General features: G+C 39.9%; 5 protein-coding genes across 9 annotated transcripts; 2 read left to right on the top strand and 3 right to left on the bottom strand.

The window, feature by feature from the left end:
• The first annotated feature begins 11,730 nt into the window (after positions 1-11,730).
• LOC136051371 (arylsulfatase D-like) lies at positions 11,731-24,290 on the top strand. Its single transcript, XM_065740781.1, has 10 exons — positions 11,731-11,852; positions 15,869-16,018; positions 16,649-16,770; positions 17,710-17,832; positions 19,317-19,740; positions 20,621-20,757; positions 20,969-21,103; positions 22,441-22,603; positions 23,248-23,369; positions 23,820-24,290. Exons 1-10 carry the CDS (start codon positions 11,731-11,733, stop codon positions 24,185-24,187), a joined length of 1,866 nt encoding a protein of 621 aa, XP_065596853.1. The 3' UTR covers positions 24,188-24,290.
• A 3,033-nt stretch (positions 24,291-27,323) lies between these two features.
• Positions 27,324-49,261, top strand: LOC136051696 (arylsulfatase D-like). Of its 3 annotated transcripts, none has more exons than XM_065741255.1 (11): positions 27,324-27,431; positions 28,935-29,003; positions 29,982-30,122; positions 30,577-30,698; positions 31,558-31,680; positions 33,113-33,536; positions 34,661-34,797; positions 39,979-40,113; positions 41,774-41,936; positions 42,853-42,974; positions 48,373-49,261. In XM_065741255.1, exons 2-11 carry the CDS (start codon positions 28,948-28,950, stop codon positions 48,741-48,743), a joined length of 1,794 nt encoding a protein of 597 aa, XP_065597327.1. In that variant the 5' UTR covers positions 27,324-27,431; positions 28,935-28,947; the 3' UTR covers positions 48,744-49,261. The 3 variants fall into 3 exon arrangements, with proteins under 3 accessions (XP_065597327.1, XP_065597326.1, XP_065597328.1); XM_065741254.1 differs by having other exon boundaries at positions 28,931-29,003; XM_065741256.1 differs by lacking the exon at positions 29,982-30,122 and having other exon boundaries at positions 28,931-29,003.
• A 6,418-nt stretch (positions 49,262-55,679) lies between these two features.
• On the bottom strand, positions 55,680-64,220 carry GYG2 (glycogenin 2). The gene is made up of 7 exons (XM_065743894.1): positions 64,139-64,220; positions 62,750-62,912; positions 62,087-62,213; positions 60,944-61,166; positions 59,645-59,785; positions 57,905-58,015; positions 55,680-56,467 (listed from the first exon to the last, which is right to left on the bottom strand). Exons 1-7 carry the CDS (start codon positions 64,154-64,156, stop codon positions 56,306-56,308), a joined length of 945 nt encoding a protein of 314 aa, XP_065599966.1. The 5' UTR covers positions 64,157-64,220; the 3' UTR covers positions 55,680-56,305.
• Positions 64,221-74,405: 10,185 nt separating this feature from the next.
• On the bottom strand, positions 74,406-93,977 carry XG (Xg glycoprotein (Xg blood group)). Of its 2 annotated transcripts, XM_065741270.1 has the most exons (9): positions 93,660-93,977; positions 83,159-83,200; positions 82,703-82,759; positions 78,672-78,707; positions 77,737-77,802; positions 76,663-76,719; positions 75,986-76,021; positions 75,595-75,714; positions 74,406-74,954 (listed from the first exon to the last, which is right to left on the bottom strand). In XM_065741270.1, the coding sequence occupies exons 1-9, from the start codon at positions 93,718-93,720 to the stop codon at positions 74,938-74,940; spliced, it is 492 nt and encodes a 163-aa protein (XP_065597342.1). In that variant the 5' UTR covers positions 93,721-93,977; the 3' UTR covers positions 74,406-74,937. The 2 variants fall into 2 exon arrangements, with proteins under 2 accessions (XP_065597342.1, XP_065597341.1); XM_065741269.1 differs by lacking the exon at positions 74,406-74,954 and having other exon boundaries at positions 75,231-75,714.
• A 5,921-nt stretch (positions 93,978-99,898) lies between these two features.
• CD99 (CD99 molecule (Xg blood group)) lies at positions 99,899-124,726 on the bottom strand. Of its 2 annotated transcripts, none has more exons than XM_065741267.1 (10): positions 124,631-124,726; positions 107,798-107,848; positions 107,278-107,310; positions 106,989-107,027; positions 106,163-106,204; positions 104,709-104,789; positions 102,923-102,964; positions 102,296-102,406; positions 101,570-101,626; positions 99,899-100,311 (listed from the first exon to the last, which is right to left on the bottom strand). In XM_065741267.1, the coding sequence occupies exons 1-10, from the start codon at positions 124,686-124,688 to the stop codon at positions 100,286-100,288; spliced, it is 540 nt and encodes a 179-aa protein (XP_065597339.1). In that variant the 5' UTR covers positions 124,689-124,726; the 3' UTR covers positions 99,899-100,285. The 2 variants fall into 2 exon arrangements, with proteins under 2 accessions (XP_065597339.1, XP_065597340.1); XM_065741268.1 differs by having other exon boundaries at positions 101,570-101,623.
• Positions 124,727-143,957: the final 19,231 nt, after the last annotated feature.

Below are 143,957 nucleotides of genomic sequence, written 5' to 3'. Positions count from 1 at the left end.
TAAATGAATAAATAAACACGACAGGATGGATGCATTTAAAGAATAGGGGTGTAGGGGCTATATACATCCTGGGGACGAGACAAACTAGAGAGCCCATGATAAGGTTAAAAGTAGGTCCCCAGGTGGAAGAAACTATATTCTTAGTAGTTACAGGAGCTGAAAGGTCCACAATTCAGAAACTACCTAAAGGGTGTATAGTGAGCAAGGATAAAAGCCTGGTAGCCAGGGCAAAACGTGAACCCTTATGGGTCCCAATTGGAAAATAAATAAATAAATAAATAAATAAATAAATAAATAAATAAATAAATAAATAAAAAGGTGTAACGATTGAAGCTGAAACAAAAATTTGTTTAGGGAATTTATTAGTGGTTCCCGATTAATAGTGGCATTAGGAATAAACCTTGCCATAAATGATGGAGAGATAGTTTCAAGACTGTGTTCTCACACAAAAAAGATGAGGAAGAAATCAATCCCCGGCTGTGGCATTCGAAAGAAAGCACAGGAAAATTGGGAATTCCACCCTTAAGCGTTAAGCTTGGGGAAGTGAGGAACTGTGTAGCTCTCCAAGAAGTTTATTTACTGTAGCTTATGAAAGTGTTGTTTTTAGCTTTTGTCTTTTTGTGTGCTCCCCTCAGCAAGAGGAAGGAGTGATTGGAACAGTATTTACATTTGCTTAATAGGTGTGTTGTGCCTTCCTGGATGGGGGGTGGTGAGGTGTTAATTGAGCTTTTGAGTATGTCCTCTCCCTCAGTGTAGATCTTTTCTGAGTACAGAGAAATGAGCGACAGTGTAGTCACAATGAAAAGTGAAGATGTATTATTCGACCTCTTAGAAAGGCATGGTGCCAGACCCTCATTAACAGAGGTAGACTGGGCACGGCAGAACTGGCATAATTTGCAGTGTTTCAGACGGTATCCTGCAGAAAAACGGTCGTACCCGAGCTGCAAAAGGGAAGATAATTATTTATGCAGTATTAGATTCGGCTCCGGTTGCAGCCATAGAATTCCGTGACCAGCAGTTGAAATCAGAAAGCCAAACTACACAGTCATTCAGGAATTGGTTAAAACTCTGCAGAAATAGACAGATGAACTCAAAAGACAATTAGAAAATGAAAAACATAATGCAACTCTCTTACTAGAGGCTCTGAAAGGTAATTGTATGGATACCAGTGACACTTTTATACATAGAGTACCTAAAAAAAAAAAGTATCCTCTAGAAGGACTGGAAAGAATAAAAGAATAAAAGCAAGGCTAGAAAAATTAGAAGCCTCCCCAGCTCAATTGCATCCTTTAATAGAAACTGAGTTAATCGGGCAGATGAGGAGGCAAAAGGGGCAGGCTAACTAGAGAGGAAATAAGAACCCAAGATGACAAAAAGGTAACACCAAAAATCTATTCTCAAAAAGAAAGAGAGCTTTGAGAAATTAGGAGTAAAATGGACTGATAATAAGTGGATTTTGCCCGATGGCCAGGAATTATTACCCAAGAACTTTGCCCAAAGAATTGTGCAGCAAATGCACCAGAGAACCCACTGGGGAAGTAGGGCATTGGCAGATTGTTTCTTAAAATTCTATGGGTGCGTAGGGATTTTTGAAATAGCAAAGCAAGAAATAAGAGGTTGCTTAATTTGCCAAAAGGTTAACAAATGAAATCTTAGACAAACACCCTCAGGAGGAAGGCCATTGGCACACTGACCTTTTGAATGAGTACAGATAGATTTTACTGAATTACCAAAGGCAGGAAGGTATAAGTATTTGCTAGTAATAGTAGACCAATTAACACATTGGGTAGAGGCATTTCCCACAACTAGGGCCACTGCTCAAAGAGTGGCCAAACATCTCCTGGAAGACATTATCCCTAGATATGGTTTGATAAGGGTAATTGATTCTAATCAAGGAACTCATTTTACCTCCCGAATTTTGAAAGGTCTAGCAGAAGCCCTGGGGATAAGGGGGGAATATCACACCCCATGGCATCCACAAAGTTTGGGGTGGGTAGAAAGAATGAATGGTACCCTGAAGGCCCAGTTAAGGAAATTAATGTTAGAAGTGTCTTGGATAAAATGCTTACCCTTAGCCCTACTTAACATTAGGAGTATGCCCAGTTCAGAACATGGGATATCCCCCTATGAGATGCTATATGGAATGCCTTATACTCAGGGAATTCCTATTGATCATCCCAAACTGGGAGAGAGTACTGTACAACAATATATAACAACTTTAACTAAGAACTTGGAAGAACTAAGGGAAAAGGGGCTGTTAGCTCAAAGTACTCCCTTACAATTTACAATACATAAGATAAAGCCAGGAGATAAGAGTGTTAATAAAAACCTGGGAAGAAACTTCATTAACCCCATGTTGGGAGGGACCTTTTCTTGTTCTTTTAACTACAGAAACAGCTGTGCGCACCGTGGAGAGAGGCTGGACTCATGCCTCCCACGTAAAAGGTCCCATCGATACTAAGGACTGGAAGGTTACATCATCTCCAGGAGAACTGAAAATACGAATCCAACAATAACATTAGTACAAGGAACTAAATCGCCTCCTCAAAGGATAAGTGTGGATGTCACCCTTTTGCATGATTTGTTTATGTCATTATTGGAAGGAGAAGTGGTAATACCATTGCAGGAGGGCTGTCCACAAAGGGGGGGCTTTGCAGTGATTATTTGAGGGTAGGACATCTTATACCAAACTTAAAAAAAAAAAAAATAATAAAGTGGGAGGTAATAGCTCTGAAACTTAGGCTCCCGATACAGGGGGGGATAAAACCTCTTCATTCACGGGACCAAGAGACAGCTAGGTAAGGGAGCGGAAAATCTAAAGAATAGAGTACCACCAACAAATCTGGGTGCCCTGTAGTGTTTGACTTGTGAAAGTACAAATTGGGAAATCTTGGGCAGGGGTGTGCAGGACATAACTGCTCGTATGGAGCCCCTGAAGACTATCCTTGCTGCCGAGAAGACAGTTTACCCCGCTGCCGGATGCAACCTGGTAGGCGGAGGAGGCAGAAGGATGAGAGAACGGTGGGGCATAATAATTCTCTTGACCATACTGAGCTATCCTGGCAGTGGGACTGCAAACCCATGCTCAAAGTGCTACCAGTATGTTAAATATGGTCGAACCACAGAATGGGCACTATCATTCCATACCCACATAAATGCAGCCTGTTATGACAGAAATTTGCTAGAGACTTGTATAGTTGCTGGGCATAACCTCTGGGTGGCAGCTAACAAAGGAAAAGGTGGGTCCATAAATGGCCATGCTTGTCCAAAAGGAGAGGAGAACATCTGTTTTACTAAATCAGGGATGTGGGGATATTCTGATGGTGGCGGAGTCCAGGATCAATACAAGGAAGAGCTATTAAGGAATGTTACCAAGCAGTTGCAGATCAAGCAAAAAATACAGGAAAACAAAATACAGGAAAACCAACAGTCACCTCTCTATGATGAGGTGTGAAAAATCCTAGGGGAACATGGATCTACCAAAGGGGCCAATCTATTTTTAACCTTATGCAAGAAATTGCCACTGAATTAAATATATCCTCATGTTGGATATGCGGGGGATCTCAGATGACAGAACAATGGCCCTGGAGGGGAGAGGGACTAGAACCATGGCAATTGCTAAATTGGAATCATACTCGCAGGTCAACTGAAATGAGACCTGAAGGATGGATACTTAGTCGTGAAGTTATTGGACAAGTCTGTATATCAAGGGAAGGAAGACAATTCAAACGATATTTGGGAGTTACCCCCTGCAAAATGGTATTAACCACAAACTCCACGGAGGGACCGGGATATTGGTGGCCCGGCCCTCCCCAGGGATATTGGACAAATAATTGTACATCTACTAAGCACTTCCTGTGTTGGAGAAGTAAGAGCAATGAAAATCCCTTCAGGGAAATAGAAGCCTTAAAAGAATTTTGGGAAGAGCCGGGAAGGAATGTCTCAGATTGGAGGTCTCCTGACGGACTATTTTGGATCTGTGGAAAACAAGCATATAACCGATTGCCAAAGGACTGGAAAGGCACTTGTACTATTGGGGTAATACAACCAGCCTTTTTTTCTATTACCTAGACAGCGGGGGGAAATTTTGGGAGTGCCTCTATATGAGACACTGGTGAGGCGAAAACGAGAATTAAAAATAAGAGGGACTCAAACCTGGAAGGATGATGAATGGCCTCCACAAAGGATAACAGAATACTATGACCCAGCTACTTGGGCCCAAGATGGTAGTTGGGATATAAAACACCCATCTATATGCTGAATCGAATTATTAGGTTACAAGCTGTGGTAGAAGTAGTAACAGATCAAACAGCAGAGGCCTTAAAATTAGTAGCACCACAACTCTCACAAACCAGGGCAGCAGTAAAAAGAATTGCCCATGTTCCGGTTCAGAGGTGGAATTCAATTCTAAAAGATGATTGGTGGAATCAATTATTTGGGGGCGCATGGTGGAAACCACTGGGTTTCATGATATTATGTGGGATGATAGGAATAATATTTATACCTTGTATGATTCCATGCCTCATTCAGATAATACCTTCCGTGATAGAAGGAATGCAGATTTCTGCAATGCCAATAAATCCAGAAGAAGCTAAGTCTGGAAGGACTCACAAATTGATAGTAAAAACTGAAGCAGCTCCATTCTTGCAAGCTGCTAGGAAAGCAGTATTGACTTTAGAATACCGGACACGAATCACTGATGGGAATCAAAAAGGAAATGGGGGATTGTGAAACATGTAAAGGTGATTCGTGTCAAAGATATAAAGTCAAAGCTGCTGACACAATACTTTTAAACTGACATTAATTCCAATTGGCATATAAAGTTATTTAAAGGAGTAAAATTTCCTTGTAAGGCATGGAAGGATAGAACTCTATCTGCATTTTAAACATTAGCCTTGCAAAACAAAGAAAGCAAAATCCTCACACCAAGGAGTGAGAGATAAGCATCTTTAACCACAGACCTTGCAAAGACCGGCCTGGAATGCACCAAGGGATGAATAGGAAACAGCCTTCATCCATAAAGGCCACTTGAAGCCCCTCTTCTTCAGGGAATTTTTCGACTGCAAATCATCTTGATAATTGTCGCGGCGCCTTAATGTCTCTGTTATGGTTGTAAATAGGGGCCAGTAGTCCTTTTCGGGGTACTTAGCTTGGAGAAGCTGATCACTGGAAAAGGACCACAAAGGGCTCCAAAGGTGCTACCCCCTTCCTGATTTATCTGTTGGGCCAGCTGTGTTAAGCTTATCGATAAGAAAACAGGACAGACATCCTATTCCCCCAAAATGAATGTCCCTCCTAACAAAACACCAGTGAGGGGCTCTCCCCCTTCAAGGTTTGAAGATTTACAGCAAAATCAACCCTTAAGTGTAATCCTCTCTATAAACCAGAGTTTGGAATGTGATGAATATGTATGAACTATACCTTTAAATAGGTATTCTTTCTTTCTTTGGTATGTGTCATTGGTGGAGCGAGACTCCCTGACACACCCAGCGCTGCTTGCTTATTGCTTTTCACCTTTTGATTGTAATAAAATATTCCAAAAACTCCGATTGGACTCTGAGCGTTTATGACAATAGGCTATTGCATTGATGAAAGCATAATTTTTGTCTTCCAAAAAAATAAGGCTTGTTCTTTATGTCTAACGAAAGCAGACAGCTGTTGTCTGCCAGAAGGAATGGCGTGATACAAGCATCATTCTCAGGCTGAAGAAGGGTTTAAATCATCTGGAGTCACATTTGAACTAAGCCAGAGACAGCAGATACCCTGATAGTATATGTATGTTCAAAGTAGTAATGGTGAGCTCCCCAGAGCTTATTTCAGCACCTAGAAAGAGAACTGGGTGGAATCGTAGTATTTATTACTCCAGTAGCCATGAAGTCCCTCCTACAGGACTTCAGCTGCTTCTTTGAGCTGAACAAATCCTCTGGGCTAAATATAGGCATCTACATGCTTGCTGCAAATGAATGCATCCTCCCTCAAGGACAATCTCCTCTTGAGTCAGGAACAGTCATGAGGAAAAACAGGCAACAGTGCTGCAGGAAATGTATTTTGTTATTCAAATAGAAAAGTGACTATGAACATGGGTGACATTTGGATTAAGACACTGGCCTGAGCATATGAAGACGGTAAGTGGAAGTGATTTTTTTTTTCTTTTCTGTGCCTGTAGCTTAATCTCATAGAATGTCTAATTTTTATCTCTAGATTATTTTCAGTCTCCAGTTATCAACTTCTTTTCTTGGCCAAGTAGTGTTTAATCATAAGTTTGAACTCCTAGTATTAACCACCGTTGTGTCATTAAAGGTACATGGAAATTATTTATACATGGTTTAAAACAGGGAATAAGGCGAAGGCCTCTGTGAGTTTTTAGTACTCTCATCAGTACAGCCACCATGTAGTAGAAAATACCAGGTAATACATAAGTAGTCTTGGGAGCCAATTTGAGAGAGAACAGAAAAAAAAATGTTTGCTTCACTCCTTCATAAAGTAAGCTTTATAAACTCTTTATATATGTAAAATAAATCATATCATTTCTGCTAGGCTCAGGAACATTGAGTTTGAGTCCTCATGTACACAGCGTTCAGCCTTCCTTAGTCAAACCATCCATCTTGGTGCAACAAGGCAAGGGAGGGCATCATATATCTTTTAAAACCAGTACGTTATTAGATAGAAACTACTCCAGTAAATACTGCTGCTCCCAGATTCTACATTGCTCATGGTTTCATTTTACTGTCAGTAACGCTGGTTAGCAGCCCTGGGATGCTGTGCCTGGGAACAAAGATCCTTTGAAGCTGTGCAAAGTGGATCAACAAAACTGTTGCCAGAGTGAAATAGTGACTTGAAAAGTCACTACATTCTAAACAAAGCACATTTGGATCGGTAAAAGGTTGACTAAGTAGCCTCCAAGCATAGAGAATGCCTGCAAGCAAGATTTTGCCCTGTGTTGTGATGGTTACCTTAGCCCTATAGACTGCTTAACTCATAGCTTTAGTGTATTTATGATAGCTTGGATAAACAGCTAATGCTTTCTTCAACCAAATAACATCAGGTCAGTGAAAACTCTACAAACTGTTGCATGTTCAGGCTCTGACAGATGCATCAGGAGCCTCACAGCTATCGAGATGGGAATTTTTACCCCACTAGGTCAAATGTGCACCTAGAGGTATACTGTATACCTCAACTGGTCTGTGTTGCCTCTCCTTTCCTCATATATTTCACTCTGAAATTGTCTGTGAAATGGGCTAGGCTCTTCATATGACTGGTTTTTGAGAAATCACAAGTCACTGAATCTCTTGCTCATGTTCTACCTCTAGGAATCTTTCAGCTCCCTGTATGATGGATGGGCCCCTGCATCCATCTAGGAATCTCTCTGCAGGACACTCAGTGGTGAGTCACGAAGGGAGACAGGATAAACTGCTGTCTTGCTAACACAAGTGAAGCCTACATGCTGAAGTCAGTGGCAGCCTCTGCTGATATGCAGCCTTACAAAAACTAAAAATAAAAAAAGAGAAGAATGAAATGTGAATAGATGTGGAAATAATTTCCAGTAATAGATTATTCCCATTCAGAAATACACAGTGATTATCCCTTGAGGTAAGTGCGTAAATCCAAGTAGACTTGTACTTATTTCCCTTTGGCAGAATTCCAGGCAGAAAGGATGGCTTGAAGAGGATTTTTTGTTAGATGTGTATCGCATTTTTTTCATCCTATGAAATAGCCATCAGTTTGACAACTCTATCATTTTCTGAAATTCCTTCTTTCAAGAAAAACTTTTCTGTCAAACTGACATCTTTAGAAAGCTCTGAAAAACTACTAACTATATATGTCTCTATCAAAAGCTCTATAACGCCTGTCACTACAATGATTTTGATGTATAAATTCTTGGAGTAGTGAAATGGAGTCTTTCCTCCATTCTCATGCCAAGGGTGCCAGTGGGAGCCAGGCATCTGAACAGTGTTCCATGCTTTCCAAAATAACTTATTGCTAATATCTCACTGCCCTTGAATGCATGACTGATCTTTGATGGGCACATAGCAGTCCTATTTCCATATGGATTTCTACCCTATTTAACTCATACTTACAACTTTACTTTCTCACCTTTGTAAAGAGAAGCATTCAACCTGAGAGGAACAGAACTGATATCTCTCAAATCTTCAGCAGATCTTGAAACTCACAGTCTATTATTTTGTCAGAAGTAATTTGGATGTCTTATCTACTTAGCCTCTGAATTTCACTGAACATACAGAAATTCAGTATCTTTGCGACTCCTAACATCCTAATATTTGTCAGTTATTTAGCAATGAAACTAAGAATAGAAAGAGTTAGGAAGATGAGGGGCCTGGCAGACAGGAGGAAGACTGTTTATATAAAGAACAAGACAGCACGTGAACACGATGGGAATGCTAGTTGGTCAATCTGGCAGATTTTGACAAACAGAAAATGAGATCTAGGGATATTAACATAGGATAAATAATATTACCATATTGGCAATTCACCAACACTGTCTTTAAGTGAAAGCATTTCTGCCATAGTTTTAGAGGAACGACATTGTTTCATACTTATGAGATGTACAGAGGTATTCAGTAGTGATGAGATCTAATGCTCTGTCTGAGCAATAGCACTGAATCAAGAAGACTCCTATCAGAGAGAATGTTGTCTAGAAAAGGTCATCCATATCAGAAGTAGCCATAATTACTTACATAAGATTTAAATACATACATACACTCTCAAAATCATTGTATTAATAAATTAACATGTCTGTAATTCCACTATATTTTGTATAAACACAAATGCATTCATTGAGTTTTAGAAAACTATCTTCAGTTTAGACCGTCCAAATAAAATCTACAAAACTGTATCAAATTACACCATTTGTAGATTCACTTCTTCAGGAAGAGAAATACCTCATAGTTGTAGAGCATTGTATCATACAACAGTAGGATTGGAAACAGACAGATTGTCAAGTATCAGTCAGTTTGTCCACATTTCTTTCTCCCCCCAGTTGACACACAACTATTTCAATACAAACCATTTGCCAAGATCAATTTTTTATTATCTAACCACCACAGTTTTCACTTAGTTGGATTTGTGCTGGTGATAGCTTGAGATGATATAAATAGTATTCAAGACTGGATTTGAAGTGCATCCTGCAAACGCCCTAAAATCTGAATGTTGATGCTCAAAAGACTTTCAACACAGTAGTAACAAGCAACATTTGCACAGGCAATTTAAGCTGTTGGAGGTCTAATGATCTCTGTTCAATCAAACCTTGTTATAAAATGTTCATATGCTAAACTTAAAAAGCCATCTTTCAACCTTGAAGAAAAAGAAAAGACCTGAGGACACTTATCGAGCGGTACATCTTGACTTTAGCATGTAATTAATGGCAAGATCACATATAGTTTTCAGTATTTCAAGAAAGTGCTTTTATTTTGAGACAATGATGCAACTTTGTCAGAATCTGTCTGAAGCCATGGATTAATATTTTTGTCTCTGGATATATATCTGTGATATTTCCACTCAAGCACAATCTCAAGCTGGACTGATACCTTCTGTCAAATGGCATTTTGAGAGCAAAACAAATATCAGAAGTGAAGGACAGTACCTGGAAACATCAAAATTTGGATTATAAGAAAAAAAATTCACACAGCATCTGTTTGTACCACAGCACTGGAATGGTCACAGCATTGCCTCATAATTCCCATTGAATGGCATAACATAAGAGTTTGTAATTGATAATGATTTTTTTTAAGAACAAAAAACAAAACAAAACAAAGTTTAATCCCTATGAAAACTACTAATTCTATTATATTAAGAGCAAACAAGGCTGGATGTGGCTCTGGGCAGCCTGGTTTAGTGGCTGACAACTCTGCCCACGGCAGGGGGGATTGAAACTCTGTGATTTCTGAGGTCCTTTTAAATCCAGGCCATTCTGTGATTCATTCTATGAAATAATTCTGTCACACATTTCAGGATTTGTCTTAATTACTTATTTTCTCATTGATGCTTCAGAGTTTTTCTCATCTATATTCTTCAGTGTTCACAGGATTTCTTTTCTAAAAATATTCTACTACTCTCAACAGAAGACTGGAATACTTACAAACCTCAAACATGTGACCTAGCTGCAGAATTTACTTTCTTACAAGCTTGAGAAATACTTGAAAGATAGCCAGCATATCCATTAGGCAGTCCATTTATTTCTTATTAATCACTGCTAAGATTAATAAACTATTTATAAACTAGTTACTTAATGATACTTAATTCTATGAAATATTGTAATCTCTTTCTAGACAGGATAAGTCTCTTTCTAGTAAGGATAAGTCATGAATGGTATATCAGATTTGCTTATTACAGGTTGTCTTTTCTATTTCTCAAAGCTTTCAGAATTCAAAAAAGGCCCAAGTTATTCTGTATTGCATTTGCAAAATGAGCTCTTCAAGTACGAGACTGTGGTTTATACCTCTTTTTAGTGGGTGGCCTATGTTACAGAGGCATGCAGAGGGCCTCCAATTTCAGTAGAACTTTATGGAGGGAAAAGAAATAAATTGTAAGGTCTCACAGACTCTAGGTGAGAAAGCTCATGTTTATATTTTGTTTCTTAACATCTAAAAATATACATATTTTCAGAAAGCCACCATCAAGATGTTTACTGTGAAATCCACCATGACCACAGTCATCACCTTTCAGATGATGAGTTTGGTTATTTTATGGAGTGCTTTTTAGCTTAGGGAAAAGCTGTCAGATAACCTCTGAGATTGATGAGAGCTTTCAGAGTGAAGCTCTGGCTTTATAATCAGATGATTGGCTTCATTATATTCACTACTGCCTTAGGGCAACTTAGAGGTTGGATATCAATCACCTGGAAAACGATCACCTGTCTTGCTGGGTTTGTTCTCTTATTCTTTGCCACCTATTGCTCAGCACTGACTTGTAAAACACATGAACAGGGTTATGATGAGAGGCCATGAAATTTCAGAACAACCAGTGATAGTGGAAAGGACTTCATTTCTTGTCTTGAGGGGAGCTGCATCATCTGTTGAAAGTTAAAGTGTATTTCTCTGCAAATATACTGTTGCTTTTGGAGCACTTTGCTTCTCTGTTTGAATCTCTGGGAAATGAATGATCAGTAAGCCAACTGTTTTAAGCCTAGTTTTCAAAAATGAGACTGACTCCATTGATTATATGTCTTCATTCCAAAAGCTAAAGGAGCCCTAAGGTTTCTGTGACCACTAGCTCTTTTGGAGCACTCAACTCCCATCACAAAGTGCTCTTTCTTGGTACTTGCAGGCTTTGCTGTGACTCAGCCTGCCAAATTGGTTGGCTTGCAGGACTAGCAATAAAGCAGCCTTACTGTAATGCCTTTAGCTTGGGATTTAAAGTCACAAAAATGCCAAAACAACCTATAAAGACACAATGACTAACACTGCAGATAAAAGACAAGCAGAAAAATGTATCTAATTAAAACAATGCAGTCTCTAGTCCTGTGGTTGAAAAAAAATAACAGATGTGTAAAGTAAACTAGCTAACACTGGCTAATTCAACAAAAAATATGATAATATTCTCAAAAATCAACATGTCAAAATAGTATTTTTCAATATCCATATTCAGTCTGTATGAAATATTTTGAAAATTTGAGCAAAAAAATACACTAATGCACTGCAGTGAACATAAAGTGAGTAAAAGCTGAGCTGATATTAAAACAAACAAACAAAAACTCTCCGTTTTATCGTCGGGATGGACTTTGCCCTCATCTCCTGGCAGGCTCTGACGCTCTCTTCCCAGCAGGCCAGTGCTTCCCTGGCCCTGCTGTCCTGCCCGGCCTCTCTGCACCTCTCAGGAGGAGGGGACCACACTCGGTATCGGCTGCTGCTCGAACAGGCGAAAGGAGCATAGGTGGGGCTGGGCTGCAGGAGCATGCAGTGATCCAGCAGCAGTTGTTTTAATTCCCTCCTTCATGCCTCAAGCCCAGCTCAGGGTTTTTGAGGTTTTGGGGGTGAGGGGCAGGCTGTCCGCTTTCCTTATTGCTCTTACAATATTGCTCCTTATTTGTATCTGTTGTAGTTTCCATGGAAATAAATAGTAAGCATTACTTTTGGAGCATCCCATGTATATCCACGTGTGTCTATATGTAAGTTGAAAGAGTGCTGGTGCAGTTGTTTCCCTGCTCTGCTTGCTCCTAAGCCATTGCATGCTGCTCTCCCCCTGTGCAAGGAAGCAAAGCAAAGCACAACAGCACATTGCATGTGGCATATGTCTCGTCTAGAGCCACAGTGCATGCTGCAGGTCATATTCTACATTCCAGTATACTGCTGAGTGTGATTAACCTGTGTCGTTTTCTTGCAGTTCTGGGCTTTCAACTTGCAGCAGTCAGAGTTGAAGAGAAGTGGGGTGCAGCAGGGTGCCTAGAAAAAGTTATATGTCTGTTTGGAATTGTTACAAATACATTTGAGTTAGGTCCACCTAATTCAACCACTCAGTAGACCAGGCTTTCAAGTTGAATTAATTGTATTCGAAGTCAGTTAAGCTTTTGTTAATGGTTGATGAATTTGGAGAAAGAAGTGGTATGGCAGTTGTGTAGTATGCACATGAAATATGCTCTTTCAGAAGAGAGCAGGTTATGGATAATGCTTACAGACAATTAAAAATGTTCAATGGAGTGAAATACATCCACAGAGAATTGGGCTGGCCTATTCTAGCTGCTTATGGCTCTGCAGGATTTGGCTTCATTTAGCAGGAGTGTTTAGACTGAATTTCTCTAGAGTCCTATTATCTTCTATGTGGGAGATACTAGGCTGAAAAACTGATGGGCATATACTTCTGATTCTAAATGAAGTATTAAGATTTTAGTTAATAATGACATTTGAGAACTTTTCAGCTGAAATTAAGTGGTAAGGTCAATTACTATTTTCAAGCCAATAGCAAGTAATCTCATAATTTATTGGTTCAGTTAAACTTTGGGGACTCCACTGTGACTTCTAGTCTGGGAGACTTCTACTGAGAATAATTTCATATCAACAGATTTCAACTTGTCCATGCAAAGATTAGACAATCTATACAATTAGTATTTTAAGATAATTTTGGTATTATTTTGGTATTAGTTTTTGTACTGGAGGAGTTGTATTGGGATGAAAATTAAGAGCAGATTTGAAATAAAGACAGGAAAGATTTAATGAAAAGAAGCTTCCTCAAGTACGGAGCCATACTTTAGATGAGAGTGTTCAAATGGGCTTTACTTGAGCTCCTTAACGTTCCTTGTAAAAATGTGTAGGCTGCTTGGGAAGATGCTATGAACTTCATCTGTAATGCCAACAACTAGATGCGGATCACAGACATACAGATGTATTTGTTGCTCTGATCAAATTTTACTGTTAAATTTCATCTGACTGTCTTTCTGTGGAGCCCTGTAACTGGTTTCTTTATAATACTTTGTTGTCTTTCATTTTAGGCATTCATATCAATCATACTGCTCTTTGCTTGGAAGCATTATAGTATATATCACTGCAGAAAACATATGCATGTATTTGCATGTTCCTCCTTCCAAATTCTGGCACAGTCTCAGCAAAACTTATGAGCTAGAACCTTTGTTTTCTCTCCATGGGTTTATGCAATAATTAATCTCCTGCTGTCTTTGTCTTGACTAAGCTCTTGTCCTCTTTCGATATAAAACATATTTTCTCACTCTTGAATTATGGTGGTGTATTTTTTTTTCTGCCCCCTTCTCCAGTTTTTTTAAACTTCACATTGAAAATAGTCACCTTTTGATTGTAAAAAATAGTGCAATTCCTGTCCTAACCACCTCACTGGTCTCCCTCTTGTAGAGAGATATAAGAATTGGCTGAGTTAAATATTTCCTCTAACATCTTGCTAGTGACTATGCTTATTTTCTTAACTTATTTTCAGGATTGCTGTCTACCAGGAGATGATATCAACCCCACCTTGCATAACCACTGATGGCATTCTATTCAGGTGAACAAATTTTTGTCTCTTCCCTTCACGCATGCATGTACTTGGCAGAATTAAAGATGTTTTGTTTGACTTGGCCGACCATTTTTTCCAAGCAGTTCAGGGTTCAAGCGAATAATTTTTCCAGTAATTTGTTTGCTGTCTTTGTTCCCTTCCTTACCCCACGTAGGAAATGTAACTCCATGTTAAATCATATTGTTGTTCTTTCTCAATTTTTGTTATTTCTTCTTGAATGTGAATTCCATGCTGTTATAAAATGGTCTCTCCCTTTGTGCAGCCCCTTATACCAGTAATATAAGGTGCCAGGCTCCCATATTGATATAATTTCCTTGTAAAACTTTGTTGGAGGACCTGAATCCTCTGGCTATGCCTTTGTCATATAATTATTTCTAGAATCTAATGGGCAGTTTTATAGGTAGAAAAAGTTTATATATATGTATATACGTTTTGTATTCTTTCACCCTTATTGCTTTAATGTTCTATCAGTGTTTTGTAATGAAACATTCTTTCATTCTTCCTCCAAATATTGTTGAAAGATGATGCTTTTAGCTCTAAGCACGATTTTGGGTTGTTTTGGTTCTGTTTGTTTTTTATGATGTACTGTAATGCTACATAACACCTTAGGATACAGACATGTAACTATAAGCAGTAGGTTACCTGAGATGGAATTTATTCATGACCCTATCTAAATCCACAAACAGGATTGCCACTGGGGTCAGCAAATACCCATGAAAACTAATACCCAGAAAAACAAAATGCTGGGATGGGGCTGCAGACATAAGTAGAACAAATTTCATCATTTACTTTATTTTATTCCATTATATGTATATATATATATATATACATATACATATTATATATATATATATATACATCAGACAGACGGGAAGAAGTACTCTTGTCCTTAGCATGGAAAGAATGCCCAAGTGACTGCATTTGGGGGCTACTTGTTTCCAGCATTCTTTAGAGACCTTTCCCTGACTCTAACTGAATGCATTAGCACTCTGAAGGGTTCATTATGCCAGTTCTGTATCTTTTACAAGATGCTACACTGGCTAATAGGAAATTCTCCATTACTTAAAATGAGTAATCCAAATATGGAAATTAGAAATACCTGTGCTGTTTCTACAGCAAGATCTTATCTCTCTAAATTGCTGTTTTAATGAGCAGTACAATGTACAAAAAAAAAAAAAAAAAAAAGAAGAAGAAGAAGAAGAAAGAAAATAAAAAAGCAAGAACTTTGTTCTTAGGTGATTAAATTCCCATAGTAACCATAGTTACTAATTTACCACTGGGAATTCATTGTCTCTGCAGAAAATCCTGTATGTTGTGCTTGCCTGTTAGAGGTGATGGTTGTGTTTGATCATTGAAAAACATGCTTTTCTGTATAAGATCTTAAAACACAACCTCAAATCCTGGAGTGGCTTTGCAGGAGAATTCTTAGCGTGTGCAAGAGGCTAAGCTGCCTTCTGTCCATCAAAATTAGCACATATTGCAATAATTACATTGTGCAAGTTAAAAATCATTGTAGGATCAGGTCTTACTTGGAGGAATGTGTAGCTTCAAATGCTTAAGTGTATTTATTTAAGAAGTCTGGCATGTATGTGTAAAAATGTAAAATTTCCTTTTGCCAGGTATAAAATGCAGTTGAGTGGTATGGGGATGTTAGCATCTTGGAATGCCAGTAGAAAGGCTGCTGCTGCCTCTCTGACTACTACAGTGACATAGCTGGTAGAGCTGCAAGTGGAATCAGTAAAACTCTGCCCTTCTGCTTCCCTCTGAAAGTGTGACTGGGAAACGGAGTCCCACTGTTTTGTTTGTCATCACTGCCCGTCTGCTGCCAGTGGGCTCCCATCCCTGTACCACTCTCAGAGTCTCAGATATAAAAAGTTACTTTGCTGTGTTTCAGGAGATACCTCCTAATGGCACTGACTTCATGTTTACTCTGGAACACGTTTGCCCTTGGTACAGCTGTGGACTTTAAACCCAATATACTTTTGTTCCTGGCTGATGATCTTGGTATCGGAGATATAGGATGTTATGGGAACAATACCATAAGGTAAAAAAAAAAACCCTCAGAAAAATATATTTTACAGTACAGAATAACTGAATAATTAAACCTAGCAAGAAAATAAGAAATGTTCTTAATTCAAGGCACTAGTAATTTGGTAATTGGTGCATTAAAGTACCTGTTGTTCCTGTGCTCACAGGGATGGGGCCTAAATAAACAATGAACAGTGAAAGGAAAAAAACTTTAAACCAGTTTTGGTTCCAGTATCTCTGGATGCTCTGAGAGAGTGACTGAATGAACTCTGAGATTAAGGATCCAATTGAGCTGAAAACAAACAAACAAACAAAAAAAGACCTGCAGGAGTTTTAGCATAGAAAAATATCACCCTCCTTATATAAGTCTTTCCATTTTAGTTTTATTTTTAAATTAAAAATTACCAGCAATGCCTAGGTTTCTTTTCAGTGTTGTCTAACACACTCTGTGGCTCTGTCTCAAGAATGACTTCTCCAGTGATTACAACTCACTTTACCCACTGTATTAAGATTTGTTACCGTGTGAGTCCTGAAGTATATGGAAAATAACTTTTTGAGGAACTACTCTAAACCTCTCATTTTTTCTTGGCAATTTGTTAAAATAAGGTTCAAGTTACTTCATTTAAAAATTGAAATTTTATTTTAGGACCCCAAACATTGACCGCCTGGCAAGAGAAGGAGTGAAGCTTACTCAGCACATTGCTGCAGCTCCGCTCTGCACTCCTAGCAGAGCAGCTTTTCTCACGGGCAGATACCCCATCAGATCAGGTTGGGCCCATCTTGAATGACAGATTTCTATGTACAGTGCTGAGGGACTATAATACCCAATAAGAAGGAATGGAGGAGAATTCAGCTAATTCCTCACCCTGAGTTAGAAAGTGCATAGCCATTGTCTGTAACTTTCTGTAAGTAACTTACGATCAGAAACCGTTGCTGACATCAGCTTACTTTATAGGATTCAGGAAATCTTTATGATGAAAATAGATAGGTGTAGAGAAATGCCAAGAGTACTATTTGTCATTTCTTTAGTACATTGCAGCCTGAACTGTTGAAATTCATTTTGATGGTGACAGTTAGAGGTAAAGTTGAAACAGGGCTCCCAGGAGAGAAGTGTGGAAATTCATAGTCAAGGTAGTGAAGAAAGTCACAAAACTGAAGTGACAGTGGAATGTTGGATCCATTCACCGCCTACTTTAGACACCTTTTGGAAGACATAATAGGTATCTCCCACTAGGAGTTAAATAGGAAAAATAAGTTACTTACTTTAGGAGAACTAAGTGGAAAATCAGTACGGTTGGAGAGATATATCTCACCTAACATTACATGACATACCCCTGAGATAGGGAAATGCAATTGTTCTCTCTCACTTTAGATGTGGAGCAGAGAGGCCAAATTATCACAGTTATTCAGAGAGGCAGAAAAGAGAACCTACTATATACTGTCCCCATCAAGGAATTTTCAGCTCGATGGTAAATCTAGTGCTAAGCAGCATTTGTTTTGAAAAACAACCCTTGAATACCTGAAACATTTAGATGTTCTGTTTTTAATGTAATGTGCCTACCTTTGAGATAAGCCTGAATTTACATCTAGTGAGGAACATTACTGGATGCAGGTTAAGCACCTGGCCTATAGGCTGTCAGGAGCATCCCAGCCTCTACAAACAGAGCACAAGAGGCCATCAGGGATGACTTGAACTATTTCTGTCAGGGATGGCTTCCAGCAACCGATACCGAGCACTGCAGTGGAATGCTGGGTCAGGAGGGCTCCCTGCAAATGAAACAACTTTTGCCAGACTTCTACAGCAACAAGGCTATACCACTGGGCTGATAGGTAAGTGAAAATGTTTTAGTGTAAGTTTGAAGAATAATTTGATTACGTGAATTTAGGCATTGTACTTATCCCAAATGGTTCATGAACATGAATCCTATCAAAAAGATTGAAGGAAGAAAACAACCCCTTGTAATTGTAAGGCTAAAAAACCTATGATCTAATGAGTTTTAAGACAATACAAATATTTGTACAGGGCATGTGAAGCAGGAAGGATTAAAAACTGACCCATTATTATTATGGGTGAGCATTTATTTTACTTGGCTTAAGGCTTCTGAATGTTTGGCTCACTGAGAGAGTTTTGTTAACTTTGTTATTTGTTCCAAATAAAACAGTCTTTGAGTATTTCACCTGCCTTTAGGAGGCAAAAGGCAGAGAAACAAAAGAAGGATAGGGAAAGAAAGAAATAACATCTGTACCCATAGAAAAGGTGATGAAGCACAAGTGCCTCACAGGTGATGCTGTGAGGTCCCAAAGGTGCACAGTACAGTGGCAGTTCCCTCAGAAGAAGCTGACATAGAAAGATGTTAGAGAAACACTGTCTTGGAGCACTCGCTTTCCTGTCTGTGACATTGATCAGACCTCTACAGTTTCAATTTTTATCATTCTTTTGCTAAATACTCTAAAACGAACTGGCAACGTATTTCTTTTCCCTTCTGTTCTGCTTTTATTACTGCTCAAGTGATGGATGCTTCTGCAATGGATCCTTTAGTGTAAATTTATAGGTATATCCCTTAAATCCAAGGAGTTCAGCTGTGCCAAAAGCATTGTCATCTCCAAGTTCTGGAAATAAATGTGGCTATATTGAATTGAAAGATAATGAAGTAAAGTCTTTCTGGCTGAATCTATAATTACTTGGCAATCCTATAGACCAGCAAACCTCAGGGTCCTTTGATCCAGTATATTTTCTAAGCAGACAACAGCTTTTGTCTGCACACTCCATTTGGGAGACTGGGCAGGGATAGAGTGAAATGTTGTTTAGCACCTTTTTCTCCTTTACCCATTGAATAGGGACAGTGTGTAGGAAATCATCTTTCTGAGTCTGGTGATCGGAACATTTGTTAACACTGGCCAAAAAGTTTCCTGAATATTCTAGTAAATTTGTAACATATTACAAGAATTTGCAAATAAAGCAATTGAAAGGAAGGTGTATTAAGGCAGCTGGTGATTTAGAGACCATAATCCCTGATCCTCAATGAAAGACAATTGAAATACTATCCTTACATAACCTTCATCACTTCAGTGGCTGACCTGTCCGTTCTGCAGATTTCTTTGTTTATTGCATGACCATCTGGGATTCGCACATTAGGATACAACATTTATCCATCAAGCGCTGGTTTCATTCTGTCTCCTTGTGCACTTTGATGCTCCATTGAAAGGGGAGCCGTTCACCAAATTCCCAGTCAGGTTCTTGTAATGCCACATGGGGCTCTGTTCAAGTTGTCCACTTTAATGTTCTAATTTTTTTCATGCTTTAAAACCTTCAGGAAAGTGGCATCAAGGCGTAAACTGTGAATCCTTCAATGATCATTGTCACCATCCTCTAAATCATGGGTTTGACTACTTTTATGGCATGCCTTTTACACTTCTAAGCAACTGTCAAGAAAACAAACTTCCAGAGCTGGATGTAGCCCTTCAAGCCAAGCTTTGGCTTTACAGTCAGATAATTACCCTCGCTGTGCTCACTCTTGCTGCTGGAAGACTGACTGGTTTGGTTTCAATCCGCTGGAAGATAATTGCCTGTTTTACTTTGGCGTGCTGCCTTTTCTTCATTTCATGGTACTCCAGTTATGGCTTTGTGCAGCGTTGGAACTGCATCCTGATGAGGAACCACGATATCACTGAGCAGCCGATGAGGTTAGAGAGGACTGCTCCCCTCATGCTGAAGGAGGCAGTATCATTTATCAAAAGGTAAATGATTGTCTGTAGTTTTCTTTTAAGATCAGAGGAGACTCTGGGCTCTTTGAATAGGGTATTCTGTTTCCACTATAGCTGTAGCTGTATCTTTATAACTTTTCAAAATTCATATCCCAAGTTTTTTATTTAGAAATTTAAATTTTAGTTGCAACTACTCACATAGAAAGTGACATCAAATAACTTTTCACCAAATGATACATAAACATCCCACTATACACTGTAATCTGTAAATAATAAATTTGTTCCGTTATCAACCAGCTAATTTTTACATGTCACTCTGCAAGCCTCATTTGTGCTTTTTCTCATAAGCCTTATAAAACATGACATAAAAGGGAATGATGCACAAAATTATTTCAAAACACTTAACTCCATTTTCATGTTGTTCAAACACTTGAGAAGGAAGCTGAGTAACAGCTTTTATATACTACTAGCTTCAAGTTCCTCTTTGTCCTATACAGCCCTTGGTAACTATTTCTGTGTGCTATATGTCTTTTTGTAACATAGAGAGAGTAACAATCATTTTCTTAAAAGATGTAAACAAATATACTGAAAAGCTTCAATGTCCATCTTAGAAAAGCTACATAAATCTTAAGGAAAATATGACTATTTCCAATTGCATTTATTTAAAAAAGCATCAGAGACGTGCAACTGATTCTTGAAAATGTTATGCCAATGTTATGCTTATTTACACATCAGAATTTGAAAATAATCTGTCTGAAAATTATGTTGCAAGAAAGCAATAACTAAGATCAGTGGGGATGCATTGTATGTGTGTACAGTATAGACCCATTGTTTGTGTCTGTGCATTGTTGAATGTGAAAACTTTCAAAATATTTCAAGTGCACAACAAAAATTATGCTGCTTTGTTTTTCAGAAACAGACATGGACCATTCCTTCTCTTTGTTTCCTTTCTTCATGTTCACACACCTCTCTTCACCACAGTGAAATTTCTTGGGAAGAGCCGTCATGGTTTATATGGAGACAATATAGAAGAAATGGACTGGATGGTGGGTAAGTATTCTTGATTAGGGATTTGTTTCAGATATGTGTATTTGTGTTTTAAAGCAGGAGAAGTAATAATGCCAAGATATCCACAGCAACCTATGCTGTTAAAACCTTCTCAGAGAGCACTGCAAAAGATCATTATCAAAATATTATACATGTGGATTGATCTTTCTAATTGCTTAATTGTAAGCTTGCTGTCTCTCTTCTTAAATTTAAGGCAAAATTTTAGATTCGCTTGACAGGGAAGGTTTGAAAAATCATACCTTCACATACTTTGCATCTGATCATGGAGAACACTTGGAAGCTCAGGATGGTTCTGCCCAGATGGGTGGCTGGAATGGCATTTATAAAGGTAGGAAATGAAGTATGGCTTTACATGTTGATTAGAAACAGAAACGCAGTGATGCACACTGGGTGAAGTTATCCAGGCCAGACTGAGTTATGTTGTTTTCTAGCTTGAAATGCAGGTGGTGACAAACAGAGGTGCTTTAATCATAAAATTACTTTTTCTTTCAGTAAAATGTAAGCATTATTACACACCTCTTTGATAAAGGTATTATATAGTTTGATACCTGTAAACTATTTGATGATCTCAAGTGAAAGGCACCGAATAAAATGTGATGGATGCCTTTAAAACTCTCCTTTCCCCCCTGCTAGCCCCCTCATTTGACTGTTCCTGATTTACTTGTTTCTTTTTGTCATTATTTCCAGAAATCATTACTGTCCACCTATTCGATATGAAATAGGGTAAGGACACATTGTGCTGTGACTTGCAGCAACAGTTTAGCCTCTCTATGTTTCTATATTCTATGGAAACCAGTGACTGGCATAAGACCCAAATGGTTTTTGTGATGGATGATGGCCTCACTCACTGCCACCTGCTTTTTGTGCTGTGAACTATGCTTCAACCTTCTGAGCAGTGCAGTAGATTTTTAAAGCCACAAGATATACATTCATAACACTTTCTTCCAACAGCCCCAGCGGCTCTGAATCATTAGGCCACCTCCTCCTGTGTCTTGATGTGAGCATCCGCTTGAACTGGGGACTCAGGGTTTTGGCTGTTATCACTAGTGAACCATCCACTATTTGCCCAAACTTATTCTGTTATTATTTTCCTAAAACAGGCTTCTTCCAATTACAAACCTTATTGAGCTTTTCTGCAGGGCACTGTGGAGGTCGAAGACACGGAATTTTGCCTCCCCTATGGTGAATGTTTTGATGCTGAGCAATGGTTGCTGGCTGTTAGAGAAGGTCTTATTTATAGTGTACTTGTCCTTCATCTTATTCCTTATTTCTTATCTAGTATCAAGATGCTGTATTACGTTAGTTTATTTTAGTAGCAAGCTGGGAAAAGGTGTTTTGCTGTCATTTTAAGTAATATGAATATGACTTGATTTTGTAGTTCAGATTTTTTGCTTCTGAGTTCAGAGGTGTTGCATTAGGAAAGTCAGATCCAAGTCTCAATTTGAAAAACGCAAAAGATGTTTAAGGCATATGGAAGTATTTCTGTTTTAAGAACATATATTTTTGATGGGAATCCATGGCTATAAAGAGTAGAAATATTTTTTACAGATGTTTGTTAAAGTAAGATACTAATTCTTAACTTTGTGTCTTGTTACTGCTGCCTCTGTGAATATTTCCTTGTGAGTTTGCCTCTGAACTGCTGTATGTTGTTTAATTTTACTGCAGGTGGAAAAGGCATGGGAGGTTGGGAAGGAGGGATTCGTGTGCCAGGAGTATTCAGGTGGCCAAGTGTATTACCTGCAGGCACAGTTATCAATGAACCTACAAGTCTGATGGATATTTTTCCCACAGTTGTTCATCTGGCTGGAGGAATATTGCCACAGGACAGGTACGGAGATATTTTCAACATGAGAAATTGATATGCTATGAACCAAATGATTTCATTGTTTTTTGGTTTTTGTTTTAATTATCCAAGAAGATCCCTCAATTATACCCTAGTCTTAAGCTGATTATAAGATTTGAAACCCAAAAGCAACCCTCCCTCCCCTCTTCTTCTCCATATACACCTGGATATGCCTACAGGTATGCATGTTGTCAGAGGATTCATTCATTTCAAAACAAAGTTCAACATCACTCAAGAAAAAATGGTGACTGAGGTTGTTTTGGTGCAGAATTATCAGAGCTATGAACACATACAGAATCCTCCTAAAAATGTTAAACCCATATTTGCCCAAATAATTTCTATAAGCTCATTTGAAATTTGTTACATGTAAACAATTAAGAGATCAGAATCATTTTTTATGAATAAAGGATATTATTCCAGTAGACTAAGCCCTAAATATTGTGTATGCATTACTAACTGGAATGAGTTTACCCAGCTATTTTGAAAATAATGAATTATAACAATAATAAATAATAATAAAGAAAGAAAAAATCTACAGATATAAAATGTTGGCCTGACAATCTGTTGGCTGTGATAGTATACAGTTAACTCTGTCAGGTTTGTCCCCTTCTGAACATGCATTACATTAGGGTGATTGATGGACGAAACTTGATGCCTTTACTCCAAGGAAGAACTCAAAGTTCAGAGCATAAGTTCCTCTTTCACTATTGTGGATCCTACTTGCATGCAGTGCGATGGCACCAAAAGGACAGTAAGTGTAAATGTTCCACATTAACTACACTATATGAGATTTCTTCTCTTTATGTCTTTCTTGCTACATGACAGATTTCTTGCATGATGACTTGCATGATTATCTCTGAGATTCTTGAAATTGTTATGTATGATATATCAGTAATTCTTGCTAGCTGGAGTTGTCTTACAGCTAAGAAATAGCTGTAAGTAATAAAGGAAATGCATTATAGGAAGAGGGATGGGGAAATAGAGGCTAGCTGCCTACTACTACACTTGAAGCTTGATATTGTTTTCTTCATATCTGTACTATTTTCTATCTTCAAACTCAGTACTCAGTGCAGATAATCTTAAAGCCAGGGTGTGTGACAAGAGGTCTCCTTAGTAAGCAGCTATATAACCATTGCTTGAAGACAGTTCACCTTTTCCTCTGCTGTCTTGTAGTTGTGCCATAAGATTTATTTCCTGACAGGTGGAGCAGTCTGGAAGGCTCATTATGTGACCCCCGTCTTTCATCCAGCTGGGGCTGGGGCTTGTTATGGAAAAGGAATTTGCCCATGTTTTGGGGAAGGTGTGACCCATCATGACCCTCCGCTGCTGTTTGACCTCTCACGAGACCCTTCTGAAACCCAGCCTCTGTCAGCTGACACAGAGCCCCTCTTTGACACTGTAGTAGAGCGGATTGGGAGTGCCATTGAAGAGCACCGCAGGACACTGACTCCAGTCCCACAGCAGCTCTCCTTGAACAACGTCATCTGGAAGCCATGGCTGCAGCCCTGCTGTGGGACGTTCCCTTTCTGTTGGTGTGATAAGGAAGGTGACAGTACACAGATTTTGTGAGATGGATGACTGCTAACATGTCCTGTGGCACTGAGTCCTTTGCTGGCCAAGTTTTCAGAATATAATCATGTCCTTTGTCTTACAAGCCAAGTGAATGAAAATAAAGTAATGTTAAATAAAGACTTACCCTTGTATTCTTCACCACTAAACAAAGGTCTCAGGAAATCCTGCCCGGTGTGGTAAAGGACTTGTGTGGAGACAATTTTTCACAGATTTAGATACAAGAGACAGGTGTGGAGGGATATGCCTAAAATCTGTCTAGTTCGTGCCTGCTCAAGCAGGACAATTTGGAGAACTCTGAAGAGACCCTAGTGTATCATGCTGACTTAGATAGATGTCTGTATATTTGCAGTTGTACACCTGTGGTCTTCTGATTCATGGGCACTCTCTATCCATCCAACATAGTAGTTTGTCATTAATGGTTTCTGAATTTTTCTGTCTTTGCAAACAATTATTGAGATTGTTGAATGATTGGTGAATGTGATTTTGTGAGGGATAGTTCTCAGGAAGCTTTACTTGAGTCACAATAACACATATCACAGAAAAGTATGAAGTTGGAAATGTTGAAATCCAGGATAACTCTGCAATAGTGAAAAAGAGGGAAGCATTTTGCTCTTCAGTAAAAGGTCCCGGTGTGTATTATTTTGGCACACTGTAGTTTTGTTGTATAAAAGTTGCCAGTAAAAATGTTTTGGATTAATAGCATTCACTGTTTCAAAGTCAGTTAGCAAAATGTGGTCCTGTTTAGGCTCATAGGAATTAATGTTTAAAATACTTGCCAGTATACTTACATTTACAAACCGTAGCTGCTAAAGAGGGATCATGCCAGTACTAGTTTAAAAGAAAACAGCAAGAACCAGACAAACAAAAACCTAATAGTGTGACCCTAGCTGGGCTTTCTAAGGAGGCACATGTCTATACTTGCAGTGAAATTGCAGAGACTTTAATGCTTTAAATGTTATTACTGACTGTTCTTTGCAGGATGTAGATGAAGTCAGAGTTTATTTTAAGCATACTGCAAAAACTCCATAGAGAAATTTGGTTTTGAAGTGAGTTAATGGAAAGTGATTGTAGGTTTTAAGGATGTATTTTTCCCCCTACAGCTGCCCCTGCAAACACATTACTTGCTCAGTCAGTCTATTTCGTTAAGTTTTCTTATCTCAGTGTTTTCTCATAAGCATTACATAGAGATAATACAAATTTCTGTTTATGTCATTTCAGTCATAGTCATAGTCATAGTCTGTTTTTTATGCACTACTATAGAAAATCTGTCACAGTTATAAGGGTATGTATGAATGTCACCACTTCCTTTTAGTACTCAGACATGAGAATAGTGGGAGTATAAAGTACCCAGTGGCTCAAAATTAAGTTTTTGCTGGCAGAGAATTTACAGTAGTGAAAAAGTGAGGAAAAAATATTTCCCTGAGCTTTGGTGCAGTGAAAAAGCAGTTAACAGAAAAGGAGGAGATAGTTCAGGGCTCAAAATTTAAGGAAACTTAATGTTCTTTCTGCTTCATTGTTACAAAGCTTTGTTTGTTTGTTTGTTTGTTTATATTTTTGTCTTATAAAAGGTCTTGGTTCAAAGCTCAGTAGTATTGAGGAATATAAGTAACGGCAGCTGTTACCTTTGCAAGGGGTCACTAACATAGTGGTGAGTAACAGGATGTAAGGGCTGTACAAGCAGAATGCCCTTCCATTTCCAGCCATAGATTTGTAGTAAGAAGAAAATTGCTTGTTTTTTCTTTTTTTTTTTTTTTTCTTATTTAAAACAAGCCAGCAGCAGCATGGGTGCTTCTTCAGTAGTCATCTCATGGTAAAAGCAATTCAAACAGCCTAGAAAGGCTGAGAGAAAAGTTTAGTCATCATTTGGACCAAAGACAGATGTAAATTAATACATTATTGGGAACTTTTAAAGAACAACCTTTCTCCAAGTATGAAATAATTTTCAAGAGAGGCGATTGTTCAAGAAAAAACTTTGCACCAGAAACATCACAAGCTGTTTAGTAGCTGTACAAAATATTATCTTCAAATAAGTTTTTGTAAAAGCAGCCAAATTTGACAACTTATGTCTTACAAGGATAACCAAATATAGCCATGTGTTCAAGGAGGTCAACAAAAATCAGTCCCCAGTTATCCCTTCCAATGTATTATATGAACCTGCTAATTTAAGCTGCTTTGTCTTTCCACCTCACTGACCCCTGCTGATTTCTCTCGAGTACAATGTTAAATTCAGCACTCATAGTGCTCTAGGGACCAGGGGAGCTGAAATGTCAACAAGCGAATAGAAATGAGTTTCTCTCATTGCTCAAGACCTTTGGAAGGGTAAAATGCATCACAACAGAGCTAACTTCCCATACAAGTGGATGTGGGGAAGGGGAATACTCTACCTTCAGACCCTGGGGAAGACATCACATTTAATATCTTCAGTGCAGGTAGGTTCAGCTTGCCTGAAAATGCAATGAGGAAGAAAAGACAACATGAACAAGGAAGGGAAGGACAAGCCAGTTCTGTTAACTTGCTTGAGAGGTCAGAAAGCAGGGTGGAGGAAATAAAACCACGAGACTCCAAGTTTGATTTTGTATTCACTTGAAGCATCACTTTGGAGGTGCTCCAATAGAGAGCAGTGCTAGACTTTACATGGATCTGTGCAGAATTAAGTGGGTAGGCAGTCCAGAGAAGGCGGTGGCCATGTTGTGTCGCTGTTTCAAGAATAAAGACTTTGTACTCTGTCTGGAATTTGTGTGAGACCTCAGTGGCGGTCCGGCTCACTGCTCCTGGCAGACATCCCAGTGGCTGCTGCATCCAGAACTGGGGGAAGGGAGATGGAGAGCAAACACAGTAAATCCACTCCCACTTCCTCCCACGCACGTCTCTGGGGATCAGACTGCTTAGCAAACCAAAGAGCAAGAAGGAATTTCAGAGCGAGAATAATAATTTGTTAACTGTGCTGTTAAAAGGAGCTGGCCTTTTTTATTAACTTGATGTTTATTGTGGAACTGGAAATTGCTATCTACTGTTTCCTTGGATTTCTGTAAGTTCAGCAGTACTAGTTTCAACAGTAAGTTGCTGTGCTGATTTCTAGAGAATGGTGTTCTTTCAGAGTTGTGGATTATGTTATTTTTTGTTGTTGTTTAACAGATAGGAAACTTGACAAGCCTTAGGCCCCATTACAGTGTTCGCTGCACTCACAGCAATGCCAGTGGTAGCAGTGCTTTCAGAAGGAACCAGTCCTTAACAGAAAAAGGTGAATATACGTATTTAAATTGATTAAAAAAAAAAAGAAGTATTTATTCTAGCCTTTCAATAGGGACACTGCTTGTAAAATGTCTTGCAATTAAACGAGGAGCATCATTTCTTATTGTGCCACAGCTGATGATATTAAGTCTGAAACGTCTTCAGTGCTACTCAGTTCCTCAGTTGAAATTACAGTGTTGCTAACGGATTGTACCAATTCTCTGTCTAAACATCACTGTGACTGCTGTCAGCAGCCAGATGAAACACATGAAAATGTGGGGATGCAGTGGAAGGCGGCAAGGGTGCCGCACCAGCTTTGAAAACTTTTCAACACCCATAGGAGAGAAAGAGAAAGCAGGGTGGCAAAGCAAAGATTTCTCATGGTCTGGATATTTCACATTTTGATCACTTTTCAAGTGAAAAAACTAATACTTTCAATTTACTTCAGTATTCAGCATGAAGATGAGATTTGCCAGTCCCAGAGCAGCCAATTTATCTTGTGCATCTGGATGGCTGTTTACATGGTTCCAGTGAAACATTTTCTGCAGATCTCAAGGTCTGCATCTATTCACAAGCAAAAAAAGTGCATTCCCCTCACCATTTTTTTATTTTATTTTTTTTTTGTCCAAAGCAAATAGTTGCATTTTATTTCAGCAAGCATAGGAAATTACTTCCGCACATAAAGTGTGCCTTGACAAGAAAAAATATGTATGTTTTGAAACAAAAAAGTTATTTTTAGGTTTTAAAGTCCAAGGTGAATTCATAGAGTTGGCAGGTAGAAAAATGGTGCTGTTAAACTTGTAAATGGCATTAAACTTGGAAGTTCTTTTTCATAATGATATTTATGTTTTTGGACGGTTTTTATTAATATTCAAATAAAGGCACCTCCCTGAAGTCAGTAGATGGCATCCAAATACAAGAGCATCACTGTCATTTCCTAAGAATTGCACTGTAATTACTAGTTCCCAGACTGGCTTTTATTTTGTAGTTTCTAAACTCCCAGTAAGGATTAGTTTATTTTCCTGAAGTTAAAAGATAGTTTGATGTTATGTAAAGAGTGAGGTACTATATTTACATATTACTGTCTCTTGTTTCACTTAATAGAAATCTTCATTTCAGTGAAGACCAACAGTTTTGTGCTTCTACTTAGTAACCAACATCTTTAACACTGGTTTGAAGTCTTCCTGTGAAACATGAGTCTCCCTGAAGTAAATGGTAAATGAAAGCAGGTCGAATCCTGTAAAGCTACATTCTATGCAATGTCCTCAGAAGTGGTCTCTCTTAACTTGCAATGTCTGCTCAAGAGGGCTCTGCAGACATTCGGAAAGTTGGAGACTGCATTGTCAAGCCCTGTCATAGCCACAGGAAGTGGCAATATGATTGTGATGATACAGGATAGTTAATGAGCAGCTTCACAGACAGGATCACCAAAACTGCTGGCTCTCATATTTTTTTTTTCATTTTATATGTATTTTATATGTATTTCTTCTTTTTTTTTTCTTTCCCCAGCCAGAATTATATGACAAATGATGTGCCTTTTCTATACAAGGGGAAGCCATGAAGTTTACCACGAAAGACAGTGGTAGGAAAATGTATACGGATGTCTTGTATTTTTAAATGTTGTGCATAAGAAAATGTAAACAGATCTCTAAAAATAAAAAATGCTGAGAATCTTAGAGCAGTTAATATGGATTTCAAACTAGATCTTTTCCAAAGAATCATAGAAGGTTGGGAGGGACCTCAAGGATCATTAAGTTCCAATGCCCCCACCACAGACAGAGCTGCCAGCTGCTAAATCTAGTACTTACTAGACCAGTACTTACTCGACCAGGCTCAGGGTTCCATCCAGCCTGGCCTTGAACACCTCCAGGGACAGGGCATCTACAATCTCTACAGGCAACTTGTTCCAGCACCTCACCCACTCCCTGTAAAAAAAACTTCCCAGACATGTAATCTAAATCTCCCTCTCTTTAGTTTAAAACCATTCCCTATTGGAGGCCTTTCAACCTGTTTTTCTAGAAGGCAGAGATTTAGGAGCATAAGTAGCATATTACATTTAATATAGATTTATTGCATTGTGGTATCTCTTAATGAACTAGCAGTTAGTAGATGTATTCTAGTATATATACTTGACTTCAAGTGAATTACATTAAGCAACTAATATATGAGCTGAGACAGACTTCTAGGAAGATTTGCAAAGTTAAGCCCATTACTGCAACTTTGATTCTGCAGAAGGAGCATGGATGAAGGTGCTGTTTGTAGCACTGTGTCCAGTGGATATAATACTCAAGCTGTTGCCATTTTAACCAGTTGCATGACACGGAAATGCCTGCTTAGATTGGTGCAAAACTTAAGAAAGAAATACACAAACAAAATTCCCGTGCAAATGAATATAAAAAAATACCCGTTTCAGAAAATTCAAGAACTTTTGTAAATATTCAGGAGCTCCATCTGCTGGCAGTATTTGGTAGCATCTGCACAATCCTTATAGTATTTTAATAATTGCAAGTACATTATAAGGCTTGAAAACATTTTTGTTCTATTTCCCTTTTAACTTCAGGAACTGCCTATGCATTTGGCTCATTTTATGCTTGTTTCTAAGAACCTGTGTATCAAGTTCTCCAAAACCCAATTTTTTACTAATACTGGCTGATGATCTTGGTATTGGAGATGTGGGTTGTTATGGCAATGATACTATAAGGTAAGAATTCTACAAAATAAATTACCCCATCCTGTTACATTTTAGTTGGGGGGGGGGGGGGGGAAAGCAACAACACCGATGGCAGTATTAGAAGATTCCTCATTAGCAGATCGGTTTATAGAGATACGCTACTCTTCAAAGTATGTTTAAAGTAAAATGTTCTACAGTAATTCTTGTGGGAATAAAAATTATACAAGCATGCTTGAGTGACTTTCTTGGGCTTCTAATCCCTAGTGTAGTTTTCAGTCTGGATGTAGATTGATTGATAGAATGATTGCGTATATATATCTCACATCTATTCTCATCTGTTACAGTCTTGCAAATTGCGTGCCCCATATCTATTAGTGTAATTTTTTTCACTATGCTTCATAAGCTTGCGATATGAAGTAGACCTGACGTATCTTTTCTTTATGCATCAATAAAAATGCTTTTTGAATATGATTTTTCTCTGTAGGACCTCTCACATTGATGGCCTGGCAAAGGAAGGAGTGAGACTTACTCAGCACATTGCTGCAGCTTCTGTCTGTACTCCCAGCAGAGCAGCCTTCCTGACTGGCAGATACCCCATCAGATCAGGTTGGGCTTCTCTCTAATAGTTAACTGCAGTTTGTCTAGCCATTGTTGCTATTAAAAATCCCTTTAAACAATGCATTACAAAGTCTAGTTGATCTAAGGCTTTGGGACAGAAATGAAGATGACTAGATTTACTGATTGATTTCCGTGGGAAAATCCCCACAGAAAGCACATGTGATGTGGTTAAATGACAGCACAGAAATGGATGAAAATAAAAACAAGCACCAAAGGTAGAAACAAAGAAAACAGTAGTATAAACACTGAATGTAGTGTTGAAATTATATTAAACAACATATTTTGACTAACCTAATTGACATTTTTATAATGAAATCTGTTAGTGTGTAGAATAGTTCTCAACAATAAAACAGGTTTAATTCAGCCATTTAGAATCAAGACAGAAAACCGTCCACGTTATCTCCCAGTATTCAAGAGGGTAGCTTGTCTGATCTGACTGACTTGCTAAAGGAGCTATACCTTTGTGGATAAATGCTCTGGGTCAGTTTTTTTTGTTGTTGTTTGGTTTTTGTTTGTTCGTTTGTTTGTTGTTTTTGTTTTGTACTTCTTTCCCTTTAGTTCCTTTTTAGCATCTTACTGTGATGGGACTTTAATTGCCTAATGTCCAAACATAGGCATCTCAACACCGCTTTCAACACTCCACCTGAACCATCTGCATTGGTCTAGCAGATAAAACAGAACACTTGGAAGGGATGTTCTTCTTGAGGATCAATCAGAATACCTTAGAGCATGCTGAATGTATAATGAAAAGGCAGCTGAATCTCATTCAATAGGAAGAATAATCGGAAAGGAATGAAAAATCTGAATTCTGGCTTGCTTTATTTTAAAAATTGTTATTCCTCTCTAGGCATGGCATCCAACACCCAACGGCGTGTTCTGTTTTGGAATGGGTGTTCTGGTGGGCTCCCACCGAATGAAACTACTTTTGCCAGAGTACTGCACCAGCAAGGTTATTCTACAGCACTTGTAGGTATGAGGCACAGAAACTTTCTATCTGATTTTATTCAAGTGAGGATTTTTCTGTAAATATTTTTCTTTGTCAGAATGTTCAGGATCAGATAAACCAAAGTTTTAAAAATCAACAGGGGTTTTCAAATTCCGCTCACAACCCAACTCCCAGTAGTGTCAACACAATAAATGTGATAATTCAGAAATGGGGATTGTATGGAATACAATCATGGCAAAGAAAAATAATTGCAAAGGAGGATCTCTTGTTTTCCCAATACAATTTGATTTAGGAGAACTGATAGAGATATTCAGACAGAGCAAAAAATACGTTGTCTGACAGTTGGTACCCAGGCACTACAGTGGTCTTAATTCACTCTGATGGCTAGATTTTCTGTTACTTATCCTTCTTATCATACAGACTAAAAATGCCCTAATTTTCTGCAAAAAAAAGTGACTGAAGTGAGACAAAATAGCTGGAAGAGTTCTATGGCCTCTAGTGGGTTTTGGATCAGAATCCATGTTCAGGAAAGAAAATCCTATTAAATGTTTGCTATTTTTTCCTGAACAGTGATTAAATGATGTGTCCTTCAAGCACCTCTCAACTTTATACTCTTCTAGGTAGCCAAAGTTATTGTGTGCTTAATTGTAATAACTGTGATTTTCATGCCTCTACTTGGCTCTAGCACACTAAAGTGTCATTCAATTCCTAAATTGAAACGAGTCTCAGTGATATACAGGTTCATACAAGCTTGTGCAAATGGGAGATTGTTGCAGTCTGGAATAGTTTATTCTATAAAATGCACTCATATATAGGACCATGGAGCTTATTAGCAGTTCTCTGAAGTTATTTGTCTGGTTAATAGGCCCAAAGCCCATGGTTATAGGCTATGTCCTTCAGTGTCATGATAATTACAGTGCTCTGTAAAATGACTTCATTGTGCTTCATTATCAGGGTATGACATATTCTGATATGTCCAATTGTACCTGATAATTAGAGTGGCCTATTTTGCTATTCATTTTAGGAGAGATAGTGTGTACAACTTATTCCTGAACTTCATTTTTGAATTTGAAGGTCGACTCTAAATTACATGTAAACTAGTTCATATTTTTGTTCTTGGCTGTTTCTTTTGGCACAAGGGATTCTCCCCACCAGGCCACATGTTAATTAATGACCACTTTATCATATGAGAATAATAAAAGCCTGAAATATTGCAACCACACTGGTTCTTAGAGAGATCTCTGAGCTGGACCATTGCCCATGTGGAATTGTGTTAGTTAAGTAAAGAAAAAGAGCTATTCTCTCAGATACAGTGCCAGGAGAGCCTGTCCTATTCCAACTACCTCCTCCCTTGGCTGCACTATAACTGAGGAGTGCAGCCAACCTTTTAGAAATAAAGGCAGACTCACGTGATATAAATGATTTTGGATTTAATACTTCTGTTTTGTATTTCCAGGGAAGTGGCATTTGGGTGTGAACTGCGAATCCCACCACGATCACTGCCACCACCCTTTAAATCATGGCTTTGAATATTTTTATGGCATGCCTTTTACCATTCTGAATGAGTGTCAAGGCACTGATGACCCTGAACTGGCCAAGTCTTTGCAATATACATATTGGTTTTACACACAAATAATCTTCCTTGCAGTGCTTACACTTTTGTTTGGAAAACTTACCGGCTTATTCTCAGTAAAATGGAAAATAATAGTATGTGTGACCATCCTTGGTCTCGTGTATTTCCTTTCCTGGTTCTCCAGCTATGGATTCACTAAGTACTGGAACTGCATTCTGATGAGAAACCATGATATCACAGAACAACCAATGAATCTAGAAAAAATGACTTCTAATATGCTGAAGGAGGCAGTTTCCTTCATTGAAAGGTAACCAACAAAAAGTGTATAACCTTTTAAGAATTTTGCAAATATGTATGGGAACTGTTGAATCACAGCCTGAACCACTGATTGATCACCTGAGGCAAGCACTGAGTCAGCTGCAGGAGCACAGGTGAAGGCAATGTACCTGTGTGATTGGAAGGGGTGGAGCCTGGCTCCACCTCTCCCAGTCCCCATTTAAGGGCTGACCACCACCAGGGAAGGATTTCTTCTTGGAGATCCCTCCCATGTGGAGTCATTGATGAGCCTCAAGCATTGTAAAAGGTGAGCCACCCTTTACTTACCAGTAGTCTGTGTACCATCTATATAGATCCATATAGGAAATATACCATCCTCCTCAACATCTCCTCTGAATTACATCCTTTTGAATTATCTGCCCTACAAAATAGCACAATTGCTCTGTCATACACTATTGGGTTACACTGCTGGCATGCTGAACTACCTGCTCCTAGTGCTTGCCAGCAGCAGTTCACTGTTTTCTGGCATCCATTTACCTGTCAGAACCATATTGCTGTCCTTCATCTTTTACATAGCTTGTTAGCCTCCCAGGAAAAGGAAGATGATTTTGTTGTGTTTTTGATTTGTTCACAAAGGAGTTTTAGCCAAGGACTGGGCATGTAAGCAGTAGGAACAGGAAAAATGATCCTAGTCTGATGGATGAACTCTCATATGAAGTTCCATAAGTTCATATTTTACAAGCAGGAGACTGAGACTTGTTTTGTTTTACCAAAGTATCTTTCACTTACAATGCAACCAGATAGAGTTAAACTAATTATTAAGTTCTTAGCAGTATTCATGTGGCAAGTTGTGTGTCAGTCTGTAGGCTATGAGTTTTCATGTTCATTTATTTTGTGTTCTATGCATATCTAATTTGGAACCAGAGAAAAGGCCCACTACTATTTTGGTCTTCATAAAGAACCAAAATCTTTGAAGGGTGTTTTAATCCTCTCTGTCTTCCCTGGCCTCAAAAATGCAAGATATCAAAACTCAAAGTTTTTACTCTGGTCTCCCCATTAATTTCTAGTGAGGTAATCATTACCACGTCACTGTTATATTTTGTTTGGAGTGGTATTTTTCAGAAAGTTGACTACAGTTGTTTTCTCTTATTTCAGAAACAAGCATAGACCGTTTCTTCTCTTTTTTTCCCTTGTACATGTTCACACCCCACTCATTACCACAAAGGAGTTTCTTGGAAGAAGCAGGCATGGCCTATATGGAGATAATGTAGAGGAGATGGACTGGATGGTGGGTAAGTAAGTGGTGATTTTGAAGGAAATAATATATTTAAATGTGGGAGATGACAGAACTCGCTATTAGAAATCTTGCCTTGGACACACAGTTAGTTTCGAAGGTTGACATTTCACTACAAGTACCCTTTTCTGTTTCTTGGTGTGAAAGTGGAAACTACTACTATTTTTTAATTGACACACTTCAGTGTTGCAGTGCTAAATTTCTGTCACAACAGACTCTCATAATGAGTTTGTCCCCTTCTTTCTCATAGCCCCTATTTAGATATGGAAAGGCCACTATCAGATCTCTCCAGATCCATCTCTTCTCCAGGCTGAACAGCCCCAGCTCTCTCAGCCTGTCCTCACAGGAGAGGCGTTCCATCCCTTGGATCGTTTTCATGGCCCTCATCTGGACACACTCCAACAGGTCTATGTCTCTCTTCTACTGAGGACTCCACATCTGAATGCAATACTCCAGGTGAAGACTTGCTGCTCTGTGGTAGAAGGGCAGGATCATGTTCCTCAACCTACTGGCTATGCTTCTTTTGATGCAATCCAGGATATGGTTGGCTTTCTGGGTTATGAGGATACATTGCTGGCTCATGTCCAGCTTGCTGTCCACCAGTACCTACCTCCAAGTCCTTCTTGGCAAGGCTGTATCTATCCTTACAATCCCCAGCTTGCACTCACGTGGAAGGTTACTGTGACCCAGATGCAACACCCTGCACTTGAATTTGTTGAACCTCATGAAGTTCTCCTAGGTCTACTGCTCAAGCCTGTCTAGGTTTCTCTGGATTAAGTCAGACAATCAAATATTATAGAATCACAGAATCACCAAGGTTGGAAAAGACCTCCAAGATCATTCAGTTCAACCATCCATCTACCATCAAAATATTGCCACTAAATTAAGTCCCTTAGCACAATATCCAAACTTTTCTTGAACATCTCCAGGCATAGTGACGCCACCAGTCCCTGGGCAGTCCATTCTGGAGCCTGACTACTCTTTCAGAGAATAAATTTTTCCTAGTATTCAACCTGAACCTCCTCTGGAGCAACTTGAGGCCGTTCCCTCTCATCCTATTGCTAGTTACGTGGGAGAAGAGGCCAACCCCTACCTTACCACAACCTCATTTCAAGTCATTGTAGAGAGCTATGAAGTCTCCTCTGAGCCTCCTCTTCACTAGACCAAGCAGTCTCAGTTCCCTCTGTCTCTTCCTATAAGACTTGTGCTCCAGACCCCTCACCAACTTTGCTGGCCTTCTCTGGACATGCTCTAGGGCCTCAATGTCTTTCCTGTAGTGAGAGGCCCAAAACAAAGTCTGGCCCGACCAGAGTCAAGTACAAGGGGACAATCACTACTCTGGTCCTGCTTTCAACACTATTTCTGATACAAGCCGGGATGCCATTAGACTTCTTGGTCACCTGGGCACATTGCTGGCTCATGTTCAGCCAAGTGTCAACCAACACCCCCAGGTTTGTTTCTTCCACACAGACTTCCAGCCATATTGCCCCAAGCATCATCTGGAGTTGTTGTGGCCAAAGTGCAGGACCCAGCACTTGGTCTTCTTGAACCTCATCTCGTTGGCCTTAGCCCAACTATCCAGCCTGTCCAGATCCCTCTGAAGGGCTATCCTGTACTCAATCAGATCAACACTTAGCCCCAATATGGTTTCATCTGTAAACATACTGAAGGTGCACTCACTCCCCACATCCCGGTCATCAAAAAAGGTATTGAACAGGACAGGCCCAATATTCATCCCTGGGGAACACCACTCATGACTGGTTGCCAGGTGGATTTAACTTCATTCACCACCAGTCTCTGAGTCCAGCCATTCAGCCAGTTCTTTACACAGCAAGGAGTGTACCTGTCCAAGCCACGGGCTGAAAACTTCTGCAGGAGAATACTGTGGGAGACAGTGTCACAGACTTTGCTGAAGTCTAGGTAGACTATGTCAAGCAGGTCACTTGATCAGAGAAGGAGATCAGGTTGATCAAGCAGGACCTGCCTTTCATGAGCCCATTCTAGTTAAGCCTTATCCCCTGGTTGTCTCACACATGATCTCACTCAAGGTGATCTGCTTCATTACCTTACCTGGCACTGAGGTCAGGCTGGCAGGTCTGTAGTTCCCTGGATCCTCCTTATGACCATTCTTCTCGATGGGATCTACACTGGCAAGCTTCCAATCCTCTGGGAACTCTTCAGTTGACCTGGAATGCTGATAGATGATGGAAAGTGGCTTGGCAATCACCTCTGCCAGCTCAATCAGCACCCTCAGGTGGATCCCATCTATCCCCCATGCAAGTGGAGTAATAGGTCTCCATTTATTCCCAAATCATGGGGAGTTTATTCTGCTCGCCTTCCGAGACTTCCATATCAGGGGTAGAGCACCCCAAGTATAACTGTTCTTACTTTTAAAGACAGATGTAAAGAAGGCACTGAGAACCTTGGCCTTTTCTTTATCCTCAGTGGTCACATTACCTCGCACATCCAGTAAATGATGGAGATTCTCCCTGGCCCTTCTCTTACTGTTAATATATTCATTAAAAAAAATGTTTTGGGTTCCATTACCCTAGTGACCAGGTTGAATTCAAGCTTTTCTTATGCCTGTCTAATTTTCTCTCTGCACATTCTAAAATATTCTTTGTACTCTCCTTGAGTTGCCCATCTCTTCTTCCAGAGGAGCTCTTTTTCTCTTGTAGTCTCAGAAAAAGTTCCCTGTTCATCTATGCTGGTCTTCTTCCCCGCCAGCTCATCTTATGGCACAGGGGGACAGCCTGCTCCTGCACCTCTAAGATTTCCTTCTTCAGGGGCGTCCAGCCTCCCTGGACACTATTACCCGTCAGGACTGAATCCCAAGGGACTGTCCCTACCAGTGTCCTGCATACTTCAAAGTGCACCATCTGGAAGTCAAAGGTAGTAGTTTTGCTGACCTTCTTTCTAAGATCACCAAGATGAGAGAACTCTACCATTTTGTGGTTGCTCTGCCCAAGACAGCTCCCATCCTCCACATCTCTCACCAGTCATTCTGTTTGTGAACAGCAGATCTAGTGGGGCACCTCCTATGGTAGGTCTCTTACCATCTGCGTCAGGAAGTTATCTTCCACACACTCTAGAAACTTCCTTGACTGCTTCCTCTGAGCTGTATTATATTTCCAGTATATATCAGGGAAGTTGAGTTCCTTCTTGAGAGCAAGGACTGGCAATCACGCTTCTTCCAGATACTTGTAGAATGCCTCATCCAACTCTTCTCCTGGTTTAGCAGTCTATCACAGACCCTCACCAGTATGTTAGCCTTGTTGGTCCACCCCCTGACCTTTATCCTTAGAGACTCAACCTTATCATTATCAGCCTCAAGCTCAACATCAAAATACTAACAGAGAGAGCCACATCACCATCCCTCCTTCATAGCCTATCCATTCTGAAGAGTTTATAGCCCGTCCATTGCAGCACTCCACTTGTGGAAGAGATCCCACCATATTTCAGTAATAGCAACTAAGTCAAACTTTGCCTGCTGCACAACGTCTTCCAGCTCCTCCTGTTTGTTGCTTATGCTGTGTGCATTGGTGTTGATACACTTCATCTATGCCATTGGCCTCCCACCCAACCCCATCATTATTCACCCAGGCTCTAGCAAGTCTTGATTTAACACCTTCCCCCTTCATATCTAGTTTAAAGCCCTCTCAATGAGCTCTGTCTGTTCCTGGGCTAGAATCTGTTTCCTCTTTTGAGACAGATGAGACCTTTGAGCAGCCACCAGGCCAGGCTTTGAGCAAACTCTCCCATGATAAAAAAAAAATCCAAATCCCTATGATTGCACTAGCCTCTTAGCCATGCATTTATGAGATGGATTTTCCTGGTCCTCTTAGTATCCCTCACTGCCACTGAAGAGTTGAAGGAAAACATAATCTGGACTCCTGACTGATCAACAAACTGCCTCATTCAAATTCAGGCACAAGCTACTCAAGCAGAGCAGAAGTACAAGGAGATAAAGAACATGTGTTGCACTGACTGCACAGGATGCAGTTTTGAGGACAAGCATCTCAAACTAAGATACTTGGGATCTAATTCTTAACAGAAAGGCCTAGATTCTTCTTTTTGTTAGATGTCTATTTTTAGACAAGGTCAATAAGAAAATGACCTGACCACTGGCTCTTCTTTTTATTTTGCATAAAACTGATGTTGTTGCTGCTTCTGTAGCTAAGGAAGCTGTTTGTAGTGATTATATTTTGATTCAGAGAGGGATGAGGAAGACTGATCAGAGGTAAATGATATACTCTGTATGAACATTTCATGTTACCAGTACTGAAAACATCCCTTATAAAGTTAGAATTGAATTGCACTCTGCAGAGTTTTTACCACTGACATCCTCAGAATGTTTTGGATGATTGTGTGAAGCCTGATTTCAGAATCCCGATGTAGTCCTTGGTGAGACAAGAGCATTTTCTATGGTGAAGCAGCACTATTGTTCAAATTTTTTTAACAGGCTTTAGGTTACACAATGGATACAATCCTTGACTCAGAGAATTTACAGCACAAACATGAGAATATTCTGAGAAGCCTGTATAAAAAGATCATTCATTTATGTTATTTTCCATTTAGCTTTTGTGGGGTTTTTGTTGTTGTTGTTTAATTTTCCTGTCTTTCATTGACACTACAAACAAATTTTGGATGCATTAAGCAGCTTTCCGTTGGGCTCTTACTTCCACAATTTAGTATTACTCTTCATTGCTTGAGGTAGTTCATAATAGAATTCACTGAGGTTGGTAGGTGTAAGGTAAATAATTCCCAAGGATGGTACTAAAAAATAGCATAGAAGATGGTGTACTTAAGTAGGTCTATACAGATGGTACACAAATAGTAAGGAAAAGAAGATAGCATATCTTTGGGATGATAAAGGCTTGCTGTGGACTCCACATGGGAGGGATCTCCAAAAAGAGATCCTTCCCTGGTGGTGGTCAGCCCTTAAATGGGGTTTGGGAGAGGTGGAGCCAGGCTCCACCCCTTCCAATCAAACAGGTATATCACCTTCACCTGTGCATCTGTGGCTGACTTGGTGCTCATCTCAGGTGACCAATCAGTGGTTCAGGCTGTGATTCAGCAGTTCCCACACAGTAGAATGACTGGCTTCACTTAATTTTAAGTCAGTGAAAAATCTGACTGTATTTCAGGACTTAATTACGTTGGTTTCCTTCATTTATAGGTAGACTTCTGGATGTTATTGACAAAGAAGGCTTGAAGAACACCACATTTATTTATTTTGCATCTGATCATGGAGGATCTGTAGAGGCTCATAGAGGAAACGTCAGATTGGGTGGATGGAATGGTATCTATAAAGGTAAGATCTTAGTGACACGTGCATGCATAAGATTGCCTATTAAAAAGAAAGCAATCGAATAAAGTATGTCCAGGTATTTTTACAAACATATTTCCTTCTCAGACTTGAAGTCAAAAATAAGTAAATAAATAAAAACCTCTTGGATTGTCCAAATGTGTATACTTCCTAATTGTTATAGGTGTGAAAAGAATGATACATGCTGTTACCAATAGTAAGGAATTCATTGAGCAAGCAATAAATGAGCAAAACAGCTCTGGGCGGCCAGGAGTCTCTGCTCCACCAGAGATATGCAGCAGGGGCCTCCCAATCCTCTTTTTATTGTCTCTTGTCTCTGCATTTGTGTTTATCTTTCTCTTCTTGGGCTGCACCGGCTGTTATTTGGGGTTTGTTCTCTGCCACCTGGTGATCGAGATGATGAAGGCCGTAGTCCTCTTCAGCTCTGATCATGTGCACTTAAGAGGAGATTTTCACTTATTTTTCTTTTGCAGTTTCTTAGAAGGTCACTGCTATCTGTTGTTCATTGTCCAGGTGTTAGAACTAAGTGCTGTGGCTCCAAGTTGCACAGGCTACAAAGTTTTTAGACAAAAGATTTATATATCTATTTTGAGACTTCTGCAAACTACATAACAGAAAAAAAAAAACACTGAAAAACACTGACACATCTGTCTTGAGTCAGTTTGATTAACAAGTACAGAACTTATTTTTATCACACTAATTATCCTCTAAAGTGTGAAAACATAAATTTGTGTCTTTTAATGTTGCTTCTTTAAAGAATTACCAGTTCTTGATATTTTGCTCCACGAATTTTCTCCTAGAAGTTCATTTTTTATCAGTCATAGCTTTATTAAAATCTGCCTTTCTGGAATTTTTTAGTTTTTTCTTGCTTCCATCTCCATCCTTGAGGTTTTAAATTTTTCATGGTCGTTCTCCCCCAGTCCACCTCCCACATGGTCATTTTGCACTGATTCTTGCTTTAGAATTAAATGCATAAATATTCTCTTCTGCTTGCTTTTTCCACTTCTTTTGCCACATAGTAGGAAATAAGGCTTTTTTTTTTTCTCTGAGAACACAATGGGGAAAAAAATAAACCAAAATAAATGAATCAGTTTCTAAAGACTACTGATTAGTATTTATCACTTTCATCCAGTTCTCTTAGATGAACTCTATTCTTCTTTCTTTGTTCTTCATTGTGTACTGTGAAGTCGTGGAGTGTTACTTCATATGAGAGTGTATCATCAGTGCAGCAAAGGATAGAGATGAAACTGATATATTTGAGATACTTCAGTCTGGACTGATATCCTCTGGAATTCTTCAAGACTCCTATACCCTGAAAAGCCACTGTGATGTTTCAGGCAGCTTGGCAGTTACTGTATAACAAAGCCTGAAAACTGTTCCCAACATTTATATCCCAGCATAAGATGCCACATAATAAATTATAAAATAGGGAGTAATAAGTAATGAATTTCATTTTGAAGAATGGATCTTGTATTGTGGCCATTCTGCTGTTCTTCAGGATTTAGTGTGTTTGCATTAGAAGTATTTGAATATGAAAGTTTTAAAACTTCTTGTTATGCATGCATAAGAAACATCTGATCTATATATCTGTCTGTCTGTCTATCTATCTATATGTTTTGGGTTTTTTTTTTTTCTCCTTTAATAGGTGGAAAAGGAATGGGAGGCTGGGAAGGAGGGATCCGTGTTCCAGGAATAGTTAGATGGCCTGGAGTGTTGCCTGCAGGCATAGTTATCAGCGAACCAACAAGTATTATGGACATTTTCCCAACAGTGGTTCAACTGGCTGGAGGGATAGTGCCTCAGGACAGGTAAAAAAGAGACTTCATAAGCTCCCCTTTTCTATTTTGCTCCCCTTTCTTATTTTATCATTTGCTCCCCCTTTCTTATTTTAGGTAGAAGTTGACTACGTGTCACACATCTTAACACTCATAAGTTAAATTCTATTAGTTGCTGAAAAAGATAGTACTCTATCAACCTTTCTACTTAGCTTTCCCCATCTTATCTGATTATATGGGGAAAAGAAAAAAAAAAAGATAAAAATAATACATGCTATCAAGGATAGGTTAGCTTACTCAGTATTCTAATCGTTGAAAGGAAACTCGGTTAACTGGGGGCAGTGAGAAAAAAAAATTACTTTGGATTAAATTTTACTTAAGACAGGTGTTTCCAAGCCTGGTTCTTTCTGATTAGGGAAGATGGAACAAATGCTCTGAATTTGGATGCCAGTAATGGAGAAGTAGGTTTCTGGACAGTAAACAATAGGTAGAGCCATGTTAGTCCTTAAGAACAAGTGAAAGTGTAGGTGAATAAGTCATTCTGAGAAAGAGCATAAATGTTCTTGTGTTGCACAACTAAACCAACTGTTAGTTAATTGTCACTATTTTGACAAAGCCTATCAGTGAGCTCCTTTTCAGGGAACCAGAACCAGTGAACTTCCCTTCTCTATGGTTACCACTTTTCCCCAGGAAAATTACAGTGCTGATCGCTTATCTCCCCAGGATGTGTGAAGTTGCAATTGCACTAATTGCTAGTAACTACTAATCACTGTCCGCCACCCATCCAGACAATTAAAACCGTCAGGGCTAATTAGCTAAACAGTGGTTTATTTTAGAAATGTCATTTGAAATCCCAGTGCTTGATCTTAAGAAGAGTGAGCCCTGCTCCCACTGCAGTGGCAGGGTGCAATTCCTGAGCAGTCTGATGACCTCGAGCCGTCTTCACCAGGGTAATCGATGGGCGCACCTTGCTGCCATTACTGCAGGGAGCAGTGCAGCACTCCGAGCACGAGTTCATGTTTCACTACTGCGGTGTGGATTTGCATGCAGTGCGGTGGCACCACAAAGAGAGTGAGTATAAACGTTCCCCCTGCAGACTGTGGGAGATGATTCAATGACCTCTCACTTCCAATGGGATAACAGGTTACAACATTTATACACATTTTGAGTAAGCTTATTGCTTCAAACACGGTTCTTTTGCAAGGTGCAGAATGGGCATTGTTAGCTATCCTGTCTTGCCTGGAGGTGAAGGGTTTTGCTCCCTGAGTAGCATAGCTTTAAGAATCTTCATGTTGCTGCAGTGTTTCTATTGCTTTCAATGTAAAAGCACTCAAGATCAGCTTTCCTCTAAGACTGGAGAAAAAGGAACTGCACACACAAGGTTTTTATCTTAAGTGGTTTGTTTTCAGTAGCCCCCACTTTATTTGTGGTGCTCTTTTTCAGCTGCGGCATTAGATAAGCTGACTGCAGCTGTAATGTTTTTCTTGGCTTTCAGGAAGCACCCAATTCTTGCTGAAGTGACCATCCATTAAAATGTAAAAGAGAAAGGGCAAGTGACTGGTAGCTGCATCCTTACTTCTGCTCAGAAACGAGGACAGCACCTGTGTGACCAAACACAAGCACCTAGCTCTGAGCTTGTGGGTTTTTGTCACTGTAGAGGAATAGATGCTTGGGTATATAATTCACATCCTGATTAGCATATCTTGGCTAAATCAATCACACCTATCTGACTGCTTCTCTCCACTGACTGTAAAGGGAGTTGGCGACTGCACTCATCTTACTGTCCTTTAGAAATTAGAATGAACCCTGCTGATTTTTGTTTTCCCCATCTATGAAGTGAGAGAAAAATTAGTGAGTTCTTGTGAGACTGCAATTAGGTGATAGTTGCTAAAAGCTAGGGTATTCCAAATCCAGCTGTAGGTATCTTGACAAGAAGCTGTTTGAAGAATACTTTGAGTAGTGACCTCACAGTGAGAGAAACTCAGGCAGCCCAGTTGGAAAGCTTGTGTTTCAACAAAGGTCAGTTAGCACTTTGACACGTTTACATTTTCTTCACGATACTTTCTGATACTATTACAGTATCAAATAGTATTGAGACAAAACTGCCTGCAGAGTGAATACCCTAAGACTGCAAAACTTATTTGTATTTGTAAATATTTCAAAATTGATTTCCCTGCTCCTGTAAAAGACGATACTGTTCTAGAACACGAGGTCATCAGGGTAATCACTGAGAACTTTGCAGTCTTTCTTGTTGGCATTAAAAAATACATGCCAGGTTTACAACACCTATATTTTTAGCCACATTGCAAGTTTAAACTTGTGCTCAGTGCTTTTGTAACTGTACCACATTCCACAGAAGCATGACCCCTTGGCAGGAACTCATGGAGCTTTCCTGATAGGAAACCAGGAGGAAAGGGACTAAAGACTTAATGTGACGCTACATGCTGTGGTGTGATTTTATTTTTGGTTCATGATCTCCAAAGATACTTCATTCAAGGAAAATGATGTAAATTACACAAGTCACACATTAATTCAGGAGTTAATCCCAGGCATGGGCACAGTGGGGACCCACAAGGGAAGAACACAGGGGGACAATCACCCCCTTTCCCTGCTGGCCATCCCTGTTTTTGATGCAGCATGGCATGCAGTTGGTCTTCCAGGCTCCAAGCGCACACTACTGGCTCACGTTCAGCTTTTCATCTACCAGGACTTTCAAGTCCTTTTCCACAGGTCTGCTTTCAACAGGTTCTTCTCCAGGACTGTACACCCATCTGGGATTGCCCCAGGCCAAGTGCATCACATTGCACTTGTTGAATCTCGTTATGTTCCCCTGGGCTCACTCCTTAAGTCTGTCCAGGTTTCTTGAGATTACATCTCTGCCTTCCATTGTATCAACTGTACCACTCAGCTCAGTTTCATCTGCAAACTTGCTGACAGTACATTTGATCCCACTGTCTATGCCATTGATAGAGATATTGAAGAGCACTGACACAAGATGGACCCCTGTAGGGCCCACCAGTCACTGGTCTTTATACAGCTGTTAACCACAGCCCTCTGGCTGTGACTATCCAACTAATTCCTTTTCCACTGAATAGTTCACTCTTCAAATCCATCTCTCTCCAATTTAGAGACAAGAATGTGGTGTGGGAACATGTTAGAGACAAAGACCTTGCAGAATTCGAGTAGATTATGTCAGTTGCTCTTCCTTTTTCCACCGATGCTATCACACCATCATAGAAGGCCATCAGATTGGTCAGGCATGATCTGCCACGCTGGCTGTCTTGGATCACCTCTTTCTCTCACATGTGCCTTCCAGTAGAACGTGTTCCATGATCTCTCCAGGAACAGAGGTGAGGCTTACAAGCCTGTGGTTCCCCAGGTCTTCCTTTCTTAAAAGTAGGAGTGATTTTTTCTTTCCCAGTCCTTTCCCGTCACCATGGACCACCTGACAACCACCGGACCCCGCAGAGAGGAGCAGGGGCAGCAAAGCACCGCCAGGGGGCAGCACCGCACCGCCATCACCGCCACGCACCGCTGGCGCGGCTCAGTCCTCCCGAGTCAGACTTCGAATGAGCAGCTTCCGCAGGGAGATCATCGAAATATAACTGCGTTTCAGTGGCTCTGCGGCAGTAGAAACTGTAGCCTGCAGCGGGAGCGTGGCCCAACCCCACTACAGGCTTGGGCGTGGAGCTGCCCCAGGAGCACGTATAGGGCCCTGGGTGGGAGCAGGGGACCTCGAGAACAGCCCCAGCACAGAGGCTTTGGCTGCCTGCGATAGCTTCATTGCCAAAACATCGGTTCTTGCATTCACTGAAACCACATTCTGAGCTGCAAGCTCAGACTACAGCTCCAGGCTTGAACCCATCTAACCTCTAGCCTGCAAACTTGTTAGCAGTACCTAAAACAGCACGGGAGCTAGAAACTCCAGTCTCCTGTGCCTCTAAATCCATCACAGTTCGCAGAGATATCTTTTAATATGTGTATTTTCCATACAGAGGAAGCCATTTCCTGACATCATACTCCTCAAAAACCTCTGCTAGAGCAGTCACGTTGCACTTTCCTAGTGGAAAGCTGAATGTATACACCACAAGGGACAGGTTTGAAGAACTGCGTTTTGAGTTCAAGTACTGTTCTCCTCCTTCTCACATTTTGTTCTCCTTGTGTATAATAAGGTTGATCTACATCACGATTTTAGTTCAGACCAGAAATGTGCTTTTGAAGCAACCCATCCTGAGTATACCCGCTCGCCATGCTTTGTTTTGCACCATGGAATGTCTTGAGGACCATAACTTCAGTTTAGAGCTTTTTATTTCCAAACTGGAAAATAGGCTCCAGGATCATACTCAATACACTCTACCAGTAGCAGACATTGAGCAGATGGGACCAGAGAGCTGACTCCCAAGTGAAGCACCCCCAAACAAGTGCCATTAAAACAACTTTTGCTAGACAGATCAGTTTTTCATAGGTCATACTACTTTGTAACACAGGTATGGAAACCGCATATAGATGTAAGGCATGTTTTATGATCCTGCAAAACACTAAAGCACTGATACAGCTCTCATTCATGCCTCTATATTATTTATGCCACTGAAACACAGCTGCTGATGGCTAGGCCATTGAAAACAGTGCGTATGAAATTAATACCACTCTCTGCCTCAACTTTCATCTATGACAGCAGTTCTGTTTCTTTGCACAATGCTGATGGACTATTAATTTAAAAGAGCCTGATTAAATATGTAATATGAAGGTGATCTAACTTCAAATGAGCTCAACCATAAGAAAATTTAATGTCTATTCCCTTTTATTTACTGGACAGGCTGAATACAAAGCCACTGTGTCTTGACACCACAATCATAAATTAAGCACTCCACCGAAGCTAGAAGTTTTCCTCTACCTCAGCACAATAGCACTTATTAGTGATAGTCCATTCCTTTCTGCTCATTAAATTGATTGATTGTTACCAGATGGGCTTGAGAGATGTTTGGATTGAAGCAGCAGGTTTTCTTTCCCTTGTATATATTACATTAACACATTGCCCTAAAATTCACATGCATTCTTCAAATTCTGTCAGAGCTACTTCAGTAGCAAACTGCACATCTCCCTTAGCTTCCTGGGGAGGGTCATACCCCCCTGCTAGTTCCAGCAGTGCTGATTTCTACCACCTTTTATTTTTTTCTTTATGACTCTCCATAACCCAGCTGTCTACTCAGCTCACCAGCACAGGTTAATTACAGTCAGCCTGACTGCATCCTTTCTAGTGACCTAACAAGGACCTGGCTTTCTCCCACTCTGCAACTTCAGTAATTCTTTGCAGCTGGGGAAAAAAAATAGATGTTAAGAATTTGCAGAATGTGAACAGTTCTCCTCAGGCACTCTACACTCATGCTCCGAATTACTGCACAACTGAGTATTGAGGAATACCCAACCTCAGTAAGCCATCAGCAACAGTGAGCCAGTTTCCTTTATTAAATCCACCTTTGCATCCTGTCTTTCAATTTCAGAAACAGATAACTGAAATCCATCTTTTCTAAATGTACTATAAAAAACCATTTCAGAGCCACTGAGACATTGTCCCTCGCAAAAATGCAGTAGCATAGCTTAGAAGGACCTGGAAAGCGTGGAGTAGAAATATGTCACCAACCAGCAACAGAAGATGTTGTTAACAGATATTAAATCTCAGATTATCTGTATGTCCTTGCTGTTGTGACACAGCACAGTCAGAAGAATAAAACTACAGAATCCTGTTCACAAAGCTCAGTGCAGGGGACAATAGACTAAAGGACAATTCAGCAGATCCCGTTGAACCAAAACAAAAATGCCATGTAGGCACGATGCAGATGTCAGCTAATTGTGCTCAGTGGCTCCAAGCATTGAAGTCCCCTTTTTTCTTCTGTCCTTTTTCAGTATCTAATTGCTGTCTTCTTGCTGGGCACAATTCTGCCTCATCTTGGAATGAGTTCAGTACAGTGCTTTCTTAAGATGCTGAGAGAAAAGTAGGGGATGAGATGAAGGAAAATGCCATCTTGAACTGTATTTCCTTTGTCATTTTTTTTTTCATTAGAAGTTACAGATCTGCATTTAAAATACAAGCTCTAAAGTTGCTAACTGATTGAATTAATTCTGTTCATTTAAAAACTATTCTCCAGATTTTGTTTTCATGGCCAGTTTTCCATCTCCCCCTACAAGAGGCATACAGAGCTTTAAAGGAACACAAGAAAGGTGCAGAGTCTCTCTACACCCAAAATATTAGACCTAACCATCCATGGAGTATATATAGCCTTGCAAGTACCCACAGCCCAGGTGTGCCCATGAGTCATTCTGAATCCCTGCCAGCTCCCAACATGTCTTTTCTCTGTCCGTGGCAACCACAATGTGTGCTTGCAAATAACTTAGAACCTGAACCAGCTTCTGAGGGATCTCCCCTGTGCCTACTGCCATTGAGCTGTTCAATGTGCTTCTGTTGTAACAGGTGGCACCATATGGAAAGCTCATTTTGCTACTCCAGTATTCCAACCAGAAGACTCTGGAGCTTGCTTTGAAAGAGGAATTTGCCCGTGTTTCGGGGATGGTGTAACCCATCATGACCCTCCACTGCTGTTTGATCTCTCACAAGATCCTTCAGAAGCAAGTCCTCTATCCGTGGACACCGAGCCTTTGTTTGATTCTGTAATTAAGAGAATAGGAAAAGCTGTAGAAGAGCACCGAAAGACACTGACTCCAGTCCCACAGCAGCTGTCTCCTTACAATAATGTATGGAAGCCATGGCTGCAGCCATGCTGTGGCACATTTCCCTTCTGCTGGTGTGATAAAGAAACCAAGAAAGCTGATGACACACTTTAATACCAAAATAGAGTTAGTTAAAAAATAATAATAATTCACGTTCACATGACTGCACTGATATACAGACAGGGAACAAATTATGCTGGAATTACTGAAAGTGATATTCTTGATGTTTTTGTTCAGTCTTTTCTTCACTAAGCCTGTAGTTTTAAACTGTTATTTTTCTTTTTCCTTTTTTTTTTTTTTTTTAAGAAATGCTCCAAACAGACCCTGCTCACGTCATCTGTATAATCTGTACCTCAGATGGATACTTCTAGATCACAGATAGCTGAAGCAAAGCTTCCTTACTGATTTTCAACTTAAGGAAATTATGATTGACAAGAGATTAAACTTGAATTGGTGCTGTTTATGCAGGTAATATGCTTGTTAAGGCAACAGGCCTGAGCCCAAGAGGTTCTCTCTTCAAGATCTTATCCTTTTAATGAAAAAGCTGTTGTATGCTTAACAGCACAGTTGCACATTAAACACACCAAAACATACTGGCCTCTAAGAAATAAAAACATTCTAGCTCATAGCAATGTTATGCCTCATCTTTATATTTATTTATCTGCCATGTAAGAGGTCCTAGGGAAGAAAAACAAAACAAAACAAAAACAAAAGCACAACACTGACAAATGTGTCTTAAAGATTAGGCAGCTTAAGTTACAATGCCAAATTCAGCATTTAAGCATCCAGCTATTTGGGAATGCTAAACCACTGCAATTCCAACTGACATACATCTTCCATGCTGTTAAATCACCTCCCTTGTAGGAGCATTGAAAATCATCCTCCAGCTGTCTGGACAAGATAGGTCCCAAATTTCACAATCCCCGAGACCAACCTATGTGTAAGCTGCATGTCCCACTTCAGTGTGAACGCTCCTGATTTTATGCGAGTGCTGAAATGCCCCAGTAAAAATGTTCTTTGTTTTGAGAGACAGTACTTTGGTTTCAGTAGGTGTTAAAAAATCTCTTGCACACACTAATCACTTCAGTGTACAGGTCACATCCTACAAGCCAAACAAGTGTCAGCACTCTGTACAGTCATTAGGGAAAGGTAGGGAATTAAAATATCTAATCCTCTCTCACTGCCCTCTGGTTAGCTGCATTCATCTCTCAATATATAATCCTAACCGGGTTCTTGCAGGGGCTTTGTGTCAAATCCAATTTTTAGGCAGAGGTTGCTGCATTTTGTGGATCAAAAAAGAAATAAATTGTGTGGCAGAGACTCAGATTCAAACCTCTAAGCCTTCCTGAACACTGAATGTTCGTTCCTACTGCATAGCTAAATGTCAGCAAGATTTTAAAGGCGGCACAGTAAGGTAAGAACAGCCCAGCAGAAGCTTCAGATAACGTTTCCTTAAATCTAGCAGCACTGCAGAACCACGCCAGCACTGCTCTGTTCAGTACTAAGGTCACTCGTGTCATTTTTTATTTTTTTTTTAACTTGTACAAAAAGGAGATAAGGCAGCCAAAGCAGCACAGCACTGACGGGCTGGTAATCCTGTACTGTGTAGTGCAGCTCTCACAGGTCTCGAGCTGTCACAGCAGGTCCCAGCCCTTTCACCAGCCTCAGGACAGAAGAGTGTGTGCGTGCCTGGCGTGACATGCTCCCTGCAGTGCTTTCAAGCAGGCTCCTGACTTATATCCCCTACATGCATGTCACCTGCCTGATCAGTCCCGATGTTATTTTGTTCTAACAGCACAGGTTGTGGCCGTGACACGGTACCAAACACAGTCTCCAGATGAGCATTTCTTTGTGTTGTTTCCTGTTGGTATCTTTCCTCTAAAAGGACACCAAGGAAATTATGTGGATGTATTCCTGCAAAAATCAAAAGGCTGATCTGACAATGACCTGCTAGGACAGATCAGTGGCAGCTTTGAGAGAAGTATCTAAAAATACATTTGTTCTTACAGCTTGATAACATTTAGATCTACATCAGCTTTGCTGAGTACTTGTCAAAAGATTTGACACTTTTCTGTGGCTGGCAGGGGTTGAAACCAGAGTGGCTGCACTTCACTGGATTCACAAGGAAAGGAAATAGCACAAAAGACCAGGTATTTTAAAGCCATTTTGGCCAATTCAGAGATGGAGGGGAAATCTTGCTGCTCAGTGAGGAGCAAAACCAGAAGCTGTTTTCCAGACTCCAGCCAGCCTGTCAATAACATCTACATTGCCAGTTCAACATAAGCTTGTGCTCAGCTCATCCCAGCACCTTTCTAACCCTGCCTATCTGATTATACACAGGAATGTGCCCGGTTTCAGGCTGGTCCAGTGCTAATGAGGCTACCAGAGGAAGGAAGGTGTTCAATTAGTAATACAGCATGTAAGTGTGGGGAAAAAGTGCTGCGGACACACTGTGAAGCCCCATGTATCCACAAAAAACCTGGGCACATCTCTGAGCACAGGGTGAACATTTCTGTCCCCGGGATAAAGGCAGGCTACAACACAAACAAGAGGGCATTTGGATTGGATTATAGGATGTCTATCACTCAAGCCTGCTCTCTGCTTCACAATGGAGGCGTGCTAAATTATTATCAGAATTAGAAACAGGTAAATCATTCTGTTTCCTGCAGATCCTAGCCACAGAGTGTTACAAATCACATTTGCATCTCTGAGTAACACTGAAAAACACCAGGTTACCTAGGTTTTCTTTAAAAACCATCTATAATGACCTTCTGAACATTAATACTCATTATGGTGTCTCCCTTGATTTGTCATGGTTTCTCCCTCTGTAGAAGGGAAGAAAGGCTACATAAACTCACCTAATAGGCAGTGATGAGACAAGTGGCAAATCACTAAGACTATGTTAACCTCAGGAGAACACTTATGGTTAACTATAGACTCCAAGCAGAGGGGAGCAACATTATAACAAAGTAAGTGTTCTCATTGAAAGAGCTGTGGCTGAACTGAACAAACGTTTGACATTCCTACTGAATGAAGCTGACATCCATCTAAACAGTTTGATCATTATTAAATGCCATTTGGAATCTCTGCACTAGTCTGACTCAACAAAGTAATTGTTGAGTCTCACAACAGTGAGACAGTATGCTTCTACAATAACTCACTTCACCGAGTTCAAATACCTCAAACATGCTGATCTGCTCTCCGGTGCAACCAAGGGGTGGGGGGGGTGGGGGGGAGGGTGGCGGGGGGTGGGGACTCATTTACAAAAGTGAGGGAAAGGAAGAAGTAAAATCAGAAAACCTGTGCTCGTCATCCTGAATGACCTCGGCTGAATGAACAGGCTGAACAATCTGTTCTGCCATGCGCCTAAAAGCTGAAAGCTATTGAAACACAAACAGTTCAAGGAAGTTTCAGAATGAAATATAGACACCCACCCATCACAAGCAATCACTTTTGTTCCAAACATTTAATAGTATGAGTAAGCTTCGAAAAAAACATAGGTCTTTAAGCCTAAAATAAATAATCACCTGTTTCTGATATTATGCATTTAAGAACCATCTACATGTATCATGGCTCAGAAGCCTGTATAGCCCCATAAAAGGGAACAAACACTTCACCAAGGCAGTTAACATTCTGCCATTCCTGGGTGTGAAAATAATTAAAAACTAAACACAAACAACCACAAAAATTGAAATCTGGCTCTCTTGGAATTACTTTTATTCCCTCTGTTTTCTGAGGGTTTAAAGGGTCCTAATAACATACAGAGCAAAGGTAATGATAAGGCCTGCAACTCTGCTTTTTTCCCTGTGTTCATAGTATTATATATTACTGCAATTATAATTATTTTGATTACCTTTGGTGTAGCTATTACAAGTGGAAAGTTTATACCAGGAGGTAAGATACTGCTTAGGTGCTGCCTCTTCTAACTGTCGGTACCTAATAAACTTATTTCTGCAGGCTGATTAAAATGCCAAGCAGTCAATTCTTATCTCATTTACAGGGCTGATTTAAAAATCATCAAGTCACCAAGATAGAACTCACAATGATTAAAGCTGTGGGGAAAATAAGCTAACAAATACATAAAACATTTTCTTGTACACTGAGCTAAATTCTCTCACATAATAATATTATTTAGTTGTATAAATTAAGAGAACAGGCCCCATCTCATGTTATTTTCAAAACCATATGAATCAGAACAGTTTAGCTTAGCAAAACAACAGAATTTATCAAGGAATAAATAAGCAGACTTGTTTCTGTTGAACAAGCAGAGATTTTTCAGAAGCATACAGATATATAAAGCCATCTGCTACTAGGCCAGTCTCATATGCATAGACAGGAAAATCACTGCAGAGAAGAGTCTTTTTTATTCTCTTTTTGTCCCAAATATCAGCCTTGCAAGACATAATTCCTATGAGCTGACTGAGCCAAAGAGACAAAGAAAACTCTTCTTTCCCAAAAGAACAACCAAGTGGAAATGTCCTCAAGACACCGTGCACTAAGTAGGGACACTACAAGAACAACCACCTCCTTTTCCAGTAGGCTTGGAAAGTGCATTACCCACTTGTCTAACATTTTCAAGAATTTTCCTTGTGACACACCCACACTATCTCCTGTTTATTGTATGAAGAGCATCCAATAATTTTGCAAATGAAACTATCTTTTAAGTCTCGCCGTAAATTATTAAGCCCAGGACAGAGAAGAGAGAATAAGCATGTTTTTATTTTAACTCAGCCTGTCCACTTTAAGTCTCCCACACTACAATGGGTCAGAGTTTGGCCTTTAAAAACCCTTACAGCTGCTTACTCAAATTCTTCTTCAGGGACCAGTGGTGCCAACTAAAAGTTTGTTTTTCTTCAATTTCTTTACTCTAGAAGTACCTGAGGCTTCCACGCTGATGTGGAAGAAATGCTGGGTGAGGCTTAGTTTAAACTTGATTTCCAAGTCATGTTTTGATCCACAGAGTGGATCCCATGTACCATGATCGACAGAGTTTGCAATGTGCTGCCGATAATGCTCTCCAAATCTACTTGTGGCCTCACAATTGTAGAATGATGTCCACAAAGATCAAATGGAAGCTGTCCAAAGTACAGTACATGTAAACTCTTGATAAAAAAGTTTCACCCTTCTCACTTTCTGGTGGCATTACTGTGCAAGAAACCACTAAGATACAACATTATTTGTATATATTTCAACATTTCTTGGATGAAGATGACACACAAAAACTTAGGCAAGGTTTTTAAGCACAGTTGTATTGTTCTGGGAAACACAGTAACTCAACTAGTTTAAGATAATAGAAGAATCAATATTCTTGATTCTTCTACTACATATGTCTGTAGAACTGTGATGCGCACCTCCTAAGTCTGCTCAGCTGGTGGTGCAAATGTCTGACAAACAATTAAATAAAATAAAGTAACCAATCAGCCACAAACGGTACTCCCTGGCACAACATAATCTGTAGCCATGCATCACTCGATGAGCACGACTTCATATATCCTTTCCATTTCTACTTTATTTCCATGACGTTAGTGTGACACATTTCTTTGCAAAACATTGCATAATCCACACACAATACTGTTCTACATCTCAACACTTTCAAATGTGTTCCATAACAGCTCCTTTTACTACAGTCACGTGTCTATTTTAAAACTTCTCTATTACAGATTTCACACCAGTAAATTTTCCCATAATCTATACTAATGTACCCAGTAAGATCTAGAAGTTACTGCAGAATTACTGCCACATGAAACTTGAGTTCACGTGGTTGCCTACTGTTGTATACAGTTTTCAGAAACTGAACTGTATTAACAATAATTCTGATAAAATGGAAGACTCTCAGAAGTGCACAAAGTACTTCAGTAAGAAATAGAGATAATTAGCATATCAAATGCCACTACGCTGCAGCCATTATAGTCTCCACGTAGTGCTGCACTGGGACATAGAAAACAAGATGTGGAAAGTGCCTACCTCTATATTCCTGTATAAAGGTTACCTGCCAAGGGAGAGCAGTTTTTCATGGCTCCTTTTATGATTAATGGAGAAACTGAGATGAATCGTCTTCTGGACATCTCTCTGTTCAACTTCAGAGACCTTAAACACCTACCTTCAACTAGAAGCTCAGCTTCAAGAGACCAACCAAAGAGAGAGCCACAATTCCCACCTTAGGAGTATTCAGAATACATGAGAAATAAAGAATTTGACCAAGCTGAAATAAAAGCAACGCCACTATCGTAAACAGTAGGAAGTAACTCTAAAAACTTCAAGGATCACTCTTCCACCTTCAAGGAACCTTATGAATCTTTTGTTGCTTTCCTAATTTGTGCAAGTTATTCCTCTTCTTGTCAACCTTTTTTGATGGAGAAAGAAAAGAATTCCTTCTCTCCTACCCCACCTTTTTCTTCATCAGCATCTACAGCAATCCTTCTGATTCTTAACATTACACCACTGGTTGTTAAACAGAATTCCCAAGTTATTTCATTAGATTTATCTGTTCCAAAATTAGTGACAAATCAAGCCTGGATTACGTTTCCAATCCTGCATCGGCACTGCAGAATTCTCATTCTAAGACTCACCAGCATCACGCATAACTGCATCAAATCTGTTACTATCTTAGCATGCCTACCAAGCTTCTTTCTTTCAAAGTTTCTTTTTTCTTGTTTAAACGAACTTGCCAAGATCACTCATATTTAAATATACTCAAAATGCATAAAGCAATCCCCCGAAGTACACTTAATATAATGGAATCTCATCAATAGATTTATCTCAAACTACATTCCAGTTTATTAGTTCCCACACGCAGCTATTGCTTAAAAGATCTTTATCAGGCCTGTTTACTAAAACAAGTACTAATTGTGCTTTCGGTTGCACTCAAATTGGAGCAACCATGCTAAATGAGAAGAACAACTGTCAACTGCAGCTGAGTACTGTAAACAAATTAATATAAAGCACCAGGAAGTTTATACCATCGTGTCAGTCAGCATTTCTTCCTCTAACTCTGTAACTCTGAATACAGAAATAAAAGCTAATATAAATTTAAAAAAACACATGCACAAACAGTATGCTATAGCAACAATATAAAAAGTTGACATACATTTTCAGCCTGTCTTGACTATCATGACATCTTTTCATCACACTGCTACTTGAGCAGTGTCCATATAAAACAAGAAGAATGTCCAGTAGTGAACTCAAAGTCCTGATTAACTCTACATCTAATTGTACTTAAATGAAAAGGTTTTGTCACAGACTTATATGAGGCCAGGATTTCATCTTCTTGCTTTTTCTCTCACACTGAAGTCTACACCATGGCTGCCTTTGGGATCATTAACTTGGTTTCAAGAAATAGGTTTTAATTAAAACAGTTTTTGCAGCCTCTCGTAAGAGTACCTCAGCTTTCAACTTACTTCACTTACAATTGTTCCTATGCAGTATTTACACAGAACAGTGGGGAAAAGTGATAAATATGGAGTTACATACTCAGAAAGTATCATTCAATATACCTCAGAAGGCACTGTGAGAGAACAAAGTTGAGGCACACATAGACATTAAAAAACCAAACCAAAACAAGAGTCTATCTCTGTTAGTCTTCCATCAGCTTTGGTATCAAACTATGTAGTTATTCATATATTCAGGGTTGTATTTATGAGAGAAACATCATGATAGTCATTAGAGTTCACTACATCTTAGAGTAAAAATGTGTCCAACTTCTTTTTGATATGTTCAAAAGCATCTTTTCCCATATAGTCCATACGCCCTTCCTCCCATTTTCTTCGTTCATCTTCTGGATTTGGTTCTTCTGGTTTGAGGTGAATAGAGAGCTCTGAAATAGAAGATGCAACCTCATTCTGTGGGAAGATGAAGAACAGTAGGAAAACAGTCACTCGATTGTTCTCATTTCAGTGCTGTGAAGTTAAACCTTAGAAGTCAGAATTTCTGCTTTAAGAAGTGCCAGTTAAAAGAAGCAAGCAAACAAACAAAACAAACCCATACCAAAACGATCAGTATTCAAACATTTGCACTTGTTTGATCTCATTTTCCTCATTTCCTTTGCCTCTAATTAAACATTTTAGCACCTTTGAGCATACCAAGTATTTATTTTACCTGTCTTAAGTCAAAGCTTGGCACACTCAGCAACAGTACAATGAGAACTGTCTTCAGCAGACTTACAATGGAGCATAAGTTCCTGTATTTTTTTATCAGGTATGTTACTTGAACTCCAGTGAGGGCAGTGCTATTTATCACAAGTCACATTATCTCAAGTAAATTAACTAATTCAAATGACTGGCATTATTTGGTAACTAATATATTTTGAATGACACTCCAAAATTCTGTACCATGGTTCAGGATCAAGTGCACAAAGATAGATGCACAAATGGACAGTATATCATTAGTCATTATTTCAACCAAATAAAAAGGAAAACTATATCCAGAACTGACCAATGCTAATAAAACTAGGCCATCCCCTAAATTATAACCCATAATGAGAGAGAAGCAGAATAAAGGCTAATCAAGACAACTACTTAAAATCTGCTTTTCATTACTACTCCAAGAGACTCAAAGGCAAACAACTCATGTTACAAACAAATTTAAGACCATCTGGAACAGCCTTCTAGCAAAAGCCCTTGTGAATTCAATATAGCCATGCTATACAGAACTTAAGCTGGAACTGGTGAGATATTAGGCTTAAACTGCCTAAACACCGTGCAATATCAATTATAAGCACAGTCTGCACTGGTTTGGGGTCGAGGCCTTGCATAAGGTTTGTACACACAGACCAAGTAAGATATTTTGCTCACATAACATGATGCTACAAGCTTAAGCAATCACTTCCTTCTTACATATCCTTCCTTGGGATCCAGCCTGTACATGACTTTAAAGATGAATAAACGCTCTGAAGGGCATGCTTACACTGTATAGATGCAGGTGTGTGTGTGTATATGTATTTATAAATGCTGTTAGTTCTTAAGGCATGTATATACATAACTGCAAAAATAAACACACCATAAAACAAACAAAGCAATTTGCTTGTTAAACTGTGCTGTTATATTATTGCAGAGCTAAAATTAATAGCATGCATTTATATACATTTAAAACCTAGAAGTAAAATGAGCAGAACAGAATGGTATCTGATAACCAGTATCAGAAATGGTTAATAAATTAATGATGTAGCATGAAGATTGAAGAATTTCTTTGCACATCCCATCAGCTACTCAGAACAATGCTGGCAGCAGCAACATGCATGCAATTACCAATAGAAATACAATGCAGAAAGCAACATGTACCAGTTTGGAGGTTTCCTGAAGTGCAGGATGAAAAGCAAGTTGTTTGGAAGGACCGTCAGGCTCAGAGAGATCAACGGCAGAACCATGTTGTTCAGCTTCACACACAGGTTGCTAGAATACAACCACTGAGTTATTACAACTTCCACCCCACAGTTTCCTTATAATGACAAAATTAACTCAGTCTTGGGATTTGGGAAAACAGCAGGCAGGAGTAAAAGGAATAAAATGACCAAGGACAAAATTCATCTCACCTTGCTTTAGCTATCAAAATGGCACTGAATCTAAGCTCCTACTATAATCAGTCTAGGATAAGTATCTCCAGAGGGCAGCTCATCTCATCCTTAAAATAGTTTCAAGAGTGCCTGGCATTCTTCAAGGATTACAGGAACTGCTTGGAAAACTTGCTCACAGTAGATACCTACCATTCACAAGGCCAAATTTAAATAGGAAAAAAATCTAATTTTAAGATTCTAGAATGCTCTATAACTTGAGCTTTTCTAAATATAGAGTAAGAACAGTACATTGTACTCTATAACAAAATTAAAATGGGCTGCCCAAAAGACATTGCCCCACATATTTGCCTTTGCTAGATGTCAAAACAAATGAGTAGACAGCTCCCATACTGAAGTCTCTTTAGTCAGAAGGAAAACAGCCCCACAGGACTACTGAAGCTAAGCAACAGTCAAGTGATGATGTTCCTAAGAATATAATCTGTCCATTCACTTCAAATTAACACAACCTTCTGATAAACCAATCCTACTTTATTTTTTCAATTACAGTGCAGTAGGTGTAAATGTGCATGATGGCTCTTTAAATGAACAATATTATTTTTTACCCCAAGCAGCACCTTAAAAACGTTTTCTTATTTGGCCTGAGTATTTCCAATAGTCAGATACATCAGGTACACAAGATATCATTATATCATTTGCTAATAATTTTAAACTGTAAGGCTGGAATGTTTGCAGTTTTCCTTCAGCCTCTTTTCACTCAGGCTAGAAGAGAAAGGAGCAGAGCGTACAGTTTTATGGAGTAACTACAGTCTGAAGTGCAGAAATGCTGAATATAATAAGATAGTCATCTTTCTAGAGTATAGCCCACAAATTAAAATAGCAGATGACATTATGCCATTAATTTTATTTTCTCTCAACTGTACCTTGCTATATCATGGCTCATCATAAAAACACAACAAATTACACCTCAGAAACATTGTTCTTTCATCTCCAATTAAATTCCTTTACAAAATAATGAGTATCATTACAGTGGAAATACCCAAATACATGAAGTCTGACAAAGGAACAAGAGCCACCGCAGTGCTCATTAGAGATGTCCCTTGCTGCCCAAAGCAGAAGAATTTGGGGAACAGTTTTCAGAGCCAATACTTTTGGGGAACAAAAATAAAAATAAAAATAAAAATAAAAATGGGGGGAGCTGGAATTCTAGCTTTAGATATATTCATTTACGGGACTATGAATATTCAAAACACTAACTAGTTAATGGAATTTCTTTTTATTACATTTTATTAAGTACCAAACTATTTTCAATATGCAACTTCCTGTTAAAATTTGATGCAAACTCTTTCAGCCTCTGGATATGACAAGCACACATGACTAAAGCCTAAAGAAAATAAATATTCTTCTGACTATTTCTGATGATAGTAAGAAAATTCTAATACAAAAAAAAATCTTATTTCAGTATATATTTTACTTTGTTTCTGCATAAAGGAATATACAGCATACTTACAGCTTCGAAACTGAGATCCTCAGGTGAACATGCCATGGGATGTGCTTCATGTGCCTGCTCTGGAAGTACAGGCATTTGCAGAGAATTGGCCACAGAAGGATCAACCTTCTTCAGTGTAATTTCAACTCCATTGAAAGTATGCTAGCAAAAACAAGAACATCCCATTGATGAAATAAATTTTACAGGAAATCAATGTCTTATTTAGAACAGATTCATTTCCTTGTGTGGTTTTCTGCATACAAGTTAATGCATTTTAAAAAATTACGGTCACAGATTCAGAGTATATTTCAATTTAGATTTATGAACTGAAGATTACACTGCCATCATCAGGAAGTAAATCTAACAGATATTTCCATCTTCTTGATACCGTAGCTGAAATATTTCTTCACTGCCCAATTAAAAAACAAATAATAATAATAATGGAGGTCATTCAATATAAGGTCAAAACCCACCCACCCCTTCCTCTGCCTTCCAATTTGTCATCAGATTCATAAACCAAATTCCTTTCCAGAGCTCTGATGGTAATTGTCCATTTAATTTTATGGGACTGTGCAATTTGTTTAGTCATACTAGTAATTTAATATTTAACAGACTTTAATAAAATATTCATGTATGCATAAAAGTGATGTAAACTGTCCCATCTGATACAAGATGAAGAACTGCAACCTGCTTCTACTCACCAGTTAATAATGCAGGTTTCCAATAAAGCGTTTGTTTATTTGAGAAAAGCATCAACAGCTTTTTATTCTATCCATGAAAACCATCCATTATTGTGCTTCCTTTGATGAAAAAAGGTGTGAAGAGTACACTAAATGCTTGATGACATACAACTAACTCATATAATATTCTAAATGCAATTAAACACTGACTTTTCAAATCCAATTTGCTATGATGCTCATTCAGTAAATGATAATGTAGGTCTGAAAAGGTAAACTCTAGTTCAAATCCAGTTTGAGGTCTAAACCAGGTTAGTTTCAAAAAGTCAGGTCTGTTTCATGGTCAGATGATCACCTTTCCTGCCTAACTTGCGCTGTATTTTGTGCTTAATTTGCAGAATGTATATACATATATTTCTATGTAAATTCCTCATGAGTTAAGAAGGGGAGTGAAGGAAATCTCTGTGAGCCACAAGTACTGCACGTCTTTCTTAAACTGGCAGTTCAGCAGAGATGGCTTTTAGAGACATCAATTAGCAACTGACAGGTATGTTCTCCCATATAATTAGTTCCTCTGGCAAGCATGATTTTCAGAATGTTTGCTGTGATTTCATTATATTTCTACTAACTCCTCCATAGTTACCTTCCATTCCTCAGATTCTGATTCTTCCATCTTTTGAAATTTTTCTAACAAAGGCAGTATACTGGCACTGTATATGTTCCACCAGAGGGCAAGAAATGACAGCTGGTGGAAAGATCCAGAAGTGGTGCCATCTTGCATAACTCTCTTTGTTTGAAGGTTGTATTTGTAGTTCCAGGGCTTTGTTGCTCCCAAGAAGTGAACAACTTTGGTATCTCTACCAAAACTGTAGGATTAAACATATGAATCCATATATTAAACATTATTTTTTAGCTAAAGGAACATGCTTATTCTCACTGGTGAGGTGAAAGTACTTTGCAACAAAAATACATTTAATGTGAGTACATTACCTTAATCTAAAACAAAGTATATCACGTAGTATGCAGTAAAAGAAAAGGCTGACACTGCTATTACTTCCAGCTACTTGTTCTGGTAGAGAAGTTCATAAAGAAAACTGAAAGGCTCATTCTGTCCTGTTTCCACTCTTGCAAGCTGTGCTCACAATTGAATGAAAACCACTTCAAACACCAAAGCAACAGAATTGGTTGGTACTGATCCCATTTTGAAAATGACTAACAAGTATATCATCCTAAGTTTACCTCCCACTAAGTGCTTTGTGCAATTGTGAGAGTAATTCATGGCACATTAAATCTCAAAAACGACTTGCTTGTTGCCAGAAAAGTTTCTCTAACCAAACAAACTGATGTAATAGAATTACTAGCACAAATCATGTTTCAAGGAAGAACATAATAAAGGGTTTTCTAAATAAATGAATAGAATGAAAAACCCCAACTATTTCCCATAGAACTGAGTGAAGAACAAAGTAAAGGGAAAAACTTTCCAAGTAAAGATGTTAGAATCTGATGTTAAAGCAATCTAGATACTTTCAAATTTGAGAGAAGTTTCTCTGAAGCAGCATATGAGACATAGTAGACAACTTCGGGACTTTCTATCTGTCCAGATGCAATAAATTTTCATGTTGCTTTTAATGCATAATTTTTAAACAATATAACATTTCTTACTACTGAAATGTAAATCAAGAGGATATGCCATTATTATTCACTCTCTTTCTTTTACAGCAGAAGATTCCTTATTAGCAAGCTACAAAGATTTACAATCAGACAAAAAAAAAGTGTCACTACTTACTGGTTGAAAGCAGGAACATAGGTGTATACAGCACTACTGCTTAAGTTATAGATGAATGGTAAGTGTTTGCCAATATCTGCTGTTGCCCAGTTGCTGAAGAAGCTATTCAGCAAGCCTTGATCACCCCCTAAAGAAAACATAAATTTTAATATAATTATATTACGGTAATATTGGTTTATGTCAAAATGTCACATACAAGGATGCACATTATACTGGGGTGTTCATAGGACTGCAACTTGGACTTGACTGTATGGCCACATGAGCAGGTGCAAGTAATACCTGATCCACTTTGATGCAATTTCAATTTAAGTGGAGTACTACTGCAATTTATGAAGAAAGAAGTAAGAAGGGGTTTTTGTCTCCCTGTCTCCCTCAGAGCAGATCAGCTGTATTTCTTTATCCTAAAACAGACAGCAAAGTTAAAACTTACTGAGCAAGCCTCAGACTCTCTTCACTGTACTTTTCTGGGAAGCAAAGTCTGCAATAATTCAATGAGTCTTAAATACTGTGTAAGAGGCAAAGATCTGCACTATAAATTTTTGTGGGAGCTCAATTACTCAAAGCTCAGAGAACTCCTGGCTTCCTCTGTTCTGCCAGATAGCTCGGAAGCTACAGAAAAATGGCTCAGTGAAACTGAATCTCGTTTCTTGCACTTCATCTTACCATCAAAGCTGCCATGTTCAGCAGCAAACTGGAGCAGCAGGTTGTAAGTTTTTAAAGAAGGTCGGAACACAAATACACCACTATTAAAGCAGTCAGGCCAGCCAGAATCAGGAGCTGCTGAAAACTCTTCTCGATCAAACAGTTCATCAACATTGCAAAGCACCTTAGAGAATGTAGGAGAAAAGGCAAATTGTTACAGCAGATGTCTTTCTGGAACATGAGTAGCTACATCATTACTACCAAATTCAATTCTTCGGACCAAGTGTGTAGTTGGCAGAACATAAAAGCAGAAGCAGTGCCAAACATGCTAAGGTTTGTGACTTTCTTGAATGTAATTAAGTAACGTTAACTGTGGTTCTCCTAGACTTCTCTGGCAGAAGTACAAATCCCATGAAATTACTTCATGAGTCTCAGAGATCCTTCAAAAGGTCCCTTTAAATATCATGACATATCACAAAAAGTCTCCACAACAAAGCTGAGAATCCAAATAATTTGATTCAGCAGCAGACTGGTTAAACAGATAACAGAACAACTGACTCTTGTATCTGGTTTTCTAATATAAGTTAAGCTCAGTCTTGCTTTGGTTTGGTTTTAAAACTTCACAATGAAATGGGAAAAATCAATCAGATTAAGACTCAGATCACTTATAAAATTGGTGAAAAGATGGCTGTACATCCACTAGAAGTCTGTATCCCACTCATAATGAATGTAAAGGGAGACACTGTGAAAAATAGGAGAGTACATCTTTTTAGAAAAATGATTATCTCATTGACTTAAATCAAAACAAAAAATGAACAGAACAAACAAACAAAAAATACTACAGCCAAATACTTGCCTTCTTTCTTTAACTTTAAATCATAAGGTCTTCCCCTTGTTCTCTTAGAGGAATAATTTGGTTTCTAAAATTAGTATAATACCATTAAATCAAAATGCATCCCACCCTCTCAAAATGAAACCCTTAACTGCTGCAGAGAAAGGTTGACATGACTGTCCTTGTGAAAATTGCAGCTTTTTTTTAAATCTTCATACATCAGAACATGTTTTGTTTTCCTCTCCTTTTTATAACTTGCCAGGCTTCCTGACCTGAGTAATTCCTAGCAGAAGTATATGACAGAGACCTATTTTAAACATCTGTCAGAAGTCAATTTGCATGGAATGTGTTTATGATATCTTTTTGAGGACAGTCTGGAGGCTATTCTCAAAACAGGATCCACTTCTCTGCAGGCAGGAAAGCTGTCAGACAAAATATCCAGCTGGATCTTCTGTGGCCTTGTGATTTCCAGCAAATGTGGTTTCTTGCTCGGCCACTGGGTTGCCAGATGAGGAAGCACACACTCAGAGTGTGTCTAAGACAGGCAGAAACTTCACCACAGCTCCTGCTCTACTCACCAAGGTGTCTGCATCCATGAAGACACACTTGCTATAATGAGTAAGGGTCCAGCAGTGAAGCTTAGTGAAGGTTACACCCAGTTCTGGCCTCTGCAACAGAGCCAAACGGACCGAGTCAGCACTGTCAAGTGCATCCACCTCAGTGACTTCATCAAACACACTGCGCAGGACAGACCTACCAGAGCAAACAGTGGAGAGAAAGAAGGGAACTTAGAGAGGTTCATCACTTCTGCCATGAAAACACTGACGCAGCACATTTATTGTGACAGTAGCAAAGGTTAGGCTGATTGCTTAGAATGAGACTTCAGAAGCTCGAAGTCCTTATAAACAGACTGCTGAAGTGACATATGTCAGGCAACAAGCCACTGCTTCTTTCAGTAAGGGGTCAGCCCATCCCAAAACCTACAGGTGCTGTATGGAGGAGAAATCAACCCTAACCTTAATTACTTAGTCTCCTATAGAAACACTGATAGAAGAAATTAAAGGAGCTTTCATGTCTTCACAATTGTCTCTAAGGAACAACACCATACCATACATAGTGTACTCTCTGCACACTGTACAGGACGTGGCAGGTACTGTCAGTGCAGTTGTTTGCACCTGCTGTGCTTGAGCAAAAACAGCCTTTAAAACAGACAGTAAATACGTGCACAGAGAAAAGTCTTCGCAGAAGTCTAACTTGAGATTATTTGTAATAGTGAGCATCTCTTTCACACAAATTTAATAGGAGATATCAAAAGAGATAACATTCATTTGAGGTACAAGAAGAAAAATCTTTTAAGCACAGCTTATTTACATTACACTATTAACTCCTAGATGTCACACAAACACAGAAGAAAAGCCTGCGCTGATTATCTAGATTTCAAAGTCACTACGTTTTGCTGGACTGATACACAAGGGGCAGAAGTTAACTGTGAAAGTATTAAGTGTAGATACGGACTTTTAGAAGCTTAGTTTAGAGACAAACTTTTTTAAGTGCTAACCTTGCCTAAAAAACCATTTTTTCCCCCATGAGTGAAGATAGAGGGAGGAAATGGAGGAAAAAAAAAGAAAAAGAAAAAGAAAAAGGGAGAGAGACATTCCTCTGGAAGGTTACACCATTCTGACAAAACTCATCCTTAAATAAATAAATAAATAAATAAGGAAAATATGCATCTTGAGGTAGATGCATTATTAATAATTTTGCACAGCACGTAGAAACTGGGAGCTTGCACACTTCCTAAGCCACAGCAGAACTAAGAGTTCAAGCAATTGTGGCATGTCATCGTCTTCTTAATAAAAACCTCAGTTCTCCAAATATCAGGGCTAAAGTTCAACTGATCTGATGAGATTTCTATACACACAATTCTGCCATACTTATAGAATTACAATGATATTTTAAAGAGAGGCAGAAAGATATTTCTCATCACCACACTGATATTTTAATATCAGCCATCTCAAATTGAGCCACTAACGTCTTGGAGCAAGACACTAAAACCTTAGTTTCTAAACTTTCAGCTAATGTTCCCAACTATGGGCTCAAGTATTAATTTCCATCCACAAGCTCTACTTCTGCAAGTAAACACTCATCAGGCACATGGTCTTAGCCCTGGATGTGATCTGAGACTCCCCTCAGAAATCATTAGCTGTTAGGAAACTTCTACTCATAATGCTGTGAAATCCTAAGGAAAGACATTAAAATCCTTTACGTTATTGTTTATTTCTCCATATTATGAGCCTCCAAAAGCACACAGATTCTTACCTCATTCCACTAGAAACCTGTGGTGTAATCAGTACTGCCAGTTTTCTAGATGTTGTATGGTTCCTCAATGATTGTCCAAGAACCAGAGCTCCTTGGCAATACACATCGTCAGTAGCAAGGGTCACAAAGGCCTGATCCGTTACTGTGAGTAAAAATTCAGAAGAGTCACTTTACAGATTTAATATGAGCTCTTTTGGCAGGTTCCTACAATCTCCTCCAGCTAGCCATTAGGCTACAGCTTATAACAACCTGCAGTTCCTGCGATAAGCTCTTCTCTTTTCCAAATTTCCCCAAAGGACAAAACTGAATAGGAAAATCCAGTAAATATGATTGCAGAATCTATGCCTATGAATGTTGTTATTTTTGTCTCGTTTGCATAATATCATGAAGTTTTCAGACTAGCTTTAAACAAGTAACTCCCAAACAAGTCACATTTGCCTAAACTTAATGGCAAAGCAAAAGAGCTGATCTATAAGTATTTAGATTGTACATTTATTTAACATATTTAACACAACTGATAAGATTTTTTTTTCACTTTATACAGTGCTAAAACCTGAGGAAAGAAAACAAACAGGATGTTTTAAGTAATAACCAGAAATATCCTTCTTTCCATGACCTCACTGAATATTAGGAACATGCTTTGCTTTGTCCTCTTTGTATTGGAGTAACTGGTTGAACAACTGGTACCTACCAACATGCCTGGAGAAAGTGATGCAAGGATTGGCATCCCCTACCAGAAGCTAAGGATCCTTAACTTAAGTAACTCCAAAAAAATAAAATAAAATTAGGAATGTTCTTCAGACTCAATAAACATCTGGAGAAAAAGAATAAAGAAGGGAAAGGACACACTTGTACAACATGAGATGCAGTGTGTTCAGTAAGGATACCAGGTGTCTGGCAGTGCCACCACCCGTTCTTCAGTTCTGCCCTCCAACACAGCCACCCTTGCTGCATTCCTGGGGTGAGCTAGAACCTAAAACTTTGTGAGGTGAATGGAATCTCTCAGAGATGAAGGAATAGCTCAGCTGCAAAATTAAGCAGAGCAAAGCAATGGGGTCACGTAGGATGAGGGGAATTCCACTGAGCTCTAAAGAGCTTCCTTAAGTGTTTGTGTTGAGCTACTCACAGAAAACCACCACCACCTGAAGGGACACACAGTTATATTAAATTCATTATTATACAGCAACACCAAAACACCATGTCACTCAGTTTCCAGGCTCTATGAGAGACTCTGGGAAAGAATCTCACAAAACCAGTGGCAGGGAACCCAATGAATGACCTCATGACTGCCTCAGAAACAGGCTGCCAAAATGGAGCAAGTTGAAACCTCTAACATAACATAACATTAAGGTATGCAGTGAAGAATGATTGGTGCCTGTGATAAGCTCCCAGATACTCAGCTTTTCTGTTTTCCATGTCATCCAAATCCAGAGGGAAACACAGACCTGCTGGCATGCTGACTTCTCCCTGCACTTCTTTCCTGCCTCCCGCTCATCTCCAGCCAGAGCCTGAACTCTCTGCACTATAGGTGACACCACTGCTCATCCCTGTGACTCAGGACTATCTCAGTAGCACAGAATAATAGGGTTTTGAAGGGACTTAGCTAAAACAAGTTCTGAATAGCAGGATGCACAGGAAAGAGTCCAGGTGGGTCTTGAATATCTCCAGAGTCTCCACAGCCTCTCCAGGCAGCCTGATCTAGTGCACTGTTACCCTCACAGTAAAGAAGGTCTTCCTCATATTCATATGGAACTTCCTGTGTTCCAGTTTGTGATAATTGCCTGTTTTTCTGTTGCTGGGCACTGCTGAAAAGACCCTAGTCCCATTCATTTGCCTCCTGTACTTCAGATATTTATAAGCATTCATAAGATCACCTTCTCCAGGCTGAACAGTTCCAAGTCTCTCAGCCTTTCCTCATAAGGGAGACGTTCCAGGCCCCTAATTATCTTTATAGCCCTCTGCTGGACTCTCCCTAGAAGTTCCCTGTCATTCTTGAACCGAGGAATGCAGAACTGGGCACAGAACTCTGGCTGCAGCCTCACCAGGGCACTGCAGAGGGGGAGTATCAGCTCTCTCACCCTGCTGGCCCTGCTCTTTTTAATAGCGGGAAACTTAGTCGGAACACTCAATCATTCACCACAACATGAAAGAGTTTGCAGTTCCTTCAGCTAAACAAACTCCAATAACTTTTTAAAATCACAATTCTCAGAAGATGCAAATAAAGTGAAAAGGAGCTTTCACTGTGGAAACATCTGTGTCTCCTATGAGCACAACAGCTCGAGCGAGCTGTGGGAGTTCCAGAAAATGAATAGGAGGTGCTCACAGGGGGTGGTTTGTAAGGACAGTTGTTCACATTAACTGTTCCTACTGCAGTTTTCCAAGAGATTAAACAAATACAAGCATGTATTAAAAATAAATACTGCCTCCCCCCAACTCACACCCACCCACCCCCAAAAAGGGGAAATAGCCACACACATACACAAATACATAAAACTCAAAGGTCACCTGAGCAATAAACTTATTCTCAAAGACTTAGCAGTGAAAGATGCTTTTGTGTTGGGCAACAAGCATCTCCAGTCAAAAAAAAGGTAATAAAACAAGTAGTGAGAGGAAGGCGGGGGGTAGGCTAGTACAAAATGCAAACTGTGAGACCAGTAGGTGTTTAAATCTTCAGACACTATTTTAAATAGCGACCATAAAACTGAGCACAAACTCCTTACTGCCTCTGCAAATTCTTTTTGCTACAGAAACCAAATATTTGCATAAATTACCCATCCTGAACTGCACAAACTACTCAAGAAACAGTTTAGCAGGTTGGTATGGCAAGTTACACATGCTCTCCTGTTCAGTCCCTCTTGGAGCAAAGCCGAAGTCAGAACTACAAGGAAGCAAACAGCTTCTAAGAGCTCTGGCTAATACTTATCAAGGAAAAGAAACCAATCACCTCTTCTGAGAATCTGCTGAAGGATACATATTATGGTCATCTTAATATAGCAAACCATAAGAGAAGTGATTAAACAGATAATCAAACTACTGTCTGAAACCAAGCGACATTAAAACATTACTGATGCAACAAGAAGCATATGCCCACTATTTTAAAATCATGCAGAAGTGTCAGTTAAAGATCCACAGGAGGGTTAAAATCTAAAGATTCTATCATTACTTGTTCTTTAATCTCATTCCATGTTTTCAAGGGGAAGAAGTGTTACTTGAATGTCCTTGTTTAGGATATTCCTTGAAACTCTTTCCCTATAACTATTTCATTTCTAAAAGTCAAAACTATGGGTCAGGTATTCATATAAAGCCATGAAAGCAAACTCTTTACCTCAGATCTCCATTTAAATGAAATCAAGGGCAACACTGCATTAAATTTAACATACTGATGGATTCACCACTGACTTCAAGCCCCAAAACCAGCAGTATTTGATCTTTCAAAGTTTGAAGGCCAAAGGTTCAGGTATTTAGAATTAATCATTATATATATATATATATATATATATATATATAAATAATAAAATTGTTGTATATGATATACATATATTTTTTTCACTGCCAACTGCAGCTTTGCTTTCAGTGGTTTGTGCCGGATGACACTGGGATTTTTCACAGGAAACACCTAGTGTGAACAGTATTATGTTTTTCAAGCAAATTGTTTTCAAGCTGTGGAGCCCTGCGGTGACTCTGTGAATTACAAGAAAAGTCTGTGTATGATTAGAATCACATTATAACTATGCTTTATGAACGTATAAGTCTGCTCATTTTTCTTGCCTAGGTTATCACACAGCAACGTGGAGATGCAAATTTAGAAATCGCTGTTGATGCTGGCAGTGGTTTCCCAGAAGTAGTCAGACTTTCAAGCAAATTACTTTTGCATCTTCTCTGTGCTGCTATCTGAAGCTGCAGAGCGGCTGTAAAATCAATCACCAATGTTATGTGAACTGCAATAGGCTGGGTGATTTGGTGTGAAACTTGTTACAGCTTTTTAGTCAACATGACCAACTTCTTACACTACTTACTCACAGCAGTACCTCAAACAGAGCTGCCAGAGGCAATATTCTTAAACACACCTGAAAACCAGTTCCAGGGCTGCATAAAAACTTTGGAATCCACACCAGCATGCAGATTGAGCATTGCTCCCTTTGATGGTTCGAGTTAAAGGGAGACAGAGAATGATCAAACACCAGTGGGAGGCAGGAGTGACTCGATAATAAACACAGAATGAAACACGTACGCCTGCCAGCTTCAAATCAAGTTTCATAATCCAATTGACACAGCTTTGTAAACATATTTCTGTTTCCTGATTGACAGAGAAGTAATAGATGTGCTCTAGCAGTGGCTCCTAGAAAAACAACTTCAATTTGCCAAGTTGTCCACTCCAAAACTGCAATAGGAGTCAGAAACTGGTATACTACAGCTTTTCTTCAAGATTACCCTACTAACACAATGCCATCTTAAAAATAAGAGTACATAAAATAGCTAAAAATCCCCAAATAGGCTGATTATGTTCCCAGAGCATCCTGCCTTCTTGCAAACTAACACTGGCTCACTGTTTTCCCACATTCCTCACTGATACTATCTGCTGTTCTCACCCTCTCCTTCTGCTACAGCTGCCATTTCTGCAGGGAAGGTACACAGTACAGCCTGGGCCAGGCCTGCTGTGTCCAGTGCACCTCTCTGCTACACCTCTTCCCACATTGGGTCACTAAACATCTCCCCCCAGGGCATTTTGCTGTGAAGGTGCATTAGACTGCTGCAATGATAAAGAAAGTCACAGAATCACAGAACCAGAGTCTTCTAGAGATCAAGTCTAAGCACCTGCTACAGCAGGGTCCCTACAGTAGGCTGCATGGGAAAGTGTCCAGGTGGGTCTCAAATATCTCCAGAAAAGGAGACTCCACAACCCACCTGGGCAGCCTGTTCCAGGGCTCTGTCACCCTCACAGTAAATAAGTTCTTCATGTTTGTGTGGAACTTCCTATGTTCCAGTCTGTGCCCACTGCCCTTGTTTTATTGCTGAACGACACTGAAAAGAGCCTGGTTCATCCATTTGACTCTTGCGTAAGTATTTATATTTATCAGTGTTGATAGAAACCCCTACAGCTCCATGTCATTCAGCCTTTGCTCATACAGAAGATGCTTCAAGCCCCTAATAATCTTTGCAGCCCTCCGCCAGATTCTCTCTAGAAGTTCCCTGTCTTTCTTGAACTGAGGAGCCCAGAACTGGGCACAGTATTGCAGATACAGTCACACCAGGGCAGAGTAGAGGAGGAGAATCACCTCCCTTCACCTGCTGGCCACGCTCCTGTTGGTCACAGGTCCCCTGACCTCTGACTTAGCATTAATCACCAGAGGGACGTGGAACAGGAAGCTCTGCTCCAGCTGCACCTGGGACCGCAGAAGCAGTCAGGATAGATTTTGCTACAAGAATGAGAGCGATGAAAACAGCTATGCTAAGCCATCAGAAATTGTTATGCAGATTTTCAGCAGACAGACAGTTCTCCCTACAGTAATCAAACGAGCTGGCACTATTAATTCCTATGCTTCCCTCGTCTGGGTCCAAGAGAGGAAACATTTACATTGCTGATGAGTTTTATTCTGGCACTACCTCCACAGAGAACGCAAAGCACGTTTGACAACGTGCAAGTGTTTCTCATCGTCTAACGCAGTTCTGCCTGATCCAAAACTAGGTTCTCTTTACCGAAGAGCACTGAACGTGTTACTACGCAGGATTAGGTCTCATGGTGACAGGCTGCAGAGATTGTGCGGCCCTTACTAAGTATCTTCAAATTAGGAGCAGTTATATCGCATAACAAGACCCTGCAACTCTGTTACTCAGCAGACATTAAGCAACCTCTGCGAAAAACCAAGTGCAACCACGCTATAACGTGAAAATAAAAAGAGTAACAACGCTCTGAGAAAAGGAAACACTGGGGCTAGAAACCCAGCAGCGGGACAGGGGACTTTACACAGGTAGACGTCTCCCACTCTCCTCGCAAAACAGCTTCTAAAGCAGCCTCGCAACAGAGTCCCCCTTTTTCTTCCCCTCGGGCAGCCCCAGCCCGTGGGGCCCTTTCCTCCCACCGGCCAGATGGCTCCAACCCTAATCCGGGGCCGCTAATCGCAGCGCGGCCAGCCGCTGGGAGCCCGCTCCGCCGCCGCGGAGGAACGTACGAGGAGCCCGCCGGGCCCGGACCGCCGTGCGGGGCCGCGAGGAGCCGGGGCCGAGCGGGCACCGCGGCGGACTCACCGCTACTCACCGGACATCGCGCGGGAGGCAGCGGAGCGCCTGCAGAGCGGGGCGGGGACCGAGCTGTGCCGCCCGCCTCGCCTGCTCCCCGCGGGATGCTAGGTCACCAAATGGGATTAGCCTCGTTCCCGCTGGAGGCGGTGGGAGGTGAATTACGCTCACGGGGACTCCTGCGCGCAGAGGCGGAAAGCAGGCATTAGCGGCAGGATTGGAGCGACGCGGCAGGCAGAGCACCGCACCTGACGCCCACCTGGGCCGCCCGCTTTCCCCGTGCGGGGCGGTAGCCTTGCCCTGGTGGACAACAGGACCGTGAGCCAGAAAGCTGTAGGGAGGATGGGGGCAGATGGATGAGGCCAGGCTCTTCTCAGGCGTGCAGCAATAGGATGAGGAGCAGTGTCTCAAAACATGAAAATAGGAAGTCCCGTAGTGACGTTCAAAAGAGCTTCTTCACAAGTGAGGGTGACGGAGCACTGGCGCTGCCTAGAGAGGTTGTGGAGTCCCCATCTATGGAGATATTCAAGACCCATCTGGATGCCTGCCTGTGTAGCCTGCTGTAGGGAGCTGCTTTGGCAGGGGGGTTGGACTCGATGATCTCCAGAGGTCCTTTCCAACCCCTATAATTCTGTGATGCTCTACTAACTAGTTTGTTTTCCTTCCTTTCCCTCAAAACTTAAATATATTCCCTGCATAAATACCCAGTTGCGCTAGTTAGAAGGAAAATTAGCACAGAAAATGGTGCCTGCGCACTAACATGTTGATGTCATTAGACAAAGAGCTTGAGAACATTCAGCACTTGGTGAGAGTTATGACTAATTCAAGTTCAAATTGTCCACTAAAAAAAACACAACCAAAACAAAAAACAAAATAACACTTTTTTTCCCATTTATAATAATAACAGTAAGAAATTGTTTAGGAAATATTGAGAACAAATTTAAATCATTTGTAATAGTGTAATAATGTTCTCTTCCTTCCTTTCTCTTCCCTCCCTCCCTTCCTTCTCTTCATTCCTTTCTTTTCTTTCTTTCTTTTTCTTTCCCCTAATAGTAGCTCACATCAACTTAGACATTAAAGGTATCAGCCAATATATGTTCCATAAAACAACACACCAACCAAACTTCATTCCATTTTAGGTAAAACACAGCATGTGTTTATTGAAAAACAAAATAATTGAGAGAAAGCAGGAACATGCATATTTTTATTGTTAATCAAGCAATGGAGGTGGTAACCACAAAAGGCTTTAAACATCAGCTTTACATCTACCTGATAAAATGTTTAGTAATTGCTATAGATAGTAACATGAAAAGTTTGTATTTTAAATGAAAAAACGTTTTCTTGAAAACTCCATTAAAACATATTATTGATGATAAGTTGAAAGTGGTAGCCACGAGGCGGCTAGTTTCTTCCTGTGTTGCCAAGATGTTTCTGTATTTAAACTAATGTATATTATAATATCTTACTTTCAGGATCAAAATAAAATCTCTTCAGCAAATGAAATATCTATGTCAAATATCATGGAGATAGAATAGAATTTTATGAAAAGTGTACTTTTCCAGACAATGTCTTTCTCTCAACATTTCAACAAACACAGAATTGTTTTTATGTCCATCTGCTGCGTATACGTTCTTAATGTATTTCCTCTATGCTTGTAAGTTAGCTAAAGTAACCACATTATAGAATTATGTCAATTAACTGCTAGTTTTGCCAGCTTCTCACCTGTGTTTCACTCCCTGAAGACAGAGAAACTGAAAAAGTGTTAGTTTCTGATGTCAATTTTTCTCTGCATACGAATGTTTGTTAACACAGAAAGATCGATGAGGAGCAAGAGAAGAAGATGAAGCAGCCCTGCTTGCAAAACTATAAGTATCAACTATACCTCTGCTGAAAGATATGTACAACAATTTAAAATTGGTGACATAGATTTATAGGACAAAGTGTCACAAATTGTTTCTAACTGATTCCCAAACCTCTGAACCTGGTTTTCCTTTAAAGAAATTATGAATAACACCTTTCTTAAAATAAAAAGGAAGAAAAAGAAATAGATTGCCTTTGGAGGCTTCTAATTTTTCAAGAAGGAAAATGTAATTTACAATAGATTCCAGTTCCTGAGAAGAGCCAAATACAATTTCGGTAATAAATAAATAAATAAAATTAGCTTGTGCTCTCCTCATTTTGTTTATTTCAATCAGTGGTTTGTCGGTGCACGTGTTCTTCTCATGTTGTATTTTAAAATTAAGAATGAATTTTCCATCTGTAGCTTTTTATGCTTTGAAGAGTTCATACATAAGATACGAAATAAAGGCATTAAAATGCTTAATAATTTATACAACTTCAACTTCTTTCTTAAATGCCATAGACAATACAGAAATATGCAAAATGTATGAATGGAAATGGCGTTTTTTTCTTATTTCTGTCCTATCAGGATGATTGATTATTTTGGCTAGTTTAGGAAACAGGCAAAAAATCCTTCAGTGACTGAAGCACTCATAAACCAAAATATTTAAATTTTTAGCTCATATTAAGCTTGAATTCTGCATTTAAAATAGCACCTGAATCAAAACACTTATCCAGCTTTTACAAATACACATCAGATAGTGCAATACTGATCCTGGACATTTTAAACACATCTTTGATGATGTAAATCTCAAGGTTTAAGAGTAACATTGCGTAAAAGAAAATGGAATTGCAGTGTCTCCACAAAACTTTCATCAGAGAAAAATTGATTTGTCAGAATTATGAAGTTGAAAATATGACAGATCTGCAGGCAGAACATCGCCGACCAAAGGAATGTGTCATCGACAGTTTTCACGTCAGCAGTTTACACTGTGGCCCGACCTAAAAAAGGAAGATAGAATAATTAGGTTTCTGCTATGGATATCCTTTGCCAGTGTTTCTATGTCAGCTGCTTTCTGTGCTTGTTCTTCTCCAGTTCCTTTGAGGCATGAGGTGAGAACCTCATACCACTACAGAACTATGGGTGGCCTTTCCCTTTCCTCTGTCTCCCTCCCATTTTCAGAGGGCAGGTGGGTCACAGACTGCTTCATCTGACATGATGCTTTAGTTACACCTTGGCTGTAGACATGAGAAAAATAAAGTGACTGTCAGATCCCTTGGGGTGCAAATAAACTCCCACAGGTCAGAGGGCATATGGAGAAGTCCCACGTGAGGCTGATCCAGGTGATTCAATCTGATCTGTGGACAAAGGTCCATAACAGTCAGTCACCTCTGTGGTTGCAAAGACTTCACATTATGCAGTTCCTTTCAGGAAGTGATGTATATCTGTCCTTTGGGTGCATCAAGGCTTCCTATACTTGACCAAGAATGTTAATTCCCAAGATCACCTACAGACTGGAGATTGTTTTGAGGAGACCTGCAAATTCTCTTACGATTGGCTTATTTTTGCCCCCACAGAATTTTTTTTTGCAAAATTACCATCTACCTCAACTCAGAAATTGAAAGACTAATTTGGTCTTACCACGTGGTTTGAAACAAAGCTTGTTGTTCTTGTAAGCTGTGTAGGCCGCTATCGATCCAACAACTAATATCACAAAAGCAGAAATTATAGGAGATGTAACTCCAGCTATTAATCCTGAATCTGTAGGAAGAGAGATTTTTCAGATGCAGTAAAATAGTATGACTAAGGCATATACCTACAAATATGTGCTTTTTGCAAAACTTTTAAAATTGTATATTGGAAATTCATTATGTAGAATTAAACAGAGGACTGGAAGTTATGTCACATGCAGCTGATATGAAAACAGTGTCAAACAGCATTATTTAATATATGTACTACTTTTATAAGGCTAACATTTTCTCACTATTTATGGTCATCTGAAACAAATTGTAGAATAAAACATGTACTATACCCGTGTTTCCACCGTGATTGAAATTATGCCCTTCTTCTCCTGGAACAGAGAGAAAAAAATCGTAAATATTGTCTTTCATCATGCTTTGAGAGCAAAGTATTCATCATTTCCTACAATGTGAAATAGGGCAGCTGGAGTGAGATCTGTGACAGAGAGGCTCTGATTCTAATCCTGACTGTCATCAGTGTCAGTAGGAGGAATAGACATCCTTCCTCCTGCCACTTCATTTCTGCAGAAGAATACCTTCTGAAGAATATAAACAAGAAGATAATCCTTGCCTGTTTACATCAGACTGATTTAAAGGAAATTGGAGGCCAACACTGTACTCTTGTTATCCTCTACTTCCAGCCAATAAGGTGATTTATGTCAAGATCATAGTCTTGGAGTATCTACTTTCAGTTCTCAGCAGAAACCCTTTGATTTGGGACTGTCCAAACTGAATTTGAAGGAATTAACCCTGCAAGGTCCTGGCTTAACCTTGCAAGGCATTTAGAGATATGTTTCAAAGGAGCTAAAGCTTTATACTTAAAGCCATGGAGAAAGATAACTAGTCTAAATAAAAATAGCAGAGTCTTGTCTAACACCTTAAGTGATAAACATTTGTGCTAAAGCAAAACTAGTCAGTTCTGATTTATAAATATTAGAGAGAAAATGCAATGAGAATTGTCAAATACTACCTGCTATGTGTGGTGGTAAAGGCTTCCCATCGACAAGATCTAAGTCATTAAATCCTCCTGCAAGATAAAAATTGGGATTTCTGTTGGAAAATTATCTGAACAGTGGTAACCACATCAGTTCCTTTCTCTGGCATTTTTCTAATAGTTCCAGGGAAAGGTGAGGGACCTTTGATATCCCAGTTTCTATATGGCAGCTGTCTTACAGAAGTAGTCACCAATTTAATGTCTCTGGATGCTAAAATACTAGTTGGTGTCTACCCATTGTGAGCATGAAGACACGTATGTTTGTAAATAAGTTAAATTTGTTCTGTATTTATGAGTCCAAATCTTCAAGCCACTTTAGGCTCCTAAATACAATATGCAATAGCCCTACTCCTTAATTGGCCCATCTCTATGCATAGAAGTAGACACTCGTGGGATGTGTGAACCTGGAGCTCCAGTAAAATCCCAGTAGCTCTTGTAGTGGAAAGTCAATGGGACCCTTCTAGGAAGGACTCCAGAAGGGCACATCCACAGAGCACTACTGCAGTCGTATCAGAAGTAAATATACAATACACAGTAGTAGCTAGGTTAGATGTATCACCTCCACTGTATTTAAGTGGATGTCTGGGCCAACAGTCAAAAGCAATCTTCAATCCATCTCCCCTGTCCCACCTGTTGTGTACCCCAAAGCCTTCTCAGATCCACATCTCAGTACGGATTTGTACATAACCTTATCCACTTCATGTAGATAGATGTCAAATTTGAACCTTAGCATGGTTCTGTGTATAAATACCCAAAATTAAAGGAGAAACAAGATAAATATTAGTCTCATGCCACTTAGAAATCAATGTCCTTTGCTTTGGGGAGGCAGAAAAGCTTTATGGTGCCAGAACAAAAGCTCAGAAAATCTTTCCAAACACTAGGTCAGGAATAGTGATCAAAAAAGGACAGAAAAATAGGGGGAGTAGGGGGAGGATATGACAGAGAAGGGTGATAAAAATTATGAACAAAGAAATAAGAGAGTTAAGTGTTTAACATATCTTCTCCAAAGAGTTCCTAGCACTAGATTTTCTAAAGAGAAAATTTTCTTACCAGAATTACTATGGCTTCCTGGTCGTGGTGGAAGAGGTGGGTATAAAGGTTGTCTTGGGATGTCACCTATTGGTAATAAATAGTTAGATGGTAGGCCACTGAAATAAATGGCATCTTCCCTTCCTCTCCTTAAATCTTTCTTTCACCTACAATTCGAGTCAGATGCACTTTAATTATGGTCTTTTCTTGCCTCCAGGCTAAATATCATGCTTTTGTTTGCAAGTAAGTTGTTTGCAAGTTCTGATTCAATATATTATTTAGAGATATGCTCAGCTTTCAGCATGAGTTTATCCTACTGCTTTCAGTGGATTTTAGATATACTCTTCAAGCTTTTCTGAATCAGACTTTGCCCAATTAATTCTATTTAATAGAAGAGACTTGCTCTGTTCCAAAACCATGTGTTCCAAATTAAGACTCCACATAAAACTGGGAAACTATCAATGTCACTGTTCATTCCCAGTACCATGCTGCAGGTTTTCAGTCTTCCTTACACACAAGTTCACTGTTACCTCTGGTTTCCCAATCTTTGACAGATTCACATTTGACAGCTGAACAAACTATTGGCATTATCTGTTATCTTCAACCTTCTGCTAGAGGCTGTTACCCTGAAACATGATGGCTGATTCTGCAATGTGTGCAGCCCCCAGCCATGGCCACGGAACCCCAATGGGGTGATGTTAACTACAGCAGGCTTCAGTTTGTACAAATAGACCAGCGTGCAAATACCTATAGCTGGCAGCCAGACACAACCCACCCTGGTATCCATATTCTGCATGGTGGCCTTTAGCACATGGGCATGGCTTTTTTTACTACAGATTATCCTGCAATCTTGAAATCTTTTTGCCCAAGTAAATCAGACTTCAAAAAAAGAGTACTAGAAAACCCACCAAACTCACAAAACTACAACATATCTGAGAAAAGAAGAAAGTACTCACCCCCACCAAGAGCATCTCCTAAATGCAGGTCATTGTCTTACAAACGAAAAGGAAAAAGATTTAAATAAGTAAGCAGTGCAGACTTCTTGAGGGAAATGAAATGTTAGTTATTAACAGAAAACGTAAAACTATGTTTGACAAGCAACATTTTTTCAGATAATACCCACAAATTAAGTAAGATAAATATTTCACTTTTCTCAAAAAAGAATGTACAAAATTTAATATTTACCCACAAAAAAACTAACAATTAATATTATACTTTCCACTCAAATTACAAAGGATGCATTCCTTCAGTATAAACCTTACATTAGAAGCAAAGGCTATATGTCTTTCATGTACGTACAGGTTACATAAGTAAAATTAGTTATGTTAAAATATTAAAATGCATCTACTTATTTGTTTGTTTGATTTTTTAAATATGTATTAACTTCTGTGTCTGTTGTTAAATCTGGTGTGTGCATACTTGGCTCAGGTGTACTTTGTTGTACTTATTTCTAGAAAAAAATCTTGGAAAGTAATAAACAGAGAGACAGAATTGAATTAACTAGTTTATATAGGGGTCATGGTGATAGAAAAAAAATTGTGCTTCATGTAACTGTACGTGCCTGTCAAAGGTTGAATGATCTGCTTATCTTTGGCAGAGCTATAACAGCCCTCATATGTGTTTCAAACTCTGCGCAGGCACATTATGCAGCAAACCAGGAGTCTGTTACCGTTCTCTAGGATTGTACATGTGTCTTGAAGTAGCTGAAATTGAATTTTCCATTAAGTAAACAATTTGTCAGTGAGCTGCATAAGATACACAATGGATAAGAGTGTGTGGGTGATATTTTAGAGTGTGTGGAACAATGATGAGCTCTCAAAACTCACTAATGTAGAAGTATATTAGATGCTATTAAGTCCAGAGATCACTTCCTTGTTCCTAGTAAATATGGAGCTACAGCATGAATCAGAATCACAGAATCACAGAACTGTAGGGGTTGGAAGGGACCTCTAGAGATCATCGAGTCCAACCCCTGCCAAAGCAGCTCCCTAGCCCAGGTTGCACAGGTAGTCGTCCAGGTGGGTCTGGAACATCTCCAGAGAAGGAGACTCCACCACCTCTCTGTGCAGCTGTGCCAGTGCTCCATCACTGCACTGTGAAGAAGTTCCCACGCACATTTGTGCAGAACTTCCTATGCTTCAGTTTGTGGGCATTTCCTCTCTCCCTGTCGCCACACACTGCTGAGAAGAGTCCAGCCTGGTCCCTTTGCCTCTTGCTCCTTAGATATTTATAGACGTGGATCAGATCCCCTCTGAGTCTTCTTTTTCCAAGACCGAACAGACCCAGGTCTTTCATCCCCTCTTCATAAGGGAGGTGTTCCCCATCCTCTATCATCTCTGTAATCCTCTGCTGGACTCTTTCCAGGAGATCTCAGTCTTTTTTGTACCAAGGAGCCCCATAGTAGACACAATACTCCAAGTGAGGCCTCACCAAAGCAGAGTAGAGGGGGAGGATCCCCTCTCTTGACCTGCTGGGCACGCTCTTTTTAATGCACCCCAGGATGCCATTGATCTTCTTAGCCACCAGGGCACACTGCTGGCTCATGGCCAACCTGTCATCCACCAGGACACCCAGGTCCCTCTCCTCAGAGCTCCTCTCCAGCAGGTCATCACCCAACCTGTACTGGTGCATGTGGTTATTCCTTCCTAGGTGCAAGACTCTATACTTGCTCTTGTTAAACCTCATCTGGTTCCTTTCTGCCCAACTGTCCAGCCTGTCCAGGTCTCGCTGAATGGCAGCACAGCCTTCCAGCTGTCAGCCATTCCTCCCAGCTTTGTATTGTCAGCAAACTTCGTGAGGGTGGGCTCTATCCCCTCATCAAAGTCATTAATGAAGATGTTGAACAGGACTGGAACCAGAAGAAAGAGCAAAATCTACCTAGATTTTAATAACAATCCTAATTGCCAAAGAAAGTTAATTAGACACTAAATATGTGTGTTTTTTAATTTATAAGGCATCACTATGCATGTCTGCTTTCATGTGTTCTTTCCATCCAAAGATAACAGGAAGCTGTGTTTTGCACGTTATCTATTCTCATCATATGTAAATACAAATACTCAGAAATGCTTTGATGTCTCCATGAAATCTGGTAGGAACATTATCATATTCATACTGCATAAGTAGGTTTGTTTTGTCAAACCAGGTGTTAATCTGGTCTAGCTAGAACAGAGCTGCATTTCAAAAATACCTGTACATGTCAAAGGGTAGTACTTTAAGAAATGATAATCTGTTATCAAAACTAAGAATTCAGGTAAAATGCAGGGTTCCACCCTGGAGGCTTTACGCAGAGGTTTGCTACAGAAACACTGAGGTCAGTATGAATTAAGTATGAATGGAAACGTGTCTGTAAGCACAAGAAGAAACAGCAGAACAAAGGGTTAAAAGAACAGATGGTAAAGGTCACCATCCCCAGCTGTAAAATTGAGGAATGTGTTGTTTCTTTCAAAAACAGCAAGCCCGCACTCTGATAAAGCACCAGCAGCAGAAGAAAAGCAGAAGGGCACGCTAAATACAAAGGTTGCAGCATAGCACCTATACCATTATTTTCCTGCTAGTTCATCCAGAAAACAGACTGCAGACTTAGTATATGTATCCCAAACATGTAAAAACAGTGGGCAGCATGCTGGCCTAAGGTCCAGAGAGGCTTCAGTAAGCAAGTTTATGCAGACCTTACCATAATAGCTGATAACTTGTGAAAGGTATGAAGCATCTGTTCAGAAACTAACTTGTCATTTCTTATCATGAAGAACCACAGAGGCATGACAAGGACTAGGAGCTGGTATACCTTACCCTGGGTCACACATGCTCACCAGACAACTTGAACACAAAAATCTCAGTGCTCCTGAGTATGTGGGTTTAAGCGTCTGACAATTTAATCATGGAATCACAGAATCATTGAATGGCTTTGGCTAGAAGGGACCTTAAAAATCATGTAGCTCCAATCCTCTGCCATGGGCAGGGCTGCCCCCCACCAACTCAGACTGCCTAGGGCCCCATCCAACTTGGCCTTTAGTGTCTCCAGGAGTGAGGCACTACAGCTTCTCTGGGCAGCAGAGAACGGATCCACATTTAGAATGACATGAACTGTTGTTAGACTCGCTGATTTGTAGATTTGTAGGAAGCGGAGAGCACTGACTTCACTGTATTTTGCAATAGATGTTTCTAAACTAGGTCAAACACAGATTCTCTTTGCAAAAGCAATATGGAAGAAAAAATGCACAGGATCCAGTAGCTACCACATTCACAAAACACTGCCCTGCTTTTTCAGAGTGAGCCAGTATCATGTGGAACTTGTAACCTTAAAAACTTACTGTCATATTTATCTAGGAAAGGACTTAATGTTTTCTGTGGGCTAATGTTATCCAGCCTTATTCTGATTCAGTCAGTTTCCTCCAGTGTAATTTGGGTGAAAAATGTCTGTGTTGTTCTGTACTAAATATGTATGTGGTTTTTTTGTAACAACAAACAACAGTAACAGCCATTCACTGAAAGTTATCATTGGTAATACTCAGAAGTACAGCTGAAACCTTTCAGTCTCCTCTGCTATTCCTGATTTTTTTTCCTTTCTGACTTATAGCAATCAATACTAGACAATATTCAAGTCTGTTATCAAGCATCATGAGAATTTATACTAAAAGAAGAGTTAATGCAAAAAAAATTAAAATTAAAAAGTTGAAGCACAGCCACAAATTTTTAGCTACAATTAGCCATTTTATACACCCAAGGGATGTTAATACAGGTTAGAAAAGTATTAAGAGGACCATCTGGAAATAAAATACCATCTGTGGCTAGTCATTCTCTAAAGATTTACTGGAAATAGTAAAGACATCCAATTGGTAGTTGTCCAAAAAAATACTTTACATACAGAGGACACAAATTCACACAAATTGTCATAGGAATGACACATTAACAAATACTAGCAAGGACCTCATGCAAGACAGTTCATGTAAACTGGAAAACAGTCATGATTGTTGTCTGTGTTACTCACTCATCAGTGGTCTTGTTGGTCTTCTGATCACAGTGGGCTTCCTGGTAATTATATCCTCTGTGTGACACAATGATATATAAAAAAACCAAACAACAATAAAATCTTAACATTGTTCAACTTATCGAAAGAATATATCTGCAAATCTAGAGAGCTGCAATCAGTAAATCTTTATGCAGAAACTAAAAAGGATGGGGTATGTTTCCAAAACCTTTTTTTTTTTTGCTTGTTTGTTTTTAAGAGAAAAATGATTTTATGACAAAAACATGTGTTTGTTTTAAAATGAAACAGAAAAGCAGCATTTTCTGGTTGTACATGAATTAAAAATCCAACATTTCCCTGCCCTCCATACTTTTTTAAGTACTACCCTCTTCATGTTCCAGTTCTCAAAAAAAAAAATAGAAAGTGCTTTAAATTTATTAGTAGATCTAAATACCATAGGAAAATAAGGACACCCACCTGGGTGATCGAGAGCATCAGCTAAATCAAAGTCACGTTGACCTAGAAGGAAGCAGAGACTGTCAGCAGGCAGATAGCTGTGACCTCTGAGAGCTCTGGATAAAGCCAGAACCCTGCTTAGAAGAGGCAGAAGGAAAATTCACACAAACAGGAGCTTGCCCAGAGCGAGCTGTCAGCCCTTGTCCCTATCCCACACAGCCCTGAATGACCACACTCATCAGCTCTCCTGTCATGCCCGCCCTGAGACCACTTGTGACCCCAATCAGCTTTTTTTCCAGTCTTTCTGTAACATATGCAAGCACTAACAGATAAAAAGATGCATTGATGGAGACCAAACAGTGGATACGAGCACAGTGTGGAGGTGGGTGGTGCTTTTCAGCAGTGGTGACAGCAACAGTGGGTCTCCTCTGGTAGTGCGATGTAGCATGCAGGCTTTTCTTATTCATCGCTGGTAAAAATGCATAGGTAATAGTGGTGACTATGTTGAAAAATAGGGTTTTGTAGCTGAGAATTTGCTCTGTCAAATAACGTTATTGCGCTCTTTGTATCTGTTGTAGTTTCCAAGGAAAGAAATAAGGGGCATTACTATTGCAGCTGTCAGTGTACATTCCTCTCTCTATGATCTTCTATGTCTTTTTAATACAGTCTGTGAGAATCACCTCCTTACAGAGCAGATATCCAGTAGTCCTCACCCAGACCAAAACCCCATTGTTCCTGGGTCTGCACGCCAAATGAAAGGTCAGCACATACAGACCTACTGAAAGACACCCCACATCTTGGCTTTTCCAGGCAGGAATGCTTCACTGTGTCTACCACACGAGTTTCCTACTCTACACCTGTTTATCAGTCTGCCTAAAAGGCTTTCTGCCTAGCTCTAGGCTAAAGTGTTTTTCTTGGTAGGGATCAAATTCTTCACAGCAAGAAGTGTTATTATTGGAGTGGGGATGCTGGGAAGTAGACGGGCTGTTGGAGACGTCCCTCAACTCAACGCTGGTGTTGGTCTCAGCTCCATGGGTGCTGGCAGGCTTCATGTCACTCCCCCTGTTAATTACTGCCTCGATAACAGCCTTTGCCTATGTCAAAGAACTCCGTGGGAAGATTAGTTAATCAGTGGTAAAACACTGTGTGATCCTCAAATAGAAAGCAGTGAGGAAGTATAAAGTGAGATCTTTTTGACTCCTGTGAGGATTTTCTTGTGAGTCTGTGAACTTAATTATAGCTGTTGTCTGACAGGAAAGATAACACAAGGCTGGAATGCTGAATAGTGAGTGGTCTCGGAAGCAAAACTGTCCCTATACAATAGCATGGCAAACTCAAGTTCGGAAGGGAAAAGCAGGTAACAGCATAACGCTGTCCCTCTGATGCTATTAGACAAACACTTCATCTCATCATTTGAGTTGCTCATGGAATGTCCCCTAGTCTTACCCTGTCTGCTTTAGCTGGGTCCACTAACCTTCCAGCTAGGCCCTTACATCAATAATATCCTAATGCCTGTTCTTGATTTTGTATGAATCCATTAAATGCAACAACACATGAAATTGACAATGGGCTTCCTCAGCCAATACTCACTTGCTGGTCCCAAGCCCTCCCCAGGGTCTATGGCACAGCAGTGCCATGCCTGGCCATGAACCTGCAGGCCAAATGTAGATCCTACCCACAGGCCAGGCTTCAGCCCAGCCTTGTCACCCAGCCTATGTGCATCCTGCTCCTAACACTTAAATCACAGAGCAACAGAACCATAGAATCATAGAACAGCGTGGATTGGAAGGGATCTTAAAGACCATCTAGTTCCTAACTCCACTGTTGTGGGCAAGGTTGCCACATTATAGATCAGGCACATAGAAACATAGAATGGCTTGGGTTGGAAGGTACCTCAAAGATCATATATGGTCAAATTATGTGTTTCTGAAGTGTATTTTAGTGACAGAAATACCAGTGAGTTTAGTTTGGGTGTCCTTTGATTTTACCCTTGGTATAAGTCATCATTCTCAAACAGCATCCCGAGAGTTAAAGGCTATCTGATATGAGCCCTGCTTCAGGATAATCCCAGAAGAGCTCAAACCATTTTGCACTGGGGTAAGTCATCAGAATAATTTTGAAAGACCTAAGAGCTGTTGACCAAACCAGCTCCTGGGTTACAAGTCCTGGCATGCAGGAACTAATGATACAGAAAGCAGCTACAGAGATCTTAATGCTAAAAGAGAACTTGATAAAATTGCTTTCTAAGTGAAGGCTATTGAAAACTTCCAGATACAGTATTTCTTTCAAGTCAGAAGAAAGACAAAACATAACAAACAGATTTCTCTAATCCAGATGTATGGTGTTATTCAGACAAGATCACGCAGATGCTCCCAACCACATGAGAAATGGAAGCAGTAACTGACATTTGCCCTTCTCTTGGAATACATCGTCTGGTTTCCCTCTTCTGTTTTATGTCTGCTCTGTGGCCAAAATGGTAGATAAAGAGGTGCTGTTTTGAGGCAGCAAGAGAGAAATGCAAGATACCACTATGTTAAGAAAAGGAAAAAAAAGCCTGAGAATTCCCTGCATAAGCTATTCAGACAGAATTTTTGTTATTTCTGGTGATCAGCCAGACACCTATGGCACCAACACAGAATAACTGATAGGGAGTAAGAAAAGAACCCACCCTGAAGTTTCTCTATGTAAATATGAGCCGTGACAGATGGGCAGTATGTGGACATCTGTGTAGCGCGGTAAATGATATTTCAATAAACTGAAAAGATTGCTTGGACATCTATCCCAACTTCCTCTGATAATAACATCAGATGATTGCCAAGAAGTAAGACTTTGTGGAGCAGAATTTTAAATGCTCATTACCATTTCTGAGACTGTACCTAGACATTTTAAGAATCTAATTTGAGAGGATAACAGATGGCTAAATAGCTGAAAAGCCCAGATTTCATCCACAAAATGGTGGGTCTAGAAAGAAAAACAAATCAAAGACTCAGAGAATATTTAGCTCAATAGGAACTGCAGTCACTACTGGGAGCTCTGAAGATATGTCATCAGGAATAAATTAGCCAAGCTTCTTCATAGAACAAACAGACTTAAATGTGTTATTCACCTTAATAAATGGCCTTTTTGGAATGGCTTCCATAACAGAAACAGCTGGAAATATAGTCATGAAAATGAGAATGTGAATGAGAATGAAAGAGAGAGAGGAAGAAAGGAGAAAAGAAATAAAGAGAGGAAGAAAGGAGGGAAGGAGGGAAGAAGGAGGGAAGGAAAGGAAGGATGGAAGGAGGGAAGGAGGGAGGGAAGGAAGGAAGGAAGGAGGGAGGGAAGAAAGGAAGGAAGGAAGAAAAAGGAAGGGAGGAAGGAAGGGAGGGAGGGAAGAGAGGAAGGGAAGGGAGGGAGGGAAGGAAGGGAAGGAGGAAAGGAGGAAGGAATTTCAGTAGGGAAAAAATAGAATTCCTTTGGAATATATACTTATATTTAACATACATGAAGTTATGAAGACATTTAGTTATGCAGGTTATGTTAGCTCAGAATTCTCTCTGTTAATACTGCTTTGGGTTGGTATGCTATATCTTGGTATCACTTCTAGCCTTTCTTCTGGGTGTATCCCTGTTTGCACATAGAAATGAAATGACTGCAGCAGTGTTTTTTTTTGTTGTGTGGCCCACAATAGTTGTGTGGTTCTTAAATTGTTCTTAGAAGATGCTTGCATGCTCCTGTCTGACACCACAGTACAGTCCTTACTGGCAAACAAGAAAATGCTAAGCTAAGAAAGCAAGCCTTCCAGATGGATATAATGTTTGAACTGGGAAAGAAGCTGTTTCAGTGATGTTTATATGATCTTCTCAAATACAATGGACAATACTAACAGCGGGACTTCTGCTGGCACTTCCAGGATTATTGGGAATGTAATTCCTTCCTTTCCACCAAACACACGGAGTTGCGCCAACAGAAGTTTTAAGAATAGGCCTGGCCTCAGTTGCCACCACTAGACTTGCCTGTGATGGACACATGGGAGAATGGACTCAGTGAAGCCACGCATCAAATCACAGTAGTTCAAATTGTAGAGTTATTGTATTTATTTTTACAGACATCATTCTTTCAGACAGGATATTTTCTTTCACTAGTGTCTGTACTTGCTATTAGCCAGGTCAACTTACTCCACCAAGGTGGTCACTCCTTTGCAAAGTCACATGCACATTTAATATCACTAATTTTGTCCATATTAGTTATTTGAAAATGTGACCTAATTAACTGAAATACAGATGGCAGCATCTTGTTCCTGTGGTTGAACATGAAGCCTAGATGTTAAACAGATCCATCACCCTTTAGCACTCTTTCAGAGATCCAACAGTTTTTGAGGAGAGTTTACAAGGAGCAAGAACAGAATCTGCAGGTGGATGTTACCTGCTATTCACTACAGAATCATAGAGTCACAGAACCTTTAGAGTTGGAAGAGACCTTTAAAAGTCATCTAGCCCAACTCCCCTGCAGTTAATAGGGACACCTACAACTATATCAGGTTTCTCAGAGCCCCATCAAGCCCGATCTTGAATGTTTCCAGGAACAGCACATCCACTGCATCGCTGGGCAGCCTGTTCCAGTGCCTCACCACCCTCACTGTTCAGACTTTTTCCTTATATCCAACCTAAATCTCTCCTCTTTAAGTCTGAAACAATTTCCCCTTTACCTATCACCACACTCTGCTAAAAACTCTTATAGCCCCCCCTCTGTAGATACTGAAAAGTCACTACCAGGTCTTCCCAAAGACTTCTCCAGGATGAGCAGCCCCAGCTCTCTCAACCTGCCTCAGCCATGACCAAGGACAGACTTTTTCTCAGAAAAGGCTCCCATAGCATCACCATGTAAATTCAAACCTCAGTAAGTAGGTTCAGTTCTTCATTGCATCCATTTGAACAAAGCTTGTGGCCATTAAAATGAACGACATTTAAATAAGACAGCATAAATATTTTTCAATGAGAGTCAGGTTATAGAGCAAAAGAAATGAAGATCTCAGATGTTCAATACAAGTAGTCTGCCATTAAAAGTAAACCTTATATACATGAGAAAATGTGTTTGTATGTATATGTATATCTAGGTGGCCATACAACTTGAAAATATGTGTGTGTTCGATGAATTCTGCCCTTTTGTAACTGAGATGGTTAAATTAATGGGCTTTGAGTGCATTAATAGAAGTAATATGATTGAGATAGGATTAACTAGGGTATGAGTAAACTAGAAGGCAGAAAAGAAAAAAAAAACAAACAAAAAACCCCCCAAACTATTAGCTACTTCAAAAGGGAAAATACATTGATTTCACATAGTTTAAAAACAAAAAAGTTTTCTTCAGCATGATCAAATAAGATTGTTTTTTAATACAATGAGCTTAAAATATTATGAAGCTGGCAGACACTGAGGAAGAAATGAATGACTCCCAGATGAGAACAAATTTTCTGAAAATGTTAGGTATCTGAAAGAACATGATACCCAAATCACTCATGAGACTCCTGTACTTGCTAGCAGAAATGGTAAGTTATTCTTTGAACAGGTCATTTCTGATCATTATATACTCATCACATGTATTTCCTCTGTGATGAGAAAACAGTATGTATTCTCACAAGTCTTTGGTCCAGAACATACCCATTTACTGGTCCTACTTTATTTAGGAAAGATTTCTGTTTAAAGGTCATTACTCACATAAGAAAGGGTTTACGCCCCTGAGTGGACACTATGGACAAAACCTCAGTGAGTGAGTACAGTTTATTTGATGTAAAACTCTTAACGATCCAGATTTCCTGATGGAGTTACTTTAGATCATTATTTTTTCCACCATGGTCCTTTCATAAACGATGATTGCCATTTCAGCCCCTCAGTGGCATGGCGGAAACTGAGTGTGCCTTAAAATCTGTAATTAAGGTCTAAATTCCAGTCTACAGATCACAACGTATGGACCTGATTATTGGGTTCATGTGCTTTGCCAGGCCACTTCTGTTGTTTATGTTTTGAACTCAAAGGAAATGAAAAAGCATTCCCCTCTTATTCATACAAAAGCACATTTAAATAATTACCAGCCAATAAGATGTACTAACAAAACAGGACTGGTAGTACTGATTTATGTCTGGGCAGCATGGTCTCATCAAACATTAAAGGTCTTCTATTTTTACAGCGTTTGCTGTGGACAAACAGCAGCTATTCAAAGGCAGCTACTGCTGCTTTTGATCTGATACACCCTACATACAGTGAATCAGATATATATATATATATAATTTTCTGCATTTTACTCCAGAGTGAGTGCAGAAGGAACTGACGTGTCCCATAAAATTACATGCAGAACAAAGGAGCTGGAACCTCTAACGAAGCAGCAGAGGGATGCCAGACTTTGCCACTACTGTTTCTTACAGAGTATCTTCTCACATCCCTTGTCTCATCTCCATCACCAGAGCAGTGATGGAGAACTATCTTTGGCTCTTCAACAGGCAGGATGGGCTGCACAGGCAGTACTGTTGTTCCGTAGCCAACAATAGGAAAATTTGTTCCAGAAATTCCATTGTGTAGCAAATCCTATGCTCCTGAAGTCACAGTATTCTGTGGGCATAACTACAAAGGTCCCAAGGGGATTAATAACACTGCCAAGACAGAGTGTGGGTTTTGCCAGTGTGTTTCATATGCATTCTCTACTTGTGCTCTCTAGAAAGGCACCAAAGAAGCTAGGCCTACAATTGCTCTGCTTCACGCCATTAGCAATGTGTTTTGTTTCAGTGAGAGTGGAAGCAGGTCTGTATAGCAGCAAAATCTCTGCTGAGTCTCAAGTGCCAATTCAACTAAATTAAAAATACAAGTGAAATTGTGATCCAGTGGGTTGTGGCTGTTTAGGACTCCTCTCTGTTCAGTATATGCCTGGTCCCTCCACACCTTCCTCTGTGAGGCTTTTGGCAGAAGGAAGGACTTTGCTTTATTTTGTCTGCTAACTTAGTGCCTACCCTGGCCTTTTTTATTTATTTAATTTGTAGAGTTGTTGACTTATGAAAACATATTGCTGTGATGTAGCTTTGTCAATAAATTACTCAGAAATTAAAAATGCATGGCTGTCAGACAAAGCATACACATCAGAAGTTGGATCATATTTTCATAGCCCATTCAAGTTGTTTATTTAATTGAGATGTCCTACTTGACTTCATGAGATGTTGCATTAGAGTTTAGTTTTTAGACATATTTTTCGTTAACAGAGATGGATTTTAGAGTACGTGTGGAAATGAAGAAAGAGAAGAATAAAACAATACAGAATTCTCTCCTCACAGCGACGAGACAAAATGCCACAGAAATGCATACTTTAGTTGATTTCTGCTCTTGAAAGACTTTCGACATTCATCTGTTTATTAATTGTCCTTAACAGGATGGAAAGAGATTGGGAATTGCTGATGCAAATGAATGGAAAATACAGACTGAAAACCAACAGTTTGGGCCCTGCTCTGATGCTTGCAAAGTGGCAGCAGTGTTTGAGAAGCAACCAGAGGAGCTGAGCAAACACAGTTGTTGACTCTTCCTGAGCTCTGGTGTTGCAACAGCTCAGCTGATAGCAGTATTTCAAACAGTTCAGGTATGCTACCTATCACACTGCAGTCACACCCTTGGATGGCAGTACTGACTTGCCTACAGAGGGTAGCAACTCCGCTGTTGGGAGTGGAATAGCTTTGGTACTCAGCAACAAGGGAATTCATTGTTTGATATATCCCCTATGATACCATGAGCACTTCAGCAGGCATGCAGAGACCACACACACTGACAGGCAGGACAGGAGTTTGATGGAACTGTGTGAGATAAATGTGACTGGGTTTGCACATCTCCCATTCTGTCTTTTAACTCCAGTGAAAACTACATTATTCATAATAACTAAGGCACGTAGCGTCTGAAATCCGAACAGGTCTGTAATTTTCTCCCTGCCAAGTGCCTAGACAATTACTTGAGAACACAGCTAGTTTTCAGTCAAAATTTTAGTAAGCTTTGGTTGGACAGTGATATATAGTTTACTGGCTAGAAATGCTGTTCCCTCTACCTGCATAGCATGCAGTATGAGATGGAGTAAAATTAACCTGTCTGAATCATCGACCTTTCCATCGTCCTTGTTACTGACTATGTAACCTACCAGTTGGTCTTAAAGAACACGGGTAGGTAGATTATATCTATACTGGGTACTCAAGGAACATCTGTGAGCATTCTAGACCTGAGTGAAAGCCTCAGCTGTTTTCCAGCTTCATACAGGAGAGAGACCTCAGATTGCACCACCTTCCTCTGACATGTACACACAGTATGGAAACTAAGGTGTATTGCCCAAATGGGGATTTTAATATGTTTTAAAGAGGTGAAGATCTTAATTACTGGGGTATTAGGTCCTAACTGTGTCTTTGCATGCCCTAAGCAAGATGTATAAACACAGCTGCAGTTGGATTACCACAGGTCAGCCGAGCCACAGTAACTGACCTGTGACATTAACACGAACTTCAACAAAAAAAGTTTCTATGAAGTTTCTTTCAGTTGGATTTGGCCTAAAAGCCAACCAGGCAATTAGCTGCTGCATCTCAACTCATATGGGAGAACTTGTGTAACCTGCTGAAGCCTGAAAATTACAAAAGCCAAAAGAGCATGAGAAAAAACACTGAAGAGGATCACAGCGAGCATGCAAGTTTCTAAGCTACATCAGATCTCGCTTTTCTTCAGCAATGTGGTCCTTGGTTGTGCTGTGTCTCTGTTGAGAAGAGTCCACTGAGCTAGTCCAGCCTACTAGCTGAGGGCACCTTGACACAAAGGAAGCTCTAGTTCATAAGGGGGTCATAGCATCTGGCCTGGCCACAGTGACCTGGCAGTTTCTAGGAGCTATCACAGATAGTTACAACCGAGGTAATAATTAAGGCTGCTTATAAAAGGGTGAATCATGCTATAGACATTTGTATCCTAAGGACTTAGACCAGCTTTTCTATAGCATGCCCAAGTCTTTCCTAACAGCATGTCTTGATTGGGGCTGAGAAGTGACTCCTGTAAATGTCTGCTGAAACAGGTAAATACTTTGATGATAAAATTAAATGGGTGTTGCAACAGAATTAAATAATTCATTTTGCTTCTCAAAAGTGGATTAAATAGTTTCCCCAGTCTTAAGACTGTGTCAAAAGGCCCCAGCAGCTTTCAGCAATGACTTTTTCCCTGAAGCAGGGCCTGAACTGCCTCCTAATTACATGTGTGCAACAAGAACGGTTAGCCTGACTGCCCTTGTAATTACAGTGACACAGTGTTCAGTTTGCCCATGCTCAGATAATTCAAATAGAAATATTCAACATCAGAGAGATCTCCAGAACAAGAAAGACTGCATGCCAGTAATGAGAGAGTGTGAATCATCACTGTTCACAACACACTATGGGGCAGGCTGTCAGTGTCCTGCTGCTCTGCTGTCTCAAGGCCACATTACTTGTAGAAGACTTCCAAGTAGTTCCTCATTTTTTTTTTTATTATTTTAAATATATGGTAACAAGCACTGAATTTTATCATCAAGGGTTTTAGTGCATTTTAGAGGACATTTACAGGAACCTTTTCTAATTAAGGGCAAGTTTTTCCCACTGCTCATCCCTGCAAAATCTTCCAGGACTACGTTTAAATCCAGGCTAGCAGGAGGAATAGCTGCAGAAGCTATTTTAGAACTAGTGGTTAATGATCAGCTTCTTCCTGCGGTCAAACATAGCTCTAAAAGTATTTGCAGTAATAACAACAATAGTTACCAGTATGCTACATGTTGTATGCACACAAGTATGATCCTATTTGGATTGATGGCAAAATGAAATTTTACAGAATCCTTTGCTAAAGGGAAATTACTTCAGTTTGCAACAAAAACTCAATGCAAAAGGATTATATTTTCCCCATCTGCATTCATTTTTCAAAATCCAGTCACAGAATGTCTTCAGTTCTGCATTAATCCCGCATATAATGAAACGCACATGCCTATGTCTGGATTTTATATATTCAGGAATATGTTGGCTAAAGTTAATCAATATTAAACCATGATCATTCTAAAACTGCAGCAACATTTGTTTTTGCAATACATGTTAACGTGTTTCTAAATATCAATAACCAAGAAAAGCTTTAAAAAATATGAAGAAAGCATTTGCCTAAGGATCTTTCTGGAAATTTTAAGTTCTCCTGGAAACTCATTTTACAGCTTCCATTAGTAGAAGTATATACTCAAGTTCAAGCTTGTAAATAATTTTAGGAGAGAAACACTAAAGGGAAAATATGAAATGATAACAAACAAACTCTAATTAGCCCAATTGTTATCAGTGAAGATCCAACAGTTACATCTTCTTAGAAACTAGCAAAGTACTTACCTAAATGCTCTTGAGTGTTTCTCATGAAATAGTCACAGCAAAAATTGTGAATATTTCTAAATAAGTGCACTTGTTGAGAGGCTGAGGCTTAGCTTCTGTTGTGTCATTTTTCATTTTTAGTAATAACACCCTGGAAATAAGCCAATTTCACTTACCTCTCACGTGGATTAGAAGATAGCCAAGGAAAACAAGAAGGATGCTTCTGAATTTACCCATAGTCTTCTATGCTGGGCTTTGATTGCACCAGTTGTTATTCCCAGGCAATGATGGTAGATGTTGGTAGTGCCAAGTTCTGAGGGAGACACTTTTAATCAGTGGCGATGTCCAAAGTGGTCTCTCACCATCACTCATGCACTGAGGACCAGAGAGAAGTCCCTAAATGCCTCACTTAGTGTGGGGCAGGGGATAAACACAGGCAGCCCTTCTATGGCAAAGCCATGCGCAGCACCCGTAGGTGACACCTGCCCTCTAAGAAATGCATTTATCACCCAGGAGCTGAAGGTGGAGAGCAGGGGACCTGCCTGCAGCACCCAATGAGATGGGAACCAGTGTGTTTTTACTCCACCTACTCCCCTGAAAGAAAGCCAACCTGTTTGACGTCCTCTCCTCCAGAGCAGGGCGTGGTGCCACAGGAGCTGAAATAACTTGGGAGAGGAGGTAGGCCTTCTCCAAAGCATGCCTGAACAATTTCTCAAATGTACTCTGTGCCCAGAGCGCTCCCTCCGTGCTCAGTTCTCAGCTGACAGATTACTGGTGCTAAAGGAAGTCCTCTTGGAGTCCAAATGGCTAATGAAAGTCACAGTGAAGGAAGCGGAGGCCAAGAATCTAGTTTGCAAGGACTGGGGATTGTCTACAGAGCATAACAAAAGAAATAAGATTGTACACTTAACATGGAATGTCAGACTGCTGACCTGGAGCATGTTCAGGTCCCAGGTGGATGCTCTTATTCACAACGTAAATATGTCTGTCTTGATGTTTTCCACTGATCTAAATGTACTTTCTTAATACAAATATCCACACATATCCTGCAGTTAGTGCCATGCCAAAGTCTAAACAAGAGGAAAAAAAAAGCTTTGGAAGAAGAACAGAAATTGTGTATACATGCATGAGCTTATATTAAAATCACAGTTAATTATATACATTAAAATGCAGCTTTGCCACAGTCTCTCTGTTGTAAATGTATGCCAATTCATTTGCCTGCTGAACTGGATTGCCATTGTCTTACTGGGACAGAGCTCCAACATGGACACTGGCGAGTGCTCCTTTTTGCTGGGGTGTAAGCTGCAGACATTTTTGTCAGTGATTCTTTGACTATGGCAGCAAATGCACTCAGGACTTTGCTACTGTTAATAGCATATCTGGAGATTCTTGGTGTTACTGGATACCCCAAATACATTTTGGTGCAGTTAAGTATGGGATCATGGAACCAAGAAAATACCCCAAGATCGAAGGGACCCACAAGGACCACTGAGCCCAACCCCTGGCTCCACACAGGACCACCCAAAATCCAAACCCTATGTCTGAGAGTGTTGCCAAAATGCTCCTTGAACTCTTGCAGCATGGGGCCGTGACCACTGCCTCTGGCAGCCACCACCTTCTGGTGAAGAACCTTTTCCTCACCCTGCCCCTGCCCTGACAGCTCCATGCCGTGCGCTCGGGCCCTGTCACTATCACAGAGAGCAGAGCTGCCCCTCCGCTCCCTGTGAGCGCTGCAGCCGCCATTAGGCCTCCCCTCAGCTCCTCGTTGAGCACACAGAGGGACCTCAGCTGTTCCTCGCACATCTTGCCCTGCAGACCCTTCACCATCTTCATAGCTCTCCTTTGGATGTTAATGGCTCTACGTCTTGAATTTATGCTTTTATGTTACCTAAAAGGAAGCAGATGATACAACATAAAATTTGGACTGATAAAACCCAGTGATGCTGAACATTAAGAAGCATGATATTCAAACTGATCAGATTTGTGCTTTTTTCCCTCCACAAATGGAAACAAAGCAGAATGGTTTCTAGATGACTAGTTTATTTTATGTCATGTCTTAACCATTTTTAAGTTAGGATTAGAAGATCTAACGCTCACTGTATGTATTGCACTCCTGCTGGGCCTCAATCTCTGAAGAGATAAGGACATTAAGGTTAAAGAAAGAGATAACCCTGTCAGTCACCCAAAACAAAGATCAGAGCATGACACTAGTGTTTCCATAGGGTTGTTTTTCTACAGAACACACAAAAAAAGCATGCATGTGTGCCAATCTTCCTATCAGTGATAAATTTGCCTAAAGGAACAGAAAAGATAGCAAGGCTGTGTACTAGTCCCAGGCAAGTCCAGGCACCTCACAGACTTCAGTAGTTTTACTTCAAAGCAGTTCTTCTTGAAAGCAAATCTTCCCAAAATACCTCCTGTCACCTGTTTGCTGATGCTAGTTCTTTTAGATACTTTCTTTGGATACTGAGATTATTAAATTTAATTTGAAGATGATGCATTTCTTGTCTAGTTCTCCCAAAGCCAGCTACTACTTCATCAAGCTGAATTAAAGCAATACCAAAAAGGCCCAAGTGCAAACTAAAGGAGTGGACACAGCATTGGAGCCAGGAGGCCCCAAATATTTTTTAAAGTATAGTTCTTCAAGCCCTGCAGGACTTACTAAACTCAGCTTTCTCTGCCAAATAGATGTGCAATGGCTTGCCCAAGGTAGCAAGTATTGCATATTAAGCACAAATGTAGGGCTTTTTATCTGATCATAGACTGCAGTTTTATCACTTTGAGAAAGCAATTAGAAACCTTTTCCTATTTGAAGAAAAAACAGTTCTACCTAATACTTCACCTAACAAGGCTATGAGTTGCCTGATTTTTTAACTTGTTGTTTCACAAAAAAAGACCCCATATATTTAAAAAATAGCAAATGATGGAGAAATGAAGCAGTGTGTCTGTCTATTCTCTCTACACTAATTACGCTTAGCACACCAGGCCTGTTTTAGATGAGGCAGACTACAGGAGAACAAGAGGACGATCTCAGCTCACCAGTTTTAACCTCATCCTTCCTGTGGAGAGAGGTTAGACGTTAGTCACTTTGGCACGGGCAACCTGCTGTATGAGTTTTCAGAGATGAAAGTATCAAATCATAAACTAGAACTACTGGGGAAAGCCTACAGTATTGTTTATCATAAAAATAGAAGTATTTTAATTAAAATCTTGAAACATCTGGTTATCATAGATGTTCATCTAAATGTAAGCCAAGTACACAAGTGAATCAGTGATATAATTTGGCAACAGAGCAATATCATTTCTATATCCTAACTAGAACTTCAGTGTTTTGTCACTGAAGGTACAGAATTGTGCAGTTTTGTATTTCAGCCTTGAGGTTCTTAAAGTACTCTAAATGGAAGGGTTTGAAAAACTGTGTTTTTACTCCATTTGTTCTCCTATTCCTAATCAACAATTCACTTTCTTTCAAGTGCGTCCTTGGTATCAAACTAACAGAAAAGAGCAAAAAGAAGATAAACATTTCAGTTGTGGCAAGATTAGAGTGTATTTCAGAATCTTGACAAGTGAGTTGTGGAAGAAAGCAGGAAGAAAACGCCCAGATAACACAATTTAGGTAGTGATCTAAAATAAATAGAAAACTAGTAAGATACACAACTAAGAGTGCAAATCAGACCAATGTACACTGAAAACTAAGTGTATTAATGAGCTTTCCTTAGCATTCAAAATTTGGCACAGATTTTGAAATGAGCATGAATAAGAACTACAGTAAAAAGCTTCCAGATTTAATTTTTAAGAACTACTTGTTTTCGTTTTCATGATCTGATCAGTTCTTTTGGATAAGTTTGAAGCAACCTGGACAAGGGAGCTGCTTTGGCAAAGGAGTTGGACTCGATGATCTCTAGAGGTCCTTTCCAAACCCTACAGTTCTGTGATTCTGTAATAAGTAATTGAAATGGATACTACATATGAAAACTATCAGTACATTTTTAAGCAGTCCTTTTACTGTTAGGATGAACTAGATGGCAACTTCAGTTCCACTGTACAAGCTGAAGTAACATGAGGTTCTATACCAAAGTGGCCCTGCTTTACTCTTTTTTCTATTACTACATACATTAGTGCTCTAAGAGTGATGCAGTTCCCCACCTCAAAGGAGACAGACTGGAGAAAAAAACAGAACTCAGAGATGTGCAATAGGAAAAACAGAACACCCTGTGTTGTCATTCCAGTCTAAGTGAACTGCTGTTTTTTCCACACATAATTAACAGAAACCCAAAATTATGCTACCAGCAGCATAATGCCCTGAAATTTCAAGCCTTCCCTTCAGCCTTTCCTCCCCAGATGGCAGCACCCAGTCTTTCTCCCTTCTCTCAGAACTCCAGCCTGTGAAGCCATAAGTGGACAAAGCCAAAGAGGAGAGCTGATGAAATCAGAAGTACAGTGGTCATTCCCCCCAGACATTACCTTAAGGCTTGCCTGCTTTGTGAAGCATAGCTGTGCCCAAATTTCACATGCCTGTTTAGACTGAAAATATGGGTACGCTTTTTACTAGTTAGTCACTTGGCAAGCCTGACATTGCCATCTCATTTAGTTTTGATCCTCTCACTAGCAGAACATGACTCAAACACCCCTGCAGTAATGTCATCTAAAGGCTGAGATGATAGCTGCACGAGAAACACAATTTACCTAGAGGTTGCCCACATTAAACCTTCTACTTCTGTGTGAACTTTCCTCAGATTACATTATCAAATCTAGATGTTCTTGTTCAAAAGGCATGCCACTCATCCACACAGGTGTGTTCTCTGCTCTTCACATTGGTAAGAACCCTGTGAAAACAGCTCACAGCCTTGTTGCTAATGGCCAGCTTCCTTCTAAAGTAATTTTGTAAGAAACAAATCAGAATTTCCAATCAAGCAGGAAGACAGACCCCCTTTGAATTCTGCTTCTCCGGTAGAGCACCAAAATGTTTGCATTTCTACAACAACTAAAAATGAAAATACTTAAATGCTTTTTTTTTTTTTTAATTTATTTTAAGAAAAATCACAATGGTGATAGGAGGGTTTTAATAAGTATTTTTATGGCTTGCAAAAGCTGGAAAAGAATTCAAGAGTCTAGTTAACCAAAAGCAAGTTTGAACTTCTCCCTAACTCCATCCTTAATAGGCACCAGTTTATTTCTGTTTCCTCTACACTCGGCATTGATATGTCTCTTCATGCAGATAGGCTGTACATTTAATTTATTTACATAGATCAAATGTTTACTTATAAATTGCTTTTCCACCCTTGAAAACACTTAGGCATTTTAGCACTTTTCTGTTAAAAGCACAAGTGGGGCAAAAAGATGTTTACAAATTAATTTCATCATGACAAAGTACTAAAATCTGTGTAAAGCTTTGTTGCAGGCTAAGAAATACGTACAATAAATTCTTAAGTGAATTATCATTGGCATACATTCATATTTGAATGCATAGATGTGCATGTTTAATATCCAAATTCGTAACAACTTCTAGAGTGTTCCACAAAATACCATCTTTCTGTAGAACTCTTGTCGGGTGGCTGAGGCACATTAGTAAGACAAATACTGTAAAACTGCACGAAAACTAGAACCACTTAGAATGAAAGCCAACAGAACTAGTCAGGCTATTCCTTCCAGCCTGTACTGGCTATTATTCCAGACTTCATCCTTTAGCTGTTATGAAGTGCACAGCTTCCTATTCTCCCATGGATCTTTGAAAACTCCCCATAGCTTCAAAAAGCCACAGGGAATCTCACAGGTGCTTTCAGCTGAGAATGCAATCACTGCCTTTCATCACAATTGCAATCCTTCACAAAAAGCATTCTTCATATATATGTTTAGTGGATACTTGTGGAGTGAGGCTGGGTTGCTCTAGGCAGTCTTGTTAATCTGTATTTGTGAACTGCAGTACTGTTTTCATCCTCTAAAGGTGTATCAGGAGCCTTCTGAATTCAAAGTAACACATTTTCACTCACATTACTGGTTATGTGAACCTGGTGACATTAATCCCCACTCTCCAGTGCTTCATTCACAATTCAGATAATCAGTCTTACAAGATGTACAAAATACAGTCATGGCTCTGGTTTGTAAATCAGGCTTTCCTAAATCTGACCAGCTTAGTAGCTGCTATGTAAGAAGAGCCTGAAAGGATCAAGGGTCTGTGTTCACTAGTTTGGTTGTCCTGAATCTGTACCAGACAGATGTAATGAAAAAAATACAAAAACATCTGAATTTTTTTTATCTTTTGGTGGCTGACCAAAGCAGCTACACAGATCATATCAGCAGCACCCACACCAAGATCCATTATCACACACACACATACAGTGAGCCATTTCATTTGCTTTGCTTCCAGGTGCCTGCATCATATCCCAAGTTGTTTGGTTGGTACATTCACTCCTTACAGGATATAAAGGAAAAAAAAAATGAACTGCCTACAAACAATGGCATAATAACACATTAATTTCTCAGTTCTTTTTGGAGAGGTAAAAAAAGTTAAACATACTGAATGCACTTGAGGCACACCCATTTGTCATAGGAGTAAAGGTAAGAACAACATCACCTGTCATATGTTGGTGTGCAACACTGCTTCACAGGGCTAACCATACAGAAGTACTCAGGTCTAAGTCACACTCAAATCTTTCAAACACCATGGACTGTTTTTCTCACACAATTTCAGTCTCTGCTGTTTACACTATACTTTTTTGTTTCCTTTTTTTTCTTTTTTTTTTTCCAGGCAGAATGCAGGCTCTCTATCCAGTTTCAGTGGTCTGTTCTTCACCATCATTTCTTAGTTCTCCAGAAGCGTGCGCTGAACTAAAAAGTGAGAAACAAGATTAATACATCAAGCTAACATGCATTCTAATATATATAAATACTGTTATGTAACAGTACATTTGGACAACATATATTCTCAGTAGACATTTGAAACCATGGAAAAAATTCAGGAAGCAGAGGCTTGATGCCATGAAGCCAGTAAGGGATTTTCTACTGCATCCCAGATTTTTTATTTAAGTAACCACATCCTATTAATAGTTTGTAAAACCCAACATGCAGTTACAGTTTGCAGTTTTGCCAGTGCAAAAATGAGATGTGGTGCAGTTTGCGTATCTTAGCCTAGGTTGTCTATATTTTCAGGAATTCTAAGCATACAGAAAATGTAAAAGCACAGACCTGTTCTTCAGTGCCATCTGATTTGTCTTGATGCAATACTGCTTCAAACCAGAAGCCATGTAGCTGAGTCAACACCACATTACCAATAACAGAGCTAACAGCTCCTAACTCAGAATATAGATCACAAGCAACACCATATTGACTATGATTGCAGTTTCCTGCCTGAAAACATACTCATGTTTGCCTACAAAAAATAATAGAGATACGAGATCTGCGATATACTGTTTCTTTCAAATCTATGGCTTGCATAGAGCAAATTTCCTGTTCCATCAGCCCAGTCCACTGGCCAATGACATCCAGAGGAGTGAAGTTGCTCATTTTTTAATGGCTTGAGAGAGATCCTTCCTCAGTTGTAACAACTTGTAGAAAGATTTGTTATCTGATGATCCTTTCATACAATAATTCTTCAAAAGAGTGCTTTTGTTATAACAGCATGCCTCTCAGTTCAGTTCTCCTTGCTGTCATAGTACTTTTGTCTCTGCCCAAACATCCTTAACCCTTTTTTAATGTGCATTCTTGCTGATATCCATGTGAGTTTGAGATCAGATGAGGAAACAGGTAATAAGGTGCAACATTCACTAATCAAACACCTGTCAGCTAATTGCATTTATGTATCACACTAAAAGAACAGCCTTGTGTTTCCATAATTGTCTTTAATTCTTCTTTATTTTCTCTAAGTTCCCGTACTTCAGAGACTCCTCAAGAAAAGAAACCAATCTTTTCAAAGAAGAAAAAAAGCTAGGAAATTATGGCCACATAATCAGGATTGAAATCTTGACCTAGCTCTAAGTTGTCCTGGTAGTTACAAACAACCAATTTTCTTCACAGTGTTAAGCATCAAAGTGTATTTAAATGGGATCCCCACAAAAAAATTGCACTTCCATCTAGAATCTCCTCTTACCAGGTGGCTCAGATTGTGCTCCTCTATGGCTATCCATATTCACATTCTCTTCATCTGCTGGGAAACAAACAGATGCTTAGCACTGAAATTCCCCAAATTCAAAAATACCAGTGCCTGGTTGGACTGCCTTCACCAACAATAGGCTAGACTAGAAAGACTAGATAGACTAGAAAGACAAAAACAAAGCTTCTGTCCCACCTATCACCTACAGTACTTTCCAAGTTCACTGATCCAAGTTCCATTCGTTTTTTCAAGTGAAAAGGAACAGACAACTGCAGAGAAAGGTCATCTGGGGAAAAATACCCAGGTAGATGTCAAAAACCTCATATGGAGTCAAGCGACTTGTGAAGACACAAATGCAAGATTTATGAAGTTAGAAATAATTGTCTACTTTCTAGTGTGAAGGTAGTCTGTAAACCCCAGCTTTCACTCAATTTTCCTTAAAGAATTTTTTCTTGCAGTCTCTTCTGCTCACTCTTTAGCAGGAGAATAGTTTTATTTCAAGGAACACAGAAGCTTAAGCCTGCTTCTGAAATTCTGCATTTTGTGCACATCATTCTAGAAAATCCCTGTCTTAGATCAATAGGAGAGGTTACTTGTAGTCTATATGAATCCACACTGAGTTGTTAAAACTGCCTGAAGCATGAAATAAAAATGTAGCTCCCATTTAAAACACAAAAATGCAACTCTACAAGAGGTGAATAAAAATTAATTTAGACTTCTTACCGCTTTGTTTGAAACAGAGTTTCTTCTTCTGATAAGCAATGAAACTAGATACTGCTCCAATTGCAGTAGCAGCCACAGCACTTACAATTCCAGCTATTGCTCCCTGAGAAGCTGCAAAAAAAGGTTTTGTAGACATTATTTTAGTATTGAAAGTGATGTCAAGCTTGCATTGTTTAAGCCTGTGAACACTTCAAAAAACAATAAGCATGAAATTGTAACATTAAACTGTATCAATCAACTTTTTATATCTTTGTGAGTAATTAAAGGTAAATCTTTTAGTTTTATGGCCATTAATTTCCTCAGTAGTGCTTATTGTTAAAACACCTGAGTATGCATGATTTAAGTTCTACTATTTTAAAAAAAAGCTTCCCTTTCATGACCAAACCTAAGTTACATGAATACAGTCACTACACCAGCACCTCTGAGATCCTAACACTTTGAATCATTTCCCAAAGAGATTTCAAAGATTTATAAAAGAAGAGTTTGAAGGCTAGAGTTCTAGATTCTACGTTTTGAAGCTGAAACCCTCTGTCACCAATAAGCATTCTAGTAGAATAGCAAGAAAAGAGAAGCCAGAAAACAAGATTGAGACATGGAGACGCCATATACAGAAACTCATGCACTTACCCTCACCATCTCCACCCTTATTTGAAACTGAGTCCCTTTCTCCTACAAGAATGAACAGAATGTTTAGTTTTTACATGTCCAAAGAACAGTTGTATTACCATTTTTTCCTGTCAATTAGTCAAGGAAAATGACAAGCCATATGGTGATGAAAAAATCTTATACATCTATATAGCGTAGATTATATCCATGTAATATTAAGCTCTCTGGCATTCAAACTTTCTTTTTTCCAAAGCACAAGTCACTATAATGTTAATTCCAGGCTTTGGCACTCAGTACTTCAACAAAAATGAGCACAGCACATCTGAGAAGGTCGATTTGATTAACTTGCCCTCCACCACAGGAAAATACTCAGGGGGGAGGAATAGCACATAATTCTAGGTTAGGCTTAAAAAGTATTGCTATTCATTAAATCTCAGTCTCATTTACTAAACAGCTTTGCTACTCTCTTAGCAAAGAGGACTCAAGTTCTGTAAATACTACCCCTTTCTGTCAGTATAAAACTTATAAAATTTGCACCATTCTGAAACAAACTCACGCTGATGAGAACATTGTACATGTCCCAACAGATGCTATTTATACCTGTATTTTTAAGTTGCTGCTTCAAAGGAACCTTCACAGAATCACAGAATTGTAGAGATTGGAAGGGACCTTTAGAGAACATCTAGTCCAACCTCTCTGAAAAGCAGGCTCCCTAGCCCAGGTCGCACAGGTAGGCATCCAGGCAGGTCTTGAATATCTCCAGAAAAGAAGACTCCACAACCTCTTCTGGCAGCCTGTGCCAGTGCTCCGTCACTGCACTGTGAAGAAGTTCCTTGGCATATTGGTGCGGAACTTCCTATGCTCTATTTTGTGTCCATTTCCCTTTGTCTTGTCCACACAGACAGCTGAAGAGGCTGGCTATGTCTCTTTGACTCCCACACTTAAGATATTTATAAACATTAATAAGATCACCTCTGAGTCTTCTTTTCTGAAGACTGAACAGACCTGTGAAGAAATGCTGAGCAACCTTGGGAGATGCTCCAGGCCCTGTATCATCTTTGTAGCCCCCTGTTGAACTCCCTCAAGGAGATCCCTGTCTCTCCTGTACCAGAGAGCCCAGAACTGGATACAGTACTCCAGGTAAGGCCTGACCAGGGCAGAGTAGAGGGAGAGGACCACTTCCCTCTATCTGCTGGCCACATTCCTTTTCATGAAACCCAGGATCCCACTGACTGCCTTGGCCACCAGGGCACACTGCCGGCTCATGGCCAACTTGTCCTCCACCTTAAAAGGCAAAAACTTCCCCAAAATTACCCTCAGTACCCACTAAGCAATAAAATGGTTATATATAATTCAGAGTAGATGTAACCTGCATCATTTAGAAGTCTAAGGATCAATTATTTCTGTGAAATCTCAAAGATCATCTTCTAGCTCACTCTTGCGCTTATTAACAAGAACTAAAATAAACAGAGTATTTTACAGATCTTACAAAAACCTGGATGCCTTTAAAAACCATATTCATGACGAATTCTGAAGCATATGCCATATTCACCTCTCAGTTTTAAAACCTATCCATCTTAGCATAAATGTAAAAGTCCCTGAAGGCTGATTTTTTACCTCTTTATTATTTGGGTATTTTTTGCCGAAGACAGAACATTGGGTTTGAACTAAACTATATTCTTTCATGTTTCATATACAAGAAACTAAGTTTTTGAAAATTAGACCATGTAAACTAGCTTGCAAGTAAGCTTTTATCAAAAGCTCAGGTAGCCATGGGATCAACAGAAAGCAGAAGCTACTATCTTACCAGTGCCACCACTGCTGCTACCACCCCCACCTCCTTCTCTTGGAGAATCACCACCAAATAGATCTGAATCATCAAAGCCACCTATAAAAAGTAAAAATATTATCTTATGTGTTCTAAGTTCAATGAAAAGACACTTCAAAGCACATAAACACATACAAGTTTTCTGTAGCTCATTTAATTAGAATCTATGGGAGGTCTAGGCTCAGGATCACAGTTACAACATATTCACATTCCAAAAGCCCTCCCAGTCCTAGGTCACATCAGCTCAGCACTATACATACATATCTAGATATACATACACAGAACAAATGAGAGGGGCCACAGTCCCAGATCAACTGCAAGTATTACTTGCTAAGCAAGCAAGAACCCCTGTAGGCTACTTAACTGGAATGGCCCAAGCCTCACTACTGTGTTAAAGCTGAAAAAGGACATGGACTGGAAAGAAACATTTCTGTTCAAAGCTGCAATTGTGAATGCTTTCTGAGAGTTGGGTTTCTAAGCCATAACCAATCCCTTGAAACTGTACAATGAATTAGGAAAAAAAAAAACACAACTGTGCTAGTCCTGTGGCTACAGTATTTGCTTGGTAATGGGAAGAACTAATCCTTTTCTACTTCCAATGGACCCCATCTAACAGAGCCTGAAGTTATCCTCCTTTCCTCTGCTGTCAAATGAATATTTGCTTTATGAAAAGCAAAGTTGTTCCAAACAGCAAAGCTAAAGCCATCAGATCAGAGAGGTTTTATTTGGGTAGTAAAAGGACTGGACTGAGGCACTGTGACCTGCATTCAAGCATATGTTGTCTATCAGGCAGGAGGAGGAGACAAAACCAGGGTGCACATTCCAAGTAAGAGCTCTTCATCATCACATTCCTCAATTAAGGCAGCAGGATAGCTACATCCACCTGAAACTGTTTTTGTTTGGAGCTAGGCAAAGACAGAGGAGATCTCTAAAGCACAAAAGCAGGAGTGTGTATTTTAAGCCTACCTTTAAAACACAAAATATTTGTATTACTTTAGTTAGGGGATCTAATAACCCCTAAAAAAATAAAAAATACATAAACAACTTTCTGAGCTTTACCCTTAATTACATACTTTAAGAATACAGATTGTATATAGTTCCTCCCTGCTTTAGTAGGGCTAGCATGGATTCAATTTGTAAAGAGTCAGTCCAATACTTATGTGCACCAGTGTATGCATTTAACAAAAACATGGCCTCAGACACACGCTGTCCCATCCTTTAAAGTTAAAAAGCAAAGTGACTCAACAAGTTTGTTATGGAATTTCGAGACTGCTGCAAAGCTTATTTGCAAGGCAATTTTCCCTCAGTTCTCAGTGTCATCCAAACCAAAATCTGACATACAGTGCAGTTAATTAAAAAGGAATAATAATTAGAAGTTTAACCAGGGTAGTAAAAACATATCATGATTTAGGTGCTTGTGCCTGAAGCCTTACCAGAGTCTCTAGGCTTTTCAGGTGTAGCTGGCCTGGGGTTATCTGCACACAAAAATGATAAACAAGGAAAAAAACAGAGGTTACAGGATCAAAAGCAGACTTTAATACAGTCACACTGAAGTGGACTAGGAAAGAAAGTGTAAGCCTGATTTCTAACACCAAATTTCAGGTTTTTTCTACTAGAAACAAGTTATTTTGCTGTTTCTTCTTTTAAAATTACCAGATAAATCTCTTCCTGGCTTTAGGACAAGTCAGATCAGGTGTCCTTAGGCTCTATGCATTCTCAGTGTAGAGAAGCTGGTACATTCAGAGCACAGTTCTAAGAGCCCAAAGTTGGCTTCCAATCCTATAAAAGATCCTCTCTCTTCTCTTACCTTAACCATCTGATTCACTCACCCAACTGTTCCTCAACTAGCTACCTCTGTTTTCAAAAGGTTTGGAAACTGTTTTAACAGAGAGAAAACTTCAGAAATAAATCAATCAGAGCAGCAAAAAGTCTCCTGGAACGGAGTACCTGGTGTTAGCTTGGCTACCCATAGTGAAACAGGTCTAATGATGATGCCCAAAGAGCTACCAGGCATTATCTGCCTCTCTAGATGCTTCTTTTACCAGGTATACAAAAGGAAAGTGACTCAACAGGTTCGTTATAGAGTCACAAGAACATTGCAAAGCTTATCTGCAAGGCAATTTTTCCTCACTTCACCTCAGTGTTCATCCAAAGCAACACCTTGCATAAATTGCAGCCAATTAAAAAGTAATAATTAGAAGTTTAACTGGGACAGTAAAAAACACTTTATGATTCAAGTATCTGCGCTAGAAGCCTTACCAGAGTCTTTAGGCTTTGCAGGTAGATCTGGCTTGGAACCTATAGGCAAAGAGAGTTAGAATGGATTACTTCAGATTTAAATGCCACTTCCTGTAAGTAATTATTTATGGACTTAGTGCCCTCTAGTGAACACACAACAATGAAACAAGTAGGATTTAGGACTTGTCTAACAAATGTGAGGTCTGTTACCTTAATCAACTCAGTGCCCCTATTACATTTAGGTAACACAGAATGGATAGACATTGCACCAAGTACCTCAAAACGCTATCCAGAAAATCATGATACTTACTAGGCAGAAAAGCATCTTCCAAGTTAAAGCCATCTATGAAGAAAGAAGGGACATTTTAATCACACTTTGCCAACTGAATTAATTTTTGATTAGTTTTACACAAAATGCACCTGGCAATGTTTTCATCAAGAACATAATGGCATGCCTATTCAACAGAAGTGTATCATAGAGCTACAAGGCATTATCTGCTAAACAGCATGCTGCTTTTGGAGATCATAGAGCATCGGAGGGGCCAGCACAAGTTAAGCATGCTCAAGATGAGCAAGCTTGGAACATGCAGACTGAAAACCAACAATAGGAATTTTCAGTGTCTTAAAGACTGTGAAATCATGAAGTGACTTCATGAAATAAGATTCCAAAAGACTCCAAAAGAGAAATCCTTTTGCCATTAGGGAATTACTTTATTTTTATAGAAATATCACAAATCCGTATGCCACTAAATTGAAAAATTCAAAGTCTCCAACTGGTACATACATCTATACTCGACAGTAAAAGGCATTACAGAAAATTGAGAACTCACCATAATCTGATGATGGTGGCTTCTGAGGTGAAACAGGCTTCACTGTAGCTCCTGTCAAGTGAGAGAGAAACAAACAAACAAAAGGTTGAAATACAATTTTGTACATGTTAACAAAAGCACATGCAAGACAAATTTAAGTCCATATCTATATAGCAGAAAGGACAAGGTAGAGTCTATACAGCAAGAAGTATTCCTCTCAAGATCAGCCCCTGTGCGTTCCCAAAAACTGCTGCTTACCCAGTCACCCGCAACACACTATCTCAATACATTCACGATACAGAGTGGCTTCACAGAACGTATACAGGAATGTGATCTCAGCAGGAGGTTCTGACCTCTGCTGTCTAGGGACTGTGATAGAACCTGAAAGAATGGCTAGGAGCTGTATCAGGGAAGAGTCAAGTTCTTTTTATGGAGAAAGTTCTTCATCAGAGGGTGGTCAGGGACGGAATGGTGTCCCCAGGGAAGCGATCACTGCACCGAGCTTCTGGAGTTCAAGAAGTATTTGGACAATGCTCTCAGCCATGTGGTCTGATATTTGGATGGCCTCATGTGGAACCAGGAGTTAGACTCGTTGGTCCTTAGGCATCCATTCCAACTTGGGATATTCTATGATTTAATGGACTTGTGCAAGACCACTGCCAGTGCATCCGTATCTCTAATTTGGAAAGGTACGGATTTGAAATCTGGTCTTGGATAAAGAACTGGTTGGATGGTCATAACCACAGGGTTGTTGTTAATGACTCCATGTCCAAGTGGAGCTGGTCACAAGAGGTGTCCTACAGGTGTCTGACTTTGGTCCAGTATTCTTTTAATACTTTTGTCAATGACATAGATGAAGGGATCAAGGACACTCTCAGCACGTTTGCAGATTACACTAATCTGAGTAGCTCTGTTGACACCATAGAAGGAGGGGAAATCATCCAGAGGGCTTAAAAAGTTGGCCCTCAAGAATAGAATGAGGTTCAACAAGGATAAGTGCAGGGTGTGTTGTACAGATCTGTGTACAGACTGGGAGAAGAACTCATTGAGAGAAGTCCTATGGAGAAGGACTTAAGGCTCCTAGAGGACGAGAAGCTGGACATGAGCCACCAGTGTGCATTTGTAGCTCAGAAGGCAAACTGTTTCCTGGGCTGCATCAAAAGAAGGGTGGCCAGCAGGGTGAGGGAGGTGATGCCTCTTTTTTCTGCTCTGCCTTTGTGAGGCTCCATCTGAAGTGCTGTGTCCAGGCCTAGGGCCTCCAGCACAGTAATGACATGGAGCCGTTAGAATAGATCCAGAGGAGGACTATGAAGATGATCAAAGGGCTAGAGCACCACTCCTATGAAGAAAGGCTGAAGGGTCTGGGCTTGTTTAGCTTGGACAAGAGAGATCTCATTGCTGTCCTCCTGTACTTGAAGGGAGTTTACAAGCAAAAGATGCTGACTTTTTACATGGTCAAACAGTGATAAAGCATGGGGGAAATGCTTTAAACTAAAAGAGGAGAGATATAGATTAGATATTAGGAAAATAATTCTTTACTCAGAGCATGTTGAGGCACTGGCACAGGCTGCCCAGAGAAGCTGTGGATGACCTTGGATCCATCTGAAGCCAGGTCAGACGGGGCCCTGGGAAGCCTAATCTGGTGGGTGGCGAACCTGCCCACTGCAGGTTCTTCTTTTCCTTCTCAAATAATTGCACTTTTAATACCATTTGTTTTCTACATAAGAAATATGACTAAGGTACATTTCCATGGTTGTTTTTTTTTTCATATGGAAAGAAGGAATGACAACTGGAATAAAAATATCAAAGGCATACATCAGACTTTTCCCTTCAAGCATCCTTCAGTCTAGTCTTCAATTTGGACAACAGAACTACTGCAAAGCAAAACAAAAAAACCCCTGAAAGTATAATCAGTGACTCCCTTACTCTAACAATCAAATAGAAAATCACCTTACTCACAACCACTCTGTAACCACAGTTACAATTTCCAAGCATCCAAAATTACAGGCTCTTCAAAAACATAATTTATCTCAATAATGATACGAAAATCATCAACATGTAACTTATAAAACTCATTACAACAATCTGTATGCTGAAGTGCTTGTGGTCTCATTTCCAATAAGGACTGGTTGTTTCTCCACTGCTTGAGATAAACCTTCACACGTCTTCAATCACTTGCTTTTGTAACTATACTCAATCAGCTTTTAGTATGGGTGGGAACAACTAAAGGGAGAGTTTCTGAACCAAGGATTTGGCTGGTATCAGGGAAGAGACCATGAGGTAATGCAGACAAAGATACAGCATTAGATTAAAGGTAGTAGCAGGATTGAAGAAAACAAAATCAACGAGAATATGCCACATTTCTTAAAGTTTAAGAGTCACTGAGCTTATGAGCATTTTCTTAGCCTAAAAAAATATATAATTGCAAATAAAGCTGATTATCACCATACAGCTGGTATTTCTAACTCCTGGGAGCATGAGCAGATCATAACATCACAGAAGTGCCCATAACATTTTCCTTCCATATCCATAGCTCAAATCCTTATCAGTCAGCTCCTTCATCAGGCTGTCCCCAGTAACTGGCAGAGTTTGTGCCAGCTGGAGTGACAAACAGCACTTCAAATGAAAAGTGAAACACTTTATACAAGACAAGAGCAACACGAGCTTTTGGAAAACTGATGAGCCAGAAGGTATTTAAGACAGCTGAGCAGTTAGATAAATAGGGGTCATTCACAAAGACGACTTAGTACTCCCAGATATTTACTGTTACAGTATTTGCATTTACGCTGCGCAGCAGAAGCCAGCAGCTTTGAGTCAAAGAAGTTTCTCCATGAGTCACACGCATGGCAACGCACCAAGAAAGGCGAGTTGCTATGAATCACCTCAAACTTTCTTACTTGAGCAACAGACAGATGGAATGTTGTTTTTCTAAAAACGCTGGTGTTCTCCTTCCCCAGTCCCAGAGGACAGAAGTTCCCCTCCTCTCCCAGTGCCCTGTGCACACCCAGTGCAGAGCCTGCACACTATGGCTGATACAGACTCGGCAGCAGCAGGGAGATTGCCCCTGTCCCTCAGCTGGGTGCTACCTGCTGCTCTTTCGGTGGCCTGGATTCAGCTCTGTCCTTCTGTCTAGCCACTCCTCCTCATGAAATCTGCAGAAATGTTCATATTAATGAGGTCTCTAATTTCTGCATGTGGTTTCACAGGACCCCCGGTGAGTGGAAGGCTGGTAGCCACAAGCGCATAAACTCAGGAAACCAACATAAACACATCCTCTCCAGCTTCCTCTGGGAAGCTGGGTTTTACTCTCCCATGTCTCACACTCTGCTTAAAATGAAGCAGAAATATTTAACACCTAACCATAAGAGAAGCTGTAGAAAGTACAGCAAGACCAAAACAGTGAATCTTGTTTATGAAACAGTTCAAATAAGAACAAAGTCATTATTACTGTTATAATTGCTTTTAAAGCATGTTTCCAATTCAAGTTTTGCCCTACCAACCATACTGTTGGTAACCATTAGTTACCTACAATAAAAGACATACTGCTCAGTTCACAATCTGACACTTATTTTCCAACATATTATAAATGAGCAAAACCAAGATGAGCAACTGCATCAAACAAAGAAACAAACAAAAAAACATGTGGGAAAAAATGGCATAGTTCTCCAAATACTATTACTATAACTGCCTTCCAGGATTAGAAATGGAGCACCTGGAACACAAAAACCACTTGCTGTGGGCAGAGGAATGCTCGTACATTCAAATGCACCATTGCTCTCTGCTGGGGTAGAGGTTCTCAGCAACATCTCTTGGCATCAGCAACACAGATGGAATGTTTACTCCCATTGCCAGGCAGCAGTTTATAATTAGTTCTGCCTGAAGCCTCATGGAATTAAATCCCACGTGGCTGGCTTTCAATTCCAGACCCTCCTATAAGGATCCCCCTATCAGGGCTTCTTTTCACATTTAGTTTCTCCCAGATGCACAGAGCAACAGAAAACAAAGCAGCCTGACATAAAGTTATGTCCTGACCAATAAAGAACCCTTCTACCTAAAATAAATGTGGTCCAAACACAGATGACAACTGTAAAATAGTCAAAAAGGGAAATAATTTTCAACACTTAGGGAGCATCTTCTTTCCGCACATCTGGAGTTTTCAACAATGTATCTGCCTGGAATAAAGTCAGCTACAGCTCTGCTGCAAACAGTAAAAATATTTGCTTCCTGTTCAAAAAAATGTGTAAGACTAATAAAAAGCATGTTTAATTTTCAAATGGTCATCCAAAAGCTGCTTCCCAGAGACAGTTACTTTATCTGCACCATCCCGGAAAATACAATATATAACATGTTGGACAGTAACACAGTGTAATTTTTTTTCCTGATCTGTTTGCTGGGAAATAGATTTTTTGACTAACTTAATGTATTACATTTTGAGTTATTCCTTTCCCCCTTAAAGGACAATTTTAATACTTTAGATTAAAAAGAAATGAAAGCCTACAAAATCACATCTAGACTTAACACTATTTACTTAAATAACTTCAGTCATCTGAGTTATTTTAGCAGAATGTGATAAAGCAAGCCTTTTACTGGGGAAGAAAACCCTGTATCTCAAAACACCATTTGGAGAATTTTTGCTACTTAAAAGCTTCTTGTGCACTGGACTACTTTCGTTGCCTCTTTGAGCAGTAAGAAGTAATGAAAATACAACGGTGCACAGAACATTTGCAGTGAACAGAGTTCCCCAGGAAGGATTTGGTGTAGGAATAAGCGTACAGAATGAATAGCTGTAAATCAGCAGAAATTATGCAGAAGAACTGGGCACACCACAAAGCTAGAGAATTAACACTGTGACAACAATGCTGCCAAATGCTGAGCAGCTTATCCAGAAAAGGAGTGAAAGAGAACTACACAACGGTTTCACGATGTTGCGAGTTCATTCCATGGAGCAGTGAAGATAAAAGCAAATACTCAGTATCTTAACAACAGTCTCCAGAGGCACCCTCCAGGCTCAGCCATCCTGCGGTTCTGTAATATGGGTCAGCTTTAGTTACTGTTCTAAACTGTTCTGAAAACCTCAAACAAGAAAAATAAACTGCTCATTTGCCCTGCAGTTCTTTTTACCAACGAGAATTGAAATGCATTGCTCCATTGCACAAAGTTAGTAAGCAGAGATCTAAACAACACTAACAAGGATTGTTAGAACCGTTGGGCATGATGAAAGCAAAGCACTTTTCACAAAGTAACTACAAGGTAAGATTAGGGGTACTGGGACTGAGAAAACTTTCTGCAGAAAGTCTTTTCTTCTTGAATCAAAAAGGGTGGGAAATTGTTGAAAAAGTGCAGTGCTTTAATAAGGGGAATTCAGAACGTAACTAACAAAAATATATTGGAGGTGTTCATTTGACTTTTATTCACTTCTTCCTCATGGCTCCAGGACAGTCTGATCACGCTTCAAGATGGCAAACATCATGTACTGTGCCTATTGCTATTTCACCTAATACTTGACCTCACCAAGCACAAAATAAAATAAAATAAAATAAATAAAACAAATCCAGCCTAGAAGTCATCAATATTTTTATAAAAAACAAATACTAACTTCTCTCCCATGTAAATTTAGAGACTAAGGCAAAATGTGACTGACAGACAGAAGCTGTAGGCATCTGATTCAATAGTTCAGAGCTTCACATTATCTATAGCCTACATGTTGGTACCTTTAACTGCAAGTGACAGAAATTCTCACTATGTCATTCTTCTAATAACTGCTCTACAGTTATTAGAAGAATATATAGAATATACTCATTCTATATAATCTATAATCTATATAGAATATACTCATTCTCATAACAGTTCTAAACCACAGGAGTGCTGCTAGTAGCAAAAGCCTGATCTTGCACTAAGTTTACAACTTCTAGAGCAATGTGCATTTGTAGTATGTACCAAAGATAAGCTGTGACAAAATCCAATTTCTGAAAAGTTAGTAGAAGTTTAGAGCAGGATTAGTCAAGCGTCTTAGACCTATGAGCTATATTAAAATGACTCAAACTATAAAATTCAGTGAGTTAATGGGAGAGCAGCAATGCCAGCTCCACAAGCTTGCCTCCTCCCAAAGCAGCAAGGCTGGTCCTCACCTGCGGGGCCACTGCTGCTTTGCCTTGCTTTAGCATTGCACCTAGAGAATCCAGCCCAGTTCCACCAGTCCTGGGGTGGGCAGGGAGCACCTCATCGCTCCCCTTCCTAGGCCATAGGTAATGGCATAATCACAATCACAGGGAGGCTCAGGGATCACAGAATTGTAGGGGTTGGAAGGAACCCCTAGAGATCATCTAGCCCAACCCTGCCACTGAAGCAGGCTCCCTAGCCCAGGCTGCACACGTAGGCCTCTGCTCTCCGTCACTGCCTCTTTTGAAATCCACACCACAGTGGGACTAGGAACTCAGAAGCAGTCTTGGAAAACCCTGCACTCAAATCCCACCAAGACCAAGCAATACAGGCATAGGGCAACCGCTTCTCCTTTGGCCACTTTGGGAATTCTGTCTTGGCTAAGCAGTATCAGTAGTAGCCTTTTTCTAAGCCAAAGAAACCAAAACCCTCATGGTACATGTTGCTCACTGTAGGGTGGAAAACAAAATGAATAATACCAAATGGTATAATCAGTCAAGATATTAAATAGATGGTGTAATTTAGAATGATTATCAAGAGGCAAAGAGACAACTGCTAATTAGGGAAACACTCACCCATCTTTGAAGATAGAGGCTTGCAAGGAGAAACTCCATAAAGGAGAGATCTCCAACAAGAAAACCTTCCCCATTGGTGGTCAGCCCTTAAATGGGATCTGGGAGAGGTGGAACCAGACTCCACCCCTTCTGGTCACACAGGAGAATTACCTTCACCTGTGCTCCTGCAGCTGACTCAGTGCTCGCCTCAGGTGATCAATCAGTGGTTCAGGCTGTGATTCAACAGTTTCCATACACTCGCATCCTACAACTTCAAAGTTTACGCTGCTCAATTTACAGGTCAGCATGGTGAAAGCTTGAAGATAAGTCTTACAGCTTCTACTCACGTACCCTACATTTCCATAACCAGTTACATTCCTACACAAGGCTCACATTTATGCTCCAAAGGTCAAAGACAGCATGCCAGCACCTCATCCTTTTCCAAAGCCAAGGAATCATCTTACTTCTTGAGGATTTCTGCACTTATAGCTTCAACAGCTTTTGTTGGAAACCTCACCATAGTAGACTCAAGTCCCTGAAGCCTCCTCCTCTGAAGTGCACACTTCAGAACAGAGGGCATATGACAATATACACGCTGAGGGAAATAACCAGTTACCAGGGGAGATGATGGGTCTGGGGAGGGCACACCCACTAGTGTGATACTCGTGTTTGTGAATATGAAAACCTCACAGAGTTGTAAGTGAGCTTACAACTATCACAAAAAAAACCCCCAAAAAACGAGTTAACTACAGTGGAAAAGACACAGTGGAGGTAAACCAAATGTTCAGTCTCAAATTTTAGAAAACCGTTTTACTCAGGAAAGTTGCTAACTCTTCATCATTGTCAGTAATTTAATAAAATCAATGGTTCTCATACAAGCAGCTAAAACTGCCATCCAAATAACTTAGTGCTATTTTGTAACTAGAGGTTTATCTACTCTTACTCAGATAACAACATTCAGATTTCTCTTCTCATTGAAAAACTTTATATGAATATGCATACTCCAGTACTCTTTCCAGACTTGTACTGAGAAAGAGAGGGAGCAACACTTTCAGGGCAGCTGTGCAGTCTCTTGAGCATGTTTTAGCACAAGGAAAAGGGAAAAATTAAGGAGCCAAGATTTGTAATCTGACTGCCAATTAACTAAAAGTTCCAAAAGCTCAGCAGTTAAAGAGTGGAAAATAACCTCTGCTGTGATCAAGGAAAAATATCTGATGTAATAACTTACAGCAAACAAATCTTCAAAACAGAACTTGGCCTTCCACTTAGAAATTCTTCCTTTAACATAAAATGTATTTGAAATACACACTGGCAGTGTACAAAGAACTAAGACAAGAATACTTTTCTATTTGCAACAGTTCAATTAAAACGATGGCTCAGTAGTAAAGCAGAAAACTAGTTCTAGGTCAACCGATACCTGTAAGCTGACAACTTATTTCACAGCATGATTCTCTTTTACTTTTCTCACAAGAACTCATACCAATTCAATACAGTCTATATACAAGCAGTGAAAAAAAAACCAAAAAAAAACCAACTAAACAACACTGTAATCTAGTCAGAAACATTACCAGAACAGAAAATGACTTTGCTTTTATAGATTCTTTTTCATTTGGCATGCTTAACTATGTCTAAAAAGATTTTTCAAGAACTCTATGTACTTAAAAATAGCTCCTACAGCTTTTGCTGGAAGACAATGAGAGAGACACTGCATTTTACAATTTGGTTTTCCTGTGGGGAAAATAGTGGCAGAGGAAACCAGACTCAGTGCAATGATTTGCAATGACTCAGTTCACATTACAGTCCACTTCTCTGAGGCTGAATCCTTCCTGGCACCAGACAACTTATTTTAAAACAAAACCCATATAGTTATGCTCAAAGTGTACCAATAGCAGCAGGGACACTTTCCTTCTGGTAAATATTTACTTGTAATGAGTTGAGAAAAATCTACAATAAATGACAGTTAAGTGAGACAGGCCTTCATGATTTGCACTCCTTTTGCACAGTACCAGCATTGGTATGGAAACACGCAGAACTAGTTTTAGCCACAAGATGTGTGATGTGACAGCAACCTGCTTCTCTGGATGAAGAGAAACACTGGGGGCTTGCTTTTCTACTTCAGATACCATCCTCATGGACTCAAATGCACTCCCTAAAAAAATACTGCTGAAAGGCAGCCATGTACACAGGTCAATGTGACTAGGTTTTGTTGCCTGGAACAGGTAGATAAACTAAACAGGCTAGTTAGATCACATGCCACACTTCTTGCTTGCTAGTTGCCACCAAGCTGAATTCTTTCTCAAATGAGGTTTTCTTTTGGTTTCCTGTCAAAAATGTCTTTTGCTCCCGATCCTTCATTACTTGAGAAATGAGGTAAACCTTCGCTTCCATACCAGGGCTACATTCCTGAGACGTAGTTGGCTTGACATGTCTACGTATGTGGTAAAATAGGTGAAATACATTCAGAATAAATCTTGAGCATTTCTAGTTCAAGTACATCTGCTGAAAGCACATTTATTTTGCTATATATAGACAAAAACATTTATCAAGAATTTTCCATACCCCACCCAAGGAAACACTTTAACCATCTCCACTCATGCTTCTATGTCACCCTCTAATGAAGTGGATTTTATATTCTACTGCTATCACTTGCAGGGAGCCATTATGCATGCCAGGCTTTAATTGGCCTCATACACTTGCTCTTTTGTAGAATACCACACGAAAACAGTGCGAGCGGATAGAAGAACTGTCCTTAGGGCAGTAAGAACCATATGCTGAAGGGATAGCAGAGGCAGTGACAAAAATGGAATGGCAGCACCTGAGGGAAAGGAGCAGAAAAATGGGCAGGGAGAACGGCATAGAGTCGGAGAGGTTTGGGTGCAACAAAAAGTTGTCAGCTGACTACAGTCACAAGTTTCACAACCACAGCTCTTGCCCAAGGTTTTAAGGGAAAAAAAGGTCTATATCTTTACTTAATTTTCACAGTAAAAACCTGGCCTTTATAAAAGACCAAAGTAGTGAAAAACTGGAAGTAGCTGTGGGAAGGGAATCAGAAAGCAGTACTGTAAATCAGATGTAGAAGTCAATGGGTAGGGAAGAGTTCTGTTCTGAAGTTACTGCTATATAGCAGACTTCTTTGTGACATTTTGGGGAGGCAGAGGTGGGGAATAGATGCTGAAATAATTGCTGACCTCAGAATTCTAACCCAAGATGCTTGGCCCCCAAGGTGCATTAAGAAATACAAAGAAAGGAAGACATTTCTGGCATGAAAGGAGAATGCATACAGGCATGCACAGCTGGAGGCGACTGAGGAGACGAGACTGAAAAATAGAGAAAAAGATAACTTTATCCAAAAGCTTTCTCCATAGGCTTCCCTGAACCCTTACCCTGAAATTTCTTCTTTCTAAATTGAAGGACCTCTAGTGCTGTCTGCTTTGTCCAACAATTGCTTCAGGTGTCATAAAAACAGCCTTACCCTGAACAATCACTTCACTTAATTTGCTCTCAAGGAAGTAATCCGTTAAGCAGGTTTTTCACTTATTTTTTTCCTTGAAACTGCTGAATTTTTTCATAAACAGAAGCTACATGCAATATTTTATTTGGTTTGGAAATATATATATAACAGTAATAAACAATTCTTAAAATGTCATTTTTTGCACAACATTTGTAACAAATGAGAGGTCCAATGCAAGTACGACAGGAATCAAGCTAAGAGGAAAGTAGAGCTGTATTACCATCTGCAGTTAATTAATGGTTGCCTCAGTCAATAGCTTTCCTTTATGAGCACAATTAAGGATGCTGTTTCTTAGAAGTTCATAGCTTGTGGACCCTACACAGATGACTGAAATCTGTATGAAAAAAAACAACACAAAACACAAACCCAACATAAACAGGATTTGTTGTGTAGACAGTGATGCTCTGATGAAACCTGAATTAAATTTAAATTAATCTTTGTTTAAATGCACTTAATGTCCGTATTTTTCTCCAGCATGTCTTAGTTCTATGTGGCATAAGTCCTGCCTATAACTTTTCTAGATATAGAACAATTTCTTTGAAATACATAATCAAGAAATCACTTGCAGGAATTATACTAAGTTCTTGGACTGTCACAAAAATTTGTTTTATGACTTTTTGGAAGTCTTCAATTAAAAATAGCCTAGATCTTGCTCTTCTGGGCTTTGCAGTCACATCAAATGCAGGGAATAAACTAGTTTAAAAGAAGTTTGTGTACAGTCTCAGCGCAATGTTTCAATATTTTCATTTTCAACATGTGGAAAATGTGCTTTCCTGCAGCAAACAGGGAAATCTTTTCCAGAACACAGTTTGCATTACAAGCGTATCAAGAAAGCAAGATTTTTTTTTAATGGAAAAACAAACTAAAATTGGCTCTTATCACACCAAGGAACTTTCCAATTGGTAGCTTTTGCAGTATTGGTCCAAAGTCTGCAGGAAAACTGACTTGCAGAGGAAGCACAGGGACCTCTTATGGCACATAATAAGATACATATGTTATAACACTTTTTCTCTGCATGGGACCTTTTCCTCTGTGTGGGTGCCCTGTATGGGAGTAGGCCATGATCTTCCCTGTGCCAGTTATGGTACACTGATATGGTGCTGATGCAAGCATCCCAGTACCAAACCGCAAGCATCCCAGTGAGTTCCAGAGGAGCACCCATGGCCCAGCTCAAGCATATATAAGAAAGAGCTGTAGGCCTTTTGGAAGATACAGGGGAAAAGAATGCCAGGAGAAAACAGTGCTGGGAATGCACTCTTGGATGGAGAGGATTCACTGCACATCAGTGTGTCCCTGAGGGTCCCCAGCCCAAGCGACCCACATCAGGCTAAGGACATCCCTGAGGGGCGTTTTCCTCTTTGTTAGTATACAAATCTACAGTAAGATGCTTAGGGTAACTAGAAGATAAATTCAGTAAAAACTCCCAGAGTTGAGACTGTTTGGCTCATCACAGGAACTATAGGAATAAATGGACTGCATCAAGACCAGGCACAGCCCAGGATGAGAATAACAGTAGGGATTCCAAAGCTCCAGACAGAGCCTTAGTTCTCACACTGAGAATTGGCAGTGGTGTTTAAAATTGAAGTTCTGTGCCCACTGCATATGGTGGAGAAAATTTAAATGATGTATTACCAGGTGGGAAATGCAGAATCAAGGGGGACCAATGGAAACCCCTGCCAATCAGAAGGGGAATGCTAAGAAATGGGTCAGCATCTGCCTCAAGCCCCGTGCAGGAACAAAGAGTACCAGGCAGGAGCTGCTGAAGCTGTAGCACCCTTCTTTTGCGGTGGGGTGCACCAAGGCTGGCTGTGTGCTCCCATCAGGGCTTGGGGGTTCAACAGCCAATCTCAGCAGCAGAAGAATGTAACGTAATGGTACATAAAGAAAATACTACTTCAACACATGATATCTACATTTCAAACATCAGCAGGTACTGCATTCTCACTGTAGCAAAGCTAGCAATGAGTTGCTTGAGGTTTTTCCACTCAGAAAATAAAATGTAGGCAGTATGCTAGAAAAAATAAACACACATATTTGCTGGTACCATGGAATGCAGCCTAGGCTGGAATCGGATACCAGCAGTCATCTGAAAAACACAGTGGTCCAAAAAGGAGAGAAAACTGTGGAGGAGAGCAGGTTTATCATATTCCTTGCAACCCCCTGGCATCCAGAGAGGCAAACGTTACAAAAACTGCTGCAAAGAAAGAGAATTGCAAAGCTCAGAAGCTGTGGGACTAGGTAAGATAAAGGCAGGATATTGTCATAGCAGCCCCGAAGAAAATCACATCCCCCAAGTTCATCCACATGACAAAGTACTGGCCAGACCTGTGGATGGGAGGACTGAGAAATAAATTCATGTCTCTGCCCCTGCAACAGATATAATCTAAAAGAAGGGGTCCTTATTGCTTGAGGACCTGGTTTTACCCACTGAGTAGCCTTTTGAAAGGGAATAATGAAACATACTGCTACTTATAATAATCATCTTTTACTTCATGAACTATGCCGTGTGTTTTGCAGACAAGTCCAGAAGTCTAGTTTGAATTCAGACTTCTACGATGCTAACCCAGTCGAGATTGTACAGACAGAGAAGGGTTGGAGTCTGTGATGGATCCATATTCTGACTGTGATGTTAAGGCTTAAAATCTAGTTCCCAAAAAACAAGGCCTGGGAAGGGGAATCTTAGGAAGCCCTAAGACATAAGGAAACTGCCCTGGACATAAGGAAAGGCTCTAAGAGGCATATGAAGACTTCTGAAAGGACAGCAACTGGAAACGTGTTCCTAGCAAAGGGGCAGTGTCAAAGGGATACATCCCTGAAGATCTGCAGCCACAGGTCTCTCTCACCACGGCAAGGACAGCATGAGGGACCATGAGCAACCCACAGAGGGGCACGGGAGCAGAGGCAAACCAGCAAGAAGCAGTGGAAAGAAATCATTAGGCACATGGCCTTTCTGCTCTGCCTGTCACCTCACCTAAGGAATAGGGATAGACAGATATAAAAAAAAAAAAGAAATTTGTGACTAGGAAGGTGGGGAGGAGAGATGCTAGTCTTAAAGCTGAACCTTAGGAAGAGAAACTGCATAAGTCTTTGACTGATTCTTTTTCTCAACACCCAAATCCACAATTTGGTTTGTACTAACCGACAATGAGTCAAGACTGCTTTGCTTATGACATTCTCTCAAAGCACTTACACTAGACTCAAAAGTGTAGGCTGCTGCTGTGCCAGAACTTAGAAAAGCAGTTTGACTAAAAGATAGAGGCTTACCCCTGTCAAGATGATATTAACTGATAAAGATTACCATTATTACAACATCTCACTAACACAGTTGTCACTTGATGAAATACAACTTCACAGCAGTAAGAGGTTCAAGACAGGTTTCTGCTTTAGCTCTTTCTTTTTCAAGCACAGTGGATCTCATCACATACCCCAGAGTAACATCGGGAAGATACTGAAACTGGTCTTGGCTAAATGGCAGCAGGCTGAGTCACATTTAACTCTGGCCAAGTTAAATCACTGTAACTACAGAAAGGCTGAGGATTGTTGCAGTGATGTCATTTTGCATTAGCAGTGCAGTGGCCATTTTATATAAATAACAACACATTAAAAGCTCTTAGCCATCTCAGATTAAACAGAAAAAAAGAACAGTATTTTCTGCACTTTCCAAGTTCAAGTTGTCATGTACGCACACTAGCACCCTTACTAAAAAGGCTTAATTTAAAGTTTATTTATTCCTTAAGTAGACATAAAAGGCAAACAACTGTACAGCCTACAAACCAGTTATCAGTCCCCAGCAGTTCCTGTGCCACGCCCCTGCTCTAAATGAAAGCTCTATCCACAAGATTACTCACTTAACACTGTCATCCCACTAATCATGTTTCGCATCACTGACTTGCCTCAACAAGAAATCCAGAGAACTTTTCCTTCCCTCCACTCCTAGCCCTATAATTTCAGCAGCCTTAGGAATAAGGGATATCCTTCTGTGAGTCACCTGAGGCTACTGATCTTGTAACTGAGATATGTAGGCACCCAGCATTTTCCTCGCCACCCAAATTTCACTACCACAACCACTTCTGGCAGCAATGGTATTTCAATCAGCAAGCTCTACTCAATTCTTGTGAGGAATCATACTGTAACTTTGAGACCTAGGTCCTCATCAAGCAGATATCTTATTGTCTTGGTCCTTTTGAAGTACAATAGGAAAAATTAATCTTCTGTCTGTGTACAAGATCTAGCAGTTTTCTACTGCTCATCATGCAAAGATTTTATTCTCCTGAGGTGCTGTACTCTTCACATAAATTGTGCAGAAAACCTGTTACCTAATACTTATCAGTGCACTTTGAGAAGCAGATGCCTAAAATTAGATACCAGGCTCATCTGGTGGTTTTGCAGAATGAAGATGGCAGAGTCAAATCTCATAACTCAGAACCAGCCAAAGCAGGAAGTCTCTTTCCTGATCTGCTCCCCTCCTCCCATCTCGTTTCCACTCTCTTTAACGTTCAGCCCTGCCACTCCTTTGTGCTGGCTTCAACTCCTCTCAAACCCTTTGCAGAACAGGCTCAATGCACGGGATTAGTCCTTTGCTGATTCATCGGGTGAGTCACCTCGGTACCACTCAGATGGGCATTAGATCAAATGCAGATAGAGAAATGGAAAGATCCCACTTCGTAGCAATGGCAAGCTGTTAGATTGTCCATATAGAGTTGTTTCAGTTGGAAAGGACCTCTAACAGCCATCTAGTCCAACCCCTCTGCAATGAATAAGGACACCTACAGCCAGACCACTCAGAGCCTTTACAGCCTGACTTCACATATTTCCAGGGATGGGGCATCCACCACTTCTCTGGGCAACCTGTTACAATGCCTCACTAGTCTTATTATAAAAATGTATTCCTTGTATCCAATCTAAATTCCCACCTTTAGTTTAAGCCATTTCCCTTTGTCTTTTCACAGCAGACCCTGCTAAAGTCTTCCCTTCTTTCTTATAGCCCCCCTTTAGATACTGAAAGGCCGCTCCCAGGTATCCCCAGAGCCTTCTCTTCTTCAGGCTGAACAGCCCCATCTCTTCCAGCCTGTCCTTGTAGGATGGTACAAAGTGATCACATAAAAACTCCTATTAGACCCAATGATACTTAAACTCCAGCTCTGCCTGACCTGCAGAATTCATGCTTGGCAAATGAAAAGAGAAAATACCACCTGAGAAGTTAAAACTGCAAGCTCTTCTACACAAGCTCAAAGTTTACCATTGTTTAAGAACACACACAAATACTAATGATAGATTGAATATTGTTTTAGCCCCAATGGCTTTCACGTGCCTAAAATGTATGACTCAATAGAAGCTCTTATTCCCAAGGCTGTAGGCTTGAGTGCCTGCGTTACGAAAGCCAGCAGTTCAAATCTGAGGGAAACTCATGCCCAAAACTGCACGAGAGCTGAACAGCTCACAGTATAGGATCCTTAACTTTCTATGTCAGTTCTGTGAATTTAGACTACAGACAGCCTGCTAACAGTGAAATTCAGATTTTCTAAAGGAGCTAATTCAGGTTTCACCTTTATTTTAATCTAAAACTGCACCGCCACCGATCTGAAATTCCTCTGAGCAGCTCCACCCTCTCCAGACTAACATTCTCAAGGATTCTTGAATTCTTACTCATTTTCTTTTAGAGAGACTTCTCGAACTGACTATAACCTAACCATTCAGTTTATATTATCAGCAGTGACCAGTGCTCTGATAAACTAATCAGAGCTTTAGAAGCAATCTGTCAAATATGTAACATCAATGTTTTCAGGAATCCAAACAATCCCTAAAGGTGCTGTTTGTGCTACATTTCTAGGCAATGCATTCAGAAAGGCTATTTAGGAGTGACTCCAAGTAGTGCTACACCATAAGGGCACCACACAAAAAGATCTTGTAGTCCTCCAAGGCCGTGAGGGCTGTTTGCAGAAGAGTAGATTTTCCATGTAGTAAGATGGTATCTCAGTGTTGGCAGCATAAATAATCCATAACATTCGGAGTCTGTTATTGTAATTGTACTATTTTTCCACAGTCCAGATTTGCTAATCCAGCAGTTCAGAACGCAGTGAGCCCGTAACAGCAGAACTCAATTCAAACAGGCTTAAAACCAAATTGCTTCTCGCATCCTGCCGTGCCCACAGCTCCTAGCTAAGGCCGGGGGCTGGCATCCTTCCTTCCACCCCACAGCAAAGAGATGGAGGTTTCCAAGCACTTAACAAAGAACTTGGAAAACAAACAAACAAATGCTAAAGCATAACATCAAATACGCTTATTAGCGTGGCTGAAGGCAGATTTCTGGTGAGTGGCAGAAATCCACGTTGCCCCAAATCCCCGTAACTCCGCTCGCTTGCCTAAAATGGAAGCGGCGCCTCAGCGGGCTAACGGGCACCGCCCGGCCCGCCAGATAGAGCCGGGCGGAAAGTTCGGGGATACTTTTCCTCTTAGTTGAAACTATAAATAAAGAAAGAAAAAACGGTGCCCGCTCTCCCTCCGTCCCTCCGCCCGACCACCGCGGGATCCCCTCGCCCCGGGATAGAGGGCGGGCAGCGGCCCCTCTCCGAGCTCGATGGGCAGGGTTGGGGGGGAACCCAGAGGACCACTCCCGCCACCTCTCCTCACCTCTAACGGGAGCCAGGAGGGCGAGGAAAGCCGCCAGGAGAAGCCCGCTGCGCTGCATGGCTGTTGCCCGCCAAGCTCCGCTTTCCCCCACCCCGCCCTCCACGGGAACTCCGGCAGCCACCCCGCCCATGCCCGAGGGCGGCTCCCCGACCACTCCGCCCTATCAGGCCGGGGAGCCGTGTCCCCACGGGGGGAGCATCGGAGGAAGGCGGTGCAACCCGGCAGGGGCCGCTCCCTGCAGCTCCGGGACAGAGCCCGAGCTGATGGGCTGCAGAGTACTGGGAGCTGTCGGCTGCACCCCCAAAACAGGCCCTATTTTCTGGGTAGAACGAGCCGCAGGGCTTAAATACTGGCACACACCTGGTGGTGGTTGTGAAGAAGTGTGCACACTTGCAGCTGGCCTTCATACACTCATAGAATGGTTAAGTTTAGAAAGGACCTAAGATCACCCGATCCAACCGTCAAACCATCTCCACCATGCCTGCTCTGATCCATTTTGCATCAGCCTAAGCCTTCCTCTGGGCAGTCTGTGCCTCTTCCAGCATCTGCGGGACTTCACCAGCTGGAAAAGTACAAAATCACCTCATTAGTGAATCACTGTCATGAATTGATGGGAATATTTTTCCTTCTTGACAGATTTGACCCGAGGCAGCAAGTTTAATTGTAGTAGTAAAATTACTGTCTTAAAACTGAGGATAAACTCCCATAAAATATGTGAATTTTGCAAGTGGAGCACTGGAGAGCTCACAGAGGACTGTAGGCTGGAGGGTGTGAGTAGTAAGAAGTGGCTTTTGCAGTCATAACATCTATGGAGTCAGCACTGTGTTGCTCTTACCTCCTTCTTTTTGGGACTCGCAGCCTAGAGGATAAGACTGGACACATGCATTTGACTTTTGTAAATCAACAGTGCTATGTGGACTCCCATAGGAAATTATTAACGTGCTCTGAAGATGTCCTTTAACAGTGTTTGTTCATAACTGTTGCTAATCATCACCTGCTGAATTGCACTCCTGATAAAAAGGGCAAGAATTTCGGTACTCCTCGTGGCACTGTGCACTGCACTTCTCTATTTAATTGTTTTGTGCCAAACCTTTTTTTTTCTTTCTTTCTTTTTTATGGGTTGCATAACTAGCAGAGACAGCCTACTTTATCTCTCTGAAATAGCCACAACAAATTGGGCCCATTTTATTTCCTGTCATCCAAATTAGTCTTTACCAAAGTCTCCATCTTCAGACGAGACAGAAGCAACCACCTGTTTGTGGTGATTAAGTAGTTGCAGTGAGTGTAATTGCACTTTACACTGGAGCTCCCCCAGGTCCTCCTTTCTTCCAGTTGGACGGGGTATAGATCTCTGGTGCCAGTCGTTACATGGCTAATAAATGACCAAGCTATTTTTTTTTAGTCTTATTAATTTCTTTTGACTTGATACCTTGAGAGAACAAGTTCAATTATTTGAGATTAACAGCTTTACTGTGCCTGAAACTTTGATTAAAAAGATCACATTCTTTATCATTTCACACTTAAAACTAACTCAATCGTAAAATAAAATAAAAATTTAGTACTAGGGATGGTTGTCTGATTGTATGAGTGATATGTGTAATCTCATGGAGATTATACTCATACAATCTCATTAAGGTTGAAAAAGACAATTAAGATCATCTAGTCCAATTGTCAACCCATCCCCACCATGCCCCCTGACCACGTCCCTCAATGCCACACCCCCATGGTTCTTGAACACCTTCAAGGATGGTGACTCCACCACCTCCCTGGGCAGCCTCTGCCACTGCCTCACTGCTCTTTCTGAGAATAATATTGGTGTTGTTTTTTTTCCTAATATTTAACATGAAATCCGAATTTGACACCAACATTTTTCAATAACACCCATGTTTGCCCTGCTCATACTGCAGCCTTAGTGGCAGTTCCCTCACTCTGTCTCCTGTCTGTAGACTCTGACAGGAAACCTCTGCAAACAGTTCAGGCACTTACTTGATTATTATGCACCTTGGAAGTAGAAAAGGACATGCATGATCTATGGTTGGTCCTGAGGAAGAATATATTACTGAGCAGCACGACCAAGTTTGGAAGTTGTAAACCTAAACTTCTATGACACTATCCAAACTTGAATATACTCTAATGTAAGCAGCTAAATGAAATACATGCCTTAGAAGCTGTCTGTGAGCTGTGGAGGTAATTGCACTTTTCTTCTCAGTTTCCTCTAATTCCTCTTCTAAAGTCTTTTCCCACCTCCACATGATTGTGTGCTCCCAGCCTTTCCAGAAACAGCATAATTCTTTGGTTATTCAAAGAATCAAAGGAAAGAAATAAAAGCACTTATTTAGTTGTGCTGCGTTAACAGGATAAATACCCAATTTGATGCTATAGGTCTGGTTGCTTTCAAATGGATCTGTATGAACCACTTTCAGGGAGTTTGACCATGCCCAGTGAGAACTCTAATGACTAGTGTCCAGAACAGCACTCTTGGAGCAACAAATTACAGATTCTTTTGAATTACTGATGAATCTCTATAGAGATCTCCTAAGTCCTGTGAGAGAAGCAGTTTATATAACTGGGTGTGTGAATCTCTACCAGCAGGTATCCCTATGTAGGGGGAGGAGAAGCTCAGCCCATCAACTGGTTGCAGAAGTCAGCAGCGTCCTCCCAACTTGTCTGAGATGGTATCTTCCCTCAGAATTCCTCCTCCTTTAAGCAATTTTTATACTATTTTCTTATTCTTGGGTGAAACTTGAATGGCTCTAGACATACATATATTTGTTAAGATTGGTGTGACAGAAAAATGAATAAATGGTCACTCAGGGTGACTACTATGCAGTTTATCAGTTCCAGAGTACCACCAGGTTCCCACTCCTGCAATGTTGTAACAGAGCCTGGCTGTAGTTTTACCCTTTGCTTTACCCTCCATGCTATCTTCCTGGAGTCAGCATACCAAGCTCCCATGGTTCTACTAATCTGTTTGCATGTCTCATGCTACTTAGGGAACTATCACAGAGCAGTACCCTGCATTCCACCCTGGAGGTTTCTTCAATGCTTTTCTTCTTTTAAGAGGAGAATATCCCAATAAATTACTTCAAAGAATTATTTCACATTATCTGCCCTAAGAATATAGCCATCCAATCTTCTCAGTATTTAGAAGGAATTGGGGCGGTCACATGCAGTCTTGTTACAATGATCACATCTCATTGGGGTGCTGATTGTTTATGAGGTAAGATTATTGACTTAGAGTATTTACTGGGACAGTGTTATCAGCTCTGAGCAAGGCCTTGGGCATAACAGACAGGCCAAAGGCGGGGGGCAGGGTGGGGAGAAAAACGTCCACAAGCTTCTACGAGCAAAGTCTTCAGGAAGCAGTCAAAACCTTGTTCCTCTCTCTCCCAGGGACAACTTTTGGAGGAAAAAGGGCCACAGCCACTGCCAGTAGATGGTGAATCACATAGGAAAGACAACATTAGTGAAAATAAAAAATAAAAAGAAAGGATGTCATTGTTTTTGTCAACTTGAAAAAGCGATTCTTTAATGCATGCACACATTCCGCTACTGTGACAAAATCGGTATGAGGATAAAAATAGTCCTGGAAATTATGTTGCCCTTTTGCCTTAACTTGTCACCAGAATTTGGCAGTGCCATGCAATGGTATTTTTTTTGTGACTGTAACTAAGTGCCCCAATGTTGTAGACATGGTCTCATCTAACAGCATATATTGCAAGGCTGTTTGCCAGGAGTATCTCTTATTTTTTGAAACAACTTGAAATAAAACTGAAATGCTCTTTTCCTCCATGGCATCTACAGAAGCATAGGTTCTGATCTTTACTTCTTCTTGCTATCAGGATATAAAGTTATCTTTATTTTTTACATAAAATTCATGCGCGTGAAAATTTGTTTTCTTCCAGAGTTTTCATACTTGAGCTGCAAGAGAGAGGAAGGAGCTAGTTCCACCACCTAAGGCTCCTGTAAATAAACACCATATTTTGGCATCAAGTTTAAGTCTTAAGCTGATTTGGTACAGTTGGTCAGTACAATCATATAAATATTTTTGAACATTCATATATATATATATGAACATTCATATATATATAAACGATAGAATGTAAATTATGTATTACATGGTTAACCTGCATTGGATCTTTGGTTGAAGAAGATAAAAACTGCATTAAACAGCAGTATTATTTCCAGTTCTAGAGTATATTAAGAACAAACCAGAGATCAAACAGGCACAAAATCTACTATGTAAACTTTGCTAGCTCTCCCATTGTGCTCTATGTTTTCATGTTCTCTACTTTGCTGGAAAGGATGAGACTGAAGGCACTCCAGCCTAAGAATTCCTTTCTAAGGATGCAGACTATATGCCACAACAAGCAACCTGTTCAATAACTCCTTTTAGGAAGAGAGTTTATGAAGATGTGCATTTCCAGAACAATACCTTCAAAGCTTAGTTTATTCATTAATCATAGAATCATAGAATATCCTTGTTTGGAAGGCACTCACAAGGACCATAAAGTCCAACCCCTGGCCCACACAGGACCATCAAAATCGAACCTGATATCTGAGAGCATTGTTCAAATAGTTCTTGAACTCCAGCAGCATAAGGCTTTGACCACTGCCCTGGGTAGCCACCGTTTTACCAATTGTTTCAATTTTCTGAGCAACCCCTCTCTACTATTTTTCTATTGTGTATGAGTTCTCCTATTTAACACATGCAACTGCAACCCGTTTGTCTCAAGGTCAGCTTATTTTTCTTCTGCAGTGACCTACACCAGTAAAAGTGGAACTAGTAAACCTTTATTAAGATCAGACATTAAATAACTAGCTACCCATTTTCTAGGGTATTGAATTGCTTATTCATAAGCAATGGCTTTCTCTGGATATTTTAATATTTCCCCTGTCAGATCTAGCAATGTCAGAATAGGCATGTTATAAAGAGGCCTTCTTTGATAATTATAACTCTGATGAATTTTTAGGCTAAGTATACCAAACACTGTTGGTTGTGTGGTTCTTTTAGTAACTAGTTAGTACTTTTATGGGTTCTTCTGTTGGAAAAGATTTTCATTTTCTTCAGTAACTGCAATATATTAAAATTTCTATTATTTATTAAAAGTTTGTTTCCACCTTCTTCAGTTCATGATTTACTTTGTGATTTATTTTCTTTAATTCCTACTTCTGTAGACCATGGTATCCTTACTGAATTCCAGTGAGCTGGATGATTTTTTTTATTATTATTTTCTGTCTTGAGAGCGGTTTTTTAGTTTGCCCTCAGAATAGTATGGAATGGAAATGCCCAGTCTTGTAATAAATGCTGAAAGCAGCCTGGTTGCAGTGTGTTACAGTTTAGATAGATCCCTATGTCAACTTAGCTGAAAAATCTGTCTTTGTAATTTGGCTGTTGAGATTCAAGTTTCACCATCTACCACACATTTTTTGAAACTCATTTCTGCTATTTCTGCATTTCAACATGAAACTTAGTTCTGAATATTTTACGTCTCTTCTACTTGAATGTAAGTATTTGATTTACTTGAGAGAAAATCTGAAATACTCGGCTCTTGTTTACAATAAAGTGACTTGTTCAGTAATTATTTTATTTATTTATTTAGCTTAAAAGAACAAAATAACTCCTAAGATGATAACTCAGGAATGGTTTTGTAAGTTTCTTTCCATTATGTTAAATTCTATTAGTTTCTGCTCTTCAGAGAGGAAGGAAGGAGAAAAACTGATCTAACCAGTTCTTGAGCAGGTGAAAGCCATTTTCAGTTTAGACAATTTGATTGGGCTGCAACCTTCTGAGTCTAAATGAATGCAATTTAGACATTCTTGTGCAATTTGGTCACTGGAGGTGTTTTATCACGTGACATAGAAACATGCAGTTATATGTTTTATTTGTTCAGTTATGGTTGCCATTTGCTATGTTACCAAAACATACTTAATTTAATATTTTTGTTGCTATTCATATTTCTGCTCTGAAGAAAAATAACTCACTTCTATGAACAGTAATATCTCCATGAGATAAAACAAAGTTGGAATGGCTTCTTTTTCAACCACTGTGATTTCTTCATATTCCCTGTACAGACATTGTCTAGACAGTAAAAACACGTGGAAAGTTGTCTTTTTGAGAAATCTATTCCTTTCAAGTGTTCACGACCAAGGGTTTTGGAATCACGCTTTCAGAAAATATCTATCCTGATAGATTGGAGGAAGCAGCCATACAGATCAGTCCAGCCCCTACAGTTCTGTGATTCCTTTCCCTGCCATGTGAATCCAGCTTTCCCTCGTGTGCACTGAACTATCCTGCCAACGCCTCTTCCAGCATGTGCTGCAAGGCCATCCATTCCAGAGACACACAGTGGGTCAGTTGCTTCAAGAGGTGCATGAAGACACAGAAGTGCATAAATTCTAAGGTCAACATGATTTAAGAATTCCAGTGATTATTCAGTGAGGTAAATGGGTAATCCCATGTGCTCTTCTTTGGGCTCAGTTTAGAAACAACTACTTTAAAGCAGGGAAGAAAACCAACATTTCATGAGAGCTATTTTTTCCTCTATGGATCGCTGTCTTTTAAATCTCCACCTGTTATATAGCACAGGTTACATAACTGCTCAGTTTCATAAACACGCTGAGGGTGTAGCTGTATTCTTTAGTTTAGGAGATCTGACGGATGTAGTGAGAATTTAGCAGCCATTTGTGAAGGCATTTTACTCATGATGAATTTTGTGTATGCATGTATCACAAGAGGGCAAAATCATCTAATCTGCATTGATATGGCAAAAAGTATCTCTTCATTTGTCTCTTACATCTCCGTATAAAAAAAGTCTTCATTAAGATGCTATGGCAAATGCTCCCGGCAACTTCAGAAGTCAACAGGCATCAGCTATTTGAGTTGTGTGCTGCAGAATACAAGGTGCAGCTGCTCTAGAGTGTATTATGAAGTATGCTGTTGTGCTAATTATTAAAGTTTTTAAATAAATTCTTCAGGCCCAGGCATAATTGGAGAGACAGCAGCTCAGTCTTTGCATCTAGAATCATAGAATCATTGAGATTGGAAAAGACCACTATGATCATCTAGTCCAACCATCAGCCCATCCCCACCATGCCCACTAACCATCCCTCAGTATCACATCCACACAGTTCTTGAACACCTCCAGGGATGGTGACTCAACTATCCTCCTGGGCAGCCCATGCCACTGCCTCACCATCACTCTTTCTGAGAAGAAAACATTCAACCTGAACCTCCCCTGGTATAATTTAAGGCCATTACCTCTTCTCCTAATGCTAATTACCTGGGAGAAGAGGCTGACTTCCACCTCAATATGCACTTATATCTGGCTAAGGAATCAATGACCCAAAAAAGCTGGAGTCTCTAAGTCATTTGTGTGTGGAAAGACACTCTGGTGCCTGTGCTATGTGATAGAAGCAGTCAATTCTTGAAAAGACAAAGCTGTCTGTAAAAAAAAAACACCATGGCAGCGGAAACACTTTAAATACGAGAATACCAATAATTGATTTACATAACTACAGTGAAATAATACTGCTCAACCTGAGAATACTTTAACAGTGAGTGCTACCTGTAACCCAAGAAGAATCGAGGCTTCCAGACCCTTTTTAATGTCTGGATTGCTTCTGCTTTGACAACAAGTGGTTAATTTACCTTACGTTCACTTGAACACATTGTGCTCCTCTTGCCTCCTCCCTTCCCAAAAACTCACAGTATGATCCATAGGATTGTATTTCCTTGCCCTCACCCAGCATTCAGTGTCTGTCTCTCAGACATGAGTATTTATATTTTAAATTAATCTTCAGACATAGACAAAGGATTTCCTTTCACATATGGGACAACTGAAATCACAAGTAGTCATCCATAGTCTCAGGAACTAATGAATCCAATTAGTCAAGTATCCCACAGACCTTAAGTTGTGTAGTAAAATTATATTCTTATTTCCCTTATAAAGCTTCTGTTCAGTTATTTAAAGGATAATTTCCAGCATTAAACTCTATTTCCTTCTTTAGGATCATTTCTGTCATTTGTCTCATCATCTGTTTAGGAAGAAACAATGATCCGTGCCTTTGTGCTTGATGACACCTATTAGCTAGCTCACGAGGCTCCCAACTCAGCCCATTTTATTGGATCATAACACAAAAATGTTTGGCTGTTCTCACGCAATTTGTTGGTGAACCAAGTTGACTTCCTGAGTTTGGTTCCTGAAAGACGAATGTTTATGTCCTTCCCTTGCAGCTGTCTATACGGCACTGGTGGAGAAGTGGGTGCGATGCTAGAGGAGCTGAGATGGAAAAAAGCAGAACTTTGAGGAGTTTCAAAGATTGATGTCATAGTCCAGCTGAGAATAAATGAGAAGAACTTTCCACTGTACTTTCTTTTTATAAAACTGTTGATTTAAAGTCAGTTGGAGCAAGAGAGCAACATTTTAGGTGTTCTTTTTTTAATTATTTTTTCCAAGGATGGAAATAGTTTTTCCTCCAATTCTCTGCTAATTATTTGCTTCCTTTTTGCCTCCTCAGGGAAAAAAATAAAATAAAAATAAATAATAAAAAAAGGAAATATAACAGAAAGGCACTTAGTGAGCCTAAATAATTCAATTTCTGTTTTATTATTTCCTTAAAGGATATCTCATGAATAAGTGTTTGTTTGTATGTGAATTTGTTGCTAATTCTGGGACCTGTGGGGGCAGATCTGCACTGTAATTCTGAGCAAGAAAACACATAACATTGCGTTCTTTTCTTACAGTATTTTTCTATTGTAGTATAATGGAAAGACAGAGAACTTAACTTTAGCTTACTAAAGTAAACTTATAACATTCTTGATTTTGGTTGTATAATTTTTTACTGCCTTGAAAAATTAAGCAAGGAAAAAAAAAAAAAAGGACAGAAATGTAAGAAACGGTATGTGTGTGAAAAACAAACCCCACAGCTGGAACACCCCCTTTTCCTGTCTGGTTAGTGTAGGAAAAGTTATTAAGTCAAACAATACAGTGTTTTCCATTTGAATACATAAAATCAGAGTTCATAAAACAATCTAGCATAACTGTACCTGCCCTGGGAACACTAGCTGTGAATAACTTCTCCATAGAATTTAAGAAATGTGGAAAGCAAGTGTCACTTGGGAAAAATAGCTCATATATTTGTCATTCCCACATCCATTTTTTCCAACTCATTTATTTTTATGCTGTTCTTTTCTTACATGCCCAGAATGCTATCAGAGAGCTTAAACAAATGAGAGCAAATCCACATGCTTTAATCTTGGTGGAGTTGAAGTAAGAAGACAAAGTGATTCCTCACTGGTCCTGACAGAGTCAGATTTCTATGTTCAGTGCTTGTTAGTTCCAGGTTCAAAAAAAAAGGTTTTGCATTAAGAACAGCTGTGGCTCATAGTTACAATGAATTTTCAGAGAAAAACACAGAGCTGCACGTAGCTTTTGTGACTATTATGAGTGAGAGTGACTGTGGGGAATGGGTTGTCCTTTTATAATTAAACAAGCTGAGTACTACAAAGTACCACTGCTTCTATAGTGTACAGAGCCTATAAAATTGCTTTGTGGAAATATTTAAAAGCACTTTGAGAAAATTTAGTAATTTTTAAGTGTTGCAGACATAAGTCTTAGTAGTTGAGATTCCTGTTTCTATTTCTAATTTGTGATCTTGGAAATAAAATACTCTTTTCCTTTTATATCTTTCCATAGCTCTATAAGAGGACTGATCTCCTGGAATCTATAAAAATTTGTTTTTTCTACAACAAAGATCTAGTTTTTTTAAACAAGCTAAAGTGTTTAGGGTGAGACCCTTGGATACAGTCATTGTTGATGCAATGGATGGCTTGAGAAAACCACCGGTTATGTGAAAGTGAAAAGAGAGTAACTGGGCAACAAGAAACAGGTGACATCTGAAGAATCAGATGTCTACAGCATGTTATATTTCTAACTTAACAACTACCAACAACCCATGGATTTCCAGAGGTTTAATCTTGTACAAAAACTTCAGCACGTATCAATCATCCTTTGTTAGCTGATGTCAACAAGAGCTTCCTACACCACTTCCCTTTCCTCTTCTGTGCTGCTGCTGATGATACAGAGAAGAAGCAGGTAGAAGAAACACTTCATTGCTCTCTTGAGTACAGCTGAAAAATCTCTGATACACCTTCAGATCCACAGTATTTTTCTGTTCTGCCTTAGCTCTACTCACCATCCAACAGCAGGCTAATGAGAAGGAAAATTGAGCTTTGCTTATCTATTTATCTTACGATAATGAATTTTCTGCTTCAGAAATAATGCTTAGCAGGAGCAGATGCACGAGAAGTGTGAAGGGGCAGACAAACATACATCAGAACTGACAAGTTCTGTTCTGGCCCAGTGCTTTCCAGTGAACTTTTTAAACACCACACAATGGGATTTAAAGAAAACATCAACTCAGCACATCAGTTCTACTGTTTTATTGTGAGGCTTAAACATCTCGCTTGGCAACTGCTGAATGCCTCGTTTGTGCTGTTCTTGCACATGCCTTGCCATCTTTATTTACAAATAATTAGCTACAGAACTTCTCTTAAATTTTCATACAGTTCTTGAAAATACTCATATGACTTCCAACATTAATTTGTTTATAATAGTAATGACATTGCAACCTATTGTCTCTTCGTTAAACATACTCCTCATTCCAGTGAGTTTCCAGGTATGTTTAATTCCCATAGTTAATTCACAATTTAATAAAGAACATCTTTTCCCTGAGTAGTAGCATCAAGAAAATTAAATCATTTGTTTTGCCATCTTTATACACAATTTGTGGATTTTCGGGATGCCTACTATTGCTGGAAGAGTCAATAGGAGCAGCAGTGAGCTGAAGCCCAATCTTCTCCAAACTGTGGAGAAGATACTGCCATTGCTTTTCCATAGAATGGTGTTTTCTCCTAACAGAAACCCAACCTATTTCCAAACAGTAATCACTGCATTGCTGATCCAGCAAGCAACATCAGATGCTAGATTTATTCATGTTTGTTGCTAAAGTTCAACTGCAACAGCTTACCTACATGCTAAAAAATATGCAAGCTAACTCACGAACAGTTGCATCCCTTTCTTATCAAGGACTGAGGAAAGGAAGATCCATTGAGGGCACAGTATGTGAGCAACAGAATCTCTGAGAAGCTTAAAGAGTGTCTCCAGAGACTACCCAAGCACAACTCTGTCATTTGCATTAAGAGATTTCCTGCTCAAGATTTTCAGCTAATTTCAGCTGTGACAGTATGTCAAACAGGAAAACACTGCAGCTTGGCTAGGGCACATGAGTGGTGCCCCAAAGATCTTACACATAATTCAAAACTTTCTACATTCTCCACCCTCAGATAAAGGAAATTGTCAGCAAAGCACAAAGAAATTTCTATGACTCATAAAGCAGATTAGTGAGGTTTTACTGGCATGCCTAGTTTGAGCTGAGTATAAAGGACAAAAGATGTCTCAGACCATCCCTGGTGAATTAAGCAAATGTGGGACTGAGCTGTGGTTATGCTTGCCATTCATATTTGGAAGATGATTTCTTCTGGAATTTATTGTATCTGGTGTTTTTCTTCATAAAATCCTTTTCTAGTGTAGTCAATAGCTGTGGGCCAAGATGAAAAAATGCACACACACAAAAGCCGTGGGTTATATTTTAATAGGGATCCCTACTGCTTATCAGTGCTGCTTTATGTAATTGTCTGGAAAAGGTCAGTATAGTTTGTGCTGCAAGCAGCTGAAGATGAAATTTTTGATTTTTTTTTTTTTTTTTGCATTAGGCTCATAATCTTTTGACTAAATGCAGTATGAAAAAGGGACTGTGAAAAAAACGAAGCTATTCCAGCCTCAAGTCATTGCACCTTTCTCTTAAATTGTCATGAGTCTAACTAACACAGCTAGTCTCAAATAACTGTTGGTTACTGAATGTGTCGTTTAAAAACAAACAAATGTTCAGCTCTTCATCTCTGAGGTCAGCCCTGCAGTGCCTGGCTGGTTTGCTTCTGTATCTCTATTATCAAATCTATACTGTGATATCTATAATTGCGATTTTGCTTTCCGTAAGCACATATACAATCATCTTCAACATGATGTCTTATGTTGATTAAAGTAATTTGAAGTATTTGCTTTGCTTTATCTTAGTGCACTTGTTCAAAACAGCTGGCTGGTTGCTTACATATATCTCAGAGGACGATGGACTTGGTGGGGGGTTCCTATGGTTGTCTGAGTGAAGTTGGGCCCTGTTGTCATGAACATGCTCAGGAAGAAAAAGTCTGTATCAGCTTTTGTTTGAACTGAAGTGCACACTGGAGGAAGGCTCTGAGGGAGATTTGGTCTCTGGGAAGTGGGGAAGAAGCCAGTCTTCGTGTTTTTTTGGGATGGTGAGCTGACAGCTCACCTGCAAAGCCAAAGCTAGGTTTTGGCATTCTTTCAGGCTGTGTTTCTGCCAGGGGATCTTGTTAATAACTCCTACCCCTTGGTTTCAGATGTACAATCTAGCACCATCCTGGTACTGAGTCAAGTGAAGACCCAGCTACTTCTCTTCTGGAAAGCTAGACATGTGAGGGAGCCACAGTGAGGGAGCCACAGTCTTTTCCAGGACTTTCCATAGGCCTAGGTTGAAATCAAGTTGTGCCATGGCCCTGCTGTGGAGCACATCTGTCTTTCTGGGTAAATGTAGTCATGGATGCCCAAAAATTGAAGGCATGGCTATTACAGAAGAAGTTCACCTATACAGGTAAGGGGAAAATAATACTGAGGAGATCTGCTTTGTAATTGCAGTGGCAGCCAGAAAGACCAATGTTTGTCACAACTTGTGTTGCACTCGTAATCTATTTAGAAAAAGTGTGACTGGTGAGGTCTAACCAAAATGAGAAGCTTTATCTCTAAACATAGCATCCTATCTGTCAAGGGAGATGCATGCCAGGTTTATTGACAGCAACAAGTTATGAGAGAGCTATCCCACCAGAAGTCTTTGTATTAATAGGAACTATTGATTTGAGTTTTATTTCCAGCTTGCAGCTTTGCTTTGTCCAAATTGTATTTGATAAAATAGGTTATTTGCTCTTAAAATGTGTTTCATAATGAATGTGTCTTTCTCAGAGCAGAGTACCTGTCTGTATGCTAGTTTCACTTACAGAATGACAAGCTTCTAAACTTCCTCTGAGGTTTCACTTGTGTACAATTGTCAGGCATGTTTATGGAGGTGCAAAAGCCAAAATAAAGTCTGCAGCGCTACCTGATGCACTTGTGAAGAGAAATATCCTTCAGCAGCTTCTAGACAGGAACACTGTGAATAATGCAGGTTTGTGAGATACTTATGCCTATTTCCTACCAAAGCCAGAAAAAGTAGAAAAACATAAAAAGGTAAAAAATCAGTGTTGACAGGAGTATGCAGACTAGAGTTTTTCCTACAGCTGAGCAGGAAATGTTCCTTGGTAAAGGGAGACAATAAAGAAGGAGCTTCATTGAAGGTTATGTGAAGAAGATATTTCAGGCCTGGGAAGGAGATTGGCTAGGGACAGTCATCTGGTGAAATGCAAAGGGCCTAGTGGGTTTGGGAACAGCTGTTGGCGATGTCTCTATGTTGCCTCCAAAGTTGATCTTGTTTTGAATAAGTTTGTGTTCCAGTAGCAAGGTCAGGAGGAAACACAGGCATAAAATTTAGTTCTCTGTGTATAAGGGAACAAGGCTGGATTTTGCATAAGAAATATTTGGTAGGGAGGATAGGAAATAAGTCATGACACAAAGTGTCTTTTGTCAGACGTAATCACACATTTGAGACTGCTAGAACAGCAATTCAGGACAGTTCAGCTGTCCTAAAACTGCCAGCTGCAGACCAAATGGTTTCGTCAAAAGATCAAATACCACATGAGAAAAATCCAGACATCAAAAAATTTCCCTCAGGAGGTAAGGGAGGGTATGGTAAGTATTAGAAAAAGGCAGTCCTGTTTAAGTCAAACTGGAAGTAATGCGAGGGTGTGACCAGTGTGTTAGTCATCTTCCTGCTGCACATCCTGCAGAGCCCAGCCCTGTGCTTACTGCAGATGCAGCTTTGTGGGGAATGGCATCATGCTGGCACAGCCTCTGGGCTGGCTATATGAAGGGCCTGGATTTTCCAGCTGAACAAAAGTTGGCTTTTCTTCCCTTGCTCCGGAGAGCTTTGCTCAGTGATAGAGCAGGCTTGAAGACACAGAGGACCTCGCTTCTTGCAGCATTTCTGCTTCGTCTGCATTTGGGAGAAGACTTCCAAGTAAAACCTCAGTTAAGAGTGAATATTACCAGAATCCTAGCTGGTACTGATGTCTGCTGGATGACACAGTGCCATACACTGCAGTTTATGTTGTGTTACCTGGATAGACCGGATCAATGAGCCAAGGTAAACTATGAGTTTCAAAAGGGCAAAGTGTTTGGCCCTGCAATTTGGTCGCAACAACCCCCAGGCAACTCTACGGGCTTGGGGAGGAGTGGCTGGAAAGCTGCCTGACAGAAAGGAACCTTGAAGTGCTGATGGACAGGTGGATGAATATGAACCAGCAGTGTACGCAGGTAGCCAAGGTCGTCATCGGCATCCTGGCCTGTATTAGGAGTGGTGTGGTAAGCAGGGCTAGGGAAGTAGTACTCCCCCTGTACTCGGCACTGGTGAGGCTCCACCTGAAGTGCTGTGTTCAGTTCTGGGCATCTCAGTACAGAAAAGAGGTACTGGAGCAGATCCAAAGAAAGGCAACAAGGCTGGTGAAGGGCCTGGAGAATATGCAGTGAGAACTCCCCTCAGCCTTCTCACGTTCAAGCTAAACAAACCCAACTCCTCAACCTGTCTCCATAGGAGAGGTGCTCCAGCCCTCTGATAATCTTCACAGCCCTCCTCTGGACCAGCTCCAACAGCTCCACATCCTTCCTGTACTGGGGGCCCCAGTCCTGGATGCAGTACATTAGATGAGGCCTCACAAGGGCAGAGAAGAGGAGGATAGTCCTCTCCCTGCTGGCCACTCCTCTTTTGATGCAGCCTAGGATACAGTTCACCTTCCAGGATGCAAGAGCATATTGTTGGTTCATGTCCAGGTTTTTGTCCATCAAGACCCTCAAGTTCTTCTCCACAGGACTGGTCTCCATGAGTTCTTCCCCCAGTCTGTACAAATATTTGGGACTGTCTTGGTTTAGATGCAACATTTTGGCTTTGTTAAACCTCAGATTCACATATGCCCATTTTTTTAGTATGTCCAGGTCCCTTCCTTCTATGGTGTCAACTGCACCACTCAGCTTGATGTCATCAGCAAACTTGCCGAGGAAACACTCAATCCTACTGTCTATGTCACTGATAAGATGTTGAAGAGCAGTGTTCCCAAGACAGACCTCTGGGGGACATTGTTTGTCACCAGCCTCCGCCTGGACTTAGAGACATTGACAAAACATAAGCTTAATAAATAAATGTAGCCTACGGAGTCTTGCAGGCTTAAAGTACTCTCTTTCTCTTCTGCACTGTAAGTCCTAGCACCTACAGCACCTATGCTCTTCAACCATTCAAGTTCCTAGCCCTGTTGGAAGCAGCTCCTCTGCTAACAGTGCATGATGCCTGCAAGACCAACAGAGCTGCAGTGCAGATGCTTTCTGTTTCCATCCTACCCAGATATTGCCTAGATGACAAAATCAATTTATCTATGATAGTTGTGAAGTTCATGGCAAATCTCACAAGCTGAACATCCTGGGACCTCTTGCTTTTTTCACCTCATGTCAGTGTAACAAAGGAGTGAGCTAAGAGAACAGTTACACCAAATGAGATGTTATACAGACTTGCTGAATTAGCATGCCCATCTGTCTTTTGTTAGCGTGGTATGACTCAGTGATATCTGGAGACCGTTTCACTTCCTTCCTGCACTGTAAAAATGATTTTCACAATTGGAAATTGGCTACATGGTTCTAAACCTTTATTTCTGTGCAGGAAATTCATTCTAGAGGAAATAACATGGATGCCTATTGATGACTAGGTAAGGGAAAAAGGGAGAGCGATAATATATACTTAGTCTCTTAATTTTGTACCTTTTCCTGCATGTATTTCTTCTGTACTACCTCTAAGATCCTGTAGGAGTACCAAACAAGAATGGCATATCTGTTTTTCACAGTCTATCTTCACCATCTGGTTGTGGGATGGATGAGAAACTTGTTTCAAGACGCCACAATGAACCTTCCCATAGAACAAACATGGTTATGAGAAGCAAAGAGATATGTCAGGCAGTTCAGAGCTTTTAGCCTGGAGTGGATGTCAAGTCAAGTGTCCCTGCTCTTTTTCTTGTGTCTGGATTATACATGAAGCAGTCACTGGGCAAAATGCATAATGGCTTTTGCAAACAGCATTTATGCCTCTTCCTGAAGCTGGGCTGTAATACAATAGAGATCTGTGTATTCAGGAGGTCAATAGACCAGAAAGATAAACAAATCTAAACATAGAGGGAACAGCTAACTTATCATGCAGATTTTATTTTTATTATTATTTTTTTTCATGGAAAAATAAATGTTTATAAAAACAACAGACAGTGAGTGAATTATTCTTTATTAGCAGTTAGCAAATTTCACTTCTTACATAGATAACAAACACTGAAGAACTATTTGATAGTATGGTAGAGTGCCTGAGAAAAACATGTGGCTTATAGCTGTTCCTTAAGAGTTACAGTGTGTTCCCAGGATGCAAGAGCAAGTATTCCATGAATATTTATCACAGATACATTATTAACATTTGATTAATGCCAATGGGGAGCAGACAAGTGTTGTTGCTCTGTTTATTGTTGTGGCCCTTCAGTTACTTTGTTTTCCCAGAGAAAAAGGACACACCAGAGTTTAAGTTAAGAGCAATGAGATCGTTCTTGCAGACAGAAGAACTATGCTGATTTTTCATGCAATGAAATCAGGTGAACAGTGTTCCTAGATGAACAGCAAATTAGGTAGTTGTCATTGTGTAAGACTTCCCATATAGATATGCTGAACAGAAAGTGTCAAGTCAAGCAAAATCACAGTTGACAGATAATGGTGTTCAAAAAGATTTCTGCATTCACATTGCTCAGTTACTGTGTATGATTGAAGAGCAGCTGAAGTTGATGCTGCTCCAGATGCTAAATAGGAAAAGTTTATTGGAAAGCTCAACAAATGCAGCATTTACAACTGCAGATGTGCTGCTGCGTTACAAACTAGGTGGTTTTGTATGCTTTCAGTGCTGTAGCATGGCAACGTGCGGAGTAGTACATTAGGGAGATATTAGTACTGAGGGCTCAGACACACATTACGTCCATAAACGGAGGACTATTTCCTTTAACCATGGAGATATTTTCTTCAGGAACAACTTCAATAAGCATGTAAGTTTATATAGCAAGGAAGTAAGTAATCATGCAAGCAGCTGTGTTGAACTGTTTGAGTAACTTTTCAGATAAAGAGAAAAGCTGTTAAAAATACTGACAGACGCTGACATTTGGTCTCAGGTTGTGAACTTTCCTCCTGTTACTTAGTTTCCCTTGAGAACTGAAAACAGAGTTTTGCTTTTCAATGGGAAAAGAAGTAAAATATATTCATTAAAGATGATTAGCAAGTGCGAAATCTTCCTCGCAGCTTCTTAGCTACAGGTTCCCGGTCCCTGCAGGCCATGCATTCCTGAGGCTTGTGGTTCTGGCAGAGCAGTACTTCATAAACATGGCCTTAACTCTCAGCTGTTTTAGGAACAGAAAGCACCTACTTAATGAGTGAGCTTTGTAATAGGATAAGATTTCTGTAAAAAAAGGTGGAAACAACTTCAGCTCGTGTAGTATATTCTTTCAAAACATTGTCTTGATACCCTTTTGTGTTATTCCCATTGAACTCTGAACACAAATGCTTTTGTAACTAGACCTGCAGTTCCATCTACTGCAGGATTTCTTTGCTATGTAGTCAGTGTAGTGAACATAATCTAACAACTTCTAATGAAAGAAAACATTTTTCTTTTCTTTTTGTATATGAACAATAATTCCTTTCTGCTGTCCTTCACAAGTATTTTACAGTCTCAGACTGCATTTGAAACAATTCTTCATTCCATCACTAAAAGAAACAAAACAAAACAAAAAAACAACTTAAAAATAGAGACTTTCCTGTAAATTGCAAGCAATCTGACCCATACAAGGCAAGGAGATAACTCTTTTTAGTACATCAGTGCTCAGAGCAGAAAGAAAATGCCCTAAAATGAGAGGTATGTGGCTGTCCACTCATTCTATTTTCATCAGAGATCTGAAGACAGTGGCTTCAGCATCTTCATAGAATCATCTTAGATTGGAAGGGATTGCAAAGCCCATCCAGTCCCACCTCCCCCTCTGCAGCCTGTGCCATAGGCACAGTAGAGGAGCTGTTCTGAAAAATGGTATGCTTGGGAAAGTGGTGAAATAAAGTGTATGTCAGTGTTTTAAGAGCCTTCTGAAATACTGTTCTCACTGAAATACTGTTCTCACAAATCCACGGAGGCTTGATTATGGTGGAAGTAGTAGGCTTGCACATGAAAGCTTATTTCACAGATATCACTGCCTCTTTGGAGGAAATATGTGACAAATCTGAGGGCTGTAACAAGTTGTTTTTTGGAAATTTCTGAGAATGGCACGTTCATGATCTTCTCATTTGTCACTAAATTGACATGATTAATTTAATGTCATCTTCATATTGGCTCACATTATTTTTTTGACACAGGTATTTAAAAGTAATTCTGGTTATTCTTTTTTATAAACCCAAGTCATTATTCACATAGAGTAGATATGAGCAAGGATCATCTGGGCATGAGTTTGTGTGTGAGGAACAATGTGTGTGTGTGCACTCACTCAAAGGGAGGAGTGCTTGGGAAGTGATTGGCATGTAACAGCAGCAAGTAATAGTTGCCATTACTGTTTAAGAAATGAATCCCTTTAAAATTATAATTGGTTTTGATTGAGATTGAAAATGCAAAATCACAAAACTGTCAAGGTTGGAAGGGATCTATGATGTTATCTAGTTCAATGGCCCTGCTCAAGCAGGATCAAGTAGCTCAGGACAAGCCTATTTCTGACAATTGCACAACTGTTTTATTATAGAACAAATAAAGAAAGAAGCAAACAGGAAACCATGGTAGTGACTTAGAACTGTAAGATTTAAGTCAGTGTATTTTGTCTTATTGTATTGTATACTTAGCATCCACAGTTCCTGTTTTCAGCTGTTTCTCTGAAACCATGACAATGAAGAAAAAAAAGCCACGAAGGATTCTCCTTTGATCACATGATTTGAAGAGTTGGAGTTTATTACAGAAATATGTAGAGAGATTTTTAAGTCACTGTAAACAGTGTGTCAGTCCAGACTCC

Source organism: Cyrtonyx montezumae, unplaced genomic scaffold, assembly GCF_038088225.1.
Source record: "Cyrtonyx montezumae isolate F1298 unplaced genomic scaffold, pur_monq_1.0 scaffold_3, whole genome shotgun sequence".
In the NCBI taxonomy this organism is placed as follows: Eukaryota; Metazoa; Chordata; class Aves; order Galliformes; family Odontophoridae; genus Cyrtonyx; species Cyrtonyx montezumae.
The sequence above is the reverse complement of the archived record's forward strand: the minus strand, read 5'-3'. Positions and strand labels throughout refer to the sequence as shown.

Coding starts and splice junctions, on each gene's coding strand:
- LOC136051371 (XM_065740781.1), top strand. CDS start 11,731: ATGGACTTTGCCCTCATCTCCTGGCAGGCTCTGACGCTCTCTTCCCAG. Junction 17,833..19,316: donor CTATACCACTGGGCTGATAG/GTAAGTGAAAAT, acceptor TAAAACCTTCAG/GAAAGTGGCATCAAGGCGTA. Junction 20,758..20,968: donor AGAAATGGACTGGATGGTGG/GTAAGTATTCTT, acceptor CTTAAATTTAAG/GCAAAATTTTAGATTCGCTT.
- LOC136051696 (XM_065741255.1), top strand. CDS start 28,948: ATGATGTGCCTTTTCTATACAAGGGGAAGCCATGAAGTTTACCACGAA. Junction 34,798..39,978: donor GGAGATGGACTGGATGGTGG/GTAAGTAAGTGG, acceptor CTTCATTTATAG/GTAGACTTCTGGATGTTATT. Junction 42,975..48,372: donor GCGGTGGCACCACAAAGAGA/GTGAGTATAAAC, acceptor CTGTTGTAACAG/GTGGCACCATATGGAAAGCT.
- GYG2 (XM_065743894.1), bottom strand. Junction 62,214..62,749: donor TGAACATGGCAGCTTTGATG/GTAAGATGAAGT, acceptor TGTTTTCTTTAG/GGGGTGATCAAGGCTTGCTG. Junction 59,786..60,943: donor CAGAATCTGAGGAATGGAAG/GTAACTATGGAG, acceptor TGTTTTTGCTAG/CATACTTTCAATGGAGTTGA.
- XG (XM_065741269.1), bottom strand. CDS start 93,720: ATGGGTAAATTCAGAAGCATCCTTCTTGTTTTCCTTGGCTATCTTCTA. Junction 83,201..93,659: donor TCTTCTAATCCACGTGAGAG/GTAAGTGAAATT, acceptor GCTTCCTTCTAG/GTCAACGTGACTTTGATTTA. Junction 76,022..76,662: donor TTTACCACCACACATAGCAG/GTAGTATTTGAC, acceptor CTGTTCCAGGAG/AAGAAGGGCATAATTTCAAT.
- CD99 (XM_065741267.1), bottom strand. CDS start 124,688: ATGCAGCGCAGCGGGCTTCTCCTGGCGGCTTTCCTCGCCCTCCTGGCT. Junction 107,028..107,277: donor GGAAGATGCTTTTCTGCCTA/GTAAGTATCATG, acceptor CTTTGCCTATAG/GTTCCAAGCCAGATCTACCT. Junction 100,312..101,569: donor AGCACAATCTGAGCCACCTG/GTAAGAGGAGAT, acceptor CTCACTTTTTAG/TTCAGCGCACGCTTCTGGAG.